The sequence below is a fragment of the Heptranchias perlo genome, chromosome 16, assembly GCF_035084215.1.
Source record: "Heptranchias perlo isolate sHepPer1 chromosome 16, sHepPer1.hap1, whole genome shotgun sequence".
NCBI lineage: Eukaryota > Metazoa > Chordata > Chondrichthyes > Hexanchiformes > Hexanchidae > Heptranchias > Heptranchias perlo.
The window spans coordinates 10,368,014-10,512,192 of NC_090340.1; the positions used below are offsets into that span (position 1 = coordinate 10,368,014).

Below are 144,179 nucleotides of genomic sequence, written 5' to 3' on the forward strand. Positions count from 1 at the left end.
ATCTCCCACAATGTATCTGAACCCCACCTCAGCTACACTATCCCCCACAATGTATCTGAACCCCACCTCAGCTACACTATCCCCCACAATGTATCTGAACCCCACCTCAGCAGTGTTGTCGTAAATACCCACTAATGTCCTTTAGGGAAGGAAACTTGCCGCCCTTGCCCGGTGTGGCCTATATGTGACACCAGTCCCACACCAACATTGACTCTTAACTGCCCTCTGAAGCAGCCTAGCAAGACACTCAGTTGTACCAAACTGCTACCAGCGGTTCAAGAAGAAGCTCCACCACCACCACGTTGTCAGGGTAACTAGGGATGGACAATAAATGTTGACCTTGCCAGTGACGCCCACAACCCGAATGATTTTAAAACTCCCAGCTCAAGCACACTAATTCTATACCAGATGGTGCTTCTACCCACTAGGCTAGTGAGACAGCAAGAAAGGTGACTTTCATGCCATAGGATTGACTGGATTCAAACTCAGGACTTGGAAGTGGAAGGCTGCTGTTCTAACCCCTTGTGTTACCCAGCCTGTTAATGGAACTATGAACATAAGAACATAAGAAATAGGAGCAGGAGTAGGCTATATGGCCCCTCGAGCCTGCTCCACCGTTCAATAAGATCATGGCAAATCTTCAACCTCAACTCCATTTCCCCACCTGATCCCCATATCCCTTGATTCCCCTAGAGTCCAAAAATCTAACAATCTCAGCCTTGAATATACTCAACGACTCAGCTTCCACAGCCCTCTGTTGCAGAGAATTCCAAAGATTCACAATGCACTGAGTGAAGGAATTTTTCGTAATCTCAGTCCTAAATGGCCGACCCTGTACCCTGAGACTTTGACCCCTAGCTCTAGACTCACCAGCCAGGGAAAAAAGTCTCTCAGCATCTATCCGGCCAAGCTCTCTAAGAATTTTATACATTTCAATGAGATCACCTCTCATTCTTCTAAATTCCAGAGACTATACGTCCATTCTACTCAATCTTTCCTCATAGGACAACCCTCTCATCCCAGGAATCAATCTGGTGAACCTTTGTTGCACCACCTCTAAGGCAAGTGTATCCTTCCTTAGATAAGGAGACCAAAACTGTACACGGTACTCCAGGTGTGGTCTCACCAAAGCCCTTTTTAACTGCAGCAAGGCTTCCTTACTCTTATACTCCAACCCCCTTCGAATAAAGGCCAACATACCATTTGCTTTCCTAATTGCTTGCTGTACCTGTCTGTTAATTTTCTGTGATTCGTGTACAAGGACACCCAAATCCCTTTATATACCAACATTTACTAGTCTTGCACCTTTTAAAAAATATTCTGCATTTTTATTCTTCCTACCAAAGTGGATAATTTCACATTTTGCCACATTATGCTCCATCCACCACCTTCTTGCCCAATCACTTAACCTATCTATATCCCTTTGCAGCATCTTTGTGTCCTCCTCATTCCAGGAATCAATCTAGTGAACCTTCATTGAACTGCCTCCAAGGCAAGTGTATCCTTCCTTTGATAAGGAGACCAAAACTGTACACAGTACTCCAGGTGTGTTCTCACCAAAGCCCTGTACAATTGTAGTAAGACATCCTTACTCTTGTACTCCAACTCCCTTGCAATAAACGTCCTTACTCTTGTACTCTAACCCCCCTTACAATCTGTTTTTATATTTCTCGCTAGTTTACTCTCATATTCTATTTTCTCCCTCTATCAATTTCTTGGTCACCCTCTGCTGATTTCTAAAACCTTCCTGAGCCTCAGGCTTACTACTCTTTTTGGCAACATTGTAAGCCTCTTTTAATTTAATACTATCCTTAATTTCTCCAGTTAGTCACAGTTAGACCACTTTTCCCGTGGAGTTTTTATTCCTCGAAGGAATGTATATTCGTTGAGAATTATGAATTATTTCTTTAAATGTTCGCCATTGATTATCTACTATCATAGCTTTTAATCTAATTTCTCAATTTCCTGGAGCCAACTTACCTCTCAGACCTACGTAATTGGTGTTGTTTAAATTTAAGACCCTAGTTTCGGACTTAACTACATCACTCTCAAACTCAATATGATATTCTTTCATATATTATCATCACTCTGCCCCAGAGGATTCTTAACTATAAAATTACGAATTAACCCTGTCTCATTACACAATACTAGATCCAAAATAGCCTGTTCCCTCTTCAGTTAGACTCACTTGGTCGTTCTTACCTTCAAAGAGTAGCGTGAGTGTGTCAGCAAAGGTGACAGCAGCCCTGCGATCGCTCATCTCAGTGCTCAGTGCCAGTTGAAGGTTTTCTTCAGCTTTGTTTGCAATCTTCAGTAACAGAAAACAGATCAGACTGGCATCAAAGATTCAACTAAAGCACATTTACATCCAAACTAAGGACACTCTAATGAGTTCCCTCAGTCCGAGTACTCTTTGTAACCCCACCCTCTCCCTCCAGCGTAGCCGATCCATTTACAGACATATCAGATCCTTACTATAATGCACCAAGGGCTGGGGGAGAGGAGGGCTGGAGGAGAGGCATTTATATAACGCCTTTCAAGTCCCAAAGCACTTTACAGCCAATGAAGAACAGTCACTGTTGTGATGTAGGAAACGCAGCAGCCAATTTGCGCACAGCAAGTTCCCACAAACAGCAATGAGATAAATAACCAGATAATCGGGGTTTTTTTTTTAAAAAAGATATTGGTTGTGCGATAAATGTTGGTGAGGACACCAAGGACAACTCCCCTGTTCGTCTTCGAATAATGCCATGGGTTCTTTAACTCCACCCAAGAGGGCAGACAGGGTTTCAGTTTAATGTCTCATCTGAAAGACAGCACCGCCAACAGTGCAGCACTCCCTCAGTACCACACTGGGAGTTTCAGCCTAGATTTTGTGCTCAAGTCTCTGGAGTGGGACTTGAACCTACAACCTTCTGACTCAGAGACGATAATGCTATCAACTGAGCCATAGCTAGTAAGAAGGGCTGCTGTGTAAGATTCATTTGGAAAAGGATCGTTCTTTAATTGAAAAAATCACTCCCAACCCATCACTTTTTTGCACTTCGAATGGTGGCATGGGATGTTTAACATCTGCCTAAAGTCTCATCCGAAGGACAGCCTGGATTATAGGGCTTGAACATACAACCTTGTGAGACAGAGGCAATATTGCTACTAACTGAGCCAAGGTGACGTGGTGGGAGCTGAAATTGGTCTAGACCTGTAGTCCAAAACGGGCTCATAGTAAATCGGGAGCTCGATTCACACCGAACAGGATTTTCTTTTCCAATGACCAACAGAAAAAGAATTGGGCGCGGAGTAAAAATGGGCTGCTGATTTTCCACGAGCCTGTTTCACATTACTGGCATAGGCCAATTTCAGCCCCTGGGCTTTAAAAGCCTGATGATTGTACAAAGTCCAATAAGAGTTAAGGAGTGCCAGTTTTCCATGCTAGCAAATAACACACTGGAGCAGGAGACAGTGTGGTGAGTCTTGATTTCGACACAGGAAAGAGGATATGGGGGGGGGGGCAGCGCGACTGAAGCTTCAGATATAGATGTTGTAAATGCTCAACTGAAAAATTAAATCAATCCCTGATACCATAAATTGAACAGAAAGACCGCCCGTCTGTACTCCTGCTCCCCTTACCTGTTTACAAAGGTACTCTGAGAACTTGCTCAGTCCTTCCTCGTGTAATCCCAGCAACGGGAATATCTTGAAGAACCGCTCCACCTGTGGCAGGTCACCTTCCGTGATGGCCACATCAAACTTCTCAGCAACAATGACTCTTAACCGCTGCTCTGCCTCTTGCAAAAGTTTTAAGTTTGCGTCAATGATATTGGCTGTTGGGAGATTTAGATTGAATTAATTGAAGAGGGGCCTCTGATACCTACATCACATTTATTCAATCATTTCCATTAAAGGAATACTGCCAGGCTGTCAGATCAAATTTAACTATACAGGACCTGTCAATGACAGCAATGAGTCTACCACGTTCATCAATCAAGAAGCACTCTGAATGCTACACTGGGTGTAGACGGCACCTCTAATGCTTAAAGCTTATTAAGGCTGCCTTTCTTGAGTTAGCACCCTCAAAATGGCAGTGCAAGAACTGATAGCAAAGGAACTAAACATAGGAGACTTCAGGACTCATTCACTTAGATGACCTAATGGTTAAATAGTGTGTTACTTCGCCATATAGACCAGGAGAGTACTGAGTTTTATCCCTGGTCAGTGCTGAAATATCTGACCTCAGCCAGGGCAGCATTAACAGTGTCATCACTTGGCTTATTTAGTGCATTGGTACCAATACATTGCAGGAAAAATTGCAATTAAGCAAATATGTTTTTGTGCTATGCAAATTGCTGTTAGTGTGATAGTCTTAATCTGTTCCCACCAAAGTGACCAATCTACACTCCTAGTGTTATATAACTCAAAATGCTTTCTCCAGGCACAACCTGAGTTTAGGGTGAAATTTGTAATTGTACTATAGCTCAAGCAGGTACAGTACAAACATATCACCCACCCACATTAAACTTTAAATTGGGTAGGTAAACTGCTTCCAGACCTCTGTCTATGCTACTCTTACTGAGACTAGCTCAACAACACAGTGAAACATTCCAAGGTACTTCACAAGAGCGTCATCAAACATAAGGAGATATTAGGACAAGTGATCAAAAGCTTGGTCAAAGATGTAGGTTTTAAGAGCATCTTAAAAGGAGAGAGAGGTAGAGAGGCGGAGAGGTTTAGGGAGGGGATTCCAGAGCCTAGGGCCTAGGCAGCTGAAGGCACGGCCGCCAATGGTGGAGCGATTAAAATCGGGGATGTGCAAGAGGCAAGAATTGGAGAAGCGCAGAGATCTTGCGGGGTTGTAGCTCAGTGCTTGGCCACAATATCACATGTAGTGCTAGTTCGTGCAATACTCAACCTGCACAATCTCAGGGTGTGTACTGCACTGAGCGAGTCCCTGACATTTTTACTTCTTCACATCATATACAAATGGAAATTATGTCTTGTTATCTCACAGGTACAATTGCACACTTGGAACAAAATAAAACCTGTGCACGGAGGCTCTGCTCTCTTTATGCACTGCTGCTCGAGCACTACAGTATTTGCCTTCTGGATTTATCAACAAGAATAAGAGGTTCTTGTTGCTTCTACAAGAATTTGGGGACATAGAAGCTGTTACGTTCTTGGACTTTTACCTCATATTTTCCGCATCTCAGCACCAAAGTCCATTTCCATAAGCGAGCCCTTGCTCGCTACAAGCCGGTGTGCTGTTATCTGCCTAGTATCTACGCAACTGTAGCAAGCCCAGGGGTTGAACAGTTTTGTGCTGTGGGCACAAGATAACTAGAAGCTGGATTGATACGGCCCAAAATCACTTCAGGTAAAAAGTGTGCGGGGCGGTGGGGGGTTGGATTTAAATCCAATCAGTTTAAGCTGGATTCCAAGCTAAATTCCAGAGGTGAAAGGTCTAACCCATTGCAGTCTCACAGCTGGAGGTTTAAGCAAAGCTCACCTTCCTTGCCCTGTCTGCTGAGCTCAATTACGGATTTGTCGAGCGACAGGTAGCGATGGATGTGTGCTGCCGCCTGCTCGTAGTCCTCATTGCGCAGAGCTGTCTGCACTCCATCAGTGCAGAATTTCAGATCCAAGATGTCATCTGCTCTCTGAATGGCCTGGTAAATCCGATTCTGCAAGGCATGGATAAGATCATGATTACCACACTGCCTCTTTGGCCCCTTTTTTTCATTTTCTCCCTTTCTCCTCAGGTGCCAACCAGCCCTGAATCACACACCATTTCCCCTCTCTGACCCAAAAGGCAGACAGGCAAGCTCACTCCCCGGGCCTGTACCAATGCTGCGACTGAGTCTGCAACCAGCGATGCAGGGAAGATGTTTGTTCTTAATATGATTCAGAACTTCATATTCCTCTCATTTCTTTTTTTTTAAAGCATTCTTTGTGAACTAATAAGGTAGCTCCTGTGAATGCTCAGTAGCTAGAAGCATGGCCTGGTGTGGCACTGGGACAGGAAGGCTGCAGGCGGGATTCCCAACGTGTGGATCTCAGCCGGTGGGGGGGGGGGGGGGGGGGGGGGGGAAGCTGAGGTGCTGCAATTTGCCTCAACGCTCCAGGGCAAGGGAAGGGACTGACGAAAACCAGCCAGGGTTCCCACTCCTGATTGTTAACCAGTGACCTTCCCCCCCCGCCACCGACGGAAAGTACGTGTATGTGGGTGTCGGGTAAGGTCAACATTGATGCTACCCCATGATCAAACAGTTTGACACCATTCGTATCAGAGCTCATGCATGAAAAATAGTCACTTGGTTGAGATATTCGAGGGCTGTCAGTGCCCAGGAAGAGTCAACGTCCTCGAGGGGGGGTGTGATAAATTATCAAAGTATTTGTGTCAGAACAAGATTGCATTATATTTTATAAAATCATTAAATTCAATTCCCAAAACGTTAAATGGACCCTCGAGCTAATTTTTGGTGTGAGCCTTGATGGGTTTTCCTGCTCTTGCTCCCTTTTGTTTCCCTGCACAAAATTATTTTCAAACTTCTATTCTCCTGCAAGGTCAGCATTCTATAGCAAGGTCAATTATAGCGTGCTTATTTTGCAATCCCTTATTAAAAGTACTCCTGCAGATGTACCTTCACATGACTGCAGCGGTTCAAGGCGACGGCTCACCACCAACTTCTCAAGGGCAATTAGGGATGGGCAATAAATGCCGGCCTTGTCAGCGACGCCCACATCCCATGAACAAATAAAAAAAAGCGTTGAACGGATAAAATCTTATGGACAAGGCCAGTGATTTATGGTTTTCACCAAATCCAACCTCCAAAATATAGTAGCAGTAAATATTTGGTAAACTCGTGTAATAAAAACAGAATTTGACTGATTCAGTCAATGCAAACGAATGGCCCTGTTTACACACAGTGGGCTAAAATGGCTCATGGTACTGCAGGTCACTCCCCCAGGTGTGTAAATGCCGTAATAACTGACTTGATGAATGGTATTTATATAGACAGGCTGGGTGAGTGGGTGGAGATTTGGCAGATGCAATACAATATTGGAAAATGTGAGGTTATGCACTTTGGCAGGAAAAATCAGAGAGCAAGTTATTATCTTAATGGCGAGAAACTGGAAAGTACTGCAGTACAAAGGGATCTGGGGGTCCTAGTGCAAGAAAATCAAAAAGTTAGTATGCAGGTGCAGCAGGTGATCAAGAAGGCCAACGGAATGTTGGCTTTTATTGCTAGGGGGATAGAATATAAAAACAGGGAGGTATTGCTGCAGTTATATAAGGTATTGGTGAGACCGCACCTGGAATACTGCATACAGTTTTGGTGTCCATACTTAAGAAAAGACATACTTGCTCTCGAGGCAGTACAAAGAAGGTTCACTCGGCTAATCCCGGGGATGAGGGGGTGGATATGTGAGGAGAGGTTGAGTAGATTGGGACTCTACTCATTGGAGTTCAGAAGAATGAGAGGCGATCTTATTGAAACATATAAGATTGTGAAGGGGCTTGATCGGGTGGATGCGGTAAGGATGTTCCCAAGGATGGGTGAAACTAGAACTAGGGGGCATAATCTTAGAATAAGGGGCTGCTCTTTCAAAACTGAGATGAGGAGAAACTTCTTCACTCAGAGGGTAGTAGGTCTGTGGAATTTGCTGCCCCAGGAAGCTGTGGAAGCTACATCATTAAATAAATTTAAAACAGAAATAGACAGTTTCCTAGAAGTAAAGGGAATTAGGGGTTACGGGGAGCGGCAGGAAATTGGACATGAATTTAGATTTGAGGTTAGGATCAGATCAGCCATGATCTTATTGAATGGTGGAGCAGGCTCGAGGGGCCGATTGGCCTACTCCTGCTCCTATTTCTTATGTTCTTATTATGTTCTTACTTCCCCCTTCTCCCCTCTATAGCCCCCGCTCGTGCGCTCCCCTTTTTATGCTGAATGATACTTCATTAAATGTTTCTTTTTTTTAAAATTAAATGGCCTCAGCTCCCCTGAGCGAAGGAGGGGAAAATAGTTACAGTTCGACTTTTTACCCCCAACACGTTTGTCTTCAGCTCACAGCAAAAAGGCTTTGTAAGGAAATATAATTTCCACACAAATGTACGAGGAATTTAAAAAGTTAAGACTTTCCCTTATGCCAACCGAGTATCTTATGAACTGAAATCTGTGCCCTTTTATGGGCTGTGAATGGAATAGCATGTCTAGGATTAACATCTCCTCCCAGTTGCAGTATCGACCACTGGAGATCACATGGGATGCCCGCCACCTTCCCGACTCATTTGAAAGGCAAAATACCACCCTGTCAGACCACATGCAGACTAACGGTAAGACTTATTTCAGGTTGAAAAATACACAGAAGCAGTAAGACATAGCAAGTTCTTGAATGTGCAATAGTTACATAGAATTTTACAGCACAGAAACAGACCATTCGGTCCAACTGGTCGATGCTGATGTTTATGCTCCACATGAGCCTCCTCTCACCCTACTAGCATATCCTTCTATTACTTTCTCCCTCATGTATTTATCTAGCTTCGCCTTAAATGCATCTGGGCTAGTTGCCTCAACTACTCCATATGGTAGTGAGTTCCACATTCTAACCAGTCCATGGGCAAAGAACAATAAATAATTAATAAATAGTTAAAAACAATTTTAAAATATCATCTATAAGGAGTTAAAATACCATTTTTGGGGGTATATTTTTTGCAATTTGATACGTGACAGTCTTTTGTAGACACTTAATATCCAACTTTGCACATGGGTGACGAGGATTTCCCAGCCCACCTACCCAGTTTAGATCTTTAGTCAGAACTAAACCGGTGGAAGCATTCCCCAGACTTGATCACTCCAATAAGCTTCTGAGGTCACACTTGCCAATCATCCCTGATTAACAACTCTGGGGTAGGGGAAATTGCACATCATCCAGGTCTCTCGTACCTGCTGATCTTTTGACTGTATGATTAGCACATAGACCAAAGCCGCTGTATCCTGACCAATTTCCAAATCAATAAATCTGGCCTGGTCCTAAGGATAATTCATCTCAATGTTGAAATTGAGTAAGGAAAGGCAGCTTCCATATTAAACTTGGCTATTTCAGTAAAATACATAAATGTATTTTAGTAAAAAAAAATCCAATGAGTTCCTGTACCTGATCACTATCCAGTAACTCTTGCAGGAAATTGTGCCAATGTAGATGGCTGTGATATCCTTCATGGTTGAATATTCACTGTCTAGGTTCATGTATGAGAAGTGGCCATGGTCCCAGGAGTGCCCACTGCCCATGGTGCCATGCCCCAACACAAGTCAACGCCTTCAGGACAGGAGGGCAAAAAACTCGGGCATAAAGGCCCAGGTGAGAACCTACATCTGACACTCCAGGAAGCAGAACGTCTACTGCATCTGTTGGCCAATACGGCTGGTCTAATATAGAGCTGGCTGTTTCGGAAATTGGGACTGCCAGACAACAAAAAACCTTCCCAAAAACTGACACTGTCTCTTTAACGTTTGTGAATGCAACACCTTACTCTACACAGTCGCTAAACTTGGGTTAAAAAGCAATTGCTGTACCTTGGCCAGATCAAGCTGCCGGACCTTGCCGCTTACGTTTTCAGCCAGGTTGCATGTAAACGTGATCATCCCCGCAAGCTGTTTGGCATCCCCCTCAATCAGCTGCAAGTTCGGACTGGAGAAGAAAGCAATAAGGGACCATGATCAAGAAACGATACAAGTACCATGAGGAGGATACACAACAGAGAACATTGGAATAATCCACAATAAATACAGAAACTGTGGAAACACACAGCAGGTCAGACAGCACCAGTAAATAGAAAGGACAGGTTATCGTTTCAGCCGTATATCCTTCAAAAGAACTGAAAACTAAAAGATAAACAAGCACTTTACCAATTTTTTTAATATAATGGACTGAGGACCCATCACAAGGTGATAAAGGCAAGGCCTTAGAGAGTGTGCAGAAGAGATTTACTAGAATGATTCCAGAGATGAGGGACTTTAGTTACTTGGATAGACTGGTGAAGCTGGGGTTGTTCTCCTTGGAACAGAGAAGGTTGCGAGGAGATTTGATAGAGGTATTCAAAATCACGAAGGGTCGAGACAGAGTAGATAGAGGGAAACTGTTCCCATTGGCGGAAGGGTCAAGAACTAGAGGACAGAGATTTGAGGTGATTGGCAAAAGAACCAAAGGTGACATGAGGAAAAACTATTTTACACAGCGAGTGGTTAGGATCTGGAATGCACTGCCCAAGGGGGTGGTGGAGGCAGATTCAATCATGGACTTCAAAAGGGAACTGGATAAGTACTTCAAAGGAAAAAAATTGCAGGGCTACGGGGATAGGGCAGGGGAGTGGGACTAGCTGGATTGTTCTTGCACAGAGCTGGCGTGGACTCAATGGGCCGAATGGCCTCCTTCTGTGCTGTAACCTTTCTATGATTCTATAACATCAGGTTCCTATCCTATTTATGCCATAATTAAAAATTTAGACACATATCTTAATCAATTAGTAATAAATTTATTGGATTTCCATTTTTTGTGTGAATTTTGTGATCAAAGAACGACACTGCTAGGGAATGGAAGACTTGTACTTCAGAAACCCAGTGTCAACATCAAGCTATCTGTCCACCAGGGCAGCTAACTGAAATTCTACCAGCTCCTCACAAACATGCACCAGTACTGGGTGCTGTGGTGACAGTGTCTCAAATCACTACCAAACACAGATTATTGAAGTTTCCAGAAAGCCACAATGCTGTACTTTATAGGTTTCTCCACTTGCAGCATTGTCACTAAAATTCAATAAATCATACTGGTGTGCAAATGAAATCTTCTATGTCCACTATTTCAACTGTGAAGTACACCCAGCAGTACGTTTATAGGCAACTTCCTTCCAGACTTGGGTTGTGTCTGAAGAGAGCATTTTGAACTGTTCAACAATAAGATGCCTACAAGTCTGTCATTGGTAATGGGAACAATTTGAAAGAATGGATTTAGCATCATACTAGAAGACAGGAGCAATAGCCCTGTACACCATTAAAGCATATTAGCTCAAATGTGGTTTATTTTCCAGTAGTGTATTGGTACCAGCACACTAAACAGACCTAACGACTTAACAAAAGAAAAATTTGTTCTCTCAGCTTTTGATAGTAATCTATTGCATTCTAGTTCTTTAATCACTGCTTCTCCATTATGGTACCTACCCCATGCGGTGCAGAGCCACCATCTTACTTTCCAGGCTGCTCTGCTGTCCAATGAGAGCCTCAAGTTCTGTTTCAACCTCCTTCTGTAGAAATAGCGGAAGAAAAGAAACCTACCTATTAGCCAGGCAGAAAACAATAGCAAGAACACAGCGTAAACACACCTTACAGTCATGCAAACGTTAACACACCTTATAGACACACAGCGTAAACACACCTTACAGTCATGCAAACGTTAACACACCTTATAGACACACAGTGTAAACACACCTTACAGTCATGCAAACGTTAACACACCTTATAGACACACAGTGTAAACACACCTTACAGTCATGCAAACGTAAACAGACCTTATAGACTCACTGTGGAATCGTACCTTACAGTCGCGCACAGCGCAAACACACCTTACAGTTGCACACAGATTGTAAACAAACCTACAAACACACACAGTGTAAATTCATATCACAGACATGCACATACTTCACAAACAAAGCATTCTTTCAAACAGAACAGAAATACACAACACTGTTCCCTGGTGAAAATGCCCAGCTGCACTCTTTCACCAGCACTCTTTTCCCCCCCAGTTTTCTCCGTTTTCCCAAAAGCACTCAAGTTTTGCTCATGTCAGTTCCACACAGAACAGCTGCTCACCAGCTCTTTGCCCAAGTAGCTTTTCTGTATTAATAAAGTCTAGACAGCGAGTGTCAGTACGCTGTCAAATGACCACAGCGTCACAGCAAGACCGATCACGCTCGCCCCCAGCTGCAGCATCACAGTGAAGATTAGTTAAATGAGCACAGACCAGGAACTGAAGTGGGAATGTTTTGTCTGATAAAGCTAATGGTGTCCTGATGGCACAGCAAGTTTATTCAGTGAGTACTTGAGCCATACAAACCAGGCAGGTTGTTAGTTTGATTCTAGGTCTGTGGTGAGTTACATGATTTAAGCCATGGAAATTTTACTCTGCATCTAACTATGCTGTACCTGACCTCTGTTTTCTCTTGTGTCAACCTTGACTCAGTGTAGCACTCTCGCCTGAGTTAGGTGGTCACGGGATCAAGCCCCACTCCAGAGACATGGGGCTCTATTTTAGCACCCGCTATCGGGTGCGTTTCCCGTGGGGGGGGCTCCGAAAATCGGAGAATCCCGGCGTGGTACCGGAGCCCGCCCCGAACCCACGCACTTCCGGGTTCCCCGCTGACGCGCCGGCGTGCGCGCGCAGCCCCCGCTGGTGGGAATCCCGCAGGCAATTAAAGCCAGCGGGATGCCACTTGACAGTATTTAGTTAGGTATTTCAGGTCATTAACTGACCTGATTAAGGGACTATGTGGGATTTTAGAACACAATGGGACTGTTTCCCACACTGGGGGAAACACTCCCAGGTCGAATGGACGTGTTGCAGCTGTCAGCCTGTGGCAGCTGCAAAGGTCCATTTCACAGGAAGGAAGGGAGGGAGGGGGGGGGGAGGGAGGGAGGAAGGAGGGAGGGAGGAAGGAGGGAGGGAGGAAGGAGGGAGGGAGGAGGGAGGGGGGAGGGAGGGAGGAGGGGGGGGAGGGGGGGGAGGGAGGGAGGAGGGGAGGAGGGGGGAGGGGGGGGGGGGCAGGGGGGGGGAGGGAGGGAGGAGGGGGGGGGAGGGAGGGAGGAGGGGGGGGGAGGGAGGGAGGAGGGGGGGGGAGGGAGGGAGGAGGGTGGGGGGGGGGGGAGAGACCCTCACCCATTGCAGGAGGCCACTCCGTCACTTGGGACAAAGTTTGGCCTCCACCACCCTCCTCCTGACAGTCAAAGTCACCAACCTGCACGCTTACCCCGGGGTCCGGAGACATGTACCTACCTTGCGGATCCCCTCAGATGTACATCTTGCGGATGGGGGCCGCCGTAGCTGCAGTCATGACCCCCTCGGAGGGCGAACAGCATCACCAGCCTCGCCATCCACCTCTGACACGTGGAGCTCCACAACACAGTGCTGTGACACATCCACCTACACAGCAGGAGGGAGGGCTACTGCAGAGAGAGATGCGTCGCAGAGGGCACTACCCTCGCCACAGGTTCCACAGACCGAGGCTCAGCCTCCTGGACCTCTCTGAGCAGCAGTGCACACGGAGGCTCAGAGTCACTCGGCATGTAGCCGTCGACATCTGCAGCCTCTTTCATGCCGAGCTGCTCCTGGCTGGCCCGAGCACCATCTTCGTACCTGTCGCTGTCACAGTCACCACTGCCCTCCACAACTTCTCCTCCACATCCTTCCAGGGTGCAACCGGGGACATCGCCGATGTCTCTCAGTCATCTGCGCAGAACAGCCCTGCAAATACACCTACACCCACTCTGTAGTGATACAATGGGTGGCATCAGTGGTGGGTCCTCATAGTGATCCTCAGGAGCGGGCATTATTGCACAAACCAGACAGGATTCGCGAAGACATGGCAGTAGTGGTGCCAATATAATGTGTAATGTGAGTTGTTCTGACATTCAATATAAGTAACACCCATGACGAACCCTCAAACACCCTTGTGCATCCCCATCATGCTCACGACACGTTTGCCTTACGCTGCCTACTGCACATATGTGATGCATGCCCTGTGGCTGCAGCACAGGTAGTGGCAGGTTGAGTGAGGCTGGCCGTGAAAGAGATGCACGAGAGGGTGAGTATGGGATAGAGCCATGAGATTGTATGAGGATTGGGTTGCGTGGTAGTGGCGGGATGAGTACTGGCGAGGTGAGTAAGTGCAGGTAAGATGAGGATGAGGTTTGAGTGGGTGTGAGGGGTGATGTGACAGAGTAGTGTTGGCAGTGCCGAGAGAGATGTGGGGTGGGGGCGGTGATGTGGCAGACGGAGTGTAGGGGAAAGACTACGTGTACTCACTTTGGCTGACCCACTAAGGTCATTGGAGTGCCTCCTGCACTGTATGCAGGTGGGTGATATGTTGGTGGTGCTGGTGACCTCCTCTGCCACCTCGAGCCAGGCCTTCCTGGTGGCAGAGGCAGGCTGCTTCCTCCCGCCCGCCGGGTGGAAGATCTCTGTCCTCCCCCTCCTCCTCACCCCATGTATTGATACCTGGAGTGAGGCATCATTACACTGGGAGCAGCCTTCCCCCTGGGCTGCTCCATACTGGCATTTTTGCTATTTGTTGCAGCATCTGTCAGTGGAGGACTGCCCCTTTAAATAGAGAGCCTCCAGCTGACAGATCTTACTGCGCATGCGCAGCCCGCCCGACGCGCAGATCAGCAGCGGGGAACCCGGAGGAGCAGGTAAGTGGATACAATTAGTGGTTTGTCTGCTACGATCGCGCGGGAAACCCACTAATTTCACCGGGCGTGTTACCCACGCGCCCGATAGCCCCCCGCCGAGAACCCGCAGCCTTGCTAACATTGGGACCTTGAGCTCATAATCTAGGCTGTCACTTCAATGCAGTATTGAGGGAGTGCTACAACGTCGGAGGTGCCGTTTTTCGGATGAGACATTAAACAGGTGGACACGAAAGATCCCACGGCATTATTCAAAGAAGAGCAGCGGAGTTCTCCCCCGGTGTTCTGGCCAATATTTAACCCTCAACCAACACCTAAAACAGATTACCTGGTCATTTATTTAATTGCTGTTTGTGGGACCTTGCTGTGCGCAAATTGGTTGCCATGTTTCCTACGACAGTGACTACACTTCAAAAGTACTTAATTGGCTGTGCTTTGGGACATCCTGAGGTTATGGAAAGTGCAAGGTTATATAAATGCAAGTCTTTCCATTTTATATACACACGTTATATATATTTATATTCACAGTAGCACTGTCAATATATCTACAGGTAGGTTTACACGTATAAGCTTATACATGTATGTACGGGGACAAGATACCCATATACTAGTATATATTTTAGATGAACATTATATGGGGAGGGGTGATCTGGAGTGCAGAGTCTCCGCCCACAGGCACTGGTGGTCTCAGCGCGTTTTAATCTCTGCCTTTCACATTTTGTTATTGCGGGCCCGCCTGTCCCTCCCTCCCTCCCTCCCGGCCGGCCGGCCTCCCCGGGAGGTGCTGCCGTACCTCCTCGCTGCACAGTTTGGTGTAGGCTTCCTGCAGCTCCGCGATCTCCGTCAGTCCCTCCAGAAACTCCATGGAAAGGCTGGAGCTGCTCGGACCAGCGATGGACGTGGAACTCGCCGCCATCTTCCCCGTCACTGAGGCAACCACTTCCGGAACAGGACCCAGGACCCAGGGACCGCCCCGTGCCCTGCCTGACAAACCCACTCAACCCACCCAGGAGTAAACCAATCCCACTGACTCAACTCAACCAGGAGTAAACCAATCCCACTGACTCAACTCACCCAGGAGTAAACCAATCCCACTGACTCAACCCACCCAGGAGTAAACCAATCCCACTGACTCAACTCACCCAGGAGTAAACCAATCCCACTGACTCAGCTCAACCAGGAGTAAACCAATCCCACTGACTCAACCCACCCAGGAGTAAACCAATCCCACTGACTCAACCCACCCAGGAGTAAACCAATCCCACTGACTCAACCCACCCAGGAGTAAACCAATCCCACTGACTCAACCCACCCAGGAGTAAACCAATCCCACTGACTCAACCCACCCAGGAGTAAACCAATCCCACTGACTCAACTCACCCAGGAGTAAACCAATCCCACTGACTCAACTCACCCAGGAGTAAACCAATCCCACTGACTCAACCCACCCAGGAGTAAACCAATCCCACTGACTCAACCCACCCAGGAGTAAACCAATCCCACTGACTCAACCCACCCAGGAGTAAACCAATCCCACTGACTCAACTCACCCAGGAGTAAACCAATCCCACTGACTCAACCCACCCAGGAGTAAACCAATCCCACTGACTCAACTCACCCAGGAGTAAACCAATCCCACTGACTCAACTCACCCAGGAGTAAACCAATCCCACTGACTCAACCCACCCAGGAGTAAACCAATCCCACTGACTCAACTCACCCAGGAGTAAACCAATCCCACTGACTCAACTCACCCAGGAGTAAACCAATCCCACTGACTCAACTCACCCAGGAGTAAACCAATCCCACTGACTCAACTCACCCAGGAGTAAACCAATCCCACTGACTCAACCCACCCAGGAGTAAACCAATCCCACTGACTCAACTCACCCAGGAGTAAACCAATCCCACTGACTCAACTCACCCAGGAGTAAACCAATCCCACTGACTCAACTCACCCAGGAGTAAACCAATCCCACTGACTCAACTCACCCAGGAGTAAACCAATCCCACTGACTCAACCCACCCAGGAGTAAACCAATCCCACTGACTCAACTCACCCAGGAGTAAACCAATCCCACTGACTCAACTCACCCAGGAGTAAACCAATCCCACTGACTCAACTCACCCAGGAGTAAACCAATCCCACTGACTCAACTCAACCAGGAGTAAACCAATCCCACTGACTCAACTCACCCAGGAGTAAACCAATCCCACTGACTCAACTCACCCAGGAGTAAACCAATCCCACTGACTCAACTCACCCAGGAGTAAACCAATCCCACTGACTCAACTCAACCAGGAGTAAACCAATCCCACTGACTCAACTCACCCAGGAGTAAACCAATCCCACTGACTCAACCCACCCAGGAGTAAACCAATCCCACTGACTCAACCCACCCAGGAGTAAACCAATCCCACTGACTCAACCCACCCAGGAGTAAACCAATCCCACTGACTCAACTCACCCAGGAGTAAACCAATCCCACTGACTCAACCCACCCAGGAGTAAACCAATCCCACTGACTCAACCCACCCAGGAGTAAACCAATCCCACTGACTCAACCCACCCAGGAGTAAACCAATCCCACTGACTCAACCCACCCAGGAGTAAACCAATCCCACTGACTCAACTCACCCAGGAGTAAACCAATCCCACTGACTCAACCCACCCAGGAGTAAACCAATCCCACTGACTCAACCCACCCAGGAGTAAACCAATCCCACTGACTCAACTCACCCAGGAGTAAACCAATCCCACTGACTCAACTCACCCAGGAGTAAACCAATCCCACTGACTCAACCCACCCAGGAGTAAACCAATCCCACTGACTCAACTCACCCAGGAGTAAACCAATCCCACTGACTCAACTCACCCAGGAGTAAACCAATCCCACTGACTCAACTCACCCAGGAGTAAACCAATCCACTGACTCAACTCACCCAGGAGTAAACCAATCCCACTGACTCAACTCACCCAGGAGTAAACCAATCCCACTGACTCAACTCAACCAGGAGTAAACCAATCCCACTGACTCAACTCACCCAGGAGTAAACCAATCCCACTGACTCAACTCACCCAGGAGTAAACCAATCCCACTGACTCAACTCACCCAGGAGTAAACCAATCCCACTGACTCAACCCACCCAGGAGTAAACCAATCCCACTGACTCAACTCACCCAGGAGTAAACCAATCCCACTGACTCAACTCACCCAGGAGTAAACCAATCCCACTGACTCAACTCACCCAGGAGTAAACCAATCCCACTGACTCAACCCACCCAGGAGTAAACCAATCCCACTGACTCAACTCACCCAGGAGTAAACCAATCCCACTGACTCAACTCACCCAGGAGTAAACCAATCCCACTGACTCAACTCACCCAGGAGTAAACCAATCCCACTGACTCAACTCAACCAGGAGTAAACCAATCCCACTGACTCAACTCACCCAGGAGTAAACCAATCCCACTGACTCAACTCACCCAGGAGTAAACCAATCCCACTGACTCAACTCACCCAGGAGTAAACCAATCCCACTGACTCAACTCAACCAGGAGTAAACCAATCCCACTGACTCAACTCACCCAGGAGTAAACCAATCCCACTGACTCAACCCACCCAGGAGTAAACCAATCCCACTGACTCAACTCACCCAGGAGTAAACCAATCCCACTGACTCAACTCACCCAGGAGTAAACCAATCCCACTGACTCAACTCACCCAGGAGTAAACCAATCCCACTGACTCAACTCAACCAGGAGTAAACCAATCCCACTGACTCAACTCACCCAGGAGTAAACCAATCCCACTGACTCAACTCACCCAGGAGTAAACCAAACCCACTGACTCAACTCACCCAGGAGTAAACCAATCCCACTGACTCAACTCAACCAGGAGTAAACCAATCCCACTGACTCAACTCACCCAGGAGTAAACCAATCCCACTGACTCAACCCACCCAGGAGTAAACCAATCCCACTGACTCAACCCACCCAGGAGTAAACCAATCCCACTGACTCAACCCACCCAGGAGTAAACCAATCCCACTGACTCAACTCACCCAGGAGTAAACCAATCCCACTGACTCAACCCACCCAGGAGTAAACCAATCCCACTGACTCAACCCACCCAGGAGTAAACCAATCCCACTGACTCAACCCACCCAGGAGTAAACCAATCCCACTGACTCAACCCACCCAGGAGTAAACCAATCCCACTGACTCAACTCACCCAGGAGTAAACCAATCCCACTGACTCAACCCACCCAGGAGTAAACCAATCCCACTGACTCAACCCACCCAGGAGTAAACCAATCCCACTGACTCAACTCACCCAGGAGTAAACCAATCCCACTGACTCAACTCACCCAGGAGTAAACCAATCCCACTGACTCAACCCACCCAGGAGTAAACCAATCCCACTGACTCAACTCACCCAGGAGTAAACCAATCCCACTGACTCAACTCACCCAGGAGTAAACCAATCCCACTGACTCAACTCACCCAGGAGTAAACCAATCCCACTGACTCAACTCACCCAGGAGTAAACCAATCCCACTGACTCAACCCACCCAGGAGTAAACCAATCCCACTGACTCAACTCACCCAGGAGTAAACCAATCCCACTGACTCAACTCACCCAGGAGTAAATCAATCCCACTGACTCAACTCACCCAGGAGTAAACCAATCCCACTGACTCAACTCAACCAGGAGTAAACCAATCCCACTGACTCAACTCACCCAGGAGTAAACCAATCCCACTGACTCAACTCACCCAGGAGTAAACCAATCCCACTGACTCAACTCACCCAGGAGTAAACCAATCCCACTGACTCAACTCAACCAGGAGTAAACCAATCCCACTGACTCAACTCACCCAGGAGTAAACCAATCCCACTGACTCAACTCACCCAGGAGTAAACCAATCCCACTGACTCAACTCACCCAGGAGTAAACCAATCCCACTGACTCAACCCACCCAGGAGTAAACCAATCCCACTGACTCAACTCACCCAGGAGTAAACCAATCCCACTGACTCAACTCAACCAGGAGTAAACCAATCCCACTGACTCAACTCACCCAGGAGTAAACCAATCCCACTGACTCAACTCACCCAGGAGTAAACCAATCCCACTGACTCAACTCACCCAGGAGTAAACCAATCCCACTGACTCAACTCAACCAGGAGTAAACCAATCCCACTGACTCAACTCACCCAGGAGTAAACCAATCCCACTGACTCAACCCACCCAGGAGTAAACCAATCCCACTGACTCAACCCACCCAGGAGTAAACCAATCCCACTGACTCAACCCACCCAGGAGTAAACCAATCCCACTGACTCAACTCACCCAGGAGTAAACCAATCCCACTGACTCAACCCACCCAGGAGTAAACCAATCCCACTGACTCAACCCACCCAGGAGTAAACCAATCCCACTGACTCAACCCACCCAGGAGTAAACCAATCCCACTGACTCAACCCACCCAGGAGTAAACCAATCCCACTGACTCAACTCACCCAGGAGTAAACCAATCCCACTGACTCAACCCACCCAGGAGTAAACCAATCCCACTGACTCAACCCACCCAGGAGTAAACCAATCCCACTGACTCAACTCACCCAAGAGTAAACCAATCCCACTGACTCAACTCACCCAGGAGTAAACCAATCCCACTGACTCAACCCACCCAGGAGTAAACCAATCCCACTGACTCAACTCACCCAGGAGTAAACCAATCCCACTGACTCAACTCACCCAGGAGTAAACCAATCCCACTGACTCAACTCACCCAGGAGTAAACCAATCCCACTGACTCAACTCACCCAGGAGTAAACCAATCCCACTGACTCAACCCACCCAGGAGTAAACCAATCCCACTGACTCAACTCACCCAGGAGTAAACCAATCCCACTGACTCAACTCACCCAGGAGTAAACCAATCCCACTGACTCAACTCACCCAGGAGTAAACCAATCCCACTGACTCAACTCAACCAGGAGTAAACCAATCCCACTGACTCAACTCACCCAGGAGTAAACCAATCCCACTGACTCAACTCACCCAGGAGTAAACCAATCCCACTGACTCAACTCACCCAGGAGTAAACCAATCCCACTGACTCAACTCAACCAGGAGTAAACCAATCCCACTGACTCAACTCACCCAGGAGTAAACCAATCCCACTGACTCAACCCACCCAGGAGTAAACCAATCCCACTGACTCAACTCACCCAGGAGTAAACCAATCCCACTGACTCAACTCACCCAGGAGTAAACCAATCCCACTGACTCAACTCACCCAGGAGTAAACCAATCCCACTGACTCAACTCAACCAGGAGTAAACCAATCCCACTGACTCAACTCACCCAGGAGTAAACCAATCCCACTGACTCAACTCACCCAGGAGTAAACCAATCCCACTGACTCAACTCACCCAGGAGTAAACCAATCCCACTGACTCAACTCAACCAGGAGTAAACCAATCCCACTGACTCAACTCACCCAGGAGTAAACCAATCCCACTGACTCAACCCACCCAGGAGTAAACCAATCCCACTGACTCAACCCACCCAGGAGTAAACCAATCCCACTGACTCAACCCACCCAGGAGTAAACCAATCCCACTGACTCAACTCACCCAGGAGTAAACCAATCCCACTGACTCAACCCACCCAGGAGTAAACCAATCCCACTGACTCAACCCACCCAGGAGTAAACCAATCCCACTGACTCAACCCACCCAGGAGTAAACCAATCCCACTGACTCAACCCACCCAGGAGTAAACCAATCCCACTGACTCAACTCACCCAGGAGTAAACCAATCCCACTGACTCAACCCACCCAGGAGTAAACCAATCCCACTGACTCAACCCACCCAGGAGTAAACCAATCCCACTGACTCAACTCACCCAGGAGTAAACCAATCCCACTGACTCAACTCACCCAGGAGTAAACCAATCCCACTGACTCAACCCACCCAGGAGTAAACCAATCCCACTGACTCAACTCACCCAGGAGTAAACCAATCCCACTGACTCAACTCACCCAGGAGTAAACCAATCCCACTGACTCAACTCACCCAGGAGTAAACCAATCCCACTGACTCAACTCACCCAGGAGTAAACCAATCCCACTGACTCAACCCACCCAGGAGTAAACCAATCCCACTGACTCAACTCACCCAGGAGTAAACCAATCCCACTGACTCAACTCACCCAGGAGTAAATCAATCCCACTGACTCAACTCACCCAGGAGTAAACCAATCCCACTGACTCAACTCAACCAGGAGTAAACCAATCCCACTGACTCAACTCACCCAGGAGTAAACCAATCCCACTGACTCAACTCACCCAGGAGTAAACCAATCCCACTGACTCAACTCACCCAGGAGTAAACCAATCCCACTGACTCAACTCAACCAGGAGTAAACCAATCCCACTGACTCAACTCACCCAGGAGTAAACCAATCCCACTGACTCAACCCACCCAGGAGTAAACCAATCCCACTGACTCAACCCACCCAGGAGTAAACCAATCCCACTGACTCAACCCACCCAGGAGTAAACCAATCCCACTGACTCAACTCACCCAGGAGTAAACCAATCCCACTGACTCAACCCACCCAGGAGTAAACCAATCCCACTGACTCAACTCAACCAGGAGTAAACCAATCCCACTGACTCAACTCAACCAGGAGTAAACCAATCCCACTGACTCAACTCACCCAGGAGTAAACCAATCCCACTGACTCAACCCACCCAGGAGTAAACCAATCCCACTGACTCAACCCACCCAGGAGTAAACCAATCCCACTGACTCAACTCAACCAGGAGTAAACCAATCCCACTGACTCTGCTCAACCAGGAGTAAACCAATCCCACTGACTCAACTCACCCAGGAGTAAACCAATCCCACTGACTCTGTTCAACTACAGTCTACAAAAAACAAACCCACACAATCTAACCAGGAGTAAACCAATCCCACTGACTCAACTCACCCAGGAGTAAACCAATCCCACTGACTCAACCCACCCAGGAGTAAACCAATCCCACTGACTCAACCCACCCAGGAGTAAACCAATCCCACTGACTCAACTCAACCAGGAGTAAACCAATCCCACTGACTCTGCTCAACTCAACTACAGTCTACAAAAAACAAACCCACTCAACCCAACCAGGAGTAAACCAATCCCGCTGACTTGGCAACTTTCCGCCTTCGGACGCTGCAGCGATACCTGTACATTGAGGATCCTCTTAAATGGCGTGCACTGGCGACGTATTTTTTCCGCCAGCTGCACGGCCTGAACTACGACACGCAGCTCCTGTTCATCTCGCTGCTCGGCGGCCGCACGTCTTTGCAGGAGCTGCCTGTCTTTTACCAGGATCTGCTCCAGCCGGAGCTCTCGCCCGTCGGGGGTAGCGGCCGTCCTGCAGGAGCCGCTGCTCGGGAATCCGTTCCTCCGCGGTGTCGGCTTCGGCCGCTCGTGGCTGACGGAGCGGAGGGCCGTGGCCGGTCGGGTGACCAGAGTCAGGGACGTCCTGGATGGTGGAGGGTCGGGTTGGTTGGAGCCGTGGGCGCTTGCCGCGCGGATGTCCTCGTGGCGTGCCGGGGACGCGGCCGCTGCCATCCAGGCGTTGAAATCGGCGCTCGGCCCTGACTCCACTCGGGGTGTGGAGGCGGCTCAAGCGTGCGGAGCCATCCCGTCCGACCGTTCGGACGGAATTCCTCCTCGGCGCCAGACCCCGAAACCTCCCTCGGAGGGCTGCGCCTCACAACTTGAGCCGTCTCTCGGAAATTCCCCCCGTGCCGTTTCACTCCGCGCGGAGGGATTTCCTGTACGGGCTGCTCCTGCACACTCCCCACTTCCTCGTCCTTGTCTCTCGCCCGGACACGCCCTGCCGTCAGGCGGAGGCGGGGGTCCCCAGTGGGGGGCTCTCTACACAGGGGTCCTCCCATGTTATTTCGGGGATCTGGGGTGGAGAGTGTTGCACGGAGCAGTCCCACTGACTCTGCTCAACTACAGTCTACAAGAAACAAACCCACTCAAACTAACCAGGAGTAAACCAATCCCACTGACTCTGCTCAACTACAGTCTACAAGAAACAAACCCACTCAAACTAACCAGGAGTAAACCAATCCCACTGACTCTGCTCAACTACAGTCTACAAGAAACAAACCCACTCAAACTAACCAGGAGTAAACCAATCCCACTGACTCTGCTCAACTACAGTCTACAAAAACCAAACCCACACAACCTAACCAGGAGTAAACCAATCCCACTGACTCTGCTCAACTACAGTCTACAAGAAACAAACCCACTCAAACTAACCAGGAGTAAACCAATCCCACTGACTCTGCTCAACTACAGTCTACAAAAACCAAACCCACACAACCTAACCAGGAGTAAACCAATCCCACTGACTCTGCTCAACTACAGTCTACAAAAATCAAACCCACTCACCCTGATCCAACTCAATTCAGTTTAGCCTAACCCAGTGGTAAATCAATTAATTGATTTTCCTTAACTGCAGCCTACAAAATACAACATTAACTTAATCTGATCTAATTCAACTGAAGCAGTTTTGTACTTTTTGATTTTTAAAAATGACATCTTCTGCAGTTTTTAATAGGTTTAAGATTTTATGTTTTACAAACGGGCTGTTTTCAAACTCCCATCCCCTGAAAAATGTCTTAATTCCACTAATTTATGAAAATGGAACCACTTAAGGTGCATATTTTTACTGATTGTTTTGAAATTAAGTGTAACATTCAAAATTAGTAATTTTCTGTTAGAGATTCCAAACCAGAATTTAAACTTTAATGAGAAAATAATTGATAATGGACTTTCAGATTTATTTTGTGGAGAATTAGTTTGGAATTATAATTGGAAATTGTAACATGGACTGCTTCAAACAGTTTAAACTCATCATAAGCAAATATGTTATCAATGTGCAAACATTCTATATTATAAGTTTACATTTTTAGATTTTGCATTGAGTAAGTTAAAGCAGGACAATTATGACCCATGTTTTACAAATCTTGTTGGCTGTGGGAGTCCCTGAATTATCCAGGGCAAACAATCTTGCAGGAATTGTCTAACATAACACAGACCAGAGGTTGAACCTGGGACTTTTTGGTCTGCATGGTTTAGTGCTATGCTAAATAGTGTCTTTGCCCAGGATGGCAGCAGGTGAGTTTGTATTTGTGTTTCGAATCTGTGTATTTTGTCAACAATATTTACCTGGATAAGTATGTGGTGTAATTTTCTAGTTGAAATAGATATACTGTATCAGTGATAGTACTTAGCTGTAAACTTAATGTTACCTATCCAGAGTGAATGTTACCAATTTTCTCTCCCATTACGTGGCAGGGCGCTCACAACAACGTCCCATCATGTGCATTGATCGTGCTATAGAATGCCCGACTGAAAGAAGGTCTGTAGTTGCATTTGAATTATGTTTGCCATCTGCTCAGTTTTTTGAATGCACACCCCAGGATTTAAGGATGCTTTCTGTAAATTTTTTAATTATATAAATTGGACAGCAAAAATTTGATGTTTACTCAAAGAAAAAGAACTTGCATTTATATACAGCGCCTTTCACGACCTCAGGACGTCCCAAAGCGTTTTACAGCCAATGAAGTACTTTTGAAGCGTAGTCACAATTGTAATGTTGGAAAAGCTTTATGATCAATCCTATTAGGTGCTAAATTCACAATCTCACTGAAAGTGGAAAATGGAAAAATGCCACACACTGGTGCAGTAATGCTGTTCTGAGGGAGGTGCTGAGACACATTGTTAGGGAGTAGATTGCTCTGCATCTAACCATGCTATATCTGACTCGATGATGATGCTGGGGTGCACAAATGGAAAGTGCTCCAGTTTTCAGCATTAACATACATTGACGAGCACAAAATTTATATAAAAAAAATAAAAATGCAGCTTAATTCTACACAATTACACTGTCTGGTGCTTGTAAGGAAAGGGTTAATCAGATTGTCATGAGGTCTGCTAATGTTATACTGCTATTGATTTCTCTTTATTCTGTGGTAATAGTAACCTTTAGCCTTTGCCTGTTAAGCAGGGAAGTTTAAGTCAATTTAACGTATGACTGGGCTATTGAGCCAGAGCTGACCTTAAAGCAATAGTTAGTTTAGTCACTTCAGTAAACCTAGTTAAAAGACATGCCAGGGCATACTGATTCAAACATTTCAGAGAACTTTAATCACATGATAACAAGTGCAGGAAAAACAGTTAGTTCTGCAAAGGAAAACATCTGTGTTGACTGATATGAAATGATACTGAATCAAAGACCGACTTACAATTAAAAGTTTCAGTTGATAGAACAGCAATTATATGTAACAAGAGTGAAACTATCGATAAGGTAACAAAGTAGGGGCGTTGTACCAATCTACGGAAAAAGAACTTGTTTAAACTAAAGTTATTGATAAAGGATATGTCAATTAAATTCTCTTTATGTGGAGTTATATTTTAACTTTTATATAATTATGTGATGCAGAATTGTGCGGATTGTCATGTGGAGGGAGTAAGAGAAATGTATACAGATTGGCTGTTTGTAATGAGTGTGTGGTTTCGTATAGGCCTAAGAGGCTGAGCTCAGAACTGTAACACGTTTGAATCCTCAACCGACCATCGTTAGCTCTGGTTGTAAGTATTGCCTTTTAAGTGTATGTTTGAATACTATTACATGTACTGTTCACTGTACTTAATAAATCTGTGATGTGATATTCAATATATAAGAACCTTATTGATTTGAGAAGTAAATTATAAATAAGATCCCTGATCTTCTAACAATTGTGACATCAGTTCATCTTCCTAGGCTGGTTGCATCACTGAGAAGCGACAAATCTGATCTTGCTTGTCTTTCTTCAGCGGCAGAAAAATGCTAATACAAACTTGTTGTGCAGAAGATATGTCCAAGCAGTTTTCCTTTATGGTTTGGAACTGAAAGGTTCTCTCCGGGATCAAGCTGTGAGGTGGCTTTTTGTTAAAAAGGGGAGGTGGTAACAAGGATGAGGACTCTGGCCTGCACTGAGTACGGTGGAGAAAGAGTCGGCCTCATGGTTCGCATACTTCTTGTCACAGCCCCTCACGAGTACTTGAATTGGTGATAACAAACCCTGGTACTTGGCATTGGATTTGGATACAACAACAACAACTTGCATTTATATCGCACCTTTAACATAGTAAAAACGTCCCAAAGCGCATCACAGGAGCGTTATCAGACAAGATTTGACACCGAGCCACATAAGGAGATATTAGGACAGGTGACCAAAAGCTTGGTCAAAAAGGTAGGTTTTAAGGAGCAACAAAGGAGGAGAGAAAGGTAGAGAGGGGGAGGTTTGGAGAGGGAATTCCAGAGCTTAGGGCCCAGGCAGCTGACGGAGATGTGCAAGAGGCCAGAATTGGAGGAGCACAGGGATCTCGGAGGGTTGTAGGGCTGGAGAAGGTTACAGAGATAGGGAGAGGCGAGGCCATGGAGGGATTTGAAAATGAGGATGAGAATTTTAAAATCGAGGTGTTGCCAGACTGGGAGCCAATGTACATCATCGAGCACAGGGGTGATGGGTGGTCGGGACTTGGTGCGAGTTAGGATATGGGCAAGTTAGGATATGTATAACATTTAACTGGACAGCATGTTGCAAGCTGCCCTAAAGAGGTCCATTCTTTCTTATTCAGTGAGTTGTTATGATCTGGAATGCACTGACTGAAAGGGTGGTGGAAGCTGATTCAATAGTAACTTTCAAAAGGGAATTGGATAAATACTTGAAAAGGAAAAAAATGTAGGGCTATGGGGAAAGGGCAGGGGAGTGGGACTAATTGGATAGCTCTTTCAGAGAGCTGGCACAGGCACAAAGGGGTAAATGGCCTCCTTCTGTCTTGTATGATTCCGTGATTCTATGCTGTGTGTCTGTGCTGTGGTGAGGAGGAGTGTGGCAATGCACTCACACATTTTAATTGTGAGTTGTGCTGCTCACCTTGCCACTGTGAGCAGCTCTTAGTACTTGCTGATAATTTATCAAGAGCTTAAAACCACGTTTGACAATCATCCGATGATTAGCTCGTGACTATCCGCCAAGGTGGGGCAGAGGGAGGGGTTAAGATGGTGCCTTTGGAATTGAAGTGGCTTTAGAATGACACTCCTGCTGATGGAAGCTCAGGACCAAGGCAATCCTCCATGGTAGACCTGATTGTTCAGTGCCTGAGCCATGTAGGTCCACAGAACTCCAGGAACCTGTTAATGAGAGACCAGGCAGCCTGGCTCACTAATAGAACCTGGAGTGGGTAGACCCATCACTGGGGGTGGGAATTCTACCCACTTGGCCCCAGATAACCCTGCAGGCCAAAGCCCTAAAGGATGGGATGTTCCTAGCTGGGCAAGAAACGGGAAGCCTTTGAGTGATCTACTTTGGTAAGTTGTGTGGTTTTAGCTGGTTATACCCCAGTAGTGCCCCTGCACACACTTAGGAGTCCATAAGTCTTAGCTCCACCAACCAGCATGTAAGCTCTCTGGAGTTGGATATGTGGCATATGTCCCTGCAGGGAGAGGGTCCCCACGCCATAAAGAGCAAACATGAATTCTGCAACTGGGTGTAGATTTCTCAATAGCTTGAATTGGAGACTCTTAAATGTGGTGATCGATTTCCACAAGTCAGGCACCTGGCTGAACAGAAAATAAGCTTAAGCTTCAAGGCTTCAGTGGTCCTGGGCTAGGAAGGGGGAAAATCAGTCAGTGTTCCCATTCCAGATCACGATCCAATGAATCCTGATGGTGGTGACGATCCGGATTCTTTCCCCTCAGTCTGGTTCAGTAAAAACTGAAGTCGAATACATTTTAAAGTTCAACACATCTTTAATAGCAGGGTTCTTAGTCTGCAGCATTGATTTGGACTCCTGATAGAGTCCCTCTATGCTGGCAGAGCAAGAACAAAAACATACAGAAATCCACACCTTTTTATACAAATCAATAGGGTTGGAACATACTTAACGAGGGTCAACACCAATCACAAGCCGGGCACAGGTTGCCATGCGAGGTTACATTATTTCCGGCCAATCATAAATCGTCCATGTGCTGATCGTGCTGCTGTTAGACATCAAAGGGGATACTTCCTCACCTTCCAACTTGGAATGTTCTTCCCTGTCCCTTCTGTTCCTTATCTCCCAACCTGGAATGTCTTTCAACTTTGGCTAAGCTCGTTACCTATATTGATCTGCCATAAACATGGAGACATTCAGACCAGTCCTTGAATCACATCAAAGACTCTACATTGATAAGACCATGCAAACCTGCTGACTACGCAAACATATGGCCCAGCAGGAGGCCAGGCCATCTGTACCAATCTCAGTTACTAACTAATTAACCCTTTCTAACCATTTTGCATTCTGCTTCTTTGCCACATAGGCATCTTAATATTTTACCGAAAACTGACCACGTAGGGATTCTCAGTGGGTAAAGACAGACTTCAAATTTTACTTACTAAAGTCCAGTTTGGTCTTGGTAAAAGATTAGAAACATAGATTGTATTATTAATGTTTTTGGCATCCTATCTGACCTGAGCTTCCATCCCCATATCCTCTCTATCACAAAGACCGCCTACTTCCACCTCCGTAACATTGCCTGCCTCAGCCCACCTCCCACTGAAATCCTCAGCCATGCCGTTGTCACTTCCAGACTCAACTGCTCCAATGCTTTCTTGGCTGACCTCCCATCCTTCACTCTGTAAACTTAAGCGTATCCAAATTCTGCTGTCCATATTTTATCCTGTACCACGAAGGACATGAAACAGTTAACCTCAATTCATGGAAGGTGCAGTTATCTGAAACTCTGACTCTTGATCAGTTTCTGAAGACACATTAACACTGAACAATGAAACTCTGACCGAGATGAAGAGGTGTGAAATGCCAGGTGGCCCAGCAGGCTGATAACTGAAACTACGTTTGGGGCCCAGATGTGGGATAACGTGACTGGAACACTATAAGAAGGGACGACATCGACACGTGGACACTGCAGTCAGGTGAAGAACGACTGAGACTGGTCATCTCCAGATCCAGGCCTACAATCAACATCGGTAATGACCAGCTGCATGAGTGATTGTAAGTTTCAGTCAAATCATAAAGGGGTTTGTGCTGTGGCTTTGTTGGTCTAATAAACTAACTAATTTGGGTTGAGCCAAAACCTATTTGTCGTGTATATTTTGTTCTTGTAATTCCGGGGTCCAAGAATCATTGTAAGGCGAAAGGGAACTGAACACCTTACACCAAGTCCCACTCATCCATCACAACTGTTCTTGCTGACCGATACTGGCCCCCAGTCTCCCAATGTATCAAATTTAAAATTCTCATCCCCATGTTTAAATCCCTTCATTGCCTTATCTCTCCCTATCTCCATAACCTCTTACAGTCCTATAAACTGTCCGCCCTCTGCGCCACACTCTGCTCCTGACTGTGGCCTCTGCATCCCGCCCTCCCTTCAACCCACAATAAGTGGCATTCCTTCAGCCACCCTCTGGAATTCCCTCCCTAAACCCCTAAGGCTCTCTTTGAAACCCACTTCTTTGATCAGTCTCTTCGTCACTCCTCCTAATAGCTCCATTTTTAATTAATCCTCTGAGAAGCTGAAGTGTTTTAGGACATTTCCCTACCTTAAAGGTGCTATATAAGTGCAAGTTTTGTTGATCTAAGTTCAAATCAAAATAAGAGCAACTACATTTTAGAAATATTGAGCCTATTATTCGAAAGTATTAAATATGTTCATATATTTTGTGGCTGTTATACAATTGTATATAAAGCAATCTTTGTTGTTTGTCTACACATTTCGACCATCCACATAGAGGCCTGGGTAGTGTCTGAACAAGTGCCTGAAAAAATATGTCATACGACAGCCGGTCTTTTAATTGTGTTCATATTTGTAAAACTTGTTATTGAATATAATTTGAAAATATTTTATCTGGAGCATTCTGAATGGTCCACCATCCTATGGACCTCGCTGTGCCTGTTGGTTCAGGCCCCTAGCAGGCCACCCATCGGAGCTTCCGAGGACCCCAGACTCTGGGCGGGCTGGGAGCTGAGGCCAGCGAGTGAGAGGAAAAAATGGAGCGAGGAATCTGAGTGAATATCAGCGGCATCCGGCGTCACACAGCGGGTACCGCGACCTTTCCCGACTCCGGGGACTCTAGCAATACCAACTGTAGCAGTATTGCTGATTATTAGCGGATTGATGGGTGGATTGTGGCGGGCTGCTTGTGTCGCGCGGTGGGGGAGGAGGGCAGGCTTTCGGGCCTAGATAGCAGAGCAGAGTATCCCGCTCATTGTCTTAAGGCGGGAGGTCGGCGAGGCCTCTCTGCGAATTAGACTTCAAGGAGGTGCACACTATTGCTGGTTGCATTTTTTTTTTATTTGTTCTTGTGCACCGCGGTTATTTTAAAATTGCCGATTTTTTTTTTAAAAAAAGCGGATGTCTCGGGGGAATCCAGCAGGATTCACTTTAATTGCCTGTAGCTGGTGGCGTTAAATATGTATTGTGGTGTTTGGGTGTTGGGTCAGAGTTTGAGCTTTTCTAATACATTGCAAGCTGAGGCCGCAGGTTAACGTGCAAGAGCAGCGGGTCAGCAATGTAACGTGGAACTGCGGTCTCAGCTTGCAGTTTGCTGAAAAGGTTCATCCAACCCACCGGTTTGAACACGAGCTCAATGTCTTGTGCACCGTTTGAGGATATGGGTTCATGAAGTACCAAGAGGTGGCTTCAGTGAGCATTGTACTTATTTCGAGCCACGATCAATCATTTAAATATGGCCGTAAAATAATCTGTTGGATCTGTTATTACACTTTCTCCTCGCCTCCGCAAAAAAAAAAAAACCCCCTCCCGAGTTGACCTCCCTTGTTAGTTGTGGGGGCCTGGGGTTTGTATATTAACCTCCTATGTCTCTGCTGTTAATCTGGAGTTTGAGTAGGAAAGGTAAACTCCTTGCCAGTTTCTCTTCAGACTGTGGCTGTATTGTCACTGGGTTAGAGGAACGCCAAATTTAAATTTTCAGTTTGGATTCTGGGACACCAGAACCAGTAAGCAGACTCTGCAAATTTTTTTGTGGGTGTTACCAGTATGCTGTTGGGATAAGGGAGCTGGATTTTGTAGTATGAACATTGGGAGCTGGCTCACAGAGGCCAGGCTCCTTGAATCCAAAGTAAAACGGCATTAGTATAAAACTTTATATAAAGTGTAGGATCTCTTATCTCATCCTATCAGTTGAAGGTCGGAATAGAACAATGTATCTGCTGGAGACTTGTAGCAATGTATAAATAGCATAAATTGTGGTCTTTATGCTGCAGCTAGGTACTGGGCTGGAATGGATTTGCAGCCAACATAGTGTGAAAGGGATACAGATTCCCCTTCCATCTACTTCCTACAATTCTGTTAACATAGCAAGAATGAGACTTTCTGCCTATATACTGAGATCCATGCTTACTCTAAAGGGACTTTATGGAACAGCATAACTTACCTTGTGAATGTGACACTTCCATTGAAACTACTGTCCATAACAGGTAAAATTGATCTCAGTCTTGAATATACTCAATGTCTGAGCATCCAGAGTGCTCTGGGGTAGAGAATTCCAAAGCTTCACAACCCTTTGAGGGAAGAAATTTTTCCCCATCTTGGTCCTAAGTGTCTGACCCCTTACCTTGAGGATATGGCCCCTAGTTTTAGACTCTCCAGCCAGGGGAAACAGCATCTACCCTGTCAAGCCTTCTCAGAATCTTATGTTTCAATGAGATCACCTCTCATTCTTCTATACTCTGGAGAATATAGGCCCATTTTACCCAATTTCTCCTGATAGGATAATTCTCTCATCCCAGGAATCAATCAAGTGAACCTTCGTTGCCCCCTCTAAGGCAAGTATATCCTTGCTTAGGAGATTAAAACTGCACACAGTACTCCAGGTTTGGTCTCACCAGAGCCCATATAATTGTAGCAAGATCTCCTTACTCTTATACTCCAACCCTTTCCAATAAAGACTAACATACCATTTGCCTTCCTAATTGCTTGCTGTACCTGCATGTTAACTTTCTGTGATTCGTGTACAAGGACACCCAAATCCCTCTGACTACTAACATTTCTTAGTCTCTCTCCTTTTACAAAATATTCTGCTTTTCCATTCTTCCTACCAAAATGGATAACTTCACATGTCACCTTCTCGCCCACTCACTTAACCTGTCTATATCTCTCTGCGTCCTCCTCACAGCTTACTTTCCCACCTAGCTTTGTATCATCAGCACTCGGTCTCCTCATCTAAGACATTGATATATATTGTAAACAGCTGAGGCACAAGCACTGATCCCTGCGGCACCCCACTAGTTATAACCTGCCTACCCGAAAATGACCCGTTTATTCCTTCTGTTTTCTGTCCATTAACCAATCCTCAATCCATGCTAATATATTACCCCCAATCCCATGAGCCCTGTTCTTGTGTAACAGCCTCTTGTGTGCACCTTATAGAATGCCTTTTGAAAATCCAAATATACTACATCTATTGGTTCCCCCTTATCTACACTGCTAGTTACACCCTCAAAAAACTCTAATAGATTTGTCAAACATGATTTCCCTTTCATAAAACTGTGTTGACTCTGCCTAATCATAGTATGACTTCGAAGTGCCCTGTTACTTAATAATAGACCGTGTCCTTAATAATAGACTCTAGTATTTTCCCTACTACTGATGTCAGGCTAACTGGCCTGTAGTTCCCTGTTTTCTCTCTTCCTCCTTACTTGAATAGCGGGGTTACATTTGCTACCTTCCAATCCACTGGGACCGTTCTAGAATCTAGGGAATTCTGGAACATCAAAACCAATGCATCCACTATCTCTGCAGCCACCTCTTTTAAAACCCTAGGATGTAGGCCATCAGGTCCTGGGGATTTGTCAGCTTTTAGTCCCATTAATTTCTCCAGTACTTTTTCTTCATTAATCTTTAAGTTTCTCACTCTCGTTAGACACTTGGTTCCCCACTATTTCCGGTATATTTTTTGTGTCATCTACTGTGAAGACAGATACAAAATATTTGTTTAACGTCTCTGCCATTTGCTTATTCCCCATTACAATTTCTCCTGTCTCAGCCTCTAAGGGACCCACGTTTACTTTCACTGATCTTATCCTTTTTACATACTTGTAGAAGATCTTACAATCTGTTATATTTCTTGCTAGTTTACTCTCCTATTCAATTTTCTCCCTCATTATCAATTTCTTAGTTATCCTTTGCTGATTTCAAAAACCCTCCCAATCCTCAGGCTTACTACTCTTTCTGGCAACATTGTAAGACTCTTTTAATCTAATACTATCCTTAACTTCTCAAGTTAGCCACAGTTGGATCACTTTTCCCATGGAGTTTTTATTCCTCAAGGGAATATTATTTGTTGAGAATTATGAATTATTTCTTTAAATGTTTGCAATTGCTTATCTATTGTCATATCTTTTAATCTAATTTCCCAATCTACCTTTGCCAACTCGCCCCTTATACCTACATAATTGGCTTTGTTTAAATTTAAGACCCTAGTTTCGGACTTAACTACATCACTGTCAAACTCAATATGATATTCATCATATTATGATCACTTCTTCAGAGGATCCTTTATTATAAGATTACTAACTAATCCTGTCTCATTGCACAACACTAGATCTAAAATAGTCTGTTCCCTAGTTGGTTCCTCGACATATTCTAGAAAACTGTCTCGGATGCGTTCCATGAACTCATCCTCCAAACTACTTTTGCCAATTTGCTTTGCCCAGTCTATATGAAGATTAAAGTCCCCCATGATTATTGCATTACCCTTGTTACATGCTCCTCTAACTTCCTGATTTATGCTCTGTCCAACAGTCTTACTACTGTTAGGGAGCCTGCAAACTGCTCCTGCCAGTGTTTTCTGCCCCTTTATTATTTCTTAGCTCCACCCAGACTGATTCTACATCCTGATTTTATCACTGCCTTTATCTCATTCTTTATTATCAGGGCCACCACAACCCCCCACTTTTCCATTTTGCCTATCTTCTAAAAATGAGTGCATTTTACAATTACCATGGATGGGGAAATTATGTTTAAATACTTGGATTTGTGAATCCCTACTGAGAACCACTAAGTAGACATGTCAGGTTTCTTTGCAGAGGCCTTTTTCAGGGACCTTTTGACACCCACTTACGTGAGGGTGTTTATTAGGAACTGTGTAGATCAGTGATTTTTGGCAGCTTGTTTGCTGATTCTGTAACTAATTGTTTTAATCAAGTTAGTTTGGTTTGGCAACTGGGTTTCTTTGGTATATGTTCAGCCGTTTGACCTTGTTACATATCTGTCCCCACTTCCTGATGGAGTCGGATATGTGATGTTCTACTGTGTCTCTTTTGCTTTGGCTCACTCTTTCGCTTGTGTGCATGCGTCCTGTCCTTTCCACCTTCTGTGCCACAAATGCTTACCCCTGATAAACAGGACTGATTATACCTGTTTCAAAGCTCCAGCACTTGGTCCTCCGTAGTTGACGATCTCCCTTCCAGGGGACAGTGCCTGATGATTCTGTCTGAGCTGAGGCACTTGGTGTGTGAGAGAATTTAAGGTTCAAAACTTGAATCTTGCTACTTGGTGATATGGAGTGGCAGTGTATTAACTGGTGAAGCCAGCTATTTAGGTCTCCCTGCCAAGCCTATCTTCCACCTCCCATTTACTGTTCTCGCCTGAAGACCTTGACGCATGCTCAGGGCTATGGCTCCACATTCATCATGTGTGAATTTGGGAACCGGCTTTACAAGCGGGCGTGTCCCTTCTCTAACCTGTTGTCCGCTTGTTGGTCCTTTCCAGCTGGAATGATTGAATAGGAAGCGGGAGTGCGAAGACTGGTATGTTTTTCTCTTCATATCCAGGGACTCAGGCTGATTGTTGCACCCTTATTGCACTGGCTGCGATCAGCCAGCTCAGCATGGCCACAGCTCTCCAAACTTCAAAGATTAACAGTTGGTGCTTTGAAATACAGGAAAAATCTAAAAGTTCATTCATTTTTGTGGTGATGGCTTATTTTCGAGCTTTCCTGTTTTAGTATAGTGTTTGAGATTTTTGGCTGGTGAAAATTGTTTACAAACGGAATTAAAGTTACATGCATTTTTTTAACTAAGTGCATTCAGTATTAATGGTCTATTATGGCTTGAAATTATATCCAGAGAACCCATTTTGCTCTCTGTTCATTGATTGCAAAAATATGCACCAGGTTATCAATGAGAGTTCGGGAACTGAGACTGCAAACTTTGAAAAGGGGCCGCAGTAGTCAAGTCTCCCAGTTGCCTTTTGGTGCTGTCTTGTTAAGTTTCAGTTGATTACATAATATCCATCATTTGTATAGCTGCTCAGTTCAATTTTTATTTCCTTCTCTCTGCAGCCATTCTATTAAGCGCTGGAAGTTGGACGTGACCTTTTATACTTGGTGATAACAAAACTAGTGCAGTCATGTTTTTGTATAACCTGACCCTTCAGAGAGCAACTGGCATATCACATGCCATTCATGGAAACTTCTCAGGTGAGGTTCTGCAATTAGGCTGCTGTCCTTTGGCTTTTACTGTTACTATGTTCAACTTATTCTATGAAACTAAAGTAGTTCAGTATCCCATACTTGTTTTTCCCCTCCCAATTTTCTTTCCTCTCCTGAAGGCACTGACCCATGTAGGGAAACTGTTCAGTGGATGCTGGCAGTCCCCGATACCTCACTCTTAGCCGAGGCAGCCAAATCCAATCCTGTGCTCCCTAATGGTCATTAGCACTGCTCCTCCGGTCCTGCACGCTCCACTGTTGTAATGTAGCAAATGTTCCAGCCAGTTTGCACACAGCAAGGTCCCACAAACAGCAATGAGATAATGACCAGATAATCTGTTTCAATGATGTTGGTTGAGGGATAAATATTGGCCAGGACACCGAGGACAACTGCCCTACTCTTCTTCGAAAAGTGCTGTGGCATCTTTTACATCCACCCGAAAGGTTTAACTTCTCATCCAAAACACGGCACCTCCGCCAGTGCAGTGCTCCCTCAGTACTGCATTGAAGTGTCAGCCTGGATTATGTGCTTAAGTCTCTGGAGTGGGACTTAAGCCCACAACCTTCTGACTCAGGTGAGAGTGTGACCACTGAGCCAAGGCCGACTCCTATTACTTCAACATGGTCCCATCTACCCTGTCTAAGATTAGTTTTCTGAAAATGTGAGCATTTTTTTGCAGTTACATATAATGGACATGTGCATGTGTTGAGCAGATTCAAACAGCGGGTGTTTGACGTACTGACGGTTTACGCATGCTGAGTAATTTGGGATAACTTCTTCAAACAGTTGGGACAGATCCTGTTAAGAATCTTGTTTAATATGTTTTTATTTTGTTAGAAAGTTAAGGAACGGCTCGGGGGAAATACTTTCTTTGTAAAGAACTCTTTTTTTAATCCCCACACGCACACACATGCCATTTAGTGAACATTTTCACTTTTCCAGTTTTTTTTTCCTATGGTATGAATTCGGGGCCACCACTCTTTGGAACTGATCTGATGAAGGAGATACACAGGCCAGTGCAGCTCAGAAGGGGAGGGGAGCTGAAACCACAATACTTTCTTTTTAAAAAAAAAAGTTTCACAATGTTTGAAATGTAAGATTATCACACAATACATAGTCACTAGAATCATAGAATCTTACAGCACAGAAGGAGGCCATTCAGCCCATTGTGCCTGTGCCGGCTTTTTGAAACAACTATCCAATTAGTCACACTCCCCTGTTCTTTCCCATAGCCCTGCAAATTTTTCCTTTTCAAGTATGCATCCAATTCTGAGATGAGGAGGAATTTCTTCGCTCGGGGTTGTGAATCTTTGGAATTCTCTATCCCAGAGGGCTGTGGATGCTGAGTCATTGAGTATATTCAAGGCTGAGATAGATAGAATTTTGGACTCTAGGGGAGTAAAGGAATGTGGGGATCAGCGGGAAAGTGGAGTTGAGGTTGACGATCAGCCATGATCGTGTTGAATGGTGGAGCAGCCTTGAGGGGCCGTATGCCTAATCCTGCTCCTATTTCTCATTACGTATTCCCCTTTGAAAGTTATTGAATTTGCTTCCAATAATCTTTCAGAGAGTGCATTCCAGATCAGCATTCCTTGCTGCCTAAAAAAAAATTCTCATCTCCCCCTTGGTTCTTTTGCCAATTATCCAAATCTGTGTCCTCTGGTTATCGATCCTCCTGCCAGTGGAAACCATTTCCCCCTATCTACTCTATCATATCCGGTCATAATTTTGAACACCCTATTAAATCTCCAGATAACCTTCTCTGGGCATTATCGCTTTGCTGTGCGCGAATTGGCTGCCGTGTTTCCTACACTTCAAAAGTATTTCATTGGCTGTAAAGTGCTATGGGATGTCCTGAGGTCATGAAAGGCGCTCTATAAATGCAAGTTCTTTCTTTCTGCTCTAAAGAGAACAACCACGGCTTCTCCAGTGTCTCCACATAACTCAAGTCCTCCATCCCTGGTACCATTCTGGTAAATCTCCTCTGTACCCCTTCAAGGCATTCACATCTTCCTATAGTGTGGTGCCCAGAATTGGACACAGTATTCCAACTGAAGCCTAATCAGTTATTTATAAAGGTTTAGCATGACTTCTTTGCTTTTGTACTCTAAACCACTAGTGGTTTATGCAAAATAAACTCAAGTTCCAGCATTGTTAATCGTGTGGCACTCTGCAGTCTTTGCCCCAGTGGATTATTTTGCAAAACCACCAGCCCTGGTGTAAATCCACTATAACTTTTAATGGCAACTTTATGGAATGGATGTGTTAACGTGATTTGGTCGACACTTGTGTGTTTATTGTAGGCACCAAAATGCAGGAGATTGTTGTTTCCAGGGGGAAGATCTTGGAGTTGCTCCGTCCAGATGCAAATACCGGGAAGGTGCATACGCTGCTTACAGTGGAGGCTTTTGGGATAATTCGTTCTCTAATGGCCTTCAGGTTAACTGGAGGTACCAAAGGTAGGAATCTGTATAAACTTGGGTTCACTTGTGCTGTGGAAGTGTTTGCTATTGCAACAAATTAAAATCCTCCACCTTCTTTCCTGCTTTCTGAGCAATCCTAGGGTGCAATCCCACAGGCATTTGCAGCCCTCCAGTGCCTTGTCCAATGGCTGTTCTTTATGTGCAAGCCCAGACTGTAAATGGCAGGAGGCTATTTGACCATGCAGGACATCACAGCCCAGCCTGATCCTGTCCTCGATGCCATACACATACTTTTTCTGGCACGGGTCTCTACATTATCAGGAGCAAGAACACTGGCTGAATTTCTTAATGTATGTTATTTCTGAACATTTTATTTCTAATCCTAATTGGTGGAGGCCAGATATAGTGTCTCAGGGGTGCTGTGATTGAGATCCGTTAACTCAGCACTGCCTGGGGAGTTGAATCAGGACCCTTCTGGTCTTGTATGGCTTATAGCTATTCTGGGCAGTGCCGTTACTCATCTGTGCCTAATGGATTAGTTCTGCATGCAAGAGCGTGTTGACCGATTGGTTGTGGAGAGCCACTATTCGGTTATCTCATTGAGTAATTGCAAATGCACAAAGCTACAAACAGAAGCAGCTGTCAACTTGAGACTGGATTTCTAATTGCTTTTGATTGATTTGCACAAAGATGCCTTGAGATGGGTCAGCCTTGGGAGCATCCATGAAAATGTTTGAAAACTTGATCAATGTTATTATCATTTAAAATTTAAGAGGGGGTGGGTGATGGAAATTGAGGTAAACAAATGTGGAGAAAAATCTCCCATTTAACTGGGCTGGGCATCAATCTGGATTAATTGCGTATTAACTTAATTTTCTAGCCAACATTTTTAGTTGTCTAATGTACTGAATAGAAAAATCCTTAATTTAAACATTTTGTAATTACAGCTGTTATAGCACAAAGTCTTACAGAAATATTCCACAAAAGGTGCACACATTACTGAGCCTCTTGTGTGGTGGCAAATATTAATACTTAAATTCACCCTTATTTAGGTTTTTTTAGTATTCTAATAGTCATCCTGAATATCTTGCTAATCCCAGCCTCTGGCTCCTGCATTCACTTTTGGAATGCTGCAGGATAATGTAGGAAAGCTGGCTAAAGTCGACACGCCGAGAGAACAGTTAACTGGAGAAGCAAAATTAAGTTGGACTTTGCATGTAGCGTTCAATTCGGAGTGTTGGACCCGAGTGTTTGTCGTGACTGTTCTGTTCTGAGGCAGGGTGGCTTGGGATGGGGGAGCTTAAAATCACACATCCATCACTGTGCGTACGCAAGGAAAGGCTCCCAATTGGTTTTTATTTTCGGGATGTGGGCATCACTGGCACGGCCGACATTTATTACCCATCCCTAGTTGCATTTGAGAAGGTGGTGATTAGGCTTCTGTACAAGTTGTGAGGCCATTTCAGAGGTCAGTTAAGAATAAACTATGTTGGTGTGAGACTGGAGTCACATATAGACCTGACGAAGGAGATAATCTCCGAAAGCTTGTGATTTTCAAATAAAATTGTTGGACTATAACCTGGTGTTGTAAGATTCTTTACATTTGTCAACCCCAGTCCATCAGCGGCATCTCCACATCATCACATATAGACCAGACCAAGTAATGGCGATGGGTTTCCTTCCCTAAAGGATATCAGTGAACCATTTGGGTTTTTTATGACTATCTGAAAGCTTCATGATCACTTTTACCGATAGCGGCTTTTTATGTCTAGATTTTTAAAGTAGTGGATTTTGAGCACTCGTTCTCTAGTCCAGGCCTCTGGATTGCTAGTCCCGTAACATAACCAGTACATTATTGGAAAATATTGGAAAATGTGAGGTTATGCACTTTGGCAGGAAAAATCAGAGAGCAAGTTATTATCTTAATGGCAAGAGGCTGGAAAGTACTGCAGTACAAAGGGATCTGGGGGTCCTAGTACAAGAAAATCAAAAAGTTAGTATGCAGGTGCAGCAGGTGATCAAGAAGGCCAACGGAATGTTGGCGTTTATTGCTAGGGGGATAGAATATAAAAACAGGGAGGTATTGCTGCAGTTATATAAGGTATTGGTGAGACCGCACCTGGAATACTGCATACAGTTTTGGTGTCCATACTTAAGAAAAGACATACTTGCTCTCGAGGCAGTACAAAGGTTCACTCGGTTAATCCCGGGGATGAGGGGGCGGACATATGAGGAGAGGTTGAGTAGATTGGGACTCTACTCATTGGAGTTCAGAAGAATGAGAGGCGATCTTATTGAAACATACAAGATTGTGAAGGGGCTTGATCGGGTGGATGCGGTAAGGATGTTCCCAAGGATGGGTGAAACTAGAACTAGGGGGCATAATCTTAGAATAAGGGGCTGCTCTTTCAAAACTGAGATGAGGAGAAACTTCTTCACTCAGAGGGTGGTAGGTCTGTGGAATTTGCTGCTCCAGGAAGCTGTGGAAGCTACATCATTGAATAAATTTAAAACAGAAATAGACAGTTTCCTAGAAGTAAAGGGAATTAGGGGTTACGGGGAGCGGGCAGGAAATTGGACATGAATTTAGATTTGAGGTTAGGATCAGATCAGCCATGATCTTATTGAATGGCGGAGCAGGCTCGAAGGGCCGATTGGCCTACTCCTCCTATTTCTTATGTTCTTATTACCACAGTATTTAATCAAGAATCAAATTTCTGTAAATAATTGTGCCATCCCTATAACTAGTTGTCTGCGTCAATCAATAATTTCAACTTATTTGATTAAAAACTTTGCAAGCAATTGTCAAAGACTTGATTTCTTTTTGTCCCCAGATTACATAGTAGTGGGTAGTGACTCTGGCAGGATCGTTATCCTGGAGTACCAGCCATCCAAGAATATTTTCGATAAAGTCCATCAAGAAACCTTTGGGAAGAGTGGATGCCGCCGTATTGTACCTGGGCAGTACCTGGCAGTTGACCCCAAAGGCCGTGCTGTCATGATAGGTGAGTGGTAGTGTTGTACGTGGGAACAGGAGCCGGCCATTCAGCCACTCGCGCCTGTTCTACCATTCATTTAGATCATGGCTGATCTGTATCTCAACTCCCATTTACCTGCCATTGTCCCAAATCCCTCATACCCTTGCCTAACTAAAATCTATTGATCTCGGTCTTGAAAAGGTCGTGAGTTAAATGGGAGCAGCAATCTGACTGATAGCGGGTATCACTTAGAAGCCTGGACTGGACCTCACCTAAAATTGTTCATGCACTTTCCAGTGGGAGGCAGTGATCAGGCGCAGGAATCCTGGATAATTTCTCCTGACCTCCCCTCCCCATCAAATTTTGGGGCAGTGAGGGCAACTGTATCGAATCATAGAAGTTACAACATGGAAACAGGCCCTTCGGCCCAACATGTCCATGTCGCCCAGTTTATACCACTAAGCTAGTCCCAATTTCCTGCACTTGGCCCATATCCCTCTATACCCATCTTACCCATGTAACTGTCCAAATGCTTTTTAAAAGACAAAATTGTACCCGCCTCTACTACTGCCTCTGGCAGCTCGTTCCAGACACTCACCACCCTTTGAGTGAAAAAATTGCCCCTCTGGACCCTTTTGTATCTCTCCCCTCTCACCTTAAATCTATGCCCCCTCGTTATAGACTCCCCTACCTTTGGGAAAAGATTTTGACTATCTACCTTATCTATGCCCCTCATTATTTTATAGACTTCTATAAGATCACCCCTTAACCTCCTACTCTCCAGGGAAAAAAGTCCCAGTCTGTCTAACCTCTCAATATAAGTCCAACCATCAAGTCCCGGTAGCATCCTAATAAATCTTTTCTGCACTCTTTCTAGTTTAATAATATCCTTTCTATAATAGGGTGATGTCCCTTGATGAGACCAACTAATAAGAAGTACTGGCTTAGTACTACTCTAGCTGTGTGTTTATCCACTGCGCCTTTTGGGGAGCTGTATATACATTTTTAAGGAGCAATCTGTTTAATGAATGTGCACTGTGGTTCCATGACTTAAATGATTGGTTTGTTACCCAGGTGCCATCGAGAAGCAGAAGCTGGTCTACATTCTGAACAGAGATGCTGCCGCTCGTCTCACCATCTCCTCACCGCTGGAAGCGCACAAAGCAAACACACTGGTGTATCACGTAGTCGGTGTGGATGTGGGCTTTGAAAATCCTATGTTTGCTTGTCTTGAGATGGACTATGAGGTATTTGTCTAGTTTTGGAGAATCTGTCATACTGGACTAGTGCAATAAATTCAAAAATTAATATTAAGCCCCTAGATTCATCTCGTGCCAAGTAATGAAACTGTTTGGAGTTCTCTTTTTCGGACTTGTTTCCTCCCCTTCCAATTTTCTCTCCTGTTCTGTCCTGAAGGCATTGACGCTCTATGGAAGAGTTCCATTAGCTGCCCTCAAAAAGCCATTCTTTGTTTGAACTTATGACAGTGAGTGTTGCATACGAACACACGATTTAAGAGCAGGAGTAGGCCATTCGGTCCCTCGAGCCTGCTCCGCCATTTGATAAGGTCATGGCTGATCTGATTGCAACCTCAACCTTACATGGTTCAATACTAAACTAGGTGGCACTTTACTTGGGGAGCTATTGCTTACAGTTTTTAACATAAACCTTGTGTAAATGGCAAATCTACAGCTCCAACGGTAGAATATTGATTGAGTCCAACCACCTACTTTCACCTCTAACATTGCCTGCCTCTGCCCATCTGCTGCCAAAGCCCTCATTCACACCTTTGCCCCCTCCAAATTTGATCGTTCAAGGCTTCCATTCCTGATTGCAATCGAGTGACCCCTGCTGTATCCTGTATATGGATGCCTGGTGAGGAAAAGATCAGGCTTGGGTGACCACTATTTACACTGCTGATTAAATGATGTGAATCATGTCTCTTCTCCGAAAGTATTTGGGGAAAGTTTTAATTCTCTGATTCAGCAGTCTGTGAGCCCTCCACTGATTATTTGTCACGCTAATTGATGAGCAGAAATTTCCTCCAGTTAACCATTGGGAAAACTGAAGCCTTTGTCTTCAGTCACCACCACAAACTATCTTCCCCAGCTACCAGCACTATCTCCCTCCCTGGCCACTGTCTGAGGCCAAGCCAGACTGTTTGCTTCCTTGCTGTCCTTTTTGATCCTGAGCTGAGTTCCAACCCCATAATCCTCTCCATCACCAAGACTACTAAATTCTGTCCAAGCCATTAATCGCCCCTCCTATTGCCTCCTTTGGCTCAGTGTCCATTTTTGTCTGATGCTTCTGTGAAGCGCCTTGGGGTGTTTTTGTACGTCAGACACGCTACATTAATACTAAAATAAAAACACAAAATGCTGGAAATACTTAGCAAGTTAGGCAGCATCTGTGGAGAGAGAAAGTTACGTGTCAGGACATGGAGTTCTGACAAAAGCTTATTGACCTGAAACGTTAACTCTGTTACTTTCTCCACAGATGCTTCTTGACTTGCTGAGTATTTCCAGCATCTATAGTATTTTGCTTTTGCTGTATTGATACTAGTTCTTTAGGTTATGTGTTTGTGGTGAGTGTATTGTTATGCATTTTGTTGCTTTGCTGCATCAGAGAATGTACAGCAGTGGAACGCTCCCATCTTGGTGGAGTGAGGAGAGAATCAGCGAGAGCAATCCTGGCCTGTATTATCTGTTGTTTGCATTAATAATGACAAAAAGAGCGCAGCTTTGTATCGTGTTTAGATAAGATTTTATAGCCTTGAAGTCGCTCCCACAGATCCATTTTTTAGATATACAGCAGAGCTGAAGGAAGGGGCAGTTTTCTAGGACGCTGGCCAGTGTGTGCTCATGGAGTTAATATTAGTGCAAGAAGATTAACAGTTCTGATTGCAAGGGGAAAAAAAATTGTTTGATTAACCATTGCAATGTGAGTTTAAATCCATGTGTGATTTACTTGTATTTCTCAAGACAACTTCCACCCCTACCCCACCTCTGAAATAGCGCTGTAAAATTAATAGGAATGGAGTGCCCTCTCTGGTCCTGCTCTCATTGTGCAATCATCTTAACTGTTCAGTAATAAGTCTCTCAAATTGGCTTTGCTGCTTGTGCTTATCTCACTGTAGTGCCAACACTGAACACACTGGCCAGTGGCACGGAATGCTTTGCACGAAAATTGGTGTAACAAAAAACCAGCACAGGTTTGATCAGCGGAATAGTAAGCTGCTGTGGTTTAATGGTAGCCAGTTGTATTGGGAACTCCCCACATGGTCTAGTTGGTAAAGACATTGCCTAGCATATCACAGGGCTGTACAGACTGGGAAGGCCCTGGGTTTGATTTCCCCATCTGTGCCAGGATTCCCATTCCTGACTGCTTTCTATTAACGAGCAATGGATGGTGCATGTGTGTGAGCGTAATGGAGTTCGTGTGCATTGCCCTTTGCGATAGAATAGCCTGCCAATGTGTAGGTTCAGAGATCTTGAGCGAAGTACCAGAGGGCATTAGGTGCCTGTCAAATTATGTCTCAGCATGAATTTCTGCCTCCAGAGAGGGGAATAAAATGGGAAAATTTTTTAAAAGAAGTACATCTTATCTCAGTGGCTGTGTTCCATATGGATTTTCAAAATTCAGCAGATTAATGCCGAGTAATGCAAAATCATTCATTGTATCTTCAGTGATAAAATTCTGGGAAGTAAAAGTGAAGCACGAGTGAGTTAAACAAATCATTCGAGCTTGTATTTCCTGCCTTGAACACTTTCTCTTTCTGAATTTGTAGGAGGCAGACAGCGACCCTACAGGTGAGGCTGCTGCTAACACTCAACAGACATTGACGTTTTACGAATTGGACTTGGGCCTGAACCACGTGGTAAGAAAGTACAGTGAACCTCTGGAGGAACATGGCAACTTCCTGATTACAGGTATGCCGAGATTGCACACGGTGAACAGATTGGACTGTACGGCTGAATCCCATTTGGTGAGCCGTAACAAACTGCTGTTTTGATGGCCATATGTTGTCATTTGTGTTCATTCACACCAGTTTCCATTGGCACAATGAAATTAGTTAGTGGTGGAAGACTGGCTGGGGCTGACCTTTCACCTCTGGGCCTTGGATTCAAATTCATCCCAGACTGGTGGATGAAAGTCGTCTTTATTGGCTCTAAAGGTTCTCTGTGAAATGAGATTGAGCAAGTTCAACTCTTTCTATTTGCCCTGGCAATAAGAAAAACTATTCTAACTTGGCATTAATTTGGTAATTTTGCCAAGGCCGCATGTTGTGGGAAATGAAGAATGTCAGTGGTACAGTATGGAATGCCAGTCTGAGTGTGGGGTTGATGAATTTTCTTGGGCAGAGTTGGGGAGCTTTACTATGCATCTAAACCCACACTATACCTAACTGGAGCCTACTTGATAGCACTATATCCCTGAAATGGGACAGAGTTCCACTGTCCAGCACTAGTATCCTCAACCTGAATTGGGAGTCCGATACCCAAATAGACCAGGAAACTATAGCAAAAAAAATTGAGTGCTTTAAGTCCATGACGCACATTGCCTGTCCGAAAGTAGGCAATACAGTTCACTCACTGGAAAAGATCAGTGACTCTAACACTTTTTTTCTCCTTTTTTGTGCCTCACTGTGCTTGGTACACCCCTAACAGGACTCCAACCAAGATGAGTAACAAAACGGTGTGACGAATGGGCATAATATTTTGTATACCGCCCTTTGCTTTGAAACTCCCTGACTTCTGTAATTCTAAGGCGTCAGCAAAGGAGCTTCATTTAAGCAGTGGCGCGCATGATATTCACCCACGAGGGGGTCTATCTCTGAGCGGGTTCCTGACTTCATTTATTTCACCAACACTGTGGTCTGAGAGAAAAGAAGCGTACAATGCTTAGAGGGACCTGGTTGAGGGAGGAGGGAGGGAAGTCCTGATGAGCTTGGTCAGGGAAGTGAGAGAGAGAGAGAGAAGCCCTCTTGTGATAGGAGAGGGATAGAGAGCATCTCTAGTTCTGCTAAGAGTGGAAGGGACACTGGCTATCGGGGCTTATAAAAAGGCTGGTTCTCAGCCTCACTGAGCAACATCATGGGGCATTCACATATCAAGTTAGAAGTTACTGAATTCAGAAATTGTCAGGGAGCTGAGTTAATGGGCTGACTCTTCCAGACAATCTCCTTCACTGGATGTTAGTTCAGCTGTTTCGTGTTCCTGGGCTCGGCAGCTCCTCACAGCCAGATCTCCGGATGTTATCAGCACTCACTGGTTAATTCTAAGTGAACAGCAACATGGTACAGGTCAAAGTTATGTTGAGCTTCACAATTTAAAAATAGAAAATGTTGGAAAAACATAGCAGGCCCGTCAGCATAAGGGGAAAAATAGGACAATGTTTTAGGCAGGGAGACTTCAAGCTCTGACACACGGTCTCTACGCAAAACATAAACCTGTCCTTTCAGATACTGACGGGGCTGCTGTGTTTCCAGGAGTTTCTGCTTTCATTTCTTTTCCTCTTAAATTTCCTTTTTTATTTCAATGAGAATGCTGTATTGAGACTATAACTTTAGAAGTCCCCGTTACTCGGTGCTTATTTTGAAGCTTTAAAATGTATTAACCACTCATTTTGTAACATTTAAGTTGAAATCTTTCTCTACTCCAGTTCCAGGAGGCTCTGATGGACCCAGTGGTGTGCTAATCTGCTCTGAAAACTATATCACATATAAAAACTTTGGGGACCAGCCTGATATCCGATGCCCCATCCCCAGGAGGAGGGTAAGAAGTTTGTTAACTTAATCCATAACTTAATGCTTGCACTATATGGATGGGCACAAATATATCGTTCACTGTTACAGCACAAAAAAGGTATTTCAACTTGTAATCAACTATAATTTGAATACTGAAAACTTGTTGAGGGTATTATAGAAAAAGTTTGCATTTATATAGCGCTTTTCATATCCTCAGGGTATCCCAAAGCGCTTCACCAATTAATTACTTTTAAACTGTTGTCACTCTTGTTCTTGTAGCAAAAAACAGCAGCTCATTTGTGCACAGCAAAGTCCCACAAACAGTAAATGAGGTTAATGAACCAATGATACATTTCTTTTGGTGACCATGGACAAAGGTGGACCGTTGACCAGAACAGCAAAAGAACTCCCTGCTCTTTGAATAGTGCCATGGGATCTTGAAGGGGCAAATGTTTAATGTCTCATCTAAAAGTTGGCACGTTTACAGTGATGAAACATCAGCTTAAATTATGTGGTCCTGGGGTGGGGCTAGAATCCAGAACCTTCTGTCTCAGAGCTACCTCTGAGCAAAACTGACAACTGTAATCAATATTACAGACTGTTGCAGGGTGGTTGTAGTTTGTTGAAAATATTTCTGTTTGGTTATGTTGTGTTTGGTCAGCCGTGCCCCTATGTAGAGTGAGGGAGGGGCTAAATACATGTATATATTTTGGTTTCTAAGTATTTTCGGCCCCTTCCTCAATGTCCGTCCATACAGACCGTGAAGTTCCCAGGTTCAATTCCCAGTCTGTGCTGAGTTTGTTACCTATACTGGAACTGCTTCATTTAGCTTCCAATTCCCTGAGATAGGGAGGGGTAAAATTAGCTGGGTTTTCCGCATCTGGTAAGCGTCCAGTGACCCCTGCTGGAAGTGCACGTGTGGGGACAGAGTTTGGGTTTGGCTGTGGTGGCCCACTGTGGAGTAATATTAACACTGTCTGCTCATAGCTGAAAAATAGCCACTTGGGTGAGGTACTGGAAGATTGTTCTTAACTGTAGAACTGCAGTCAAGCATAGAGATAGGGAGAAAATCTGGTGGGACAGGCAAATGAGACAAAATCAAATTGTTTCATTGATGAAGGTTAAGCTAATGAAATCCCAGCTGACTGAATTTTAGAAATATACAACACGTGGCACTTCAAATATGACTGCTGCTTTCCCTTCCAGAATGACCTGGATGATCCCGAGCGAGGAATGATCTTTGTCTGCTCAGCCACTCACAAGACAAAGTCCATGTTCTTCTTCCTGGCACAGACAGAACAGGGAGACATCTTCAAAATCACACTGGAAACCGACGAGGATATGGTAAGCAGACCTTTAGATTATAGACTCCAGTTCTGTGACTTGGGGACTAAAAATAAAATTCTTGTGGACATATCCAACTCGGCAAACCTTTTTGTGTTTTGGATTTCTGTAGTGTTAGCTTGCACTTTAATATAGTCTGTAACTGATCTGCCTCTATTCATTTAAAAATAATGAATAATTACTTAATCCTGAGCTTTGGTGTGTATTGACCTTTTTTTATAATGGCGGTGTGCTAAGATCTGTAGCCAGGACTGGAATGTACACTGATCCCTGTTCACTGTAATGACAGCTAATCAAAGATGGGCCTATTAAATCAGTCACTCAAGCTAGCAGTTCTTAGTTAGAAAACCCAACACAGTGGCTCTTATAAGGCAGCTGTTTGCTGCAAATCTGATCATCTTTTGGAAAGAAGCACTTGAGATGATTTCTCATTCTTTGCGAAATACAAGGATGAGTAAACTTTTGACAATGCATTTCATTTTTCCCCATGCCCCCAAAAGAATGATGTATGTTTTTAATTTTACTGTTTTTCTGATTTACTGCTGAACCCTTTTTCCGCTCAACAAGTAACTCTGTAAAGCCCAATTGCGTGTAAGACTTGAATGCTGCTTGCGTGCCTGGGGATGCTCTTTTAATACCTCGTGCTCTCCTGGGCAGGACGCGATAAAAATCTAGTGGTGGTTCCTTCTTTCAGCTTTGGGTTCTATCTCTCTTCTGATGGAATTTATGCCCCATTCTCTCTGTTCTTTGTATATTTACAGGTGACAGAGATCAGGCTGAAGTACTTTGACACAGTTCCTGTGTCTACTGCCATGTGTGTGCTGAAGACTGGGTTCCTCTTTGTTGCCTCAGAATTTGGCAATCAGTGAGTATTGGAGTGTTTTACTGTTAATCACGCAGATGTTGTCACAATTGAATAGCTCACTTATTTATATTTTCTGTATTTCTTCCTCTATTCTTCGGCCAAGATGATGAGTAATGAGTTGTTCCAAGTCATCTGATGGTGCTGTTCTGTAAATGGCCACTGAAAGATGGTCCTAAGTGGCCCGGTGTGGCTAAATGTTTTTTTGAATTGCACTGAGAGCGTCAGTCAGTGGCATAACTCGGGTGTATAAATCTTTTTGGGCCACATAGATGCATACTATGGAGCTGAGCAAAGTTTCAATCCAGCTTCAGGTTAACTTGCATATCTCCCAACTTGCTAAACCTAACATGATGGTGTTTTGATTGAGGAGTTATCTATCAACAGCACTAAGAACAGCTCTTTCCGAATCTTCAGGCATATAGACGAACCAGCAAGCAAGAAACATAGATGGAAATTAGAACTAAGTTGTCTGAGCTTTTACAATGAAATTGCTGGGCCTTGGGGCAGCACGTGGCCCATGGGACTCAGTTTGGGTGCTCGTGGTAAAAGAATCCTCTGTGTGGCAAATCAGCAGTGTAATCCTGGCATAGCTTGGTAGAGCACCAGTATTTTTATAGTTCATTTTAACCCCCTCCCATTTCACTCTTTTGCTGTTCAGTCCCTCGGGCCTGTTCCGCCATTCAGATCGATCGTGGCTGATCTGTACCTCAACTCTATTGCCTGTTGTTGCTCCATATTCCTTGATGCACAACAAAAATCTTATCAATCTCAAGCCTTGAAAATTTTAATTGAAGCAGCGTCTATAGCCTTTGGTATACTTTTATGAAGGGATCTTTATCCCCTTTCTAGGGATTGTGCTTCTTTGATCAGAAGTCACAGTACTGGTAGTTTTTCCTCTCGCCATCTTAGTATTTAAAAGGTTTAAAATGTATTGCACTTTTTTTTATCTCTGATGAAAGATCTTTTGATTTCTAGCTTGATACCAGTTTCTCTTCATGCCTCAGGGAGGGGGGAGCTGACAGCTAGCACTGGTCAAGAGACTGTCACGGGCTGATCAAGTGACATTGACAGCAGTTGAGGTGTCTGCAACTTGCTGGTTGTTGTTTTTTTGAGGAGTCAAATTTTGTTAGTCCTCAAACCGGTTCTTACAGGAATGTGTATAGGACATCTGTGGTTCCTGTAGTGAAATATCAATGGCTTGATCCCAACCTGAAAAATTGTGGGCCTACAGACATAAAGGCAGTGCAAGCAAGGGCTCCTGGTGTGATTTTTATTTTTTGAATAAATAAATGTTCTGGAAGCTTTAGCTGTGCAGATCAGTAAGTGCCACCTTTCCTGTTCCAGTTACCTTTATCAGATTGCACATCTGGGAGATGATGACGATGAGCCAGAGTTCTCCTCAGCCATGCCCTTAGAGGAAGGAGATACTTTTTTCTTTCAGCCGCGACCTCTCAAGAACCTGGTACTAGTGGACGAGCTGGACAGTCTTTCACCAATTTTGACTTGCCAGGTATATAAAATCCATCACTTTGCAGGCGCTCTTAAATGGAGCTGGGCATTGATTTATTTGTTTTACTGACTCAGATCGCCTGGACTGTAGAATTTACAGGTTTTGGTTGTGTGCTTTATGTTGTACAATTAATGACCACTGATTATACTGCTGACTAAATGATGTGAATCATGTCTCTTCTCCAAAAAGTATTTGAGGAAAGTTTTAGTTCTCTGATTCAGCACTCCATGAGTTGTCATGACAGTTATGTTTGCCACCAATGTTTAGCTATTGCTTATATTTTTATTTGCAGATTGCTGACCTGGCCAATGAAGACACACCTCAGTTATATGTCGCTTGTGGCAGAGGGCCACGGTCATCATTGAGAGTCTTGAGACATGGTCTTGAGGTATGAGATGTGGAATTATTTTGGATTGTATGAAGTCATGTCACGGGGAGGGCAGTGGCTATGTCTTTAGTTAGCCACTGTGAGGTTCCCTGATGCCTAAGTTGATCGAGGCATTCTTAATTGAATCGTACAGACTAGAAGGTCCCAGGTTCCATCTCCGATTGCTGCTTTAGTTAGCTGATCTCAGTTGGGAAGCTACAATGGGCCTTAGTGTGCCTAGGCTTGAGGGGCGACGTTAGAGGTTAATCACTCACGGCATCCACTCCTGATCGCAATCCAGTGATTCCTGCTGTGCCCTGTGTTTGGATGTCTGGTGAGGAAAGGATTGCCACTGTTTATACTGCTGATTAAATGATGTGAATCATGTCTCTTCTCCGAAAAGTATTTGGGGAAAGTTTTAATTCTCTGATTCAGCACTCCATGAGCCCTTCACTGTCTATGATTTGTCACGCTGCTTGTATTGGATGAGCAGAAATCCAATTAAATATTAGGAAGACCGAAGCCATTGTCTTCGCCACAAACTCTGTTCCCTAGCCACTGATTCCATCCCTCTCCCTGGTGGTTTGAACCTCCTTGTACTGATGCAAGTTGTTTGAACCCTCCTTTAAAATGGGTAATTATTTTAGAAAATTATGTGGAGGACACATGCTCAGTTTTCCCCTCCCCATACTCTTTGACAGGTATCGGAAATGGCTGTCTCGGAGCTGCCCGGTAACCCTAATGCCGTATGGACTGTAAGAAGACATGTGGAAGGTATGGCCTGAATAATGTTTGGAGCAGAAACATGTTTTGGCTAGGGTACGGTAATGTTCACCTAACTGTCCAACAAATATTGTGTAGCGCTGGCAAGTGGTGGAATTCATGTAATTTCTCCAAAAATAATATTTTTTGAGGAAAGCAATAATTCTGATCCAGCAAGTTTCCAACGTTGCATTGTTGCATATAATTTTGTCACCTGCACTTTGTTTAACCCCTTGGGGTACAGCCCTGGGATTCTTGACCTTTTATGAAGCTGCAGGTTTAGTTTTAACTTCTAATGTTTTTTTTCTTAAAGTGGAATTCAACCTCAATAGAATGTACATAGAACTTAACTGAACACAGAAAACAGCTGGAAAGAGGAAAAAAAGGGTTAACTTTTTGGGTGGGCCCATTGTCATATGAATGATCCTCTCTCAACATGTTCATTTAAAAAAAAATCTTTCCAGACTTGTATTTGCAGCATTTTATCAGCTTTCCTGTATTTGCCATTTTTTTTAAACCTTAAAATGCACATTTTGCTATAGCTTTGTAGTAGTTCTGAAATTTAGTAATGACTTTGAAGAGTTAAACACTTCTATAGATTTGAACTATGTTGCAGTTTAAATGCCCAAACCATATATTCTCATGTGCATTTGCGTTTTTGAAAGTAAAGAATGGGATAGCCCTGTGCATTTAGAATGACTGAAGTCGCATTGATCTGACTCTGAAACACACTTTATTCAAAGCTGTGGGTATTTTTTGTATGAAAACCTCACACTTCATAATAAAAGAGCAAATGCAGTTCTTTTTTTCATGATATGCATTGTGGTTCACTTTCGAAGTTTCACATTGATGGTCCCAATTTCAGTGTTTCTTTTTATCTATTTTTCTCCTCCCTTTCGTGTCGGTGTTGACTCATGCTGGTTCAGTTCCACAGGAGTTGGCAATCCTCTGCTATCTTGCCCAAGTGGCCATTCTTCATGTGCGAGCCCATGATATGTATCAGCAGTCTATGCGACTGGGAGGTATTGCCGCTGAACATGATCCTGTCTTCATCCTATATCCATGCACTTGCATTTCCAGCTGCTGCCACTGGATGGCGATGAGTGGGCCCTTGGATGAATTTCCCACTCTAGGCCAATGTATTCAATCTGTTATGTTCTCTACAGCTACCTAGGCTGACATTAGTAAACTGTGCATAAATCTCGGGTTAATGTGGGGAAGCATGCTATGATTTCTGTCATTGTGTTTCTTGTGTCTTGTGAATGATGTACAGAAGTGAAAACTGCAATAATGATCTCTCAGGCTGGGCACATGCTGTAAATGATACAACCCAGTGGAAGTTGAAAGTGGGCCTTGATTACATTTTAGAAATAGAAGGCACAATAATCACCCTGTGTAAAACCATAACCCAGGAATATCGGGAGAACATGGGAAAAGAAGAATTTTTTGCCTGAATGCAAAAAAAAATTCTGGGGTTTGGCTGGGAGTGTGTTAAATTTGGAATTCCTGCAACAGTTTTAATGATGATAGATGCCGCAGGGTGACTGTTGATGAATATATTCCGTCTCAAATTTCTGTACATTTACACCCATTAAGTGACTGAATTTGGAGATTACGGTGTAATCTTGCACTGCCATTACTACAGTCTCCATTGCATCACAGCAATGTTACATGTACTAGATTGGGCAGCAGGGTTCCTTTAATTGCAGGATCACAGCTGCTCTATTCATACTGGCTTTGCCTGACTGGAATGCTTGCCTGCACTGGCTCGATGGGTGAGACAGTACAGTCTCTGCCTAGCCCAAGTGATCTTTTTGTTATCGCAGTTTGTACCCTAGTTGTCCTCTTCTGAGTCTGAAAGAGCAGTACTAACCTTGGCTGGTATGTGGTGGCTCGATCTCTACCAATACCAAGCCTCTGTTTCTCTCCCACAGGTGGCCGGGGAAGGTGCTACTCACTCTAGGTGCGTACCTGCTGGTAGGGCCTCCTGGATACTGGTTTAGGACAGACGTTGTAAAGAACGGTCCTAACCAGTGGTTACATGAAGCAAAGTGCTGCCGATACAGATATTCTACACTAAATGATGTTGGCTGGAAAATTGTGACACTCCCCCCTCCCACCCCAACAATAGAATCATTACAAGAGTCAGCAATGAACAATGTCAGTGTTGTCATTAGGCTTATGTAGTTCATTGATATCAATGCAGAAAAAAATGCACTTAAGCCGGTGATGCTGTGCAATACGTTTCTTGAGTCCTTATCACCTCAAATTGCAGCTTCTCCTTGGAGCCTCCAGAACTTTACCCTAATACGCAACTCAGAATTCCTCTCCAGATGTGATTCAAGCTTGGATGGACTGAATTTATTATTGTATAACACAGTTCAAATTGACATGGAAATTCCTTTTGGCAGTGCTTACACCTGAAATCCTAGTGACAACACTGAATTTGAAGGTGGGGGAGTTAAGGGGGTGCTTAATGCTTTAACATTTGTATATACTAAGGAATATTTGTTGTGCTTTGGCATGGGGAGTTTGACTCGTTCTGTATTTCAGAACTTGGGGGTTTATTGGGGCATTTTGTTAAGCAGTGATACAGTAGTTAACATTTCTTATGTCAAGGGTTTTGGTTTGTGCAGCAAAGTAGGGGTTAATTATGAGACTCATTTTGTTTTATACTGGTCATAGTTGAAATGTAAAATGCAGGGTTTGCAGATTTGGTCAGTAAAGAACAAGGAACTCTCAAATCAGTGAGAATTAACCTAATGCAGGATCATTGTAAGACTGCCCAAATCATTAAGGTTTAACCTAATGCAGGATCAGTATAGGAAACCCCAAATCGATCTAGTTTGGCATAATGCAGAATCAGTATATCCTTACCAAATGACTTGACTTTAACACAGTGCCTCTTGTATGAGCGGACTTCAAAAAAAAACTTAATTTGATCTTGCCGATACCCAAATAAGGTTTGTTACAAACCGGTAGTTTAGCAATGTACTTAACAGTTGTTCTAGGATGTAACCTTCCTGTCCCCAAATAACTTAACAGCTGTGAGTTCTCCATAAAAATGCCTCCGGGTCCCAAATTGGAACCATTGCACTAGCGTTTTTGTCTTAACAGCTAAGATTTTCCGGTCTCTAGTCACAGTTGCCAACAGGTTTTAATTTAAAATTGTTCTTGTTAGTTTTGTCCCACTTCTTTGGCTTGTAGCTAATGTTCCCACATTTAAGGACTTGTTCTGAGTTGTATTCTGTTTTGGAAATGGATCATTATGGCTGACCCCTGGTGGCACTAAGGGCTGTTTCACTTTACAAATATCAATCAGTCTTTCTTTAGCTTACAGCCCTTTTGATGAATGAATTCTAAAGAAATGGTTTATTGGAAGTATTTCTTCTCCCTCTCCTCTAACCCTGAGTACCAAAATAGGGCTGAGAGTACTGATAGGGACAGTTTATAACTCAATTCAAAAAGTGTGACTCTCCTAAGTAGTTTTAGTCTAGAGCTAATATCTCGAGCTGGGGTGGGAGTATGAATTTGCACAATAAAAATGAAACCCACATTATAATACAATAATGAATTGCAGTATAAAATGACCGTAATTCAATGCAAGGTAAATGCATTTAAAAATAAAACTTCTAACTTGTGATTGAATTTGCCAATAAGACACCTTTTAAGTGTTGGATGTTAACCTGCAAGTGTATTTTGCACCTTTTTTTGTGTGTGTTTAGATGAGTATGATGCATACATCATTGTGTCTTTCGTGAACGCCACGCTGGTACTGTCTATTGGTGAGACTGTAGAAGAAGTGACAGACTCCGGATTTCTGGGTACCACCCCCACCCTCTCCTGCTCCTTGCTTGGTGAGGATGCACTGGTCCAGGTAGGGGTATAGAGTTTGAGTGACTCAGTCCAATGAAGTACTGTGTTCAACTATATTTGAGCATGCCCTGCTGGTTTTATTTCTATAAAGGACAGTCCAGATAATGCACAGCATGGTTTCTTGAAAGAATTCCTTTATTGCCGTGAAAAGTAAAATGGAATGTTTTCACCAGTTTACTGTAAAACTTGTATACAAGATCCACCTTCGTATCTCATTTGTAACTGTAGTTGTGTGACCTGTACACTACCACAGCTTTAGATTATAACCTTATTTAGTTGTGACCATAAAATAGCAGAACCTCTAACCTGATGCAATATTCTAAGTTTTACATATTTGTCTTCCTTTATTTCACAGTCCAGTCACCTGAAGAATATAGTGTATAACTTATAGAATTTGGGGTTATGTGGACTCTTTTTTATTTTTGATGTGCTTTGTGTGAAAATGACATCAGGAGGTGTATTTGTCATGTTTAATGTAGGAAAAATCTCAAGCCAGTAAGCTTCCTGTGAGAGATGCTTTACTGGTCACCTCAAATTGCTCCTTTGCTTTCCACCAGCAGTGACCGTCCTCAAAATACTCGAGTGGCAAGACAGAATCTGTAATTGTAATTGTACAGCTGTTTTTTTAAATACTAGTCCCAAGTACAAAAATGCTATGCTCTCAGTACTGTATGTACTGAAATCCTAGTGAAAGTGCTAAAAAGTGTACACTGTGGCGGAGTGATAATTGCACAGTCTTGTCGTTAATACTTCACTGAAATGTGCCATGTTCCTCGTATTAATTGGAACACTCCTGCAATGGCATGCCAGAACATGGTTGGATTTTTTAAATTAAAATAATTCTGAAGAAATGCATCTTTCATAAAGAAAAGGTACATTTTAAATGTGAAGTGGATTTCTTTCCAACACGATTTAAAGTTCAGAAGGGCATTCAGACGAGCGATCGTTTTTAATGGTTACAATTGCAGTAATGGCTTTTTAAAAATAATCTTCCCTTTCCCCACCATTGTCTTCTCATGTCACCTATGGTTCTTTTGCCAATTACCTTAAATCGGTGTCTTTTGGTTACTGACCCGTCAGCCATTGGAAACAGAGTAAATAAGGAGAAACTATCAAAAACCCTTCATGATTTTGAACACTTATCAAATCTCCCCTTAACCTTCTCTGTCCTAAGGCGAACAACCCCAGACTCTGCTCATTTCTACTCTCCATATTATAAAAAGGATATAGAGGCACTGGAGAAGGTGCAAAAAAGATTTGCTAGGGTGATACTAGAACTGAGAGGTTCTACCAGAAAAGAGAAGACTGAGGGGTGATCTGATAGAGGTCTTTAAGATGATGAAAGGGTTGACGTAGAGATGATGTTTCCACTTGTGGGGAGACCAGAACTAGAGGCCATAAATATAAGATAGTCACTAATAAATCCATTGGGAATTCGGGAGAAACTTCTTTACCCAGAGAGTGGTTGGAATGTGGAACTCGCTGCTACATGGAGTAGTTGAGGTGAATAGCATAGATGCATTTAAGGTGAAGCTAGATGAACACGTGAGGGAGAAAGGAATAGAAAAATATGCTGAAATGGTTTGATGAAGTAGGGAGGAGGCTCGTGTGGAGCATAAACACGGGCATGGGGCTTTTGGGCCAAATGGCCTGTTTCCATGCTGTACATTCGATGTAAGTCTCTCCACGTAACTGAAGTCTTCCATCCCTGATACTATGCTAGTAAATCTCATCTGTACCCTCTCTAGGGCCTTGACCTCCTTCCCAAAGTCCGGTACCCAGAATTGGACACAATACTCCAGCTGAGGCCTAACCAGTGTTTTATAAATGCATTCCTTGCTTTTGTGTACTCTGCCTCTATTTATAGAGCCAAGCATCCCATATGCCTTTTTAACTACCATCGCAACTTGTCCTGCTACCTTCAAAGACTTGTATAATTACACACTTTAGGTGTCTCTGTTCCTGCACCCCATTTAAAATTGTGCCATGTAATTTATATTGCCTCTCATTCTTCCTACCAAAATGAATCATTTCACACTTCTCTGCGTTAAATTTAATTTGTATGTGTCTGCCCATTTCACCAGTCTCTGTCCTTCTGAAGACTGTTGCTATCCTCCTCACTGTTCACTACATTGAGTTTTGTGCCATCTGCATACTTTCAAGTTATGCCCTGTGTACCCAAGTCCAGATAATTTATTATGTAATATCTATAATATTTATATATGTATGTCCCACACGGACACTTCCCTCCAGTCTGAAAAATAACAGTTCACCTACTACTCTCTGCATTCTGTTCCTTAGCCAATTTTGAATTCATGCAGCCGATGTCCCTTTAATCCCATGGGCTTCAATTTTGCTAAGAAGTCTATTATGTGGTACTTTATCAAACGGCTTTCGAAAGTCCAAATACACATTAACCCTTTCCGTTACTTCATCAAAGAAGGAATGTGAGAATTAAAAAAATTGTATTCTTTAATGATGCGATTTGGTGCAATGTAATGCTGATTTTATTTAAATGGGAATTTTGCATTGCATTTAAGAATCAATTTAAGCTGGGTAGCAATACATGCGTCGTACTGTAGCACAAGAAAAGTCCAGCTCCTTCTTTGATTTTAGGTGTACCCCGATGGGATCCGTCACATCCGTGCCGATAAGAGAGTTAATGAGTGGAAGACCCCCGGTAAAAAGACGATTGTGAAATGCGCAGTGAACCAGCGGCAGGTGGTGATCGCTCTGACAGGCGGAGAACTGGTCTACTTTGAGATGGACCCGGTGAGTAAAGCATTACACAGCAATGCATCAGATAACAAGTCCCTGCTTTCAATGTAAAATAGGAGTATCTGGATGAGTGTAGCCTTTTATTTAAATGTCTCCTTCCAAGTCTGTGGCCTGCTCCTAGGCTGGCATCAGTACTTCCTACAGCTGACCACCAGGAGCTGTCAGACTGCCCAGCTGTAGTTGTGTTCATCTCTACATTCTAACCAAAAAGATTTGAATGATGTCCAGCAGATTAAAACTCTCTTTTTGAAAATTATTCTCACTTACAATATGGCTAGTGGGAGCCAGGTGGAAGAAGAAACCAGATCAGTGAAAGGTTTCAAAGTTTTTATTAAGGTGTGGAAAGCATGGATTAGGATATATTAAGCAGTAAAACAAGTTTTAAAAGGTGCGGGGGTGGGGCGCAAGAGAATGGAGGGAAAGGATGGTGTGAGCAGAATTAAAATGTTTTACATTTTGGATTAAAGTTTTATATGAAATTTTTATTTAGTAGTCAACAGTTAATGTTAGAATCATAAGGCTCTTCCTGTTAGGTTAAATTGTTGCTGCAGTGTGTTTTATGGTGGTCTGTTCTTGCACAGGATTGTGTATCAAGATTTTTCATCAGCTGCATTTGCAAACTTCTGTTTACAGTCTGGACAACTGAATGAGTACACGGAGCGGAAAGAGATGTCGACTGACGTGGTCTGCATGAGTTTAGCAAATGTCCCTCCAGGGGAGCAGCGCTCTCGGTTTCTGGCTGTGGGTCTAATAGACAACACGGTCAGGATCATTTCTCTGGACCCTTCGGTAAGTTTTGCGCAAACACTTTTTGGTAAAACCGTTTGCATGTACTGAGTGGTAGTCCTTACCGCAATGTTATTAACCCCCCTTCCCCCTTTAAAATAAGTGAACTTCGCCAGTCTTGCTTCTATCAAATCAGTCCCAGCGTTGGCCAGAGAAACACATACGACTGTGAATCTGTCGAGTGTGAAACCCAGGCCATGCTGCAGGTTGGTAGGAATATAAAGCTGTAGTCTGCTCACCTGCAAAAAATAAAACTCCTAACAAGCTGATGGGAGTGCTGTTCTGCTTTTAATTTGCAGGCGGGCCACTTTCTTTGGTCAGACATTGTTGGAAACAATACCAGGCAGTCAGATTAAAAGTGTGGGGACTTCTTTGTGTCTGCTTGTTAAGTAATAGCCCTGCAAGAGTCAGCACCTTCGGGAGAGGAGGATTCTGCTTGGAGCTCACTGTTGCAATACTGCATACCTGCCACTAGATGCCAGAATGATATAAATATGCAGACAAACTAAATTTCCAGAGTTGTTCTTCCTCTTGAGATTTGTTAATCTCGTTACTCCCTTCTAATTTAAGAGCGCACAAAAAACTGGCCAGTGTTCAGATCTGGGCTGTGTAATCTTAGCCCCACTTTTTCAGTTTAATTTTTTCACTGAATAGCTCCCATCTCTTGCCTTTGGTTCTATGCTGTGTCCTTTGTTTGTTGGCACTTTTTGACCCCACTAGCTCTCCTGACTTCGAGCGGCACACCCACTTCTCCATCGCTAAAGCCATCTTCAGGAAGCCCAGTTCCCCCTCTTCATACTGAACACATCCTTTCCCATCAACACCCCCCACTATTAAAACCTAAGCCCAATCAGGGCATAAATAATGCCCCATGTTTCTTGCACAAGAAAAAGCTTGTCGTCTGATGATTTTCCCTCTTATCCTCCTGTCCCTCTGAATTTTTCATCAGTCTTCCCCCATTTGATTGGCACTGCTATGGTCAGGGCTCCTTTCTTGTTCCTTCAAAGCTCATTTTTCCTCTTTACATCCTCACTGCTTCAAAATCAAGGCTCATCATCGCAGGCTCCGACTCCGACTTTGTTTCCTCGGACTGCAAAACTGGAACCCCCTCACCTCAGTCATTCCTTCCTACAGCCTACAGGCTTGGTGTTTCTAATTGTTACTTCCTGATCGGTGTAGTCCTTTCAACCTTGATGTGAGGTTATTCACTTTGGTAGGAAGAATAGAAAAACAGAATATTTTTTAAATGGTGAGAAACTATTAAATGTTGATGTTCAGAGAGACTTGGGTGTCCTGGTACAAGAAACACGAAAGGTTAGCATACAGGTACAGCAGGCAATTAGGAAGGCAAATGGCATGTTGGCCTTTCTTGCAAGGGGGTTGGAGTACAAGAGTAAGGAAGTCTTAATACAATTGTACAAGGCTTTAGTGAGACCTCACCTGGAGTACTGCATATAGTTTTCGTTTCCTTATCTAAGGAAGGATACACTTGCCTTTAGAGACGGTGCAACTAGATTGATTCCTGGGATGAGAGTGTTGTCCTATGAGGAGAGATTAAGTAGAATGGACCTATACTCTATGGAGTTTAGAAGAATGAGAGGTGATCTCATTGAAACATATAAGATTCTGAGGGGGCTTGACAGGGTAGATGCTGAAAGAATGTTTCCCCTGGCTGCAGAGTCTAGAACTAGAGGGCATAGTCGCAGGGTATGGGGTCGGCCATTTAAGACTGAGATGAGGCATTTCTTCATTCAGGGCTGTGAATCTTTGGCATTCTCTAGAATCGTAGAAAGTTTACAGCAAGGAAGGACGCTGTTTGGCTCATCGAGTCCGCGCGGATCTATGCAAGAGCAATCCAGCCAGTCCCACTTCCCCGCCCTGTCCCCATAGCCCTGCAAATATTTTCCACTCAAGTATTTATCCAGTTCCCTTTTGAAGGCCATGATTGAATCTGCCTCCACCAGCCCCTCGGGCAGTGCATTCCAGATCATAACCACTCGCTGTGTTTTTTTTAAAAGTTTTTCCTCATGTCACCTTTGGTTCTTTTGCCAATCACCTTAAATCTATGCTGTCTGGTTCTTGACCTTTCCGCCAGTGGAAACGGTTTTTCTCTATCTAATTTGTCTAGACCCCTCGTGATTTTGAATACCTCTATCAAATCTCCTCGTAACCGTCTCATGACTTCCATATTTTTGTACTCTATGCCTTTATTTATAAAGCCCAGGATCCCGTATGCTTATTTAACTGCTTTCTCAAACTGCCCTGCCACCTTCAATGATTTGTGCACAAAAGCCCCCAAATCTCTCTGTTCCTGTACCCCTTTTAGAGTTATGCCCTCTAGTTTATATTGCCTCTCCTCGTTCTTCCTACCGAAATGTACCACTTCGAGGGCTGTGGATGCTCATTCATTGAGTGTGTTCAAGGCTGAGAGATAAATTTTTGGACTCGGGGAATCAAGGGATATGGGGATTGGGCAGGAAAGTGGTGGTGAGGTTGAAGATCAGCCATGATCTGTTTGAATGGCAGAGCAGGTTTGAAGGGCTGTATGGCCGACTCCTCCTGTTGATTATGTCCTGCGCTTGGGAGCCTTGATTTTCCTTTGTGATTTCTCAATGTACAAAAAACTAATTTGTCAGGAAATAGCTTGAATTAATCCTGAATGCACTTCTTTCACTGAACTAAATGAACAATTTTATTGTCTTTGTAGGTCTTGCGTTTAGATGTACAGTAATTAGTGGAGAAGCCCATTGACCCACTCCACCCGACTAACTTTGCACTCCTCTAATGGATGTTAAAACATTTGCCAGAGGAGCATTCCATAATGTTCAGAATCATTTCCATACTAGGAATATTTTACATCATTGACTGTAAAATTCCAATTGGAAACATGCAGTACATTAATGTCAGATTTAATAAGGCAACCCAGCCTTTTCTCCCCCTTCATGAAGGAGCGAGTCTGTTGCTGGGCTATAGTTCATTCCATGGGTGACTGTTCTGAAAAATAATGCAATTTGTGTCTTTTCTGAAAAATAATACTTGTTGAAGGAAGCAATAATTCTGATCTGGCAATTTTCATTGTGGTGTCGCATAATAATTCTGTCACTGACTTTTTTTTGCCCTTTTGGAACAAGACTGAGTTTCCTTGGTAGTTCTAGAATCCTGTGCTTTTTAAATAGCTATATACCGTTTTATTTTTGTTCCACCCCCCCACCCCCAGCTGTGTGGGCGCTGCACCTTATTAAGGTGCTCACAGTCCTCTGGTACCTCCCTTAAGCGTGAGTGCCAAGGACTGGAGGGCCATCAGCCACCAGATTGCTGCCTCACCCAGGCACTTCGCATGTTTACTTCTAGAAGGGGACACTGGATACTGATCAGGGTCAGGAGCCCTTGACATTTTTAAAAATTTTCCTAGCCCAAGAACATTCAACAGCTCTTGTCACAATTGAAATCAGATAACACTACATAGATCAGGGATTGAATCTGTGGCCTTTCTGGTCTGTATTGCTTAGTACCACACCAACTACCCTATTTGTGGGGAGCTGTACTAATCCTGTCTTCCTTGTCATCCTCAGGACTGTCTGCAGCCTCTCAGTATGCAAGCACTTCCTGCACAGCCCGAATCGCTCTGTATAGTTGAGATGGGGGGTGCAGAAAAACAGGATGAGCTAGGAGAAAAGGGTTCCATTGGCTTCTTATACTTAAACATTGGTTTACAGGTGAGTAAAGTCAATAGCTATCTGGGACAGGAGTAGTAATGCATGTGAATTGTTCAACATTCTCAATTTGATAACACCCAGGTACAAGAAGTTTTACTGTATAATCGTGTGTTGTATTAATCGTGGGTGTCGTCGACAGTGCGATCAAGCGCCACTTACTCACTAATAACCTGCTCACCGATGCTCAGTTTGGGTTCCACCAGGACCACTCTGCTCCAGACCTCATTACAGCCTTGGTCCAAACATGGACAGAAGAGCTGAATTCCAGAGGTGAGGGGAGAGTGACGGCCTTGACATCAAGGCAGCATTTGACCGAGTGTGGCACTAAGGAGCCCTAGTAAAATTGAAGTCAATGGGAATCGGGGAAAACTCTCCAGTGGCTGGAGTCATACCTAGCACAGAAGAAGATGGTAGTGGTTGTTGGAGGCCAATCATCTCAGCCCCAGGACATTGCTGCAGGGGTTCCTCAGGGCAGTGTCCAAGGCCCAACCATCTTCAGCTGCTTCATCAATGACCTTCCCTCCATCATAAGGTCAGAAATGGGGATGGTCGCTGATGATTGCAGTGTTCAGTTCCATTCGCAACCCCTCAGATAATGAAGCAGTGCGTGCCCACATGCAGCAAGACCTGGACAACATCCAGGCTTGGGCTGATAAGTGGCAAGTAACATTTGTGCCAGACAAGTGCCAGGCAATGACCATCTCCAACAAGAGAGTCTAACCACCTCCCCATGACATTCAACGGCATTACCATCGCCGAATCCCCCACCATCAACATCCTGGGGGTCACCATTGACCAGAAACTTAACTGGACCAGCGATATAAATACTGTGGCTACGAGAGCAGGTCAGAGGCTGGGTATTCTGCGGCGAGTGACTCACCTCCTGACTCCCCAAAGCCTTTCCACCATGTACAAGGCACAAGTCAGGAGCGTGATTGAATACTCTCCACTTGCCTGGATGAGTGCAGCTCCAACAACACTCAAGAAGCTCAACACCATCCAGGACAAAGCAGCCCGCTTGATTGGCACCCGATCCACCACCCTAAACATTCATTCCCTCCACCACCGGCGCACTGTGGCTGCAGTGTGTACCATCCACAGGATGCATTGCAGCAACTCGTCAAGGCTTCCTCGACAGCACCTCTCAAACCCGTGACCTCTACCACCTAGAAGGACAAGGGCAGCAGGCACATGGGAACAACACCACCTGCACGTTCCCCTCCAAGTCACACAGCATCCTGACTTGGAAATATATCGTCGTTCCTACATTGTCGCTGAGTCAGAATTCTGGAACTCCCTTCCTATCAGCACTGTGGGAGAACCTTCACCACACAGACTGCAATGGTTCAAGAAGGTGGCTCACCACCACCTTCTCGAGCAATTACGGATGGGCAATAAATGCCAGCCTTGCCAGCGACGCCCAAGTCCCATGAACGAAAAAAATAATTTGTGTTGCACACTGATATTCACCGTAGTTCATCATTCATGAGAGACCCCATTGTGCTTCAGCTACATGGAGAGCTCTTGCAGTCTGTCTGTGATTATACCAGCTACCAGCAGAAGAAGCCCAACGAAAGAGGAGTTGGTGGTGGGCTAACCAATTCCCTACCACCAACTCCTCCCTCTCCCCAGGCACACTATATATGTCATGTTTTAAAAAAAATGGATGTGATTTGAAGGCTGGGGCTCTTTTCTCTAGGAATGGGAAGACTGATAGGTGACCAGATGGAGGTTTTTAAAATTTATGTAGGGGTTTGATAGGTTGGACGTAGAGCAGATGTTTCCATTTGTGCCGAAGTTCAAACTAGGAACCATAAATATGACAAGTCACCAATAAATACAAAAGCGAATTCAGGTGAAACTTGTTTATTCAGAGTGGTGAGAATTTGTTACCACATGGAGTGGTTGAGGCAAAGAGCATAAATACATTTAAGGGGAAACTAGAAAGGACATGAGGGAGAAAAGGGTATGTTGATGGGTTGAAATTAAGCCAATAGAGTGTGAGGTGGCTTTTGTGGAGCATGAGCATCGGCTTAGACCAGTTGGGCCAAATAGCCTGTTTCTGTGCTGTAAATTCTATGCAATGCTGTCATCTAATGAGAGTTCAGATAACTTAATTATAAACCTCTCAAGCTTCACTGTCCAGATGGCATTGTACCTCCTTTATTAAATTGTGGGCCAGCACCAGACAAACGACCACGAGCGTGTCGAAGAGGATGGGCAGACTTCTTGTTTCTCATCTCCTAAATTGATCTGTAATTAACTGCTGAGAGATGTACAAGAATGACTTGTTAACTCTTTGGTTGCCCCTCTTCTGCGTATTGTGGGCTGAGTCCATTGCATCTGCTCCACACAGTTGTGTCATTACCACCCTTCAGCACCGCTGAAATCATGGCATTGCTGTGTCAGGGTTTAGTGTGTGGCACTGATTCGATCACATTATGGCAGGATTCATTGCAACTCAATACTGTCACCCAGGGCAGGGGGCTGCTTTAACTGTGCACATGGTAACGGCTACAAGACTTCAGGTATAAATACTGAATTCTAGGTGTGCTGCTATATTTCTGTGTGCCTGTCCCCTGGTGTTGTGTATTCTAAGATTTTCCTGTGGTTCTTTTAGAACGGTGTATTACTAAGGACAGTGTTGGACCCAGTCACCGGAGACCTGTCTGACACAAGAACCAGGTATCTGGGATCACGACCAGTCAAGCTTTTCAGGGTCAGGATGCAGGGACAAGAAGCGGTGAGTGCTCAATTATTGGTTCCTTGGCCTTTGAGCATGAGGGTTGGTCGATAATGACACACAAACTGTGCGAGTGCAGCTTTCGGTAACACGCCCAGGGTAGGGGGTGCTCGTTGATCTTTGGTCGTGGGTCATAATCTCAATCAATTTGAAGACCACTCCAGAGTTGTCAAAAATCTAATGGTATTGCACCCTGGAGGGAAACATGTGACGTGAGCAGGAAAGTGTCAGAATTAATTATTGTGACTCTGACTAGTGTTACTTTGTCCTCCGTGATTTGCTGTTGCAGTAAATTTTTTTCTATCCACAAAATCTCATTAGCTGCTCACTCTTTCCTTCCCAGGCATTTTCCTCCTTTTCTGAACTACTTTGAACATTTTTTTCTTAAAGGATTTTGAAAATTTTATCTAATTTTGCTGCAAACAGATGTAATTCTGTTAAATGCCAATCTGCATTTGCTAGATTGTATTTTCACATTTGAAACCATTTACTGGTTTTAAATCAGTTCTGTCTAGTGACCAGTCAAACCAGTGATTTTTTTTTCACATCCTAGAAGCCACTTAAAAAGACATTAATGAAAAATAAACCTTAAAATGAGATTACAAATTGACATCTTTGGAATTATTTTTACATTTCAAAATTTTATTGAAACAAGATGTGCCACAGTGTACTGATCTAAACACAAGAATTGAGTAGAAAGGATGCTTCAGAATCGTACTTGGGAATTTTTTTTAAAAACAGTTAAGATCGCACGCTTAAATGCCAAATGGGGGGAAAAGACTGCCAAGTGTAAAATGTAGTCACAAATTCAATGTCCTTTTTGTGTACTGTCGTTAATTTATCGAATTTTAGTTCATCCTGTTTACAAATTCTATTTCCTTTTGAGCTTTTTTATTGAGTTTCTTTAATATTCTAACCTATGTTGTAACACAGACAATATCCTGTGTGTATCTACTTGCTTTAAGGATATTTTTATAAGCAAAACTGCCCACTTTCCCCTGTGTTGTGTGTTCAGAGGCTTTAGAATGAATGGTTATGGAAAGGGTGTGCTCTAAATATGTATTCAGGGTTTGACATGCACACTTGAACCTGGGTGAATGTGAATTTCCTTGGCTTCGGTGGAGGTCTGGGAGAAAGGGGGTTCCTTTCGGAATTGCAGCGGGAGAATCCCCGAAGGAATTCACACCCGCCCCTTCCGGCATTCTCTGTTTAAAAATGCTGGCAGCATTTGTTAACCTGCACTTTGCAGCCCTGGAAAATAATTTGTGTGCACATCAGTGTACCTTTGGCTGGCTGTTTAAAAGGATATTTAAAAGTAGTTTCACTGAAATAAAGCCCATGGGGAGCATTTCTTTATTTGTGGCCTTGGGTTCTCATTAAAAGGGAAAAGTGTGAAGTGGTACTGTGATTAGATGTTACAAATTCTCCAATGATATTGCTGTCTGAAGTCATTGTCCTCCAACCCTTAAAAGTGAACAACTTTAAAATGATGATACATTCAGTCCGTGTTTCACCTGATATCTTATGATTACTGCACTGTTTCTGATTTAAAGTTGGCTCATTACTGTTGTTTCCAAGCAGTGCTTTCTAATCTCATTGCTGTTAGCTATTTTGATATATTATGCTTTTCCTTTACCATGTAGGTTTTAGCCATGTCCAGCAGGTCGTGGCTGAGCTACTCGTACCAATCCCGTTTCCATCTGACGCCACTGTCCTATGAAACTCTGGAGTATGCATCTGGCTTTGCCTCTGAGCAGTGTCCTGAGGGTATTGTGGCCATCTCCACCAACACGCTGAGGTAGGTTTCTCAAAAAAGGCCCGAACCATATAAAGCGGGATTGTCGCCACTGAAGATTTCATTGAGTGTGGCCACCAGGGTGGGCATCAGCTGGCATCTCACACAAATCTTTCCAAAAATTGGGTGATTTTTAAAACTTCATCTACCCCCATAAGTAGTGGTCTGAGGGCCTCTCTTTGTTTAAAGAAAAACCAAAAACATTAATGCTTCTTTTGGAGCAGCCTGATGCGGTTGAAAACAACCAAAATCTTTCCACCTCAGCATTGCTACCTTGAATGTTCGAACACTCCTGGACAACGATTCCACTGTTAGACCTGAACGCAGAACTGCCCTGATTGCCAGAAAATTGAACGGATATAAAATAGACATTGCAGCACATAAGTGAAACTCTTCTTGTCCAAGTTGGCCAACTTATAGAAACTGGTGCTGACATTACTTCTGGAGTGCCCGGCCCAAAGAGGAATGTTGTGAAGCCGGTGTTGGCTTTGCTATCAAGTCAGGAATTGCAGACATACTTGAGAACTTGAAGGTATCTATGACCGCCTGATGATTCTAAGATTGCCACTTGCTGGGAATGCCATTGCAACAACCGTGGCAAACCCGCATGAAATTAAAAACAAGTTCAATGAAGATCCAGACCATGCTATCTCTCGGGTACCTAAGAACGACACACTCATCATTCTGGATGACTTCACGCTTGTGTCAGGTGAGACCGTCAAACCTGGTGGGGCATCATTGGCAAACATGCCATTGGAAATTACAACAGCAACGGCCGTCTGCTCCTAAGGAAATGAGCTGAACACAGCCTGATTGTCACCACCACCATCTTCCGGTTGCCAAATAAGAACAAGATATCTTGAATGCACCCTTGTTCCAAACACTGGCATCTGATTGATTACTTCTTTGTCAGGAAAAAGGATATCAATGATGTCAAGACCGCCAAAGTAATGCGAGGTGCTGAATGTTGGACAGATAATCACCTCATTCATGCAAAACTAACATAAGAAATAGGAGCAGGAGTAGGCCATATGGCCCTTTGAGCCGGCTCCGCCATTCAATAAGATCACGGCTGATCTTTGACCTCAACTCCACTTTCCCGCCTGATCCCCCCCCCCATCCCTTGATTCCCTTAGAATCCAAAATTCTATTGATCTCAGCCTTGAATATACTCAGACTCAGCTTCCACAGCCCTCAGGGGTAGAGAATTCCAAAGATTCACAACCCTCTGAGTGAAGAAATTTTTCCTCATCTCAGTCCTAAATGGACGACCCCTTATCCTGAGACTCTGCACCCTCGTTCTGGACTCTCCAGCCAGGGGAAACAGCTTCTCGGCATCTACCCTGTCAAGCCCTCTCAGAATCTTGTATGTTGCAATGAGATCACCTCTCATTCTTCTAAACTCCAGAGAGTATATGCCCATTCTACTCAACCTCTCGTCATAGGACAACCCTCTCATCCCAGGAATCAATCTAGTGAACCTTTGTTGCACTGCCTCTAAAGCAAGTATATCCTTCCTTGGGTAAGGAGACCAAAACTGTCCACAGTACTCCAGGTGTGGTCTCATCAAAGCCCTGTACAATTGCAGTAAGACATCCTTGTACACCAACATTCTAGTTGCCTTCCTGTACTTGCATGTTAACTTTCTGTGTTTCGTGTACAAGGATACCTAAATCGCTCTGAACAGTTAATAGTTTCTCACCAGTTTAAAAAATATTCTGTTTTTCCTATTCTTTCTACCAAAGTGATTAACCTCACATTTCCCACGTTATACTCCATCTGCCACCTTGTCCACTCACTTAACCTGTCTATATCCCTTTGCAGACTCTGTGTCCTCCTCACAGCTTACTTTCTCACCTAACTTTGTATCGGCAGCAAACTTGGATACATCACACTTGGTCCCTTCATCTAAATCATTAATAGAGATTGTAAATAGCTGAGGCCCCAGCACCAGTCTTAGCAACATCCCACTAGTTACAGCCTGCCAACCTGAAAATGAACCGTTTATTCCTATTCTCTGTTTTATGACCATTAACCAATCCTCAATCCATGCTAATATATAACCGCATGAGCCCTTGTCTTGTGTAACAGCCTTTTGTGTGGCACGTTATTGAATGCCTTTTGAAAATCCAAATATACTACATCCACTGGTTCCCCCTTATCTACCTTGCTAGTTACATTCTCAAAAAAACTCTAATAGATTTGTCATACACGAGTTCCTTTTCATAAAACCATGTTGACTTAGAAAAATTATAGTCTGATTAGGCAAAGTGCTCTGTTACCACGTCCTTAATAATAGATTCCAGCATTTTCCCGACGACTGATGACAGGCTAACTAGCCTGTGGTTCCCTGTTTTCCCTCTCCTTCCTTTCATATTCATATTAAACCACCTCAGAGGCCTTAGGGCACCCAAGAAGTTAAATGCAAGCAAACTCAAGTTCATTTGCTCAAGACAAGAACTTTGCCCAGCTACTCAAAACCATTTGATCACTAAGTACAGCTTCTGGTGACATTGGTGCTGACTGGAACTGCTTAGTTACATAGTCCATAGCGCAGCTGTGGAAGTCTTGGGTCATGGGTTGTCAGAAATCAAACTAGAAGTCTTGTGCCCACTACCGTAAGCATCAAGACTGGTTTGATGAAAGTGATGACACAAAAAGGTTACTTAATGAGAAACACCGGCTGCACTCATCGTGGATAAAGGACAAGTCATCAACCAAGAAGCAGCAAGGTTATAACAACATTCAACAAGAAGTTCTGATGGAACGAAGGATTATGTGTGATACCTGGTGGAGCAAAAAGGTAGATGAATTGCAGTCCTATGCCGACCAGAACGACATGAAGAGCTTCTATATTATGCTTAAGGCAGTATATAGCCCACAAGCTAGTAGATCTGCCCTATTGTGGACACTGATGCAACCACTCTCCTCACAGACAAAAACCAGATCCTGAAAAGCTGGGCTGACCATTTCCAAAACATTCTCAATAAGAAATCAGCTATCAAAGATGAGGCCATCGATCAGCTGCTTCAGTGAGCCATAAATATCCTTGCAAAAGAACTTGCTTTGTTAGAGATTGCAATGGCCACCTGGCTGCTACTCCAATGGGAAGGCACCTGGTTCTATGTAACGCTTAGAAAGGATCCCCCAGGAGTTCAAAGATGCTTCAGTTGTTCACCTCTACAAGGGATGGGGAAATTGTTGTATCTGTGATAATCACCGGGGAATACCTTTACTGGTAATTGCTGGAAAGATCCTTGCAAAAGTGATGCTTAATCGCTTTATTCAATACATTGCTGAAAAAATCCTACCGGACAGTCAATGTGGTTTCAGAAAGGGAAGAGGCAAGACTAATATGACCTTCGCAGCCAGACAGCTCCAAGAAAAATGTAAACCTCTACTGTATCTTTGTTGACCTGACACTGTCAATCGAGAAGGTCTCTGGAAAATCCTCTCCAAGTTTGGGTGTCCAGACAAATTCATTGAAATGGTCAAACAATTCTATAAGACCATAAGAGATAGGAGCAGGAGTAGGCCATTCGGCCCCTCGAGCCTGCTCCGCCATTTAATGAGATATTGGCTGATCTGATTTTTACTTCAACTCCACTTTCCCACCCTTTCCCCATATCCTTTGACTCCCTTGCTGATCAGAAATTTGTTTTATTCAGTGACTCAGCCTCCACAGCTTTTTGGGGTAAAGAATTCCAAAGATTCACGACCCTCTGGGAGAAGAAATTCTCCTCATTTCCGTCTTAAAACGGGCGACCCCTTATTCTGAGACTATGCCCCCTAGTTTTACATTCCCCCATGAGGGGTAACATCCTCTCAGCATCTACCCTATCGAGTCCCCTCAGAATCTTGTATGTTTCAATAAGATCTCCTCTCATTCTTCTAAACTCCAATGTGTCTAGACCCAACCTGTTCAATCTTTCCTCATAAGCCAACCCTTCCATACCCGGAATCAACCTAGTGAACCTTCTCTGAACTGCCTCCAATGCAAGTATGTCCCTCCTTTAATAAGGGCACCAGAACTGTATGCAGTACTCCAGGTGTGGTCTCACCAGCACCCTGTACAGTTGTAGCATGACTTCCCTGCTTTTATACTCCATCCCCCTAGAAATAAAGGCCAATATTCTGTTTGCCTTCCGGATTATCTGCTGCACCTGTATGTTGACTTTTTGTGTTTCATGTACGAGGACACCCAGATCTCTCTGTACCGCAGCATTTTGTAGTATTTCTCCATTCAAATAATATTTTCCTTTTTTACTTTTCCTTCCAAAGTGGATGACTTCACATTTTCCCACATTATACTCCCATCAGCCAAATTTTTGCCCATTCGCTTAACCTGTCAATATCCCTTTGCAGACACTTTGTGTCCTCATCGCAACTTGCTTTTCCACCTATCTTTGTATGATCAGCAAATTTGGCCACAAGACACTCTGTTCCTTCATCCAAGTCATTGATATATATTGTAAATAGTTGAGGCCCCGGCACTGATCCCTGCGGCGCCCCACTAGTTACAGATTGCCATTTTGAAAATGACCCTTTTATCCTGACTTTGTTTTCTGTTAGCCAGTCCTCTATCCAATCCAGTATATTACCCCCAACACCATGAGCTCTTATCATGTGCAGTAATCTTTTATGTGGCACCTTATCGAATGCCTTTTGGAAATCCAAGTATACTGCATCCATTGGTTCCCCTTTATCCACCCTGCCCGTTACTTCCTCAAAGAACTCTAATTAATTTGTCAGACATGATTTCCCCTTCATACAAAGAGAGTCAACATGGTTTTATTATGAGTCTCCAAATGTCCTGCTACTACTTCCTTAATAATTGATTCTAGCATTTTCCCAATGACAGATCTTAGGCTAACTGGTCTGTAGTTACCTGCTTTCTGTCTCACCCCCTTCTTGAATAGGGGTGTTACGTTTGTGGTTTTCCAATCCGCTGGGACCTTTCAAGAATCTAGTGAATTCTGGAAGATTACATCTTGTAGCCACTTCCTTTAAGACCCCTGGATGCAAGTCCTCAGGTCCGGGGACTCGTCAGCCTTTAGACCCATTGGTTTATCTAGTACTTCTTCTCTAGTGATAGTGATTGTTTTTAGTTCCTCCCTTCCCATTGCCCCTTGATTTTCTACTGTTATTGGTATGTTATTAGTGTCTTCTACTGTGAAGACAGATACAAAATATCTGTTCAATTCCTCTGCCATTTCCTTATTTTCCATTATTATTTCCCCAGTCTCATCCTCTAAGGGACCAATGTTTACTTTAGCTACCCTCTTCCTTTTTATATACTTGTAGAAGCTTTTACTGTCAGTTTTTATATTTCTTGCTAGTTTATTCTCATAATTTATTCTCTCCCTCTTTGTTATTCTTTTAGTCATCCTTTGCTGGTTTTTAAAGATTTCCCAATCTTCGGGCTTACCAGTAATCTTTGCCATGTTGTATGCTTTTTCTTTTAACCTGATACCATCCTTGACTTCCTTAGTTAGCCATTGTTGATTCACCCTTTTTGTGGAGTCTTTCCTCCTCACAGTGATATATTTTTGTTGCGAGTCATAAAATATCTTTTTAAATGTTTGCCGCTGCTTATCCACCATCATACCATCTAATCAGTTTACCCAGTCCACTTTAGCCAATTCCACCCTCATTCCTTTATAATTGCCCTTATTTAAGTTTAATACAGTAGTTTCAGACCCAAGATCCTCGCTCTCAAACTGGATGTGAAATTCTATCATGTTATGATCACTGCTTCCCAAGGGATCCTTTACTTTGAGATCATTAATTAATCTTGTTTTGTTACCTATACCAGATCCAAATTGGCCTGTTCCCTGGTTGGTTCCCCGATGTGTTGGTCTAAGAAACAGTTCCTAATACACTCTATGAACTCCTCCTCAGGGCTATTTTTGCCAATTTGATTTGTCCAATCTATTGAAAGTTAAAATCGCCCGTGATTACTGCATTACCTTTTTTACAAGCCCCCCATATTTCCTGATTTATATTTTGCCCTACAGTGTAGCTTCTGTTAAGGGGCCTGTATACTACTCCCTCCAGTGATTTCTTTCCCTTGCTATTTCTTAACTCCACCCAAATTGATTTATAGAATCATAGAAGTTACAACATGGAAACAGGCCCTTCGGCCCAACATGTCCATGTCGCCCAGTTTATACCACTAAGCTAGTCCCAATTGCCTGCACTTGGCCCATATCCCTCGATACCCATCTTACCCATGTAACTGTCCAAAATAGAATCTTGATCTTCTGAGCCAAGATTATTTCTCACTATTATACCAATTTCATCCTTTATTAACAGAGCTACCCCACCACCTTTTACCTTTTTCCCTATCCTTCCGAAATGTTAAATAACCCTGAATATTTAGCTCCCAACCGTGGTCACCTTGCAACCACGTCTCTGTAATGGCCCGGAGATCATACCCATTTGTTTCTATTTGTGTCGTCAATTCATCTATCTTACTACAAATGCTGCGCGCATTCAGATAAAGAACCTTTAATTTTGTCTTTTTACCATTCTTTCCTACCCCGGCCCCATTTGCTGGTGCACTCTTATGTTTGTACGCTCTGTCCCTTCCTGACACACTCTGTTCTTCCTGACACACTCTGTTTATCATTACCCCCATCACTTTCCTGTACTACTTCCTTGTCTTTTCTCTTTATCAATCTAAACTTCACCCCACCTGAGCAATGATGACTTGAGTGATGGAAGATGGGGACAATTCCATCTCTTTCTCCATTACAAACTGTCCAGCAAGGATATGTCCTTGCACCATGAATCTTCAGCGTTTTGTTTGCTGCTATGCTTCTCGTGGCTTTCATTAGTCATGAAATAGGAGTCAAGATGAGATTCAGGACTGATGGGCAGCTCTACAACCGAGAAGACTACAAGCTAAAGAAAAGGTGCTGGAAGAACTTGTTGGTGAACTCCTATTTGCTGATTGTGCTCATGTGGCCCACTCCCAGGATGATATGCAGTCATGAACCACCTAGCATAGGTTTGCCTGCAATTTAGCAATACTACAGCCATAAAAAGACGGTCGCACTCTTCCAACCAGCCCCAGGCAAGGATTACACTCCACTAGTCATCACTTTTGGTAATCACAGGCTGCGGACAGATTCAGCTACCTGGACAGCACCCCGTCTAGAGAAGTCCAGGTTGATGCAGAAGCATCCTGCAGAATCGCCAAAGCCAGCTCAAAATTTTGACAAACTCCATGAGCACTTCGGGGATGAGGGGCATCGGCCTGCAGACCAAACTCAAAGTGTAAAGAGCTGCTGTACTGACGACCCTGCTTTATGGCTGTGATACTTGGACGACATATTCACACCACATTAAGAAACTGAATCACTTTTGCCTGAGACGACTAATGAAGATCAGATGGCAAGACAAGATCTCTAACACCAAAATTCTATTATAAATTTAAAAAGCTGACATGCCAAGCGTGGATGCTGTGATCACGAAGGCACAGTTACAATGGTCAGATCATGTGGTGCCAATGTCTGATAGAATCTCGAAGATCTTTTATGCTGCATTGACCACTAGGTTACTTCACAAGATAAAATCTTGTATCGGTAGGAATTTGATAAGAATTGGCTCCAATCCCGCAGCCAGAGAGTTGTAGTTAACGGATGTGGATCAGCCTAGAGGCATGTTACTAGTGGTGTCCCCCAGGGATTGATCCTAGGACTGCTATTGTTCACCATCTTCATTAATGACCGGGACACTGGTGTTGGGAGTATGGTCAGTAAGTTTGCAGATGATACCGAAATCTGTGCATGTGTTAAGACAGAGGAATGCAATCAAATGCAGAGATTTCGATGTGCTCGGGGCGTGGGCCTCACAGTGGTAAATGGCATTTAACTTGGATTAATGTAGTGTCAATACAGAATTAAAAAGTGAACAACTTTTAAAAATGATGATACATTCAGTCCGTGTTTCACCTGATATCTTGTGATTACTGCAATGTTTCTGATTTGAAGTTGTCTCGTTACGGTTCTCATGCTGTTCTTTCGAATCTCATCGCTATTTAATATTTTGATATTATATGTGTCCTTTACCGTGTAGGTTTTGGCCATGTCCAGCCGGTTATGACTGAGCTACTCATACCAATCCCCATTTCCACCTGACGCTGCTCTCTTAAACTCTAGAGTATGCATCTGGCTTTGTCTCTGAGCGGTGTCCTAGTATGAGCCTTCTCAAAGGCTTTCTGAAAGTCCAGGTAGACAATGTCTACCAGATTTCCCTCATCCACTACCTGAGTGACTGCCTCAAAAAAAAATCAATCTAATTTGTAAGACATGACCTTTTCCCAGAAGCCGTGGTGTATGCATGGGAATAACAAATGTAGGTTTCATTCCCTTCTGTGTTTCACTGTGACTCCATAAATCAGATTAACCATGTTCAAAGGGCTTTTAAGGTGTTGTACTATTGTGAGTATACTGGCAGAGGAGTGGGTTTATGGGCTGCAAGATTTCCATTTTTCTTTTTAATTTCTTTCCAGAATCTTGGCTCTCGAGAAGCTGGGAGCGGTGTTCAATCAAGTTTCCTTCTCTCTCCAGTACACCCCGAGGAAGTTTGTCATTCACCCAGAGAGCAACAACATCATCGTCATCGAGACCGATCACAATGCCTACACGGAGGCCACCAAAGCCCAGCGCAAACAGCAAATGGCTGAGGTAACTTGCCAGTCACATGTTATGACTCCAGCTCAGCGTCGTATTGCACAAAAAAGTATAACTATGTTAGTTCTTACTGCCCAATACATGCTGAAAGGCTTAGCCTGATACTAAAATATATTACTGGATGTAAACAGGAAAGTTGCTTTATTATATATGTGACTATTGGGTTCTTTTCACAACAATGCAGTAGTTGTATTGGAATATGACTAACTCAATTCTGAATACATTGACACTTCTGTGTTTAAGAGCGGCAAAAGCCAGAAGTGTGTACTGGGATTGACCTGCATCTTAGAGTAAGATAGATTAACGATATGAGTGTAACACGTCATCAGAATATTAATGCTTCTGTTATCTGTTGCTAAGGAAATGGTGGAAGCGGCTGGAGAGGACGAGCGAGAATTGGCAGCAGAGATGGCAGCTGCCTTCTTGAACGAGAACTTGCCTGAATCAATTTTTGGATCCCCCAAGGCAGGGAGTGGACAGTGGGCGTCTGTTGTTCGAGTAATGAACCCCATCCAGGGCAATGTGTATGATCAAATCCAGTTGGAACAGAATGAAGCAGCATTCAGGTATAACAAAGGTTTTAGCGTAAGAAACATAGTGAAAGAGATCAAAAGGCATATAATTCAACAGGGTACATGGCCTATGGTATTGTATCCATCTATGTACTAGTCAGTGTACCTGTAAACACACTAGTTCACAAGGACTGTGAACTATGTGAAAATCCAGCTTGTTTTAATATAACAAGTACTGATTGATATATATTAATGACCTTTACGTTGATGTAAACTTTTGAAATTATACAGTGTATATGAAACTTGGAAATTTAGTAAACAGTGAGGAAGATAGTAACAGACTTCAGGAGGACATAGACGGGTGAAATGGGCAGGCACATGGCGGATGAAATTTAAGAGGAGTGTGAAGTGATTTGCTTTGGTAGGAAGGAGGGAGAGGCAATATAAACTAAATGGTACAATTTTAAATGATGTGCAGGAACAGAGACTTGGGGGTGCACCTGCACAAGTCCTTGAAGGTGGCAGGACAAGTTGAGCAGGCTTTTTAAAAAGATTTACGGGAACCTTAGTTTTATAAATAGAGGCAGAGAGTACAAAAGCAAGGAAGTTATGCCAAACCTTTTTAAAACACTGGTTAGACCTCTGCTGGAGTATTGTCCAATTATGGACACCACACTTCAGGAAGGATGTCAAGGCCTTAGAGAGGGTGCAGAAGAGATTTACTAGAATGGTACCAGTGATGAAAGACTTCAGTTACGTGGAGAGACTAGAGAATCTGGGGTTGTTTTCCGCAGAGCAGAGCAGAGAAGGTTATGGGGAGATTTGATAGAAGTGTTCAAAATCATGAGAGGTTTTAAGAGTAAATAAGGAGAAACTTTCCAGTGGCAGAAGGGTCGGTAACCAGAGGACTCCGATTTAAGATAATTGGCGAAAGAACTAGAGGCGACATGAGGGGGGCAAAAATTTAAGCATCGAGCTGTTGTGATCTGGAACGTGCTGCCTGAAAGGGTGGTGGAAGATGATTCAATAATAACTTTCAGAAGGGAATTGGATAAATACTTGAAGGGAGAAAAATTTACAGGGCTCTGGGGAAAAAGAGCAAGGGAGTGGGACTAATTAAATAGCTCTTTCAAAAACCAGGCACGATGGGCCGAATGGCCTCCTGGCTGTAACATTCTATGATTTCTAATAGTATTTGCTTTTCTCTTGTATGATGTGATTTTGCAGTACTGTACTTGTGCCTGCGTTCCTTTTTAAATCTTGGCCTCATTGGGTGCCAGTAGCTTAAAGTTTTATTATTACTAACATCTCATAAAATGAGTATCTTTAACCCTTCTTTGACACAGTTAGCTGCTGGACTGGGGAGTGTTGCGCATAAATATCGAGACACATTTTCACAATGAAATGTGATGGGGAAATACTAAAGTGATGTTTGAATAATTTAGCTGTGATTGTCGTTTGTAGCTCATGTACTTTTATTCCTCTGCTATAATGTGTTGAGACTGGGGCTGAGTGTGCACAGGTTAATCTCCCATGGTTAGAGTTGAACCTTTCGTGCGTGTTGAATGTGTGTCCGTACTTGGTCGTTTGGCTGCACTAATGTGGGTGTATTCTGTGTTCCCAGTGTTGCTGTTTGTAAGTTTGGGAATGGTGGCGATGATTGGTATGTGCTGGTTGGAGTCGGCAAGGACCTCATCCTCAATCCTCGTTCAGTCGGAGGTGGATACATTTACACCTACAAACTAATCAACAGCGGAGAGAAGCTGGAGTTTGTGCACAAGGTGAGATGGTGGTGCGTATGGGAGATGTCAGCATGCAGATTGTTAAACATGCTTTATTCTTTCCTCTTAGTTATGCCCTCTGGATTCCCAGGTTGCTATGTAGTGAGGTTAACAGAGCTCCAAAAGCTGCCACTGTCTCTTCCAACGTATCTAATCTTTGTCGAGATTTTCCAATTTCCTTCCCTCTGTCTCTCTTTCCCTCCAGTAGCTTGCTCCACAGTGACAATTCTTAATGTGTGAGCCTAGAAAGTGTATACCACCAGGGTGTTGGAGATTGCAGGGTTTCACAGCTGAGCCTAATCCTGCCTCACCTGAACTCCGTACAAGTGCACTTTCCTGCAGAGGCCATTGGATAGCGATCAGGAGCAGGAACCCTGGCTGATTTGTCCCTCCCCTTGTTCGAGTACTGAGACCAGTTTTAGTAAGCCTACTGCTACCCTGCCTGAGGTCAGCTAACCACACCGACCAGCAATCGAACCTGGGACCTTCTGGTCTGTATGTTTCCATCGGAGCAATGGGAGTCTTTCAGAAGGGAGATTGAGACCATACAATGGCAACATGTTCCCGTAAAGGTCAAGGGTGGTTCCAAGAACTCCAGGGAACCTTGGATGTCAGGGGATATACGAGAATGGATTAGGAAAAAAAGGAGGGCTTTTGGCAGATACAAAAGGCTAAAGACAGAGGAAGCCCTAGAGGAGTACAAAAAGTGCAGGGGGATACTTAAAAAAGAAATTAGGAGATCAAGGAGGGGCCATGAAATAACACTGGCGAGCAAAATAAAGGAAAATCCTAAGATGTTTTATAAGTATATTAAGGGTAAGAGGATGACTAGGGAAAAAATAGGGCCCATTAGGGACAAAAATGGCAATCTGTGTGTGGAGCCGGCAGATGTAGGAGGGGTTCTAAATGAATTTTTTGCATCTGTTTTCACTATGGAGAAGGACGATGTAGACATAGAAATACGGCAGGGGGACTGTGATATACTCGAACATATTAACATCGAGCGGGAGGAGGTATTGGCGGTTTTAGCAGGCCTAAAAATGGATAAATCCCCAGGCCCGGACGAAATGTATCCCAGGCTACTGTGTGAGGCAAAGGAGGAGATTGCGGGGGCTCTGACACATATATTCAGAACCTCTCTGGCCACAGGGGATGTGCCAGAGGACTGGAGAACCGCTAATGTAGTACCATTATTCAAGAAGGGGAGTAGGGAAAAACCGGGGAACTACAGGCCAGTGAGCCTAACAACAGTGGTAGGAAAATTAGTGGAAAAAATTCTGAAGGACAAAATTAGTCTCCACTTGGAGAAGCAAGGATTAATCAGGGATAGTCAACATGGCTTTGTCAAGGGAAGATCATGTCTGACTAATTTGATTGAATTTTTTGAGGGGGTGACTAGGCGTGTGGATGAGGGTAACGCAGTGGATGTGGTATACATGGATTTCAGTAAGGCCTTCGATAAAGTCCCCCACAGGAGACTGGTCAAGAAGGTACGAGCCCATGGAATCCAGGGTGCCTTGGCACTTTGGATACAAAACTGGCTTAGTGGCAGAAGGCAGAGGGTGATGGTCGAAGGTTGTTTTTGTGACTGGAAGCCTGTGGCCAGTGGGGTACCACAGGGATCGGTGCTGGGTCCCTTGCTGTTTGTGGTCTACATTAACGACTTGGATATGAATGTAAAAGGTATGATCAGTAAGTTCGCTGATGATACAAAGATTGGTAAGGTGGTAAATAGCGAGGAGGATAGCCTCAGTCTGCAGGACGATATAGATGGGTTGGTCAGATGGGCGGAACAGTGGCAAATGGAATTTAACCCGGAAAAGTGCGAGGTGATGCACTTTGGAGGGACTAACAAGGCAAGGGAATACACAATGAATGGGAGGACCCTCGGCAAGACAGAGGGTCAGAGGGATCTTGGTGTGCAAGTTCACAGATCCCTGAAGGCGGCGGAACAGGTAGATAAGGTGGTAAAGAAGGCATATGGGATACTTGCCTTTATTAGCCGAGGCATAGAATATAAGAGCAAGGAGGTTATGATGGAGCTGTATAAAACACTGGTTAGGCCACAGCTGGAGTACTGTGTGCAGTTCTGGTCGCCACACTACAGGAAGGATGTGATCGCTTTGGAGAGGGTGCAGAGGAGATTCACCAGGATGTTACCAGGGCTGGAGCGCTTCAGCTATGAAGAGAGACTGGGAAGATTGGGTTTGTTTTCCTTGGAGCAGAGGAGGCTGAGGGGGGACATGATTGAGGTGTACAAAATTATGAGGGGCACAGATAGGATGGATACTAAGGAGCTTTTTCCCTTCGTTGAGGGTTCTATAACAAGGGGACATAGATTCAAGGTAAAAGGCGGGAGGTTTAGAGGGGATTTGAGAAAGAACTTTTTCACCCAGAGGGTGGTTGGAGTCTGGAACTCACTGCCTGAGAGGGTTGTGGAGGCAGGAACCCTCACAACATTCAAGAAGCATTTGGATGAGCACTTGAAATGCCATAGCATACAAGGCTACGGACCAAATGCTGGAATATGGGATTAGAGTAGACAGGGCTGATGGCCGGCGCGGACACGATGGGCCGAAGGGCCTCTATCCGTGCTGTGTAACTCTATGACTCTATACTTTTCCTCTATCAAATGGTGAACTGCACCACTTTTCCCTCTCCTGTTAGATCTGCCTCGGTTCCTATGATACTATTCAGTGAGCTTAACTCAGCTGGATACAAGCTTCTTTGAGATAGTTGCTTTTTTTTAAACCCTGAGACTGCTGACATTTATAGAAACATAGAAAATAGGAGTAGGAGTAGGCCATTCGGCCCTTCGAGCCTGCTCAGCCATTCAATATGATCATGGCTGATCCTCTATCTCAATACCATATTCCCGCTTTTTCCCCATACCCCTTGATACCTTTTGTGTCTAGAAATCTATCTACTTCTCAAAAATATTTAGTGACTTGGCTTCCACAGCCTCCTGCGGTAGAGAATTCCACAGGTTCACCACCCTCTGAGTGAAGAAATTTCTCCACATCTCAGTCCTAAATGTCCTACCCCGTATCCTGAGACTGACCCCTCGTTCTGGAATATTTCTTCACATCACTAGATGTCTATACTGACAATTCTTGGAATGAACCCCATACAAAGTATACATTTTTTGGACTGGTAAGACTTGAGGCTATATGTTTGACGTCTGTATTTAAACCTGAAGAACCTGGTTTGTGCTAAATATGTCTGAGCTGAAAAATGTATCAAGGACAAAAGTAAAACCTGATTTTGTTTTTATATTGTAGACGACCCCTGTTAACCAAAATGAACGTCTGTGCACCAGGCTAGTAGAGTGGGTTAGACATGTCAACTTTTGAGATTTTTGACCATTTCCCACAGAGGGGGTTTGGAAAATGGTTACATTTAAATGCTGGTTTTTAAAAAATAAAGTGAATTCAAACAATTTTTTTTAAGGGACTGAGACAAAAGGGTGATTAAAGTGCTCGTTTGATAAGCATTGGTTATTTTCTTAAAAAGCTGCTTACAATAAACAATTCATTATCTGGTCTTGGTAATCGATAAACATCTCCTGTCCATTGTGCTTAGAAGGTCCTTGGTCCTGGGCCCTCTCCTCAGGTTGTGAACATAGGGAGATGAAAGCAGAGACAGAGACAGAAACGCACCCTCGGTCAGATTTTTACGCAGAAAGTTGTACGGGCAGGATTTTGCCTAGCTCGGAAGATTAGAATGGAGGATGATAGAAGTCATGTCGTTCAAGTCAGGCAAAATGTTGGGCAGCGTAGAATATTTGTTTTCTGTTACGGTGTGGACAAGTTGTACTGATTGAATTAAGTGAGTCTGATCATAACTTTTGCTCTGTACGTTCACTTGCTGTGAAATAAAGCAGCTTAACGATTCATATCTGACCTTTTACGAAATGTTTTCTCAACCCACCTTGGGAAAGATTGGAGCGGGGTACAGTTGGAAGACAGGAATATCAGGTTCAGAGTTATGTTAGCATGTAGTTAGATATGGGCAGTATAGGCTCAGCCCTAAGTGCAAGGTGCTCAGAACGATTACAGGAGCGATGAGTGCTGCTGTATCAGAGAGAATATCTAAAGCAGACCTGAAATTTGTATAGATAATGGTACCATGGTTCAAATACACTGCACCCAAGGCCCACATTCTCATTGTTAATAGTCTGGCACTGACTTCAAACACAGAATATGCTTGAGTATATGAATCTTAATTGCAATTTATGGTATCAGTCCATTAAATAAATACATAAACATCTGAACTTGTAGGACGTAATATTTAGCATTTAAACACAAATAATTCATTTTCTTCGTGTGAACAAGATTGTTGTTTTGTTTATATCTTTATATCTCCTCTCTTCTCCCACCCCCCAACCCCCAAAACAGACATCCATTGAAGATGTTCCGACAGCCATCGCCCCTTTCCAGGGCCGTATTCTGGTGGGATTGGGAAAGCTCCTGCGCATCTATGACCTGGGGAAGAAGAAACTGCTGAGGAAATGTGAAAATAAGGTAAAGCTGTTAGTGGTTGCTGAGGGTGATCGATTCTCATGGTTAATCTGGTTGGAGCTGATAGTTGCTATTGGTGGTCTAGTTGTTCGTGACATCACAGTGCAATAGAACAAGCTCCCATTCTTGCATGGTGAGGGGGGGAGCAGAGCACAAGTGAGCACCCCCTCCCCCATTGGAAAGAAGGTAGACACCACACACGCTGACTTGGACAATGTTGGTTGGGACCCTGCACAATGTCACATGACTGCTAGGGAATAAGTATGGGGTCGGTGGAAGAGAAAACAACAACGAAATGGAGATGTGGTTTTAAAAAGTACCTTGTGGAAAACACAATAGGTCTGAAAGTTGACTTGTACAGTTAGGAGGGGGCTTTGTTGCCTTTTGGGAATAATGGGGCACTATTTTGTTAAAGGCAACTTTTAGACACTTGTTTCAGAATTGAACTGTAACAGCCTGGTTTCTAGACGGTGCAGTGACAGCTGGTTCTGTGGTAGTTGTCCCTTTTCCCCCAACCCCCTGTTTTGATTACCTGCTGCCTGGTACTCGCTTGATACTGGAGTGACTTCCTGATACAGCAGCAATGAGTATGAAAAATAAGTATTTACTCTGGCCTTCAGAGTAAAAGCCTTTTCTACTTGCCCATGGGGTTATCTGAGGCTGCAAAGTGGGAGGTTCATAACTGAAGTAACTAGTGCGAGTATGCTACTGATTTCAACTAAATAGGCTCAGGTGGTTGCATTTAGCTCCGGGCATCCCAACCCAAATACAGCATGGTTTTTTTTTTAAACAGATAAATGGAGGCTGGAGAGCTCTTATGGGTATTAATAGGAAGTCCATGCTGGAATAGATAAAGACAGCAGCCCGTATTTCAAAAGGCAGATGCGCAATGTTCTAATCTGGGAAATTGCAGCATGAATTTGACCAAGATGTTGTCTACCAATAAACTTCCAATGAAGAAACCAGAAATGTGTCTGCTTCCCAGCTTGATATGATTTCATAGTAAATGTTTTTAGTCTGGATGTGCAGCGTTGCACATAATCAGCCCTGCATGTGCAGGCCATGGATATCAGAAAGGCTGCATGTGCAGGAACAGTTTGTTGCTACTAAGTGTTCTGATCTCCACGGGGAGCTGGGCACAGGCATTTTTTCTGCATTTCAGTTTTCCAGACACTGTCATTTCTTTTTCCTCTTCTGTAATGTTTCTACTGCCTCCCAAAGAAAGCCTCCTTTTATGTTTGATATTTCCAATTTTATGGTACTTTGGGGAGGGATGCCGATCACAAGTTAGAAACTTCACCACTCTTGCTCCAATGGCGTGTTGAAAATGGGGGGAGAGACAGAAGAAAGGAATCTGAGACCCCCATCTCCCCTCAAATGCTGTTTCATAGGGTGTGTTGCCATGGCAATTGCAGAGTAACCCACAATATCTATGTATTGAAGGGGGGTGGAAGCCACCAAACACTCGAGTATTAAATGGGAATTAAGTAAAGGATCTTATTGCGAAATGAGCAGCAGTTGTAACTTTCTCTTGCGGTTTACTTCCTTCAGCACATTCCAAATTTCATTGTGGCGATCCACACCATTGGACACAGAGTCGTTGTCTCGGATGTACAGGAAAGCTTCTTCTGGATTCGTTACAAACGAAATGAGAACCAGCTGATCATCTTTGCTGATGATACATTGCCCCGTTGGATCACCACAGCTTGTCTGTTGGACTATGAAACCATGGCTGGTGCTGATAAATTTGGCAACATTAGTGTGGTAAGTGAAATACTGGGCTTTGTCTACCCCTGCAAACTTGTGAAGCCAGCTGAGATGTGATTTTCAACAGTACCTGAGGAGAGGGAACCATTAACAGTCTCTGCTAACGTGGTCAGCATTTTGGGAATATTTACCGCACTTTGATCATTTACAGATGGGTGCAGATTAATACATAACAATTTTAGGTAATTTATGCCTGGAGCTGTATCTTTGCAGTGGATCTCAGAGAACATTTTCCAGTTCCCTGGCTTGATGATATTCTGGGCAATGTGTATTTGCCATTGCCTATAATTCTTGTGGAAGCAGCCAGTTAAGCAAGATAGATCGAATAACGCCAGGAGTAAGTACTTGTGTTTGGATAATGTCACTCAGCCAGTTGCTATTGGTAAATATCACCACCTTGCTTTGTAAGTGATAATCTCAGCACATGCGGAATTTTTTTTTAACCTATCTGCACCTATCATATCAGATGAAGAAGTAATTGAGAAAGTTTCACAATCCTGACACTTTTCTGAAAGTCTAGGAAATGTACAGTTCGACAAAGAAAATGTTTTCCTTGATAAACCCAGCCTATGTGATCGAGGATTCCTCCCATGCAGGATATTTATATTGAGGAAGCATAGCTGTTTATGCCCAAAATAAACTCAGCACTTCAGATGCTATAACCGGCAACTTTGAAATTGACATTAATGTGAATGGATAATGGTTATTGCATCTTGGCCGATATAAGCAACTGTTCATTTTAAGCGTGGACGTTTTAAGTGGTGGGGACTGTATTGTAAATTGAGAGCCTTACTTACACAATCAGTGCTGTTAATGTAATTTAAAACTTCCTGATAAACTAGTTGCAAGTATATGACGTTTATGGCATATAGCAACTGTCACAGGTTCACTGGTCTTGTAGTGTGATTGGCAGATTGTTTGCTGTGGTTACTTTGATTAAGTACATTTGCAGAGTATTAACATGCTCCAATCGATATTCCCAAACCTGTGTCTTTGGGAGGGGACAAAGGAGTACAAGCACTATTCATTAAAATGAGCTTTGACCTTTGTAGGTGAGGTTGCCTCCAAACACGAGTGATGATGTTGACGAGGATCCTACGGGGAATAAAGCACTATGGGATAGAGGCCTGCTTAATGGAGCTTCCCAGAAGGTAAGGCACTGTTTAAAAATGGAGGCAATTACATTGCATGATTTCTGGGCATAGGCCGATAGCACCAAATTGGTAATATCGTTCTGGAAAACCACCGGGCGGCTGGTGTGGGAAGTGGGAATATGTCGCAGAGGCGCACTCTGATGTGGTGAGGGCTGAGCTGAGCCAAGGGAAATAGGTGTTCCATTCCCCACATGTAACATCCCTTACTGTGATGAGTACAAAAGATTTGGGGGGTGGGGAGAAGTCAGTTTGTGTGTGTGTGTCCCAGCTAACATGATGACGACTTACTATTTAGTCACATTTTACACTGCCAGAGACTTCAGGTTGCCAGCCATGTGCGGTAAATTTGGCTTGGGTACTTTCCCACAGGAAGAGAAGAGGGAAAAGACCCATCTGTTTGTTTTAATTGGGTTCTTTCTATGCTGCTGTGCTTTTGACAAGGTCCCACATGGCAGACTGGTCAAAAAAGTAAAAGCCCATGGGATCCCAGGGAAAGTGGCAAATTAGATCCAAAATTGGCTCAGTGGCAGGAAGCAACTGGTAATGGTCGATGGGTGTTTTTGTGACTAGAAGGCTGTTTTCAGTGGGGTTCCACAGGGCTCAGTACTAGGTCCCTTGCTTTTTGTGATGTATATCAATGATTTAGTCTTAATCATTCCCCCTACATTTAAGAAGTTTGCAGATGATACAAAAATTGGCTGTAGACTAAAGGAAGATATCAGTGGACGGTTGGGTGGGCAGAATGGAATCTAATCTGAAGAAGTGTGAGATAATGCATTTGGGGAGGGCAAACAAGGCAAGGGAATACACAATAAATAGGAGGATACTGAGAAGTGTAGAGGAACACGGACCTTGGAGTGCATGTCCACAGATCCCTGCAGGTAGCAGGACAGGTAGATAAGGTGGTTAAGAAGGCATATAGGATACTTTCCTTTTAGCTGAGGCATAGAATATAAGAGCAGGGAGGTTATGCTAGAACTGTATAAAACACTAGTTAGGCCACAGCTGGAGTACTGCGTACAGTTCTGGTCACCATATTACAGGAAAGATGTGATCGCACTAGAGAGGGTACAGAGGAGATTTACGAGAATGTTGCTAGGACAGGGGACTTTTAGCTATGAGGAAAGATTGGATTGGCTGGGGTTGTTTTCTTCGGAACAGAGGAGGCTGAGGGGAGATTTAATTGAGGTGTATAAAATTATGAGGGGCCTAGATAAAGTGGATAGGAAGGACCTATTTCCCTTAGCAGAGAGGTCAATAACCAGGGGGCATAGATTTTAAAGTAATTGGTAGAAGGATTAGAGGGGTGTTGAGAAATGTTTTCACCCAGAGAGTGGTGGGAGTCTGGAACTCACTGCCTGAAAGGGTGGTATTCGCATTTAAAAAGTACTTGGATGCGCACTTGAAGTGCGGTAACCTACAAGGCTACGGACCAAGAGCTGGAAAGTGGGATTAGGCTGGGTAGCTCTTTTTTGGCGGCACAGACACGATTGATTGAATGTGCCGTAAATTTCTATGATTCTATGAACCCTGCTTCCTAATAGTTCTTGCTGAAATGGCAAAAAACTTGAGAAGGAACGGCACTGCGTCAAAGCTTGGGTCAACGTCCCGAGGCTAGGCACGCTCTAAATGGAGATGCATGTAGCAGCAGGTGAAGGGGGAGGTGGGCTACAAATGGGCCATACAATATATGCAGGTGTAGTAATAAATTATCAGGATGACATATACATTGCAGCAGTGAAAATATTAGTTGGCACCACATGCTTAAATCAAACCCCCAAGTCACAAACATCTGCTTGCAGGTGCTTATAATTCTGATTTTACAGTGCCTTTGCTGATGTGATTTTTTTTTTCCCCTCTCCCTGCCCTGCTGCTGCTCTCCATCTAGGAGAAGGGTGGGTCAGTAGTGTAGGCTTGTGAATTATATTGGGACCAATAAGCAAAGCCACTTAAGCCAATGCACTTCAATTGTTATACCAATGTGCTTATTACATGTTAATTGATCATCTCAAATGCTCCTGCCACAATTGGGGCTTCACTCTAGGGTTTATACATTCTACATGACCCAGATTCGGAAGGACAGTATCCATGTTTGTGCTGCTAGGTGTTTTTCATATTTTAAGTGGACATAGTGTGAAAATTTCACCCATCCATCATTACACTTCATGATACTCCTAGATAGATAGCCTGCCCTCTGGGTTTTTGGTCATGCTTCTCTAACTGGCTGCCTGAAGGCGATCAGGCAACTCACCCATTTTTTTATTTAGTGCCTCTGATAAACTGTAAGAAACTGGGAGCTGTCCATGTGGAGAATCATAGACATAAGTGCCTGTGTTGGCCTTGGTGAGAGGTTGGTTAACGTGGGGGTCAGCGGGGCCCAACTGAGGAAAAAATCCATGTGTAATTGTGATTGTGTGTCCTTTGTTCAGGCTGAGATCATTGTTAATTATCATGTGGGAGAATCAGTCCTTTCGCTGCAGAAGACCACGCTAATTCCCGGTGGTTCCGAATCGCTTGTGTACACAACACTGTCTGGGGGCATTGGGATCCTGGTCCCATTCACATCACACGAGGTAGGGGTTCACATACTCTGTTAACGTTATCAACTGTCTTTGTAGTTTGGTTGCTGAGATGCCTGCTTGGTGTTGATCTGTCTGGGATTTTTAAAATTTATTTTTCTTGCTGGGGTAGAGTTCACCTGTGAGCCCAAGTAAATATTGGCAGGCTATTTGGCCACGCATAGCATCACCTTGGAGCAGGGCTCGCTGGATGGCGATCGGCAGCGGTGACCCTGGCTGGATGAATTTTTCTCTCTCTCTACCTGAGGAGAGCCATGACAATGGTTGTAGCACCCAGCTGCTGCCCTGGATGAGACTGGCTAATTCTGTTCAAACCTGGCACATTCCTGGTCTGTATGGCTCAGTTCCACATTCCGGTTACTAAATAAACCACTGAAGAATGCGTAGTATTTCTGTGTTAAATTTTAAATTCGAGGATAATGACGTAAAAGGCACTTTACCTGTAAGTTGCTAATTATTTATCTGATTTTTCTGGGTCAGTACTAACCAGCTATTTAAATAATTTTCTACTGATAAAAGTATTTTGATTTTAGTTTTAGATGCATCAGATTCCCAGGTTGTTTGAGTTCAGTGGGTCTCGGGGTGCATTCTGCTGCGTGAGCTCCCCCTTGTGAAGACTGCAGCTCTTCCTTTAGCCACTCTACGTTGGCAGCCCGAGTAACAAACAACGGGCTAAATAAAAACCGTCCAATTCAGCATGTTGCTACTAAATCCATTTAAAATGGCTTCCCACGTACTGGTCTGGGCACAGTCTTGTGCTCTTGCCATTGGACTCAGTGTGTCGACTCGTTGCTTTTGGGTAGCCATACGTTTTCTTCCACAAATCCCGAGGTACAGTAAAAAGCCACCTTGACTTTAAGGGAAGAGCGTTTGTTATGTAGATCTTGTGCTCAGTGGGCCTGTTTAATCCTTTTTGTTTCTAACCGGAGATTGATGTATTTCTTCTTACTCAGGACCATGATTTCTTCCAGCATCTGGAGATGCATATGCGATCAGAACATCCTCCCCTGTGCGGTCGTGACCACCTTAGTTTCCGCTGTTGCTACTTCCCTGTGAAGGTAGGTGCCTTTTCAGCTGCTCTCGCTGTTGGTACTCACTTTAAGGACTGAATTACTGCACGTTAAACCTAGCACTGCTTCATTCTGCAGGAACTACCCATGTTCACCAAGGAAGATGCCTGAAGCTATACATTAAGATGTATAGTTGCGTAACAGTAAAGCACCAGAATCAGATCTCTAGATGCGATTTTTTTTTTTTTTTGCTTTCATGCATATTGTGGAGCCAAGGGACCACAATTAAAATGTAAATACATGTTCTCATTCATTTGCATAGATCTAAAACCACTGATACCAATAGTGATTTTAATCTTTATCCACCAGTGAGGCAACAGTGCCAAAGCCTGCCAACAAAATTCAAACGGGTCAAACCAGTGAGTGGGAAAACAAGTACAAATAGAGCTGAGTTGTTTTGTCTGCTGAATTGCCTGATCATGTGGCCCATGGGTTGTATTTTGGACACAACCTACTTTAAGCAATGAAAGCATGACACAAACACATACCTATACCCTATCACCCTGGGATGCTCCTATTGTTTATATTAAGACTCTTAAAACTCTCACGGTATTTTAGCAGAGTTGCAGATGCCTCAGGTTGTTGATCCATTCTTTATTTCATACAAATTAGTCCCTGTAAGGACAACTGACATTTGTGTCAAACAAAAGTGCATTTCTTAACTATTGAGCTATGTATTAATGGCTCAAGGGTGCTGGCAGTCCTCTGTTACCTCACCCAGCTAACCTGGCAGGTACGTGGCTGGACATTGACATCTGGAATTTGCGCAGGCAGAAACCCCGGAGAAACATCAGAAGCTGCCACTGGCACTGTTTTCCGGGGGTTTCTACCGGTTACAGAGAAATTCTGCTTTTGAGTGACAGGCTACTCGACTATAAATGCATCATCACTGAGCTCAATCCTGTCCTTACCTGGCGTACACTTTCCAGTCGGGGGTCACTGGATACCAACTAAGCAGGAGTCCTATCTGATTTCCCCCCCCCCCCCCAAAAAAAAACACTGCGCAGGGGCACTGAGGCCAATTGCAGCACCTCTACCACTTCCATACCCAACTCAGCACAGACTGGGGGTCAAATCTGGGACTGTCTAATCTATATGGTTTAGTTACATGCAGCTTGGGTGGCATTTATCATTAAACCAGCAGAACCCTTTTACTCTTGCATGGGTGTTTTCCTTCATATGAATACTTTCTGGCATATAGGTGATGAATGAGCAGGCAGTATGGAATCTATTCACAGCTATAAAGTTGAAAAATTACACTTTATTTTTGGATGGGGTGCAAATTGTGCTTGCAAAACTTTAAAAGTCAGTGTTTCATCTTTAAGAAAACATTTAATACCCAGAGGATCCGCACTCCCTTGTGCAGCCTTGGTCCGTAGGGCTTTATATAATTGCTGCACGCGCTGAGATCGCCAACTGTAGAGTGAAAGAAAACACATCTTTTTCAAACCCAAACAGTTTGACAGATTTGTGACTGGTTATAATGATAGATAAAAATGAATGAAAACAGCAGTGTGGCAGGTATAATGGCATAGATGCAATGTAAACAGTCTGTAATAATCACTGTTAGGGATGCCCATGGTTGGTTTTCCTGTGGCATGCAGACTCTTGTATTGCTGGTCTAGGATCACTCATTCCCCTCACCCGTCTTAATTGTGTGGCTAAATTAATTGACTGCGAGAGAATAGGCACTTTTTAGTTCTTGTCCAGAGAAAAATGTCTGTTTTATGTCTGGCTAAGTCTTCGAAGTGTGTCTCCAGTATTTTTTTGTGTAATACAGTTTTAAATTGGAACAATGTGAAACAGATGTAGTTAATCTAGGGACGTGGAACTGAGCAACTGTTATTGTAGCTCATGGGGCCATACATACCCCAGCAAGGAGCCAACGTGTTTGGAAGGAGGAGGGGTGTGCAATTGATGGGAAATGGGTGTCTGCATTAGGTCTTGCCTAGTTCCTGTTCCCAGTATCCCCAGAGTAGTACTACTGGCCCAAACTGATCCGTGCTTGAGGCTTGTAGCTAAACTTCAGCTCGTGTTTTGTGCTTTATTCCAAGTCCACGGCCTTTGCTTGTACACAAGTATACATTGAGTTACATCGAATCTACAGCACAGGAACAGGCTATTCGGCTCAACTGGTTTGTGCTGGCGTTTATGCTCCACACGAGCCTCCTCCCTCCCTACTTCAAATGATCCTATCAGCAGATCCTCCATTTCTCCCTCATGTGCTTATCTAGCTTCCCCTTAAATGCATCTATGCTATTTGCTTTAACTACTCCATGTGGTAGTGAGTTCCACATTCTAACTACTCTTTGGGTAAAGACGTTTCTCCTGAATTCCCTATTAGATTTATTAGTGACTGTTTTATATTTATAACCTCTAGTTTTGGACTCTCCCACAAGTGGAAACATTTTCTCCACGTCTACCCTACCAAAGCCTTTCATTATTTTAAAGTCATCTACCAGGTGATCCCTCAGCCTTTTCTAGAGAAAAGAGCTCCAGCCTGTTCAGCCTTTCCTGATCAGTATCTGTATCCTCTCAGTTCTGGTGTCGTCTTTGTGAATTTTTTTTAACCCTCTCCAATGCTTCTATATGCTTTCGATAATATGGAGACCAGAACTGTGCACAGTACTCCATGTGTGGTCTAAACAAGGTTCTATACAAGTTTAACAACTTCTCTGCTTTTCAATTCTGCCCCTCTAGAAAATGAACCCCAGTGCTTGATTTGCCTTTTTTTAGGAGCTTATTAACCTCCATTGCTACTTTGTGATTTGTGTATGTGTATCTGTATCCCAGATCCCTCTGCTCCTCTATCCCGTTTGGACTTATTATCCAAGCAGTATGTGGCCTCCTTATTCCTCCTCTCAAAATGCACCACTTCACACTTATCTATATTGAAATTCATTTGCCAATTACATGTCCATTCTGCAAGTTTATTAATGTTCCTTTGCATTTTGACACATTCTTCCTTTGTATTTACGCCCCCAATTTGATGTCGTCTGCAAATTTTGAAATTGTACTTCCGATTCCCGAATCCAAATTGTTAATGTCAATTCTGAACAACAGTTCTACATATAAATGTAGAGCAAGCCGGCACAGCTAATACGTGTTTGCTTCTCTTCTAGAATGTAATCGATGGTGACCTTTGTGAACAGTTTAACTCCATGGATCCCATCAAACAGAAGAGCGTGGCAGAGGAGCTGGACAGAACACCAGCGGAGGTGTCCAAAAAACTGGAAGATATCCGAACACGTTATGCGTTCTAGGAGCGCGCAGGCAGCCTCCGGGAGTCTACTTGTGCTGGTGGCATTGTACAATGCCCAACGGTGCCCGTAGCGCAGAATGGTCCTGCCAGCACTCTCACCTATCACTCATCTGAAGTTCTTTCACTGTTTGAAAGGACTGGAACTTTCTCTTGTAAATATAGTTTTGTACATTCAAATGTTTAAAGGTTTTGTTTGGGGGAGGGGGGGGGGGGTGGGGGATAGAATGTTTTTGCAAGCGCTTTTCCGAGACACTGCTGTGTGAATAGCAGCCATTTTCCAGTTGTGACTACAGCAGAATAAAGCCCCTGTTTTAATAAACCCAGTGTTTGCTTTGTTCTGCTTCCAAGCTGCAAATCAGTTTCTTACCCAGTAGCTCCTTGGTCAGCAGAACTGCTGAAAAGGCAAGTGAAATGTCAGCCTCATGTTGGCATGGCTGGAAGATCCTTGCCATGCTTCTGGGAGGATTTAATGAGAAGAAAAAGAACTTCAGGATGCTGGATATTTTGTCAGTTTCCACTTCATTCGGCCCAGCAGGCCCATGCCAGTCTTTATGCTGCACATGGGCCTCCTCCCACCCTTCTTCATCTAACCCCATCAGTACTTCTCCCTCGTGTGTTTACCAAGCTTCCCCTTAAATGCATCTATGCTAGTCGCCTCAACTACTTCATGTAGTATCGAGTTCCACATTCCAGCCACTCTGAGTAAAGAAGTTTCTCCTGAATTCCTTTATTGGATTTATTAGTGACTATCTTATATTTATGACTCCTTGTTCTGGTCTCCCATGCAAGTAGAAATATCTCTACGTCTACCCTATCAAACCCTTTCATAATATTAAAAAATCGCTATCAGGTCACCCTACAGTTTTTTTTCTAGAGAAAAGAGCCCCAACCTATTCAATCTTTCCTGATAGGTATAGCCTCTCAGTCCTGGTATCATAGTAAATCTTCTCCAGTGCCTCTATATCCTTTTTATAATGTGGAAACCAGAACTGTTCACAGTACTGAGTGTGGTCTAACCAGGGTTCTATATAAGTTTAACATAACTTCTGTGCTTTTCAATTCTATCCCTCTAGAAATGAACCCCAGTGCTTGATTTGCTTTTTTTAATGGCCTTATTAACCTGTGTAGCTACTTTTAGTGATTTTTGTATCTGTACCCCCAGATTCCTCTGCTCCTCTTACCCCATTTAGACTCTTATTTTCCATGGAGTATGTGGCCTCCTTATTCTTCCTACCAAAATGTATATATATTCATCTATATTGAAGTTCATTTGCCAATTACATGCCCATTCTGCAAGTTCATTAATGTTTTCCTGTATTTTGTTGCAGTCCTCCTCTCTATTAACTATACCCCCCAATTTGGTGGTGTCTGCAAATTTTGAATTTGTACTTCCGATTCCCAAGTCCAAATCACTTATATAAATGGTGAACAACAGTGGTCCCAGCAGCGATCCCTGTGGAACATCACTTCCCACCTTTTGCTTGTCTGAGTAACTACCTTTAACCCCTGTTTTGTAGCCAGCTTGCTATCCATTCTGCTACCTGTCCCCTGACTCCACATGCTCTGACCTTAGACTTGAGTTTACTATACGGTACCTTATTGGAAATCCAAATATATTACATCTACTGCATTACCCTTGTCTACTCTTCCTGTTACTACTTCAAAGAATTCAATAAGGTTGGACAAGCATGACCTTCCCTTTTGAAATCAGTGCTGACTTATATTTTCGTTTTCTAGATGTTTTTCTATTGCATCTTTTTATAAGGACTCCCATTATCTTTCCTACCACTGACAAGCTAATTGGTCTATAGTTCCCTGGACTTTTTCTATCTCCCTTTTTAAATATAGGAATCACATTAGCTGTCTGCCAGTCCTCTGGCACTATTCCCTTTCTCTAATGATTTTTTATATATATATATATATAAGGCCTCTGCTGTCTCTTCCCTAACTTCTTTTAATATGTGCAGATGCAATCCATCTGGACCAGGGGTTTTATCCCCTCAAGTTTGATTAGGTTATCAATTATCTCAATTATCTCCCCTTTTCTATCTTAAATTTTTTTTGGATCTTTTCTAATGTCATGTCCACCATGTTATTCTCCCTGGTAAATACTGTGGCAAAGTAATTATTTAATATTTCTGCCATTTTGCTGTCATTACCTGAGTTTGTGTGTATCCCTTAGTGGCCCTATCCCTATCTTGATTTTTCTTTTGTTATTTGTGTCTGTGGAATACTATTTCATTTTATATTCCTTGATTATTTACTTTTGTAGTTTCTCTGCCTTCCTCATTTTTTGACTTTTGTGAACCTTTTCGTATTCCCTTTTGTCATCCTCTCCTTTGTCTATATACTTAATGTATGACTTTTACTTTAATTTCAGTTTTGCCCTTATTATTCATCCATGGTGTATCATGATCATGTTAGGTAATCAAAGGCCAAGTTCAATCCTGTTCTCACCCCAACGTCCATACAAATTCACTGATCAGCAGAAGAGTGCTTGATTTGCCCCGCTGCCTGGATCCAGCTAACAGGCACAAACTGTCATGCATGGTACTTTTTAATGATCTTTATAACTTAGTGCTGCACCGGGGGATCTGACTTTCAGGTTCACGAAAGGCACCTAGAAGCTTTAGCTCACTTTGTTAGGCCAGGAATGTCACCTATTTGAAGTCATGCTTCTGTGTGATTTTTAAATTCCTTGCTTTGACATCCCTTGATACTTTCATTTCTACAAAAAGAGACCCAGTATGTGGAATAATTTGATTTATTTGGTAAACCCATTACCAGGCCATGTCCTTCTAAGTGGAATATGTCCCTGTTTTTCTGAAGTTTTTTTCCCATCCTCATTTGGGCTTTACAGCTGATTGCAGCTCTCCTGTAAACATATTCAAGTGGCTACTGATTCTTTCTGTGCCAGCCTGGACAGAGAGTATTGACTAGCTATAAAACCATGGGAAGAATCACCATTAAGCCCAATACTGTCCTAACCTGATGTCCACATATAAACACTTCCCCAGCAGGAATGCTCACTGATTTTAAAAAAAAATTTTGTCCTCTCATCCCTACCCCCCCAAGCCCATTAGCATTGACTTGAGTTCAGTTGATTGGGAATCGAACTTAGGACTTTCTGGCTTCTATGGCCGATGGTCCCTTTACTTGGAAGACCATTGGGGTTGTCTTGGTTTATTCATCAGCTGTAACCAGAGGATACAAAATTAAGATAATTGGCAAAAGAACCAGAGGGGTGATGACAAAAAATGTTTAGGTGGCGAGTTATGATCTGGAATACACTGCCTGCAAGGGTGGTGGAAGCTGATTCAATAATAACTTTCAAAACGGAATTGGATAAATACTTAAAGGAAAAATTGAAGGGCTATGGGGAAAGAGGAGGGCAATGGGACTAATTGGACAGCTCTTTCAAAGATCCGGCACGATGGGCCGAATGACGACTGTGCTGTATGATTCTATGATACGAAACAAAATTTGACACCGAGCCACAAAGCATGGTCAATGAGGTAAGTTTTAAGGAATGTCTTAAAAGTGGAGAGAGGGGCTTAGGGAGAGAATTCCAGAACTTAGGGCCAATATTAAGTAGTCGATTCATGCTGAGGCAATATACTTAGCATTTCTGCAGTGTTATTATGCAGCTACTTGGAGTAGTGCTTTCACAAAGACTTAACTTGGATCTGATGGTTCAAGATGACGGGGGCATTGCTCCTTCCATGGTTCAAGTTATCAGCAATGTTGAACTAGCTTATTTACATTCAGATAGTGAATGAATGAGGAAGAATATTAGAATACTTCTTCGTGGGCTTCCTCATTCTTTGAAGTAAACTATTCACCCTGCTTAACCTGTTTGCGAAAGTTAATTTTTTTTTGGGTTGTTACTTTGGCTCTCAAGCCTTTAAAAGAACTGAGAGCTGACTCAAAAGCAGGAAGATTGCATCCTGACATAGCTACTGTGTGGTACCAAATTTTTCAAGGTACTGTCTTCCATGGGCTGTCACCCATAAATCAGCTGTACATTTGCCTTGACATAACATGCAAAGTACATGTGTTTTTCCGAGCTGTGCAAACTGATTACTTGTGCAGAGACATCTGACAGTTGTAGCATTGCCCATGAAAAGAAATTACATGGAATAGAGTTTATAAAGAGCTTTTAAACTATCCCAGTACACAGTTAAGACTGGCTTCTCCCTGCCACTGTAAGGATCTTAAGTTTCGGTAAGATCAGGTGAACTCTTAGTGCATACCAATTCACAGGGCAAAGTTGCCTTATTCTAAATCAGTTGCCTTATTTTTAAATCAATTCTCCACCCCAGAGGGCTGCGGATGCTCAGTTGTTGAGTATACTCAAGACTGAGATCGATGGATATTTGGCCACTAAAGGAAGAGGGATATGGGGATAGGGCAGGAAAGTGGAGTTGAGGTAGATCGTCGGCCATGATCTTATTGAATGGTGGAGTAAGCTCCTATTTCTTACCTTATGGCTTGTTTGGGAAATGGAAATGTGCAGTAGGGAGCATCGTTGTAAGGTTGGGGTTCTAGCTAGGACAAGTTGTGGGGCAAATGTCTGAAAGCGGGGGCAGTCGTGGACTATACTTTTCTCGTCAATTTCTGCTCTCAGCCCACCTAAGTGAAAGATTTCAAACTGGTTCTCTGTAGTCAGCACAATGCTCTGATCACCTGCACTGTTTAAAATTTGAGCCGGAATCAAAGTGCTGCTAAGCCAGGCGGAGTATGATGAGTGTGTGTTAAGTTTGTAAGACCAGCTGCTTTCTGTAATTTTTAAAACTGGATAATAATCGCTCTTGTAAAGGAGTGCTTCCTCATGTCAATCCTGAACTTGTCTTTTATCAGCATGTACATTGTGTTCCTGATCCTACGGTGATGTTTAACTTGAAATGGTGCTCTAGATTAACCTTTTCTATTTCACTTAGTATCTTGGATGGCCCTGTCTGGCTCCCTCTCATTCATTTCCGTTCAAGGCTTTTTAAATCTTTCCTCGTGACTCATTCTTCTGATACTGGGGATCACCATTGTCACCCTTCTCTGCTCAGCTTCTAAGTCTTGATAATTCCCTTACGCCTCAGTGACCAAAACTGGACGTGACATTCAAGGTGGCCTCAGATTTGTTTTACTAGTGATAGTAAGTGAGTGAACTCTTTCATGGTAGAGTGACCTCTACCATGGCTAATTCAACACCATTCCTTGAGCATATTCGAGCACACCATGCAGTGAACTGGGAACCGAGAACTGTACTTTCAAAATGGGAATTTGGCTAGGGTGGGAATTAGAAGTGCAGAGTAGTTTAATTGAAATAAATGGGTAAAGAATATAAACTTAAAACTTCATTATAACAACTTACATTTATAACAAGAATGGCAGCACAGGAAGGGACAGTGATGTGCAGTTCCTGCAGGATGTGGGAGTTTCGAGTAGCAGATGTTGACTTGGGACAAACATCTGTGGGAAAGTGTCTCCAACTGAAATGAAGATCTCCGAACTTGAGGCAGAGTTGGAGAAAATCCAAGACGTCGGGAAGGGAGAGGTTTTTGGAACAGTGTTTCAGAGAGCAGTCAGCCTGCTGAGAGAGGATGAGCTGGCATTGCTAGAGGAATGATTGGTCACTATCCACAGGTGTTAGCGTGGATAAAAAAAGAATCAAGGGAAAAAGTAGCTTTAAGTATGAACTTAAAGGATAAAATGCATTTTCCAGTGCTCAGAGTGGGAAATAAACTGGGGAAATTGGAAGCAGTTATGTTACAGGAAAATAATTTAATAGCTCTAAGAAACTTGGCTGCAAACTGGGCAGAAGTGGAAAATAAACTGGGATATAATATTTTTAGGAGTAGGTAAGAAAGAAGGAGTGGCAATATTGGTGAAGGAGGGAATGCATGCTGTAGTGGACTGTTCAGTTAACATGGTTAGAGATTAAAGATTTTTTTAAAAAGGAATTGTTACCCTAGGAGGGTTGTACTACAGACCCCTGAATTGTGGGAGAGAAATAGAAGAAAATAACCTGTAGACTGCTCAGGGAGAGGAGTGGGGGGGATAACAAAATTATCGTTCTAGTAGATTTTAATTACCTACTCAATGATTGGGACAGGAAGGGAGTAAATGGAGAAAAGGGAATGGAATTCCTGAATTGTGTGCAGGACCCCTTAAGCAGTATGCCCACAAGGGGAGAGGCATTGCTACATCTAGCTATAAGTAACAAAATATTTACGGTGGATCATGTTCGATGGGGTGAGCACCTGAGGAGTAGTGACCAGAATATGATGAGGTTTGATGTCCAAATAGAAATGGGAAAAGTTTGTAATGTACAAAAACAAGGACACCAGATTGGAATAGGGCAGATTTTAGAAAGATGAGGAGTGAGGTGGGAATAGAAATTCTCTCACAGGACTGTAGATCACTAATGGGATATTTTTAAAAAGGAAATTGTAATGTTGCACAATAAATATAAATAATTAGAAAAGGAAACTAAAGCTTCAGCATGCCTTGGATAAATAGAGGTTAGAAACAAACTAAAATTGAAGTCGAGGACCTATAGGAACACCATAAATAAAATAATTTGAGAAAGTAAGGAAAGTGGTTGAGAGGGATAAAGAGTAAGAAAAAGTATAAGAGAATCTCAAAGTATTTTATACATGTATCAGTAAAAAGAGAATTGTTAATAGGGTGAGTTGGGACCCCTGAGGAGAGGATTATGAGTTCGTAGAGGATAGGCAGAAATTCGTGGAGGGGGAATATTTAACAAGTACTTCATATCAGTGTTGATAAAAGAGAAAGATATTGAGGGGGGGGTGGGGGCAGAGAACAGGTAAATCCTGAATTGGTTACAAGCTAGATGACCTATAATAAATAAAAGGGAAGTTTTAGAGAAGTTAGGTAGGCTAAAGGATGACAAAGTGCTGGGACCTGATGGGAGACCCAAGGATCTTGAGGGAATTGGAGGAAGAAATGCGGAGGCCTTTGAAATTATATTTCAGGATTCTATTGAGACTGTACGTGTGCCAGAGGAAGGAGTGGTGAGTGTAATACCCATTTTCAAAAAGGCAGACAGATCTAACCCAGGTAATTACAGTCTAGTGGTTGGGAAAATTTTCGAATCTTTAGTTAAAGATGAAATTACTAAATATCTAAAAGAAGAGAAAATAATTAGATGCAGCCAATATGGATTTCAGGAGGGAAGATGCATGACAAACCTGGTAAGAGTTCTTGGAGGATGTGACAGATACGGGGGAATTCAGTGGATGTGGTGTACATGGACTTTTAGAAAGTGTTTGACGTGGTACCACAAAGGGGACCTTTGGAAAAGATTAAAAATTATGAAAGTTGGAGAAGGGTATCAAATTGGATTAAAAACTGAATTCGAAGGAAGGAAACAGTAGGCAGTTTCTCAGTGATTGGAATGGGTAAATGTCCCACTGGGCTATGTTCTTGGACTGCTTCTGTTCACTGCATGAATGATTTGGATATAGGACGAGAGGAAGTGGTTTTAAATTTGCCTCATTCCCTTCAAGTTTGTCCCAATATGCGAGTATAGGATTGTGGTGTTGGCTTATCAAGGCAAGTTTAATTCTGAATTGGTCACTATTACCCATGAATGGCAATACTTTGTTGCCAGTGCGCTAACTGGGTCACTTAGAAATCTTGAAAATTCTCATCATTCAACACACTACCTCCTTCCTCAGGTAAATGTCAATTACCTGAGGAAGGAGGTAGTCAATTACCTGAGGAAGCCTCCGAAAGCTTGTAGATTTCAAATAAAAATCGTTGCACTATAACTTGGTGTTGTAAAATTGTTTACAATTGTCAACCCCAGTCCATCACCGGCATCTCCACATAATGAAAACATAGACATTGCTCTCAAGATAACAATTAATTACAATTTGCTCCTTAGCTAGCTGTTGATCCTGTTGAAGAAAACATGAGTTTCAGGTCAAACAGGCTTTGGTGACTCATCTGAAGTGTAATGAAAATAATGGTGCTCAGCACAGTATATTTTGTGTACTCCAGATGGAATTTTATTGACTGGACCAATCCATAGTTTGTACTTTTAAATTGAGATAGAAAAATTTGACACGTACACCAGTTGCTGTTAAGTGACGACACTTTAGCCAGAAGGTTGTGGGTTCAAGCCCTGCTCTAAGACTTGAGCACTTAATCTGGTTTGACCCTTCAATACAGTACTGAGGGAGTGCTGCACTGTCAGAGGTGCTGCCCTTCAGATGAGATGTTAAACAGAGGTTCCATCTGTCTGTTCAGCTGGCTGTCCCTTGTTATCCTATGCCTCTTCAAGTGAGAATTAATTTTGTCCTTGATAATGGTCTCTGATAGTTTTCCCATTCCCTCTTTTGAATAGGGATGTAACATTTCCAACCCTCCAGTCCTCTGGCACCACTCCCATAACCAAGGAGGATTGAAAGATTGTGGTCAGAGCTTCTGCTATCTCCACCCTTAGCTTCCCTCAGCAACCTAGGATGCATCCCATCTGGACCGGGTGACTTGTTAAGTTTGAGTGATACTATTTAGCACTTCCTTTCTATCTATTTTTATCCTATCCAATATCTCTACTTTCTCTTCCTCTACTGTGACATTAACTTTATCCTCATCCAGATGCAAAGTATCCATTCAGTTCCTCAGTCATGCCCTCTGCCTCCACAAGATTTCCTTTTTTGTCTTTAATCTGCCCCATCATTCCTTTAACTACCCTTTTCCTTTTATGTTTATAAAAGATTTTTGGGTTTCCTTTTCCCACTAATCTTTTCTCATATTCTCTCTTTGCCCTTTTTATGTCCTTTTTCAATTTCCCCCTGCACTCTCTGTATTCTGCACCTGACATTTGTCATAAACCTCCTTTTCTGTTTTATTTGAACCTCGATTTCCTTTGTCATCCAGGGAGCTCGAACTTTGGATGCCCCATCTTTCCTCCTTATGGGAATATGCTTGGTTTGTACCTGAACTATCTCCGCCTTGAAGGCCTGCCACTGCCCATTTACTGTTTTCTTGGCCAATCTTTGTTTCCAGTCCACCTGTGCTGGATCCCTTCTCAAATCACTGAAATTGGCTCTCTTACAGTTGGGTATTTTCATCTTTGATTTTTCTTTGCCTCTTTCCGGAACTACTTCAAACCTAATTATATTATGATCACTATTCCCCAGATATTCTCCACTTGCCTCACTTCATTCCCCAGAACTAGATCCAGCACAGCTTCCTTCCTCGGGCTAGAAACTTACTGATTAAGAAAGTTCTCCTGTACACACTTTGAGGAATTCTTCACCCTCCTTGCCGTTTACACTGTTTTTTCCTCAGTCTATATTAGGGTAATTGAAGTCCCCTACTGTTACTGCTCTATTATTTTTACATTTCTCCGAAATTTGCCAACAGGTTTGTTCCTCTATCTCGTCACTATTTGAGGGTCTATTGTCAACACCCAGCAATGTAACAGCTCTTTTATTGTTCCTGAACTCTAGCCAAATAGATTCAGCCTTTGAACTCTAGTGTATCGTCCCTCTGTAGAGCTGTAATATTATTCTTTTGTAATACTGCCACCCCTGCGCCCACCTCCTCCCCCACCTTCCCTCCCCAACACGTAGCCAGGAATGTTCAGTTCCCGTTCCTGCCCATGTTTAAGCCAGGTCTCTGTAACAGCCACTATATCATAAACCCATGTGGAAACTTGTGCCTGCAGCTCATCAGCCTTATTTGTAACATTCCTCGCATTAACACACATGCATTCCAACCATGCTAGTCTGCTTTGCTTTTTTCCTCCATCTAATTCCTGCTCTTTCTGCACTATTCTTTATTCTGTTGTTGTTTGTCCCTCCTGGTTTTCTATGCACCTTGTGTCTCCTCTCTGCAGCAACATCCTGGTTCCCCTCCCCCTGCCAGATTAGTTTAAACCCTCCCCCACAGCGCTAATTAACCTCCCCACGATGTAATTGGTCCCAGCCCTGTCCGGCTTGTTCAGGTCATGTGGAGTGTAAACACTGGCATAGACCAGGTTGGGCCTGATGGCCTGTTTTTGTTCTGTAAATTCTACGTACTGCTATGCAGAGCTGCTCTGTGCTCCTGTAAAGAGTTGAACATTGAACAGCTGATTAATTAGCTGCATACCCGATCCCTCCCAGTGAGCTGCAAAGAATGTTAGAACTTTCAATGCCTTTATTCGTCCATGGTAGTCATGATGTGGAGATGCCGGTGTTATCTGTTTTTAATATAACGGGTCAGTTGCTGTCTTTTCTATGTTTCTACCTCTCTATCTCTGTTTTTTGTTTGTTGTTTTTTTTTGTGATTTGTATATTCTGTGAGACCTGGCAGGTAACACCTGTCTGTCTGCACACTGATTGCCTTGGCAACGGGCAGTTGAAAAAACTGTCTGTAATCACCAAGCATTGTTCTGTGAATTATAAATGCGACTTCATTTCGAGGATTTCATTTCCACATCGTTCACCTGAGGAAGGAGGAAGCCTCCGAAAGCTTGTGAATTTAAAATAAAATTGCTGGACTATAACTTGGTGTTGTAAAATTGTTTACAATTTATTCGTCCAGTCAGTTTTGGCCAAGTACCAGCATTCTGAGTAGTTTGGTTGTTTAAACCTTTGCTGAGTGTTAAGCAGCAATGCTCAGAGTGATGGTTTGGGGTCGAAAGGAAATTAAAAAAAGAATGTGATTCGCATTCTTAGCAGCCCATCGTAGAGGAGAATCTGAGCAGTACATCGGGGATGAGGCTCCTTATTCGGCCATTTACTGCTAAACTGTTCACAACTCGGCAGTTTACAGGGTCAGGGAATGCTCAGCACTACAGTCTGTGAGGCACTTTCATGATCCATTCATAGAGGACTGGAAGAGGGTGATGGGGAGAGAATGGGAAGGGTATAAGGGGAGGGAGAGGGAGTGGAGAAGATAGGGGACCAGGGAGCGGAGTGGGAACTCCTACATTACAACAGTGACTACACTTCAAAAGTACTTCATTGGCTGTAAAGTACTTTGGGATAGCCTAAGATCGTGAAAGGCGCTGTATAAATGCAAGTCTGTCTTTAAAGGCAGCGATACTGCCTTGGTGGAAGTGGGGAATCTCTTTTCCTCCAAGTTTGGAGGTAGGGCCCTTGGAGTTCCTGCCACTTCTTGTCAGTTGGGGAAGGGGAAGTGTGCTACCCTTAGAAGATCTCCTCAAAACTAGCAATGGTTGCACAAAACTATCGGATGATCAATCGTCACTTGGCACACTGCCCAGGAATCACACCAAGCCTTTCTCTTGCCGTTGTCTGACCAGGTTGTGGTTTAATCTTCAGTTGGGGGTCAGGGATTACTTCAGTGTCGTCAGCTGAGGCTTTCATTATGTACTTACTACACTAAACGGTGCTCCGTCGAAGATACTTACGACACTAATCCGTGCTCCCTCGAAGTTAGTTATTGCACTAATGCGTGCTCACTCGAAGTTACTCACGACACTAAGCCGTGCTCTCTCGAAGCTAGTTATTACACTAATGCGTGCTCACTCGAAGTTACTCACTACACTAAGCCGTGCTCTCTCGAAGTTACTTACAATACTAAACTACTCCCTCGAAGTTACTTACTACACTTATCTGAGCTCCCTCGAAGTTACTTGCGACACTAAACTGTGCTCCCTTGACGTTGATTACTGCACTAAACTGTGCACCCTCGAAGTTACTTACGACACTAAACTGTGCTCTCTCGAAGTTAATTACTGCACTAAACTGTGCTTCCTCGAAGTTACTTACTGCACTAAACTGTGCTCCCTCGAAGTTACTTACTACACTAAACTGTGCTCCCTCGAAGTTACTTACTACACTAAACTGTGCTCCCTCGAAGTTACTTACTACACTAAACTGTGCTCCCTCGAAGTTACTGACCACACGAAACTGCTCCCTCGGAATTACTTACTAGACTAAGCCGTGCTTACTCGACTTAACTTATTACAACAAACTGTGCTCTCTCGAAGTTACTGATGACACTAAACTGTGTTCCCTTGAAGTTATTTACTACACTAAACTGTGTTCCCTTGAAGTTACAAAACTAAGCTGTGCTCCCTCGAAGTTACTTACTACACTGATCTGAGCTCCCTGGAATTTACTGACTAGACTAAACTGCTCCCTCGGATTTACTACACTAAGCCGTGCTTACTTGACGTAGCTTACTACACTAAACTGTGCTCCCTCGAAGTTACTTACGACGCTAAACTGTGATTCCTGGAAGTTACTTACTACACTGAACTGTGCTCCCTTGACGTTGCTTGCTGCACGAATCTGTGCTCCCTCGAAGTTACTTACTGCACTAAACTGTGCTCCCTTGACATTACCTACTACACTAAACTGTGCTCCTTCAAAGTTACTTACTGCACTTATCTGAGCTCCCGTGAAGTTACTTACTACACTAATGTGTGCACCCTCGACTTTTCTTACTGCTCTAAACTGTGCTCTCGAAGTTACTTAATGCACTAAACTGCTCCCTCGAAGTTACTTACTACACTAAACTGCTCCCTCGAAGTTACTTACTACACTAAACTGTGCTTCCTTGAAGTTACTTACTGCACTAAACTGCTCCCTCGAAGGTTACTTACTGCACTAAACTGCTCCCTCGAAGTTACTTACTACACTAAACTGCTCTCTCGAAGTTACTTACCACACTAAACTGCGCTCCCTCGAAGTTACTTACTGCACTAAACTGTGCTCCCTGGAAGTTACTTACGACACTAAACTGTGCTCCCTCGAAGTTACTTACTACACTAAACTGTGCTCACTTGAAGTTACTTAAGACACTAAACTGTGCTCCCTCGAAGTTACTTACTACATTAAACTGTGATTCATGGAAGTTACTTACTACACTAAACTGTGCTCTCTCGAAGTTACTTACTGCACTAAACTGTGATTCCTGGAAGTTACTTACTACACTAAACTGTGATTCCTGGAAGTTACTTACTACACCAAACTGTGCTCTCTCGAAGTTACTTACTGCACTAAACTGTGATTCCTGGAAGTTACTTACTGCACTAAACTGTGCTCCCCCGAAGTTTCTTACCACACTAAACTCTGCTTGTTTGGAGTTACTGACAACACGAAACTGTGCTGCCTCAAAGTTACTACACTAAACTTTACTCTCTCGAAGTTACTTACTACACTAAACTGTGCTCCCCCGAAGTTTCGTAGTACATCAAACTGGGCCAACTCGAAGATACTTACCACACTAAACTCTGCTTGTTTGGAGTTACTGACAACACGAAACTGTGCTGCCTCGAAGTTACTGCACTAAACTTTACTCTCTCGAAGTTACTTACTACACTAAACTGTGCTCCCACGAAGTTACTTACGACACTAAACTGTGCTCCCTCGAAGTTACTTACGACACTAAACTGTGCTCTCTCGAAGTTACTTACTACACTAAACTGTGCTCCCACGAAGTTACTTACTGCAATAAACTGTGCTCCCTCGAAGTTACTTACGACACTAAACTGTGCTCTCTCGAAGTTACTTACTACACGAAACTGTGCTTTCTCGAAGTTACTTACTGCACTAAACTGTGCTCTCTTGAAGCTACTGACTACACAAAACTGTGCTGCCTCGAAGTTTCTTCGTACATCAAACTGTGCTCTCTCGAAGTTACTTACCACACTAAACTCTGCTTGTTTGGAGTTACTGACAACACGAAACTGTGCTGCCTCGAAGTTACTTACTGCACTCAACTATGCTCTCTCAAAGTTACTTACGACACTAAACTGTGCTCCTTCGAAGTTACTTACTGTACTAATCTGTGCTCTCTCGAAGTTACTTACTACATTAATCTGTGATCCCTCGAAGTTACTTCCGACACTAAACTGTGCTCCCTCAAAGTTACTTACTACATTAATCTGTGGTCCCTCGAAGTTACTTGCTACACTAAACTGTGCTCCCTTGACATTGCTTACTGCACTAAACTGTGCTCCCTGGAAGTTACTGACTAGACTAAACTGCTCCCTCGGAATTACTACACTAAGCCGTGCTTACTCGACGTAGCTTATTACGCTAAACTGTGGTCTCTCGAAGTTACTTACTACACTAAACTGTGTTCCCTTAAAGTTACTTACGAGACTAAACTGCTCCCTCAGAATTACGACACTAAACTGTGATTCCTGGAAGTTACTTACTACACTAAACTGTGCTGCCTCAAAGTTACTTCCAAAACTAAACTGTGCTCTCTCGAAGTTACTTACTGTACTAAACTCTGCTCCCCTGAAGATACTTGCAACACTAAACTGTGGCCCCTCGACGTTACTTACGACACTAAGTGGTGCTTCCTCAAATTTAATTACGACACTAAACTGTGCTCACACGAAGTTACTTACTGCACTAAACTGTGCTCCCCCGAAGATACTTGCTACACAAAACTGTGCTCCCTTGACGTTGCTTACTGCACTAAACTGTGCTCCCTCGAAGTTACTTACGACACTAAGCGGTGCTCTCTCAAAGTTAATTACTACACTAAGCTGTGCTCCCTTGACATTACTTACTACACTAAACTGTGCTCCTTCAAAGTTACTTACTGCACTAAACTGTGCTCCCTCGAAGTTTCTTACTACACTTATCTGAGCTCCCTTGAAGTTACTTACTGCACTAAACTGCTCGCTCGAAGCTACTTACTACACTAAACTGTGCTCACTTGTAGTTACTTACTACACTAAACTGTGCTTCCTTGAAGTTACTCACTGCACTAAACTGTGCTCACTTGAAGTTACTTACTACACTAAACTGTGCTTCCTTGAAGTTACTTACTACACTAAACTGTGCTTCCTTGAAGTTACTTACTACACTAAACTGTGCTATCGCGAAGTTACTTACTGCACTCAACTTTGCTCCCTAGAAGTTACTTACTAAACTAAACTGTGCTTCCTCGAAGTTACTTACTGCACTAAACTGTGCTCCCTCGAAGTTACTTGCTACATTGAACTGTGCTCCCTCGAAGTTACTTACTGCACTAAACTGTGCTTCCTTGAAGTTATTTACTACACTAAACTGTGCTCCCTAGAAGTTACTAACTACACTAAACTGTGCTCCCTCGAAGTTACTTACTACACTAAACTGTGCTCCCTCGAAGTTACTTACTACACTAAACTGTGCTCCCTCGAAGTTACTCATGACACTAAACTGTGCTATCGCGAAGTTACTTACTGCACTAAACTGTGCTCCCTCGAAGTTACTTACTGCACTAAACTGTGCTCCCTAGAAGTTACTTACTGCACTAAACTGTGCTTCCTTGAAGTTATTTACTGCACTAAACTGTGCTCACTTGAAGTTTTTTTTTTTCGTTCACGGGATGTGGGCGTCGCTGGCAAGGCCGGCATTTATTGCCCATCCCTAATTGCCCTCGAGAAGGTGGTGGTGAGCCGCCTTCTTGAACCGCTGCAGTCCGTGTGGTGACGGTTCTCCCACAGTGCTGTTAGGAAGGGAGTTCCAGGATTTTGACCCAGCGACAATGAAGGAACGACGATATATTTCCAAGTCGGGATGGTGTGTGACTTGGAGGGGAACGTGCAGGTGGTGTTGTTCCCATGCGCCTGCTGCCCTTGTCCTTCTAGGTGGTGGAGGTCGCGGGTTTGGGAGGTGCTGTCGAAGAAGCCTTGGCGAGTTGCATCCTGTGGATGGTGCACACTGCAGCCACAGTGCGCCGGTGGTGAAGGGAGTGAATGTTTAGGGTGGTGGATGGGGTGCCAATTAAGCCGGCTGCTTTATCTTGGATGGTGTCGAGCTTCTTGAGTGTTGTTGGAGCTGCACTCATCCAGGCAAGTGGAGAGTATTCCATCACACTCCTGACTTGTGCCTTGTCGATGGTGGAAAGGCTTTGGGGAGTCAGGAGGTGAGTCACTCGCCGCAGAATACCCAGCCTCTGACCTGCTCTCGTAGCCACAGTATTTATATGGCTGGTCCAGTTAAGTTTCTGGTCAATGGTGACCCCCAGGATGATGATGGTGGGGGATTTGGCGATGGTAATGCCGTTGAATGTCAAGGGGAGGTGGTTAGACTCTCTCTTGTTGGAGATGGTCATTGCCTGGCACTTATCTGGCGCGAATGTTACTTGCCACTTATCAGCCCAAGCCTGGATGTTGTCCAGGTCTTGCTGCATGCAGGCTCGGACTGCTTCATTATCTGAGGGGTTGCGAATGGAACTGAACACTGTGCAGTCATCAGCGAACATCCCCATTTCTGACCTTATGATGGAGGGAAGGTCATTGATGAAGCAGCTGAAGATGGTTGGGCCTAGGACACTGCCCTGAGGAACTCCTGCAGCAATGCCCTGGGGCTGAGATGATTGGCCTCCAACAACCACTACCATCTTCCTTTGTGCGAGGTATGACTCCAGCCACTGGAGAGTTTTCCCCCTGATTCCCATTGACTTCAATTTTACTAGGGCTCCTTGGTGCCACACTCGGTCAAATGCTGCCTTGATGTCAAGGGCAGTCACTCTCACCTCACCTCTGGAATTCAGCTCTTTTGTCCATGTTTGGACCAAGGCTGTAATGAGGTCTGGAGCCGAGTGGTCCTGGCGGAGCCCAAACTGAGCATCGGTGAGCAGGTTATTGGTGAGTAAGTGCCGCTTGATCGCACTGTCGACGACACCTTCCATCACTTTGCTGATGATTGAGAGTAGACTGATGGGGCGGTAATTGGCCGGATTGGATTTGTCCTGCTTTTTGTGGACAGGACATACCTGGGCAATTTTCCACATTGTCGGGTGGATGCCAGTGTTGTAGCTGTACTGGAACAGCTTGGCTAGAGGCGCAGCTAGTTCTGGAGCACAAGTCTTCAGCACTACAGCTGGGATGTTGTCAGGGCCCATAGCCTTTGTTGTATCCAGTGCACTCAGCCGTTTCTTGATATCACTTGGAGTGAATCGAATTGGCCGAAGACTGGCTTCCGTGATGGTGGGGATATCGGGAGGAGGCTGAGATGGATTATCCACTCGGCACTTCTGGCTGAAGATGGTTGCAAACGCTTCAGCCTTGCCTTTTGCACTCACGTGCTGGACTCCGCCTTCATTGAGAATGGGGATGTTTGCAGAGCCTCCTCCTCCCGTTAGTTGTTTAATTGTCCACCACCATTCACGACTGGATGTGGCAGGACTGCAGAGCTTTGATCTGATCCGTTGGTTGTGGAATCGCTTAGCTCTGTCTATAGCATGTTGCTTCCGCTGTTTAGCATGCGTGTCGTCCTGAGTTGTAGCTTCACCAGGTTGGCACCTCATTTTTAGGTACGCCTGGTGCTGCTCCTGGCATGCTCTTCTACACTCCTCATTGAACCAGGGTTGATCCCCTGGCTTGTTGGTAATGGTAGAGTGAGGAATATGCCGGGCCATGAGGTTACAGATTGTGCTGGAATACAATTCTGCTGCTGCTGATGGCCCACAGCGCCTCATGGATGCCCAGTTTTGAGCTGCTAGATCTGTTCTGAATCTATCCCATTTAGCACGGTGGTAGTGCCACACAACACGTTGGATGGTGTCCTCAGTGCGAAGACGGGACTTCATCTCCACGAGGACTGTGCGGTGGTCACTCCTACCAATACTGTCATGGACAGATGCATCTGCGACAGGTCGATTGGTGAGGACGAGGTCAAGTAAGTTTTTCCCTCGTGTTGGTTCGCTCACCACCTGCCGCAGGCCCAGTTCTCGCAGCTATGTCCTTCAGGCCTCGGCCAGCAGTGGTGCTACCGAGCTACTCTTGGTGATGGACATTGAAGTCCCCCACCCAGAGTACATTTTGTGCCCTTGCTGCCCTCAGTGCTTCCTCCAAGTGGTGTTCAACATGGAGGAGGACTGATTCATCAGCTGAGGGAGGACGGTAGGTGGTAATCAGCAGGAGGTTTCCTTGCCCATGTTTGACCTGATGCCATGAGATTTCATGGGGTCCAGAGTCAATGTTGAGGACTCCCAGGGCCACTCCCTCCTGACTGTATATCACTGTACCGCCACCTCTGGTGGGTCTGTCCTGCTGGTGGGACAGGACATACCCAGGGATGGTGATGGAAGAGTCTGGGACGTTGGCTGAAAGATATGATTCTGTGAGTATGGCTGTGTCAGGCTGTTGCTTGACTAGTCTGTGGGACAGCTCTCCCAATTTTGGCACAAGTCCCCAGATGTTAGTAAGGAGGACCTTGCAGGGTCGACTGGGCTTGGTGTTTTGCCGTTGTTGTGTCCGGTGCCTAGTGGTCCGTCCGGTTTTATTCTTTTTCTGACTTTTCGTAGCGAGATTTTACAACTCAGCCATTTAAGAATCAACCACATTGCTGTGGGTCTGGAGTCACATGTCGGCCAGACCGGGTAAGGGTGGCAGGTTTCCTTCTCTAAAGGACATTAGTGAACCAGATGGGTTTTTACGACAATCCGGTAGTTTCATGGCCATCATTACGGATATTAGTATTTTAATTCCAGATTTTTATTTAATTAATTGAATTTTAATTCACCAGCTGCCGTGGCGGGATTTGAACTCATGACTCTGGATTTTAGTCTAGGCCTCTGGATTACTAGCCCAGTAACATAACCACTATGCTACCGTACACTACACTAAACTGCTCCCTCGAAGTTACTTACTACACTAAACTGTGCTTCCTTGAAGTTACTTACTACACTAAATTGTGCTCCCTCGAAGTTACTTACTGCAGTAAACTGTGCTCCCTAGAAGTTACTTACTGCACTAAACTGTGCTCCCTAGAAGTTACTTACTGCACTAAACTGTGCTCCCTCGAAGTTACTTACTGCACTAAACTGTGCTCCCTCGAAGTTACTTACTACATTAAACTGTGCTCCCTAGAAGTTACTTACTGCACTAAACTGTGCTCCCTCGAAGTTACTTACTGCACTAAACTGTGCTCCCTCGAAGTTACTTACTACATTAAACTGTGCTCCCTAGAAGTTACTTACTGCACTAAACTGTGCTCCCTAGAAGTTACTTACTGCACTAAACTGTGCTTCCTTGAAGTTATTTACTGCACTAAACTGTGCTCACTTGAAGTTACTTACTACACTAAACTGCTCCCTCGAAGTTACTTACTACACTAAACTGTGCTCCCTCGAAGATACTTATTACACTAAACTGTGCTATCGAGAAGTTACTTACTGCACTAAACTGTGCTCCCTCGAAGTTACTTACTGCACTAAACTGTGCTCCCTCGAAGTTACTACACTAAACTGTGCTCCCTCGAAGTTACTTACTACACTAAACTGTGCTTCCTTGAAGTTACTTACTGCACTAAACTGTGCTCCCTCGAAGTTACTTACTGCACTAAACTGCGCTCTCTCGAAGTTACTTACTGCACTAAACTGTGCTCCCTCGAAGTTACTTACTGCACTAAACTGTGCTCCCTCGAATTTACTTACTACACTAAACAGTGCTCCCTCAAAGTTACTTACTGCACTAAACTGCGCTCTCTCGAAGTTACTTACTGCACTAAACTGTGCTCCCTCGAAGTTACTTACTGCACTAAACTGTGCTCCCTCGAAGTTACTTACTGCACTAAACTGCGCTCTCTCGAAGTTACTTACTGCACTAAACTGCGCTCTCTCGAAGTTACTTACTGCACTAAACTGTGCTCCCTCGAAGTTACTTACTGCACTAAACTGTGCTCCCTCGAAGTTACTTACTGCACTAAACTGTGCTCCCTCGAAGTTACTTACTGCACTAAACTGTGCTCCCTCGAAGTTACTTACGACACAAAACTGTGCTCTCTCGAAGTTACTTACTGCACTAAATTGTGCTCCCTCGAAGTTACTTACGACACTAAATTGTGATCCCTCGAAGTTACTTACTACACTAAACAGTGCTCCCTCGAAGTTACTTACTGCACTAAATTGTGCTCCCTCGAAGTTACTTACTACACTAAACTGTGCTCCCTCGAAGTTACTTACTACACTAAACAGTGCTCCCTCGAAGTTACTTACGACACTGAACAGTGCTCCCTCGAAGTTACTTACAACACTAAATTGTGATCCCTCGAAGTTACTTACTACACTAAACAGTGCTCCCTCGAAGTTACTTACGACACTAAACTGTGCTCCCTCGAAGTTACTTACTGCACTAAACTGTGCTCCCTCGAAGTTACTTACTGCACTAAACTGTGCTCCCTTGAAGTTACTTACTGCACTAAACTGTGCTCCCTTGAAGTTACTACACTAAACTGTGCTCTCTTGAAGTTACTTACTGCACTAAACTGTGCTCCCTTGAAGTTACTACACTAAACTGTGCTCCCTTGACGTTACTTACTGCACGAAACTGCTTGCTCGAAGTTACTTACCACAGTAAGCCGTGGTCCCTCGACGTTGCTTACTGAAAGTTCCTTACTGCACTAAACAGTGCTATCTCGATGTTGTTTTCATTTGATATAAGCTATTGGTAAGTAATTGTATTTTACTGCAGAGAGTGTGGAGCAGCCTTTGTTCATGCTGCAATTCTTCTCTGCAGATTGAATACGCACAGACATGCAGATTGGGAACCATGGTCGATTGGCTGGTTGGCATTTCCATTGAGGTGACCGTGGTAATTCTGGGAAAACTCTTGAATGCAACATAATCTCTAACTGGAAACACTGTTCAAGACAGTTCAAACAGACAGAGGAAAGAAGAAAGACTTGCATTTTTATGGCACCTTTAACAACGTCAGGACATCCCAAACAGCCAATGAAGTATTTTTGAGGTGTGGCCACCGTTGTAGTATAGAGAAATGCAGCAACCATTTTGCACATAGCAAGCTCCCCCAAACAGAAATGAGATAAACACTCCTTCCAGGTGAATCGGTGATTTACTTGTACTTCTTTTAATTTATTACACTGTATTCACTGCTCACGATGCCGTCTCCTCCACACTGGGGAGACCAAACGCAGATTGGGTCATCGCTTTGCTGAACATCTCCGCTCAGTCCGCAAGCATGACCCTGACCTGCCGGTCGTTTGCTATTTTAAATCCCCGTCCCACTCCCACTCTGACCTCTCTGTCCTCGGCCTCTTAAACTGTCCCAACGAAGCTCAACGGAAGCTCAAGGAACAGCACCTCATCTTTCGATTGGGCACTTTACAACCTTCCAAACTCAATATTGATTTCGTCGAGTTACATCGAAACTTCAGCACAAAAACAGTCGGCCTAACAGGTCCATGCCAGTGTTAATGCTCCACACGAGCCTCCTCCCTCCCCTCTTCATCTAACCCTATCAGCATATCCTTCTATTCCTTTCTCCCTCATGTGTTTATCTAGTTTCCCCTTAAATGCATCTGTGCTATTCGCCTCAACTACTCCTTGTGGTAGTGAGTTCCACATTCTAACCACTCTCTGGGTAGAGTAGTTTCTCCGGAATTTCCTATTGGATTTGTTAGCGACTAATTTATATTTATGAGCTCTCGTTCTGGTCTCCCTCACAAGTGGAAACATCTTCTCTCCATCTACTCTATCAAACCATTTCATTATCTTGAAGACCTCTATCAGGTCATCCCTCAGCCTTGTCTTTTCTAGAGAGAAGAGTCCCAGCCTGTTCATCCTTTCCTGATAAGGATATCCTCTCAGTTCTGGTATCATCCTTGTGAATCTTATTTTCACCTTCTCCAAAGCCTCTATATCCTTTCTGTAATATGGAGTCCAGAACTGTGCACAATAACTTCTTTGCTTTTCAATTCGATCCCTCTAGAAATGAACCCCAGTGTTTGATTTGTCTTATTTATGGCCTTATTAACCTGTGTCGCTACTTTTAGTGATTTGTGTATCTGTGTCCCCAGATCCCTTTGCTCCTGTCCCCCATTTAGACTCTTATTATCCATCATTATGTGGCCTCCTTATTCTTCCTACCAAAATGCACCACCTCACACTTATCTATATTGAAATTCATTTCCCAATTAAACGCCCATTCTCCAAGTTTATTAATGTCCGCTTGCATTTTGACGCATTCTTCCTTTGTATTAAATACACCCCTAAATTTGGTGTCATCTGCAAATTTTGAAATTGTATTTCTGATTCCTGAATCCAAATCATTAATGTAAATTATGAACAACAGTGGTCCCAGCACCGATCCCTGTGGAACACCACTTCCCACCTTTTCCCAGTCTGAGTAGCTACCCTTAACCCCTACTTTTTGTTTTCTTTTCAGATTATAACCACTGCTCCCATTTTTTCGGACAGCAGGTGCTGGTAATGGTTCTGATGTTGCCATTTACAGCTCCTCTAGACCCATCTTGTGTTTCTTAACCTGTCCCATTCCCACCCTCCTTGCCTTGCACCATCATCCCTTTTGTTATTTAATCACTCCTGCCCTCCACCCTATCACAGACCTTCCCTTTTGTTCTTTCCTCCCCCCTTTCCCTGACTCTATATTTGATTATTCACAGTTAATTCTTTAACATCTTCCAGTTCTGGTGAAAGCTCATCGACCTGAAATGTTAACTCTGTTTCTCTCTCCACAGATGCTGCCTGACCTGCTGAGTATTTCCAGCATTTTCTGTTTTTAGACCAGATAATTTGTTGTTTTAGTGATGTCAGTTGAGGAAAAAATATTGGCTAGAACTGCCCTGCTCTTCTTCAAATAGTGCCATGGGAACATTTTTATCTACCTTGACAAGGCCTCAGTTTAATGTCTCATCTGAAAGACGGCACCTCCAACAGTATAGCCTAGATTTTGTGCTATAAGTTTCTGGAGTGGGATTTGAACCTACAACCTCCATAACTCAGAAGGTAAGAGCGCTACCACTAAGCCATGACTATCAACTGGTATTGATTGCCTTTCTCTGGGGGCCTTCCCAGGGTCCTTGATGGAACTGGGCAGTTATGTGGTCCTGCAGTTCTTCAGAATCGTTGTAACAATTTGCCACATTTCCCAATTTGGTGTCAGCAGCAAAGTTAAATATTATTCCTACGTTCTAGATCAACGCTCCCAATGCAAGCCCCTGTGGAATGTCTCATTCTCAGCCTCCGTCCGGGAATGCTCCAATGCTGTCCTCTGAGGAGAGCGCCCTGGGGTAGCATGCCGTAGCAGCCTTTTCAGTGCTGTGTCATTCTGTACCAACTCACTTTGACAAGAATAGGACGGTTTCTCCGCTTCGTGGGCCGGAATTTGCTGGAAACTTGCGCCAAGTTCCAGGAAATAATTTAGTGAGTGAGTTATGCCTTTAGCTGCGGCGAGTTATCATTTGCCGGGACGTTCGTGCCTCTCCACCGATTGCCTCACTTAATCCGGGGCTGCTGAAAGTCCACTTTCATAGCTCCAGCCACCATTGCAGTCAGCGGCCATCGCAAATTTCCTGGATTTCCGCTCAGCAGCCACTTCGACTAAAAAGTAACGGCACGGATGACCTGATATTAAAGGCCCTCACATGACTCTTAGTCTGGGAGGCCAACAAATGCTGTGGAGCCTCACCCCAGCAGTCTGGAAATTGCTCTCAAGAATTTCTTTTCCCTAATTCTCTCAGTCTTTTCTTGCCAGTTTTTTGCCATCCAGAGTTCTGTTGGCATCTGAAGGCAATGACCTTCAGGAACCGCTGCCCTTGCATTTCTTCCACGTGTTAAGAAGGTGAAAGCATTGCAACGGGCCTATCTGTACAAGATACCCGTGGATTGGAGGATCCCAACCCACACGTCCCTGGGCCCGTGGGTGGTGGCCTCTCGGAGGAAGGCACAAAGCAGCTGGTGGGTCAGGTGTTTGGACAATGATAACCCGCCCCCGCACCCCCCAACCAGCCCTTGATCATCCTTCCCCCCCCCCACAAAGTCACACCAGCCCATCAGGAAGTCTGGAGCAATTTTGCAGTGCCCGATGAGGCCATGAACACAAAGAAGGGCAAACAAGATTGAAACAAACGCTTGAACTTTTGTTCAGTGCAATAGCGCAATAACCAACGGTCAGCAAATAACATTAGTGTAAAAGCAGATGAGAACAAAGAAGGCAGCAAACTCTCAACAGGAAGACTCAACAAGAGACAACTACTGAAAATGGAACTGTTCAGCAGACACAAATAGCAAGGTGCCCACCCCTCTACAAACAGCCACACTGGTGGGCAGCATCGCAGCAGGTGCAACAGGGAAGGCGGCCAAGGACTAGAAGACTGGCAGTGGGAACACGGTGATGAGGTAGTCAGTTATAAAGTAGTGCGTAGTATTAGAAAATTCAAGAACTATCCTGTAACTACACATTAAATGCAAATTTTTTCAACAATTTTTGAAAGAACAAACTTTTTATAAATAACATCAACAATTTTAAATTTCGAACTATTTACCAGTAATTTCGCTGTTCTAAGGGCCGTTGAGGGTGAGAATGAGCAGGAGGAGGACTCTGCACCTTCTCCTTCAGGCCCCTATGCCTGTCAACGCCTCTGCAATCACTTGAGCTCCCTTGGTTGCCAACCCTCCAGGATTGTCCTGGAGTCTCCAGGAATTTAACGTTAATCTCCTGGACACTGCTGCAAGTAACCCGGGAGAAAAATCAAAGGGGCATCAAAAAAAATAGTGTGTGTTTCGCATTTTCTTTGAACACTTTCAATTATTAGTTATAGAAATATCGGAGATGGCGAGAAAAGGCTGTTTGACTGGGTGGGGTCTTTGGAGGCAGGAGATCATGTGGTGAAACCTCCAGGAATACGTCCAATCAGAGTTGGCAACTCCACGCAACCCGCTGGCAGAGATTGTCCAGTTTCCACCCAATTGTGGACAGCCCTCCGCAGATGAGGCTCAAATGGTGGTCGATGGACCCCAGATGTCACATATACCTGCGATGCTCCTGCAACATCCTTCTTCGTGGGCATGGGCCTCTGTAGTCCTGCTGGACCAACATTAAGCCTACCCCACAGGGGACTGGGGTGCTTCCCCACCCCTCCTCTCCCTCCCACCCAGTGATCTCCCCCCCATAGAGGGTAGCAAGGCCACAGAATGTACTCTGGGTGAGGGACTTCAATGTCCATCACCAAGAGTGGCTCGGTAGCACCACTACTGACCGAGCTGGCCGAGCCCTGAAGGGCATAGCTGCCAGACTGGGCCTGCGGTAGGTGGTGAGCGAACCAACACGAGAGAAAAACCTACTTGACCTCGTCCTCACCAATCTACCTGTTGCAAATGCATCTGTCCATGACAGTATTGGTAGGAGTGACCACCGCACAGTCCTCGCACTGAGGACACCATCCAACGTGTTGTGTGGCACTACCACCGTGCTAAATGGGATAGATTCAGAACAGATCTAGCAGCTCAAAACTGGGCATCCATGAGGCGCTGTGGGCCATCAGCAGCAGCAGAATTGTATTCCAGCACAATCTGTAACCTCATGGCCCGGCATATTCCTCACTCTACCATTACCAACAAGCCAGGGGATCAACCCTGGTTCAATGAGAAGTGTAGAAGAGCATGCCAGGAGCAGCAACAGGCGTACATAAAAATGAGGTGCCAACCCGGTGAAACTACAACACAGGACTACATGCATGCTAAACAGCACAAGCAACATGCTATAGACAGAGCTAAGCGATTCCACAATCAATGGATCAGATCAAAGCTCTGCAGTCCTGCCACATCCAGTCCAGAGAGATTCTAACCACCTCCCCTTGACATTCTACGGCATTACCATCGCTGAATCCCCCACCATCAACATCCTGGGGGTCACCATTGACCAGAAACTTAACTGGATCAACCACATAAATACTGTGGCTACAAGAGCAGGTCAGAGGCTGGGTATTCTGTGGCGAGTGACTCACCTCCTGACTTCCCAAAGCCTTTCCACCATCTACAAGGCACAAGTTCAGGAGTGTGATGGAATACTCTCCACTTGCCTGGATGAGCGCAGCTCCAACCACACTCAAGAAGCTCAACACCATCCAGGACAAAGCAGCCCGCTTGATTGGCACCCCATCCACCACCCTAAACATTCACTCCCTTCACCACCGGCGCACTGTGGCTGCAGTGTGTACCATCCACAGGATGCACTGCAGCAACTCGTCAAGGCTTCTTTGACAGCACCTCCTAAACCCGCGACCCCTAGGCACATGGGGACAACACCACATGCAAGTTCCCCTCCAAGTCACACACGATCCCGATTTGGAAATATATCACCGTTCATTCATCGTCGCTGGGTCAAAATCCTGGAACTCCCTTCCTAACAGCACTGTGGGAGAACCTTCACCAGACGGACTGCAGCGGTTCAAGAAGGCAGCTCACCACCACCTTCTCAAGGGCAATTAGGGATGGGCAATAAATGCCGGCCTCGCCAGCGATGCCCACATCCCATGAACAAATAAAAAAACCCATCGGATTCTGGCCATAGGCTCTGTCGGCTCCGTCTGTGCGCTGCCTTTGAGTGGGGGATGGGTCGGTGAGGAGGCAGCGCTCTCGGGGGGTGGGGGGGAGGGTGAGGAAAGTGGCCCACAGTCATGCGTTCCCTCCACCCTCGCTGGGGGGGTCCGCACCACTTCTCCCGCCTTCCCCCCTTTAGACACCCGGTCTTTTCATCCTCCTCCTGCTCCTCCTCCTCCTCCTGCATAATCTCAAATAATTCCCTCCTCTTAGTTTCATTCTTGGGCGGATCGCTGCATAGGAGACAAAGCAAGAGGCCGTGAAGGTCACCTGGTGACACCAGCCTCGGCCTGGCCCACAGGCCCAGCGTCATGGAATCCCTGCAGCTGCAGGACCCTCTCCTCATGTCGAGTGAGGTCCTTGAACTGTGGGTTCCTCCTCGGTTCTTGTGCGCTCCCATGCGTTATGCGCCAATATGCCCTGCGGGGAGAATACAGATAATAGGTTAGGTGGGTCGGTGTGCGAGAGGTCGAGGTGTCGAAATGACGGGGACTTTGCAGACATTGCAATGTTTTCTTCCACAGAGATATGAAGCTGTCAAATTCATCAACAGTCCATTTTGAACAGGCTGCTTCCCTCGGCAACAGAATTTCACGACTTTAAATTGTCTTTGGGTTCTGCGCTCGATTCACAAACACATCTCAGGCTGAAAGCAGCTAACCGTCCCCTGCCTCTCCAAAGACAGGGTCTGCACCACTTCTCCCACCTTCCCCCCTTGGACACGCGGTCTTCTCATCCTCCTCCTGCTCCTCCTCCCATTCGGCCCATCAGATCTATGCCAGTATCTCACCTTATCAACATATCCTTCTATTCCTTTCTCGCTCATGTACGCACCTAGCTTCCCTCTGAATACATCTATGCTATTGGCCTCAACCACTCCATGTGGTAGCGAGTTCCACATTCTCATCACTTATGGCGTCTATTCTTAGCTTTTTATAGTGCCATGTGGTTGGTCTGCAGAGTAGGCCATTGGCTGGGCTGTGAATGAGGTCCCTGAGGCGTTATTGAGCAGAGCTGCACTATAGCCAGATCGAATTTCCAGCAAATTTTGGCGTGAGTACAATGTGAGATGAACGGAAAGCGCAAATGCCCAATTAACAGCATACGTTGCACATCGCACCATTCTAGAAAATTCTGGCCCCATCACTTGGCCAACAGACTCAATTTCCTACCTCCACATTTATTGTGTCACTCCTGGGTTTTGCCAACTCTTTCTCTTTCCCCAACAACCTTTGCAAAGGATGAAATATATATTAAAAATATCACCAACTTTATAATTACTGTTGATATTTCACCCCCATATGCAACAACTCACCTTTAAGTTATTGTTTCCCATTAAATTTACCTATCACTCCTATAAGCAGCCCTTTAAGGGCTTAAACACAATTTCCCGCCCTTTCTCTGGCAAACTCCCAACATCAGGCCCTGTAGGGCCTGGAGCTCGCCCAGATTATGTGAATGAAGCTGACCTTGCCACATCAGGCTGAGTCAGCATACTAACAGTGGACTGGTACTAATGCCACATTGGAGAGGGTGCAGAGGAGGTTTACTAGAATGGTACCAGGGATGAGGGACTTCAGTTATGTGGAGAGACTGGAGAAGCTGGGGTTGTTCTCCTTAGAGCAGTGAAGGTTAAGGGGAGATTTAATAGAGGTGTTCAACATTAGGAGGGGTTTTGATAGAGTAAATAAGGAGAACCTGTTTCTACTGGCCGGAGGGTTGGTAACCAGAGGCCATAAATTTAAGATAATTGGCAAAAGAACCAGAGGAGAGACGAGGAGAATTTTTTTTACGCAGCGAGTTGTTATGATCTGGAATGAAAGGGTGGTGGAAGCAGATTCAATAATAACTTTCAAAAGGGAATTGGATAAATACTTGAAAAGGAGAAATTTGCAGGGCTCTAGGGAAAGAGCAGGGAATTGGGACTAATTGGATATCGCTTTCAAAGAGCTGGCATAGGCACGATGGGCCAAATGGCCTCCTTCTGTGCTCCATGATTCTACATTGCTTGCCTAATGCCTAATCTGAAAATCTACCCCATTGAGAATAACCAAAGCAATTCTGCTCAAGCCAATGGAAACACAGAGCCTAACTTCCACCTTTCCTTGTATGTCATACATCTTTCATGGAATAGGAACATAGGAACAGGAGGAGGCCATTCAGCCCCTCGAACGTGTTCCGCCACTTAATTAGATCACAGCTGATCTGTACCTCAACTCCATTTACCTGTCTTTCCTCCATATCCCTTGCTCCCCTTACAAAAATCTAGCGATTTCAGTCGTGAAAATTTCAATTGACCCCCCGACATCCACAGCCTTTTAGGGGATCGAGTTCCAGATTTCCACTACCCTTTGTGTGAAAAATGCTTCTGATTTCACTCCTGAACGATCTTGCTCTAATTTTAAGATTGTGCCTCCTTGTTCTGGATTCTCCCACCGGAGGAAATAGTTTCTCTGTATCTACTCTATCAAATCCTTTCATCGTTTTAAACACCTCGATTAGATCACCCCTCAACCTTCTAAACTCAAGGGAATACAACCCAAGTCGATGCAACCTGGCCTCATAACTTAACCCTTTAAGCCCCGGTATCATTCTGGTGACTCTCTGCTGCACTCCCTCCAAGGCCAATATATCCTTCCTGAGGTGTGGTGCTTAGAACTGAACGTAGTGCTCCAGGACCAAGGCTCTGTGCAACTGAAGATCACTTCCTCCCCTTTGTACTCCAGCCCCCGAGATAAAGGTCAACATTCCATTAGCCTTTTTGATTACTTTTTGTACATGTCGTAGGTAAGACATGTGCCAAAGGACGTGCTGATGGATATAGCGGGGGGGGAAAAATTGGATAGGGGCCGTTTTTGGACGCTGGTAGCGTGATGTGCTATTACCCCGCGCCCAATGGCCCCTGCGCAGGCAGGACGCAAGGTTCGGCCCACCCAAGGACTCACCTGCTATCAGGCCTTGCACGTGGAATCTATACAATTCACACTTTCCACCGCCAGGGGGAGCTCAATCTCTTAAAGTAAGGATGTTTCTTAGAAATCTCTTAAACAGAGATCAGACATCGCACACGTAAAGCACAGATGCAGGTCCCATCCCTATGTTTACACACTGACGGGTTATGTTAAAACATTCAATAGTGCTGAAGACTTGTGCTCCAGACAGAGGGTGGTTGTGGAGGGTTGTTTTTCAGACTGGAGGCCTGTGACCAGCGGTGTGCCTCAGGGATCGGTGCTGGGTCCGCTGTTATTTGTTATTTATATTAATGATTTGGATGAGAATTTAGGAGGCATGGTTAGTAAGTTTGCAGATGACACCAAGATTGGTGGCATTGTGGACAGTGAAGAAGGTTATCTAGGATTGCAACGGGATCTTGATAAATTGGGCCAGTGGGCCGATGAATGGCAGATGGAGTTTAAGTTAGATAAATGTGAGGTGATGCATTTTGGTAGATCGAATCGGGCCAGGACCTACTCCGTTAATGGTAGGGCGTTAGGGAGAGTTATAGAACAAAGAGATCTAGGAGTACAGGTTGATAGCTCCTTGAAAGTGGAGTCACAGGTGGATAGGGTGGTGAAGAAGGCATTCAGCATGCTTGGTTTCATTGGTCAGAACATTGAATACAGGAGTTGGGATGTCTTGTTGAAGTTGTACAAGACATTAGTAAGGCCACACTTGGAATATTGTGTACAGTTCTGGTCACCCTATTATAGAAAGGATATTATTAAACTAGAAAGAGTGCAGAAAAGATTTACTAGGATGCTACCGGGACTTGATGGTTTGACTTATAGGGAGAGGTTGGATAGACTGAGACTTTTTTCCCTGGAGAGTAGGAGGTTTAGGGGTGATCTTATAGAATTCTATAAAATAATGAGGGGCATAGATAAGGTAGATAGTCAAAATCTTTTCCCAAAGGTAGGGGAGTCTATAACGAGGGGACATAGATTTAAGGTGAGAGGGGAGAGATACAAAAGGGTCCAGAGGGGCAATTTTTTCACTCAAAGGGTGGTGAGTGTCTGGAACGAGCTGCCAGAGGCAGTAGTAGAGGCTGGTACAATTTTGTCTTTTACAAAGCATTTGGACAGTTACATGGGTAAGATGGGTATAGAGGGATATGGGCCAAGTGCCGGCAATTGGGACTAGCTTAGTGGTATAAACTGGGCGACATGGACATGTTGGGCCGAAGGGCCTGTTTCCATGTTGTAAACTTCTATGATTCTATGATTCTAGCTGCGCCTCTAGCCAAGCTGTTCCAGTACAGCTACAACACTGGCATCCACCCGACAATGTGGAAAATTGCCCAGGTATGTCCAGTCCACAAAAAGCAGGACAAATCCAATCCGGCCAATTACTGCCCCATCAGTCTACTCTCAATCATCAGCAAAGTGATGGAAGGTGTCGTCGACAGTGCTATCAAGTGGCACTTACTCACCAATAACCTGCTCACCGATGCTCAGTTTGGGTTCCGCCAGGACCACTCGGCTCCAGACCTCATTACAGCCTTGGTCCAAACATGGACAAAAGAGCTGAATTCCAGAGGTGAGGTGAGAGTGACTGTCCTTGACATCAAGGCAGCATTTGACCGAGTGTGGCATCAAGGAGCCCGAGTAAAATTGAAGTCAATGGGAATCAGGGGGAAAGCTCTCCAGTGGCTGGAGTCATACCTAGCACAAAGGAAGATGGTAGTGGTTGTTGGAGGCCAATCATCTCAGCCCCAGGACATTGCTGCAGGAGTTCCTCAGGGCAGTGTCCTAGGCCCAACCATCTTCAGCTGCTTCATCAATGACCTTCCCTCCAACATAAGGTCAGAAATGGGGATGTTCGCTGATGATTGCACAGTGTTCAGTTCCATTCGCAACCCCTCAGATAATGAAGCGGTCCGAGCCCGTATGCAGCAAGACCTGGGCAACATTCAGGCTTGGGCTGATAAGTGGCATGTAACATTTGCACCAGATAAGTGCCTGGCAATGACCATCTCCAACAAGAGAGAGTCTAACCACCACCCCTTGACATTCAACGGCATTACCATCGCCGAATCCCCCACCATCAACATCTTGGGGGTCACCATTGACCAGAAACTTAACTGGACCAGCCATATAAATACTGTGGCTACGAGAGCAGGTCAGAGGCTGGGTGTTCTGCGGCGAGTGACTCACCTCCTGACTCCCCAAAGCCTTTCCACCATCTACAAGGCACAAGTCAGGAGTGTGATGGAATACTCTCCACTTGCTTGGATGAGTGCAGCTCCAACAACACTCAAGAAGCTCAACACCATCCAAGATAAAGCAGCCCGCTTGATTGGTACCCCATCCACCACCCTAAACATTCACTCCCTTCACCACTGGCGCACTGTGGCTGCAGTATGTACCATCCACAGGATGCACTGCAGCAACTCGCTAAGGCTTCTTCGACAGCTCCTCCCAAACCCGCGACCTCTACCACCTAGAAGGACAAGAGCAGCAGGCACATGGGAACAACACCACCTGCACGTTCCCCTCCAAGTCACACATCATCCCGACTTGGAAATATATCGCCGTTCCTTCATCGTCGCTGGGTCAAAATCCTGGAACTCCCTTCCTAACAGCACTGTGGGAGAACCGTCACCACACGGACTGCAGCGGTTCAAGAAGGCGGCTCACCACCACCTTCTCAAGGGCAATTAGGGATGGGCAATAAATGCTGGCCTCGCCAGCGACGCCCACATCCCATGAACGAATAAAAAAAACATTCAATAAAGGTTGCATACTACTAAATCCCACATCCTCCAATCTGCATGCCAGACCTCACCAATCTGCCGATCTGAGTTGGTACCAGGCCTGGGAGAGTGCGTGCACCAAGGTTCTTTGCTGATGCACTAGAGACCTTGGTGCAAGAGGTGGACCGAAGGAGGGACATCCTACATCCGAGGGGGGGCGGGGGTGGGTGGCGACAAGAGGCCCGCCAGACATATACTCAAAAGGCAGTGGGAGGCAGTGGGGGACGAAGTCAATGCCAGGCGCACAGCATCATGAACATGGATACAGTGCAGGAAGAAGTTCAATGCTTTGACATGAGTGGTCAAAGTGAGTGAGGTCAACTGTCAAGTGGCGTCTCCTACCAACTGCACCATGCACTACACCCCCCATCACCCACATACCAATAAACTCTCTCCATCAGTACTCAGCTCTTCCAATCAGATGTTTCCTCTCACCCTTACATATTACCACTGTTTCACACCGCCCACCCACAACTCACAGGCCACACACACTGGCAGCTATTCAACCATGACAGGCACATCACCCAGACACACATCCCACTCTCTTGCAGGAGAAGGTGGCGCATATCAAGAGGCAGCAAGTGGCAGTGGCATTCAGCCCCTCGAGCCTGTTCCACCATTCAATGAGATCATGGTGGACCTGTGACCTAACTCCATATACCCGCCTTAGCCCCATATCCCTTAAACCCTTGGTTCACAGAAATCTATCAATCTCAGATTTAACATTCACAAGTGAGCTAGCATCAACTGCCGTCTGCAGAAGAGCGTTCCAAACGGCTCCCACCCTTTGCGTGTAGAAGCATTTCCTAACTTCACTCCTGCACGTCCTGGCTCTAAATGTTCGGCTATGTCCCCGCGTCCTAGTATTCAAGTCTAGGAGACCTCCAAAAACAGTTCCAAATGTCTCGGCAGCCAGATGCAATAGCCAGCCACTAACCTGTAAATCCTGCATGGTCCCTTTAAATAGCGCTGGTGGGGGTCCTCCAGGCACTCTAAGACACGTTCAGATGGTCGGGGTTAAGACTATGCGTTGAGTTGAGCGTTAAGTCCCAAAATGGTGTCTATCACTTTAAATCAGCATTGCACACTGATTGAAGTCATTTTCTCCTTACTTAAATGATTCCAGCGTTCGTTATCTGCGCCTGCGCTAACTCCTATACCAAGATGGCGTCTTGGATGCGCACGCATGTTTCCAGCGTGACGTGCGCTGGATGCCAGCGCACGTCACGCTGGAAAAATGCGTGCGCATCCAAGACGCCATCTTGGGTGTCAGAGAGCTATGTAGCGCCGAAACAACGGGCGCTACACGGCCCAATTTAGTTTGTTTACCTTGCTGCTAGTTCTAAATGGAAAGAAAAGAACCATCAGAACTAATCAGGTTTTTCCCATTAAATTTGGTGTCACAAGGTAGCTAAGCCTCCATCAAGCTGTTGCAAGACACAATTCAATGGGAGCTCCGACAGTCACACTTCAAAATCAGTCCTCCAAAGGATAATGATGAGTGTATTTTATGTTCCTGTGATGTAATTTAGAGGTGCAGTTGGTTTTTTTTCGAGAGGAAAGGCACAGATTGGCCACTCGGGAGATGACTTCATGAGTTTGCTTGAAAAACTCTTCCAAATTTGAGAAGTTCACTGTTATTTGCTGCCAGTTTGGGTCCGTTCATAGCATCATTGTCCCTGAGGAGTTTGTGGGGTTCAAACTCCACTAGGCCGACCAGTGCAGTTTTGAGGAAGTGCTGCGGAGTCGGAGGTGTTGCCCCGAGGCCCCGTCTGCCTGTTCAAGTGGAATTAAAAAGATCTCATAGTGCTGTTCAAAGAAGAGCAGTTCTCCTGACTTGGGTTGCCAACTTTGATTTCTTGTATTCCTGGAGATTTCATCATATGACCTCCTGCCTTCACCTGCCCCACTCCCACTGATGGTCACCCAACACGTCTATCCTCACAGTGCACCGCCTTCCCACCGCCGATGTGAAAGCCGGTCGGGTGATTCTTAACTGACGTTCATAGGAACCTTTTTCCCCGTCTTAAGCATTTTTAAAACTAATAAATAAAAGTGTCCAAAGAAAATTTTAAAAAACACAGTTTTTTTAGTAACCCTCGGATTTTTATTCCCGGAGTTGCTCGCAGCAGTTACCTGGCGATTAATTTTCAATTCCTCGACACTCCAGGACAACCCTGGAGAGTGGCAATCATCGGAACATAGGAACAGGAGTAGGCCATTCAGCCCCTCGTGCCTGCTCCGCCATTTGATAAGATCTTGGCTGATCTGTGATCTAACTCCATATACCTGCCTTTGGCCCAAATCCCTTAATACCTTTGGTTGCCAAAAAGCTATCTATCTCAGATTTAAATTTAGCAATTGAGCTAGTATCAATTGCCGTTTGCGGAAGGGAGTTCCAAACTTCTACAACCCTAATCCGAACCAAAATCTATCCCTTGACCAACGCCACCAAAACCGATTAACTGGTCATTTATTTCATTTGCTGTCTGTGGGACCATACTGTGTTGAAGCTAACTCCTCTATTTGCCTATATTACAACAGTGACTACACTTCAAAAGTACTTCATTGGCTTTGAAATAGTTTGGGACGAGCTGAGGTCATGAAAGACGCTATATAAATGCAAGTTCTTCAATCTTGGATCAGCTGCAATGAGTTTGGCAAAAGCATCGCAGGTTATATTTAATAATGTTTTTCTTTACCTCTCTCACAGGAAATGCCTCCCTTCAGTTAGTCCTACACCTCCAATCCAATGACCGTTCAGATGACATTGGGAACTCAGCTTGTGGGAAATTATAGAGGAGAATCCCACTCCTGGGCTCAATTTAAACAAAAAAGTTCTAATCATTTCTTGCGTTTCCTCCCCTCATCTCCAGAAGGCGCTGACTCTTGCTGGGGTACAGGTCCCCAGGTACCAGGCATCCTGTGGTACCTCACCCAAGGGCCATCTTCATGTGTAAGCCTAGTCAGTGAGTGTTGTTTGACTGTGGAGAGAATCACAGCCAAACCCAATTGTGTTCTCACCTCACAGGTATGCACTTTTCAGCAGTGGTCATTAAGTAATGATCTGTATCCCTGGCTCATTTTCCATTTCATTGCCCAAAGATCGACTGTACGTACTAACTGCTGCCCTGGCCGAAATCAGCTAACTTAGTACAGGCTGCAATTCGATGCTTGGGCCTTCTGCAGTGCATTGCCCATTAGGTTACTGGGAGTGATCAGGTACAGATCTTGTAAGGTTTTATAAATACCCAGGAGAGCCATCGTGTTGGAGAACGGTCACACGGAGTCACTGAGTGGTGGGGCATAAGTACGACCTTGTCCCGCTACAGCGAGTTTCCAATCTCAGCCCTGCTGAGCAGAGGCCGGGAATTCCCCACAAGGATGGGGGAAAACTGTGGAGATATAGTCATTCATGGATGACTTTCGCATAGCCCTGAGGAGCCGGTTTGAGTTTATGACCTGGAAACAGTGCCCTGCTTGCAGCCTAAGAGTTAATACTGTCCTACGTACGATGCAAACTTTGGAAACACTGCCGTGTTTTCATTCCAAATACCTGAAGCCTTCAAACACCTGCAGGCATTTCCCTTCCAAGAAGTGAATCATTGGCGTTAATGTCACCATGAATCATTAGATTAACAAACAATTCAGTCCCAGTCTGTACTGCTCATTTCTTTGGGTGATTGATTTTGATCTTTAATTAGACTTTTTCCTGCTCCCTTCACCTCAAAAATATTTTGGACCGTAACTTGCTGGAAGTGTGAGCTGATAATGGCAATGGGGCATTTGGGACCTTAGTGAACTCAGTGGGGGATCAACAGTGTATCTCCTTAATCAATGAGATTTAAGGATTGAGAAAGAAACAGAGGAACTCTAATTAGAGTCAAATCAAGGTACAGAAAGAGAAATAGAAAAGGGGAAAGAAAGATTGGATTAAGAGAGAGAGAAAATAGAGACAGAAAGGAAAAGTAAGAAAAAAAATTAAAAATGTAAAATTTGAAATTTTTTAAATCTCTAAGAAGATTTTACTATCTGCAGGAGTGAGACGCAACGATTTAAATTGTTCCCTTTATGGGCCGGAGAGATTGATTGTCATTGAATTAACAATAATCACGGCGTTTAAAGGCTATTAATTATGAGCCCTAACTTTCTGCATTGAGTTTAATGGGCAATTAATGTGCAAATCCAGCAAGTTCTTTAAAAATAACGAGGAGGTTGAGGGCGAGGTGCAATTTGTGTGAATCAAACAGCAGAGCCGCGTAAATCGACCTGTCAGTTCTGAAGGTTTGCAACTCATGGCTTATCTCCTCATCTCGCTGGCCGATCTGCACATTAATAGCGGTGCGCATTATTCACAAACCGTTATTTATCCAGGAAGATTTGGCCCATAAAAGTAGACATAAAACTTGAGCTAAGGTTGCCTACTCTGGTCATATGTATTCCAGGAGGTTTCATCATGTGAGCTCCCACCACCAACCGTCCCGCCCCACATTCCCGCCATTGGTCACCTGACACGTCCATCCTCACAGAGGACCCCCTTCCCATGGCCAACTGGAAAGCAAACCAACTCTGTTATTCAATTGGATGACTCTTTTTTACCATCTCCAATATTTTTATAACTAATAAAGAAACATGTTCAAAGAAAATGAAAAACAAACACCAGTTTTTTAATGCCCCGATGATTTTATTCCTGGAGTTGCTCGCAGCAGTGTCCTGGAGATTAATCTTTAATTCCTGGAGATTTCAGGACAATCCTGGAGGGTTTGCAACCCTAATTAGAGCAGAAAATAAACTGGAATTTACTGTGTAGATTTTTTGTCAAAAGAGAATGTTACAGGTGATGGGTTACAGGCTGGGATAGTATTAAAGGCAGTGATGATTAGGCATGGCATGTTGTTATTGGGGTCAGTATATTGCTGAGAGGATCACGCTATTGGTCATGTTGTTATTGGGGTCAGTATATTGCTGAGAGGATCACGCTATTGGTCATGTTGTTATTGGGGTCAGTATATTGCTGAGAGGACCATGCTATTGGTCATGTTGTTATTGGGGTCAGTATATTGCTGAGAGGACCACAGTATTGATCATGTTGTTATTGGGGTCAGTATATTGCTGAGAGGATCACGCTATTGGTCATGTTGTTATTGGGGTCAGTATATTGCTGAGAGGATCACGCTATTGGTCATGTTGTTATTGGGGTCAGTATATTGCTGAGAGGACCACAGTATTGATCATGTTGTTATTGGGGTCAGTATATTGCTGAGAGGACCATGCTATTGGTCATGTAAGGAATCTTACAACACCAGGTTATAGTCCAACAGTTTTATTTGAAAATCACAAGCTTTCGGAGATTATCCCCTTCGTCAGGTGAGTGAGTGAAAGGTTCTCAAATCGCATTTCTTATATTAGGCTGGGGCACGATCACACCAATCAAAGGTGTCGTTGGTGGTCAGACAGGTTAGCCACGGAAAACAGTACATCCCAGTATACTGAATACACAATGGGTCAGATTACACAGACAAAGAGAGAAAGAGACCCGAAAGGCAAAGAGAGAGAGGGGGAATGTCCAGTTGTATTAAAAACAGATAACTTTTTTTTGCTGGTGGGGTTACGTGTAGCGTGACATGAACCCAAGATCCCGGTTGAGGCCGTCCTCATGGGTGCGGAACTTGGCTATCAATTTCTGCTCGACGATTTTGCGTTGTCGTGTGTCTCAAAGGCCGCCTTGGAGAACGCTTACCCGAAGATCGGTGGCTGAATGTCCTTGACTGCTGAAGTGTTCCCCGACTGGGAGGGAACCCTCCTCTCTGGCGATTGTTGCGCGGTGTCCGTTCATCCGTTGTTGCAGTGTCTGCATGGTCTCGCCAATGTACCATGCTCCGGGGCATCCTTTCCTGCAACGTATGAGGTAGACAACATTGGCCGAGTCACAGGAGTATGAACCATGCACGTGGTGGGTGGTGTCCTCTCGTGTGATGGTGGTATCTGTGTCGATAATCTGGCATGTCTTGCAGAGGTTGCCGTGGCAGGGTTGTGTGGTGTCGTGGACGCTGTTCTCCTGAAAGCTGGGTAATTTGCTGTGAACGATGGTCTGTTTGAGGTTGGGTGGCTGTTTGAAGGCGAGTAGTGGAGGTGTGGGGATGGCCTTAGCGAGGTGTTTGTCAGTATATTGCCGAGAGGACCACGGTATTGGTCATGCAAAGTCACTTTTGAGTGAAAGTCCGTCAATTTGGATACCTGTGTTCCCTTGAATTTCTCGTCATTAATTTTCCGGCACATGAAAGATGAAAATTTACCCAGTGAGTTTTTTTATACTGAAGCTGAATCATGTTCTCTCATCCCATGGACTAAAGTCAGTCCAGTGTTGCTCCCGATGGCATCAGGGAGATATATATCTTGGAGGTAGATCTCCCTTCTGGGAATTGGCATGGTGACACATTCCAATGACTTACTCTGCCCATATAAGATGGGCGTTAAAAGGTCAGTCACATTCTTTCCTTTCAGGAAGTACTGAGCCACAAAGAGCAGGAAAGTCCCAGGTACTATCCTTCGTGCATACTAAGTTAATGGATCTTCCGGAGATGGGGTTACTATAATTGGCCTCAGAGTCCCTGAGATTGACTATTCAGTGACTCCTACAAAAAATAAGCATGTGTTGACATCATGCACATACAGGAACTGAAGGGCTAATTTTCCACAGCTCTGCTCCAACCACCCACTCTCCAGGCTCATCCATGAAGATTGATCACTTGGGTGAGGCACGAGAAGGCTGTCAGTGACTGTGGAGCAGAACTCCTGCATTAGTCAACACCTTGTGGAAAGGAGGAGAGAAAATTGTAAGGAGGACATAGCAAGATAATAACATTTTAGCCCCAGTAACAACCACTGTGTCCATATTGACACATGAAGAATAACTCCTTGAGTGAGGATACTTGGCAGTGGCCATTGCCCATGGAGCTGAAGGGATAATTTTCCACATTTGCACTCCTGGTACAGAACATTGCACACCAAGAGCGTGTAATGCACGACTGGGCACAAAGGATAGTGGGAGCACTCTTATGTCCCAGTGTGAGTTAGTCTCTTCAGGAAAGGAAGAGATAAAAAGTGACACGGGTTGGACAGATTGGCAAAAAGTGTGGGAATTGTCAAGAAAGTCCAGCTCTATTTGTTACAGCTGTTGACACCAGTGCTGTGTGAAATATTGTAGTTTTATTTGGCAGGCCGGAGACAAAACATTTCCTTGCTGTGAGACTCGATACAGTCCAAAAACCATTAACAACACTGGGCTGGAGAAGATGTGATTGGTCGATGCTGGGATTCATCCTCTGTAATACAACAATCAGAATACAGCACATTGCAGTCTTCCATTACAAATCATTGGAGATCAGTGTAAACCAATGGGTGCTGTACATTGCAGAGTCTTCCATTACAAATCAGAACATAAGAACATAAGAAATAGGAGCAGGAGTAGGCCAATCGGCCCCTCGAGCCTGCTCCGCCATTCAATAAGATCATGGCTGATCTGATCCTAACCTCAAATCTAAATTCATGTCCAATTTCCTGCCCGCTCCCCATAACCCCTAATTCCCTTCACTTCTAGGAAACTGTCTATTTCTGTTTTAAATTTATTTAATGATGTAGCTTCCACAGCTTCCTGGGGCAGCAAATTCCACAGACCGACTACCCTCTGAGTGAAGAAGTTTCTCCTCATCTCAGTTTTGAAAGAGCAGCCCCTTATTCTAAGATTATGCCCCCTCGTTCTAGTTTCACCCATCCTTGGGAACATCCTTACCGCATCCACCCGATCAAGCCCCTTCACGATCTTATATGTTTCAATAAGATCGCCTCTCATTCTTCTGAACTCCAATGAGTAGAGTCCCAATCTACTCAACCTCTCCTCACATGTCCACCCCCTCATCCCCGGGATTAACTGAGTGAACCTTCTTTGTACTGCCTCGAGAGCAAGTATGTCTTTTCTTAAGTATGGAGACCAAAACTGTATGCAGTATTCCAGGTGCGGTCTCACCAATACCTTATATAACTGCAGCAATACCTCCCTGTTTTTATATTCTATCCCCCTAGCAATAAAAGCCAACATTCCATTGGCCTTCTTGATCACCTGCTGTATCTGCATACTAACTTTTTGATTTTCTTGCACTCGGACCCCCAGATCCCTTTGTACTGCAGTACTTTTCAGTTTCTCACCATTAAGATAATAACTTGCTCTCTGATTTTTCCTGCCAAAGTGCATAACCTCACATTTTCCAATATTGTATTGCATCTGCCAAATCTCCGCCCACTCACCCAGCCTGTCTATATCCCCTTGTAGGTTTTTATGTCCTCCTCACTCTCTACTTTCCCTCCCATCTTTGTATCATCTGCAAACTTTGATATGTTACACTCGGTCCCCTCCTCCAAATCGTTAATATAGATTGTAAAGAGTTGGGGACCCAGCACCAACCCCTGCGGAACACCACTGGCTACTGGTTGCCAGTCCGAGAATGAACCATTTATCCCAACTCTCTGCTTCCTGTTAGATAACCAATCCTCCACCCATGCCAGAATATTACCCCCAATCCAGTGATTCTTTATCTTGAGCAATAATCTTTTATGTGGCACCTTGTCGAATGTCTTCTGGAAGTCGAAATACACTATATCCACTGGTTCCCCTTTATCTACCCTGTACGTTATATCCTCAAAGAACTCAAGCAAATTTGTCAGACATGACTTCCCCTTCGTAAAGCCATGCTGACTTTGTCCAATTAAATTATGTTTATCCAAATGTTCCGCTACTGTCTCCTTAATAATAGACTCCAAAATTTTACCCACCACAGATGTTAGGCTAACTGGTCTATAATTTCCAGCCTTCTGCCTACTACCCTTTTTAAATAAGGGTGTTACATTAGCAGTTTTCCAATCTGCCGGGACCTTTGCCGAGTCCAGAGAATTTTGGAAAATTATTACCAAAGCATTCTCAATCCCTACTGCCACTTCCCTCAAGACCCTAGGATGTAAGCCATCAGGTCCAGGGGATTTATCCGCCTTGAGTCCCATTAATTTACTGAGTACCAATTCCTTAGTGATTTTAATCGTATTTAGCTCCTCCCCCCCAGAGCCCCCTGTTTGTCCAGTGTTGGGATATTCTTCGTGTCCTCTACCGTAAAGACTGAAACAAAATATTTGTTCAGCATTTTTGCCATCTCCATGTTTCCCACCATTAATTTCCCGGTCTCATCCTCAAAGGGACCTATGTTTGCCTTAGCCACCCTTTTTCTTTTTATGTACCTGTAGAAACTCTTGCTATCTGTTTTTATATTTTTTGCTAATTTATTTTCATAATCTATCTTCCCTTTCTTAATCAATCCTTTAGTTACTTTTTGCTGTCTTTTGAAGACTTCCCAATCTTCTATCCTCCCACTAAGTTTGGCTACCTTATATGTCCTTGTTTTTAGTCGGATACTATCCTTAATTTCTTAACTTAGCCACGGATGGCTGTCATTTCTTTTACACCCTTTTTTCCTCAGTGGAATATATATTTTTTGAAAGTTGTAAAATAACTCCTGAAATGAACACCACTGCTCATGTACCGTCTTACCCTTTAATCTATTTTCCCAGTCCACTTTAATCAATTCCGTTCTCATACCATCATAGTCTCCTTTATTCAAGCTCAGTACGCTTGTTTGAGAACCAACCTTCTCACCCTCTAATTGGATATGGAATGTTACCATGTTATGGTCACTCATTCCAAGGGGATCCTTAACGAGGACATTATTAATTAATCCTGGCTCATTACATAGGACCAGGTCCAAGGTTGCTTGCCCCCTTGTAGGATCAGTTACACACTGCTCAAGAAATCCATCCCTATTACACTCAATAAACTCTTCCTCAAGGCTGCCCTGCCCAATTTGATTTGTCCAGTTAATATGATAGTTAAAATCCCCCTTAATTATAGCTGTTCCCTTATTACATGCCCCGACTATCTCCTGATTAATACTTCTTCCAGCAGAGTTGCAACTATTAGGAGGCCTATATACTACGCCCACGAGTGTTTTTCCCCCTTATTATTCCTTATCTCCAACCAAACTGTTTCATTATCCTGATCCTTTGTCCCAATATCATTTCTCTGTATTACAGTGATTCCTTCCTTTATTAACATAGCCACCCCACCTCCCCTTCCTTCCTGCCTGTCCTTCCTGATTGTTAAATACCCTGGCATATTTAATTCCCAGTCGTTGTCACCCTGCAGCCATGTTTCTGTAATGGCCACAAGATCATACCCATACGTAGTTATTTGTGCCGTTAACTCGTCCATGTTGTTACGAATGCTACGTGCATTCAGATAAAGAACTTTCAAATATGTTTTGTGACACTTAGTTCCTGCTTTTTCCTTTTTTAACACTTTACCTTTTTCTCCATACCTTCTGTCCCTTCCTGACACGTTTTCCTCTGTCTCCCTGCTCAGGTTCCCAACCCCCTGCCACAGCTTTGATGCTGGGTTAATCGCCTTACGCCTTCTAGTTTTTATTTTATCTGTCGTGCCTAAAGTACACTTTCTTTCCGCTGCTCTATGCTTTTCCCTTTCACTTGTTCTTGAACAACTGTTTGTACTATTTGTATTGTAGATTTCCCCTGGGTCTTCCCCTCTCTTGCTGCTCTCAACTTTATTCCCTTCTGACTCCCCACTCAGGTTCCCATCCCCCTGCCACTCTAGTTTAAACCTTCCCCAACAGCACTAGCAAACACCCCCGCGAGGACATTGGTCCCGGTCCTGCTCGGGTGTAACCCGTCCCGCTTGTACAGGTCCCACCTTCCCCAGAACCGGTCCCAATGTCCCAGGAATCTAAGTCCCTCCCTCCTACACCATCCCTGCAGCCACGCATTCATCCTGTCTATTCTCCTGTTCCTATACTCACTAGCACGTTGCACTGGTAGTAATCCTGAGATCACTTCCTTTGAAGTCCTGCTTTTTAATTTATCTCCTAACTCCTTCAATTCACCTTGCAGGACCTCATCCCTTTTTTTACCTATGTCGTTGGTACCAATATGGACCACGACTACTGGCTGTTCACCCTCCCCCTCCAGAATGCCCTGCAGCCGTTCCGTGACATCCTTGACCCGAGCACCAGGGAGGCAACATACCATCCTGGAGTCACGTTTGCGGCCGCAGAAACGCCTATCTGTTCCCCTTACAATTGAATCCCCTATCACTATAGCCCTGCCACTCTTCTTCCTCCCCTCCTGTGCAGCAGAGCCACCCGTGGTGTCCTGAACTTGGCTCTTGCTGCTTTCCCCTGATAAGCCATCTCCCCCAACAGTATCCAAAGCGGTATATCTGTTTGAGAGGGAGATGGCCCCAGGGGACTCCTGCTCTATCTGCCTAGTCCTTTTACTCTGCCTGGCGGTCACCCATTTCCTTTCTGCCTGTGTAATCTTGACCTGCGGTGTGACCACCTCACTGAGCGTGCTATCCACGATAGTCTCAGCATCGCGGATGCTCCACAGTGAATCCACCCGCAGCTCCAGCTCCGAAAGACGGTTAGCAAGTAGCTGCAGCTGGACACACTTCCTGCACACGTGGTCACCAGGGGCACTGGTAGCGTCCATGACTTCCCACATAGTGCAGGAGGAGCATATCACGGGTGCGAGCTGTGCTGTCATGACTTGCCTTGGACTCTCAGACTCTCCCCCCGCTCTAGTTCTCTCCTTTTATACTGTGCTCACCTCTCGGACTCTCCTGCCTCACCTGTGACGTCTCACAGTCGTTGTCTCTTGTTGCAGGCCTGCTGCTGCTTTTATTCCCCAATCTCAGTCTTCTACGCTCAGGTCCACTGCCGCTCTGGGGAAAAAGTTAGGAAAAGCAAGGCAAAGCAGCACCTCCTTCCCCCACTTCACCGAACTCCCACACGTACCAAACTCTCCGTTCACACTGTGTTGTCCGCACACCGTGCTGTTCGCACTGACGAGCCCCTGTATTTCTACAGTTTGTGACTCAGACGAGTCAGGCCTGCCCCACCTTCAGGTACCAGTTTAATCCAGCTGACCAATTAACTTGCTACAGCAGCTCTCTCTGCTGAAGCCTGACAGAAACTTAAAAATTTAAACTTTAAAATTGAACTTAAACAGTTGAAAACAATATGCACTAGATTTTAAAGAGATTAACCCTTAAACTCCCACACGTACCAAACCATTGGAGATCAGTATAAACCAATGGGTGCTGTACATTGCCAGATGTACAAGTTTTATAGAATATAAATAATCTCGGTGCTATTATTGCATTATTTTATTATTGAATGGTAAATGAGGCTCTGTGCAAATAGCAAACTTACATATATAATTGTTATTTAACATGTAAGTATATAAGATGAAGGGCCACGATTCACAGTGCAGAACCTCATCAGGTTGCAAACAGTAGGAGAGATGAGGTAAATTCAGACTTAGTGACACCATCCCACTCCCATCCCCCTCAAGCTTGGATAGGATTACATAGAATTTACAGCACAGAAACAGGCCATTCGGCCCAACAAGTGTATGCCAGTGTTTATGCGCCACACAAGCCTCCTCCCACCCCTCTTCATCTGACCGTATCAGCATATCCTTCTATTCCTTTCTCTCTCATGTGTTTATCCAACTTCCCTTTAAATGCATCTATACTATTCACCTCAACTACTCCTTGTGGGAGCGAGTTCCACATTCTAACCACTCTCTGGGTAAAGAAGTTTCTCCTGAATTCCCTATTGAATTTATTAGTGACTCTCTTATATTTATGGCCCCTAGTTCTGGTCTCCCCCATCTTTTCCACGTCTACCCTATCAAACCCTTTCATAATCTTAAAGACCTCTATCAGGTCACCCCTCGGTCTTCTCTTTTCTGGAGAAAAAAGAGCCCCAGCCTGTTCAGCCTTTCCTGATGGGTATAACCTCTCAGTTCTGGTATCATCCTTGTAAGTCTTTTTTGCACCTTCTCCAGTGCCTCTATATCCTTTTCATGATATGGGTTTGAAACGCCTGCAGATTGTAGGGGGAGGGAAAGCTGAGGGAGGTGGAGAGTTGCACTGTTCTCAGGTCCTGAGTCTTAGTTTCAACAGTGAGAATGTAACGTGGCATAGGTGTAGTTTCAAATGAATATAAAAGTGCAAAGTTCAAAGAAGCAATAGTCTATTGGTTAAGGTACTGGACTAGTAACCCAGATATCATGGGGTAAATATTAACCTCCAAGAACGGGTGGGTTGGGGGCAGTGAAAATACTGGGTTTTCAGAGCGGCACCGCATCCCGGCTCCAACACGCCTGCCTTTGGGTTTAATCCCGGCAGGTTTGTCTGCGTGTGGACAGCAGACACCAGGAAGTCCCGCCCCCACTTAAAGCCGGCGGGCCAATACTTAAAAGGGCAATGTACCTCATTGAGATACTTAAGGGACTTAACATTTTGCGTATTGGAATAATAAAAATGAATTTAACCTTACCTGATAGCGTTTCCCATCGCTTCCCATTCACATCAGGTGAAAGCAGGCGGGAAGGGCAGGATCCATGAGGTGAGGGCCTTTATTGCACTGCTTGTGGGCCCGGAGGAGCAGGAGTGCTTCATCCAGGCCCAACAAGCTCACCTGGCCGACAGGACCCCCGCGATCGGCTGACCACCTCCCCCACCCGATGATGCCCCCCCCCCGCTCCTGTTGGTGGACCACCACCCCCCCCCCACGATGGTGGACCCCACCTAACTCCGACCTTTCACCTGAACTCCAGCAACCTCTGATTTTCTTCTCAGCCCCCCGATCTCTTCCTCAGCCCCCCGATCTCTTCCTCAGCCCCCCGATCTCTTCCTCAGCCCCCCCGCCCCGATCTTCTCAGCTCCCCGATCTCTTCCTCAGCCCCCACCCCGATCTTCTCAGCCCCCCGATCTCTTCCTCAGCCCCCACCCCGATCTTCTCAGCCCCCCGATCTCTTCCTCAGCCCCCACCCCGATCTTCTCAGCCTCCCGATCTCTTCCTCAGCCCCCACCCCGATCTTCTCAGCCCCCCGATCTCTTCCTCAGCCCCCCCCCTCCGATCTTCTCAGCCTCCCGATCTCTTCCTCAGCCCCCCCCCCCTCCGATCTTCTCAGCCTCCCGATCTCTTCCTCAGCTTCTCTCCTGGAAGACAATGTCCCGGCCATCTCCTGCCTTCCACCAGTTTCGGTTGGGACTGAGTGTCTCTGAATTACCTCGCGGGGTATTGTTCCCAATAATTATGTTAAATGGTGATGCCATCAATTGGCCTGGGTTCTCTTCCACCCAGCCTGTCAGTGTGAAATGTCTGTTTGCACCTTAGTCAGGTTCGCCTGGCTCGAAACTCCTGCCAGTCAATCCTGTTCTCCAAGTCACTCCCACAAGCTTGCCAGGCAGTACAGTTTTATCTTGGGAGTATTGGATTTAAAATACGATTCATAAAAATGGCCTGAACGCTGGTGCTACATTCGCCCCTTTGATATTTCGTCATCAAAACCAAAAATATCATGAATTTCGTTGTCTTCACTGCGGGAGGTGCATTGTGGGACTCAACCAAACCGTCCGTTACTGATCAATTACACCTGGGGTCCCGTTTCTTATACCAGACAAACAATTCAATTCAACACACTTACAGGTAGAGAAACTCCTGGTTACCCTTTCATTAGGGCCTCCCAGGGATTTCGGAGTGCTTTCCTTCCCTTTTTACATCATAACTTTAACAGATACAACACCATTATTAGTTGTACTATTACTATTGTGTGTGAAATTATTCGGATCCAGGACAGGATCTCGATATTCAAAACAAAGTCCCACCAGGGCGGGGAGGCCATTTCTTTTATTTCTTCCCCCGCTTCCCTGTTCCATTGTTCGAGGATGTAGAAGTGTTTTTGAGAGAGTTCAACTTTCCTTATTAGTTTTGTGAAGTTTTCGGGCAGAGGAGGAATTTCCTACACGAACCGTGTTACGTATTGCTGCAGGCCCTGTACCGTGTCGTTCACCATGAGGTGTACCATCGTGAGGTGTACCATCGTTCACCATGAGGTGTACCGTCGTGAGGTGTACTGTGTCGTTCACCATGAGGTGTACCGTCGTGAGGTGTACCATCGTTCACCATGAGGTGTACCGTCGTGAGGTGTACCGTGTCGTTCACCATGAGGTGTACCGTCGTGAGGTGTACCATCGTTCACCATGAGGTGTACCGTCGTGAGGTACCGTGTCGTTCACCATGAGGTGTACCATCGTGAGGTGTACCGTGTTGTTCACCATGAGGTGTACCATCGTGAGGTGTACCGTCGTGAGGTGTACCGTGCCGTTCACCACGAGGTGTACCATCGTGAGGTGTACCGTGTCGTTCACCATGAGGTGTACCATCGTGAGGTGTACCGTGTTGTTCACTATGGGGTGTACCGTGTCATTCATTGGGAGGTATACCGTGTCGTTCACCGTGAGGTATACCATGTCGTTCACTGTGAGGTGTACCATCGTGAGGTGTACCGCATAGTTCACTGTGAGGTGTACCGCGTTGTTCACCGTGAGATGTACCGTGTCATTCACTGCGAGGTGTACCGTGTCGTTCGCCGCGAGGTGTACCGTGTCGTTCGCCGCGAGGTGTACCGCGTCCTTCGCCGCGAGGTGTACCGCGTCCTTCGCCGCGAGGTGTACCGCGTCGTTCGCCGCGAGGTGTACCGCGTCGTTCGCCGCGAGGTGTACCGCGTCGTTCACCGTGGTGAAATCTGAAATGGGGATGATGCGCTCTTGCGCCACCTGAACCTCTGTGTGGGGATTGAAGCAGAAAGTTTTGTTGGTGACAGGGCACCAAGTGTAGTTGTGTACCCGATACTGGTCCACGCTCGTTGTGACACTGCGTCCCGTTGCTCGCGTATGCTACCTGGGGTGGAACGTGGCTCTGGGTCATCACCTCCACGGTGCAATTGATGGGCTCCGCACGGTCCGATTCAAACCCACACACTGGTCGATCGAACGTGTTCAGGTGCTGGGGACACAACACCACGTGCGCCCCTCTGCTCTGGCACCCCCTGAGGTCATGACGTGCTCCCACCTTATTACAAACGGTGATGCCGCATGTGCACCCCGTTCCTCAGGACGCCAATGTTTTCTACCTGGTAAACCGGTGCTGGCCGCGGTGACCTGCCCATTACCGGCATCCGGAATACAATCCCCAATTACTGTGTGGTTGGACTGGCCACAATCAACTGGAACCGGGTATGGCTCTGAGACCAGTCGGAGTTGACACGGGCTCCTCAGATTATCACACGGGCTCAGCGCGGTGAGGTGTCGGATGTTAACCCAGGAAGGGACGCGACCTTGCTGCAGGTCCTCCAAATTACTGCGCCCTTCGTTCAGCAACCACGCACCGTACAACACACACCCATCATTACTAGCTGCCAGTGCCAACACATTCCTGATCAAACTATTGATCATCTGAGTGTGCACCTCCTGCTCGGCTATGACCTCCTTTAAATGTATGGTCATAGCCTGGTCCTCCCGTAACTCTGACCCCTCCAGCTCGTTACCCTCCCCCAGTATCTTTTACAGCTGGTCCCTTAAAGTGTTGACCTGCATCTGCAGCTGTGCATCGTCCAAACTGTTTATCAGAGACGTTCCTGTGCTAAACGCTGTGGCAGCATCGTTGAACACCCCTCTCCTCTGTCTCCCCGAACCAACGCGACTGTTTGTATTTAATGTAAATAACCCCTCCCGACTCTCATCCCCGTAACTTCGCTCGTAAAACTGGAGGAACATTTCTTTCAACAAGATCTCATAAAGTCTCTTTGTTTCTACCGGACACCAGCGGGCAGCTGCACTCGGGTTAAATTTAAAATGACCGACGCTACCTCATAATGTACATCGTGATACAAGATCTTTCCGGTCGGGACCAATATTAACCATTTCTCGGTCCTGGTGTGTGGTGGTGGGGCACCTAGTCTCGGTCCCCTGTACCGGTGGGGCTGTGGGCAGGGCCTTCCTCTCCTGTACAACAAGTTCTGTGGAATTGACTGTGTTGGAAGTGTCTGGGATCACGCAGGAGTCCAGACTCCGATCCCATCCGATCCCGGCCCCGGAATCCTGCCATCACCGTGAAAGACAATCGACACACCCGTCGGGCAGATCCGTTCTGACCCCCCACACACACACGGAAATGCCCTGCTCCTCCCTCCACCACGTGTCCCAGCAGGCTTCCACGCCCCCCATTCATCCCCGTAATCTGTCGGTACGTGTCGTTCCCCCGGTCTCTCCCAGTCCGCGGATCTGTTACCCTTGGCCTGGTCCAACTTCCTCAACCACCACCAGCGCCCCAAGGGAATGTGTCCCTCACATTTTAAACAAACGTGCTTCCCCTCGGTCCCCCTAACCCGTGTGGCTGTGATCTGCAGCCTGGGACACCGTATGGAGCTCTCCCCAAATGTGTAACCGGTGTGGTTGGAGTATCCGGTCGAATTCGACCCCAACCACCCCGGCCACCTTCCCTGGTGGAAGTAAGCAGCCATCCCGTCCGTGTCCCCTGTTCTACCCTCCTGTGTGACGGTGGGTCCGTTTCCTCTTGTTCAGCCGTAGAGGAAGGACACAAATAACTACGTATGGGTATGATCTTATGGCCATTACAGAAACATGGCTGCAGGGTGACAACGACTGGGAATTAAATATGCCAGGGTATTTAACAATCAGGAAGGACAGGCAGGAAGGAAGGGGAGGTGGGGTGGCTATGTTAATAAGGGAAGGAATCACTGTAATACAGAGAAATGATATTGGGACAAAGCATCAAGATAATGAAACAGTTTGGGTGGAGATAAGGAATAATAAGGGAAAAAAAACATTAGTGGGCGTAGTATATAGGCCTCCTAATAGTTGCAACTCTGCTGGAAGAAGTATTAATCAGGAGATAGTCGGGGCATGTAATAAGGGAACAGCCATAATTATGGGGGATTTTAATTATCATATTAACTGGACAAATCAAATTGGGCAGAGCAGCCTTGAGGACGAGTTCATTGAGTGCATCAGGGATGGATTTCTTGAGCAGTATGTAACTGATCCTACAAGGGGGCAGGCAACCTTGGACCTGGTCCTGTGTAATGAGTCAGGATTAATTAATAATGTCCTAGTTAAGGATCCCCTTGGAACGAGCGACCACAACATGGTTGAATTCCATATCCAATTAGAGGGTGAGAAGGTTGATTCTCAAACAATCGTACTGAGCTTGAATAAAGGAGACTATGATGGTATGAGAGCGGAATTGATTAAAGTGGACTGGGAAAATAGATTAAAGGGTAAGACGGTACATGAGCAGTGGTGTTCATTTAGGCAGTTATTTTACAACTTTCAAAATAAATATATTCCACTGAGGAAAAAAGGGTGTAAAAGGAATGACAGCCACCCGTGGCTAAGTAAAGAAATCAAGGATAGTATCCGACTAAAAACAAGGACATATAAGGTAGCCAAACTTAGTGGGAGGATAGAAGATTGGGAATTCTTCAAAAGACAGCAAAAAGTAACTAAAGGATTGATTAAGAAAGGGAAGTTAGATTATGAAAAGAAATTAGCAAAAAATATAAAAACAGATAGCAAGAGTTTCTATAGTTATATAAAAAGAAAAAGGGTGGCTAAGGCAAACATAGGTCCCTTAGAGGATGAGACCGGGAAATTAATGGTGGGAAACATGGAGATGGCAAAAATGCTGAACAAATATTTTGTTTCAGTCTTTACAGTAGAGGACACTAAGAATATCCCAACACTGGACAAACAGGGGACTCTCGGGGGGGAGGAGCTAAATACGATTAAAATCACTCAGGAGATGGTACTCAGTAAAATAATGGGACTCAAGGCGGATAAATCCCCTGGACCTGATGGCTTCCATCCTAGGGTCTTGAGGGAAGTGGCAGTAGGGATTGTGGATGCTTTGGTGATAGTTTTCCAAAATTCCCTGGACTCAGGAGAGGTCCCGGCAGATTGGAAAACTGCTAATGTAACACCGTTATTTAAAAAGGGTAGTAGGCAGAAGGCTGGAAATTATAGGCCAGTTAGCTTAACATCTGTGGTGGGTAAAATTTTGGAGTCTA

At 44.6% G+C, this 144,179-nt stretch overlaps 2 protein-coding genes across 2 annotated transcripts in view; one reads left to right on the forward strand and one right to left on the reverse strand.

Annotated features, from left to right (window-relative positions):
• Nucleotides 1–15,403, reverse strand: part of cog4 (component of oligomeric golgi complex 4) — a 51,548-nt gene extending 36,145 nt beyond the window's left edge. Inside the window, exons 1-6 of the mRNA XM_067997642.1 lie at nt 15,247–15,403; nt 11,214–11,296; nt 9,573–9,687; nt 5,501–5,675; nt 3,628–3,821; nt 2,203–2,308 (exon numbers count right to left, since the gene is read on the reverse strand). Coding sequence (XP_067853743.1) covers nt 2,203–2,308; nt 3,628–3,821; nt 5,501–5,675; nt 9,573–9,687; nt 11,214–11,296; nt 15,247–15,369 — 796 coding nt within the window. The 5' untranslated portion in view covers nt 15,370–15,403. The remainder of the gene's footprint in view (nt 1–2,202; nt 2,309–3,627; nt 3,822–5,500; nt 5,676–9,572; nt 9,688–11,213; nt 11,297–15,246) is intronic.
• Nucleotides 15,404–30,522: 15,119 nt separating this feature from the next.
• sf3b3 (splicing factor 3b, subunit 3) lies at nt 30,523–94,374 on the forward strand. The gene is made up of 27 exons (XM_067997645.1): nt 30,523–30,627; nt 35,891–36,028; nt 38,344–38,499; nt 41,298–41,468; nt 42,516–42,688; nt 45,229–45,370; nt 47,103–47,215; nt 48,394–48,531; nt 49,293–49,396; nt 50,741–50,906; nt 51,199–51,294; nt 51,975–52,047; nt 55,761–55,912; nt 58,528–58,683; nt 59,323–59,478; nt 63,048–63,191; nt 65,812–65,934; nt 67,578–67,732; nt 76,248–76,422; nt 76,789–76,994; nt 78,565–78,721; nt 83,119–83,244; nt 84,793–85,005; nt 86,061–86,159; nt 88,592–88,735; nt 89,695–89,799; nt 92,934–94,374. Exons 2-27 carry the CDS (start codon nt 35,959–35,961, stop codon nt 93,072–93,074), a joined length of 3,654 nt encoding a protein of 1,217 aa, XP_067853746.1. The 5' UTR covers nt 30,523–30,627; nt 35,891–35,958; the 3' UTR covers nt 93,075–94,374.
• The last annotated feature ends 49,805 nt before the right edge of the window (nt 94,375–144,179 follow it).

Coding starts and splice junctions, on each gene's coding strand:
- sf3b3 (XM_067997645.1), top strand. CDS start 35,959: ATGTTTTTGTATAACCTGACCCTTCAGAGAGCAACTGGCATATCACAT. Junction 36,029..38,343: donor CATTCATGGAAACTTCTCAG/GTGAGGTTCTGC, acceptor TGTTTATTGTAG/GCACCAAAATGCAGGAGATT. Junction 41,469..42,515: donor AGGCCGTGCTGTCATGATAG/GTGAGTGGTAGT, acceptor TTTGTTACCCAG/GTGCCATCGAGAAGCAGAAG.